The 121,896-nt window shown below is 44.6% G+C and overlaps 6 protein-coding genes across 11 annotated transcripts; 5 read left to right on the top strand and 1 right to left on the bottom strand.

Annotated features, from left to right (window-relative positions):
* Positions 1–433: 433 nt before the first annotated feature.
* On the top strand, positions 434–88,894 carry slc8a2b (solute carrier family 8 member 2b). Of its 2 annotated transcripts, none has more exons than XM_076036533.1 (17): positions 434–635; positions 30,756–30,791; positions 53,265–53,324; positions 65,284–65,790; positions 66,844–66,981; positions 67,114–67,341; positions 67,993–68,382; positions 69,579–69,704; positions 70,829–71,024; positions 71,448–71,578; positions 73,271–73,644; positions 76,598–76,701; positions 77,256–77,273; positions 79,850–79,974; positions 81,502–81,601; positions 83,582–83,857; positions 84,389–88,894. In XM_076036533.1, the coding sequence occupies exons 4-17, from the start codon at positions 65,383–65,385 to the stop codon at positions 84,763–84,765; spliced, it is 2,991 nt and encodes a 996-aa protein (XP_075892648.1). In that variant the 5' UTR covers positions 434–635; positions 30,756–30,791; positions 53,265–53,324; positions 65,284–65,382; the 3' UTR covers positions 84,766–88,894. The 2 variants fall into 2 exon arrangements, with proteins under 2 accessions (XP_075892648.1, XP_075892647.1); XM_076036532.1 differs by having other exon boundaries at positions 30,751–30,791.
* Positions 33,077–112,867, bottom strand: gemin4 (gem (nuclear organelle) associated protein 4). Its single transcript, XM_076036531.1, has 7 exons — positions 112,686–112,867; positions 110,243–112,288; positions 110,005–110,161; positions 109,637–109,907; positions 108,616–109,299; positions 107,685–107,920; positions 33,077–33,089 (listed from the first exon to the last, which is right to left on the bottom strand). Exons 1-6 carry the CDS (start codon positions 112,693–112,695, stop codon positions 107,699–107,701), a joined length of 3,390 nt encoding a protein of 1,129 aa, XP_075892646.1. The 5' UTR covers positions 112,696–112,867; the 3' UTR covers positions 33,077–33,089; positions 107,685–107,698.
* Positions 89,876–95,615, top strand: srsf7a (serine and arginine rich splicing factor 7a). 4 transcript variants are annotated; one of them, XR_012928217.1, is made up of 9 exons: positions 89,876–90,160; positions 91,006–91,233; positions 91,483–91,656; positions 91,771–91,857; positions 91,941–91,979; positions 92,220–92,264; positions 92,642–92,740; positions 93,705–94,220; positions 94,771–95,615. XR_012928217.1 is itself a non-coding variant. In XM_076036554.1 (8 exons), exons 2-8 carry the CDS (start codon positions 91,016–91,018, stop codon positions 94,820–94,822), a joined length of 714 nt encoding a protein of 237 aa, XP_075892669.1. In that variant the 5' UTR covers positions 89,887–90,160; positions 91,006–91,015; the 3' UTR covers positions 94,823–95,615. The 4 variants fall into 4 exon arrangements, 2 of the variants coding, with proteins under 2 accessions (XP_075892669.1, XP_075892668.1); XR_012928216.1 differs by having other exon boundaries at positions 89,885–90,160; positions 91,938–91,979; XM_076036554.1 differs by lacking the exon at positions 93,705–94,220 and having other exon boundaries at positions 89,887–90,160.
* LOC142895471 (heterogeneous nuclear ribonucleoprotein L-like) lies at positions 96,417–104,405 on the top strand. The gene is made up of 14 exons (XM_076036558.1): positions 96,417–96,523; positions 97,505–97,620; positions 97,767–98,004; positions 98,281–98,366; positions 98,891–98,987; positions 99,095–99,167; positions 101,576–101,608; positions 102,144–102,215; positions 102,458–102,705; positions 102,817–102,938; positions 103,020–103,221; positions 103,356–103,413; positions 103,646–103,759; positions 103,844–104,405. Exons 1-14 carry the CDS (start codon positions 96,446–96,448, stop codon positions 103,900–103,902), a joined length of 1,596 nt encoding a protein of 531 aa, XP_075892673.1. The 5' UTR covers positions 96,417–96,445; the 3' UTR covers positions 103,903–104,405.
* Positions 104,874–107,306, top strand: LOC142895452 (TLC domain-containing protein 3A-like). Its single transcript, XM_076036519.1, has 5 exons — positions 104,874–105,211; positions 105,552–105,635; positions 105,723–105,942; positions 106,021–106,116; positions 106,894–107,306. Exons 1-5 carry the CDS (start codon positions 105,087–105,089, stop codon positions 107,161–107,163), a joined length of 795 nt encoding a protein of 264 aa, XP_075892634.1. The 5' UTR covers positions 104,874–105,086; the 3' UTR covers positions 107,164–107,306.
* Positions 112,868–112,971: 104 nt separating the features above from the next.
* On the top strand, positions 112,972–117,232 carry LOC142895466 (tapasin-related protein-like). Of its 2 annotated transcripts, none has more exons than XM_076036551.1 (8): positions 112,972–113,127; positions 113,477–113,653; positions 113,730–114,002; positions 114,096–114,425; positions 115,257–115,604; positions 115,896–115,988; positions 116,313–116,332; positions 116,455–117,232. In XM_076036551.1, the coding sequence occupies exons 1-8, from the start codon at positions 113,082–113,084 to the stop codon at positions 116,464–116,466; spliced, it is 1,299 nt and encodes a 432-aa protein (XP_075892666.1). In that variant the 5' UTR covers positions 112,972–113,081; the 3' UTR covers positions 116,467–117,232. The 2 variants fall into 2 exon arrangements, with proteins under 2 accessions (XP_075892666.1, XP_075892665.1); XM_076036550.1 differs by having other exon boundaries at positions 116,452–117,232.
* Positions 117,233–121,896: the final 4,664 nt, after the last annotated feature.

Below are 121,896 nucleotides of genomic sequence, written 5' to 3'. Positions count from 1 at the left end.
TTCAGTTGTTTCCTTTTCTTTCCCAAGCCCTTTTTGAATGTTCCCTCACTCTCTTTATTTATCAAATCCCCAACAATTACGTTCCTTTTCATCACTTCTGCTTCTCTCACCTTTTCCTTTCTCTTCCCTTTCACCCAAGCCTCCATCTCCCACCTCTCTGTGTGTTTTTCCCAGTCTTCCCTTCCTCTTCTCTTCTCTTTCCCAAGCCAATCCTTCCTTGTTTTTTCTCTCTCTCTCCTCTCTCCACATCCCATCCGCGTCCCCGAGGTGGGACCGCGCTCCGAGCTCGGTACCTCGCCGGAAGCGCGCTGTGTATATGTGCCTGCGCATTCGTTTGTGTACGTGTATGTGTGCGTGTGCGTGTGATGGTTGACCGCAGGGAGGTGGGGCGCGACTGTGTGTGAGTGTGTGTGTGTGTGTGCGCGCGCGCGCAGTTGGTGTTGATGTACCGGGGCTAGTGAGGGAGGGAGAGCAGAGCGGCGGGGACACAGCGCCGCGCAGAGGGCGCACACACACACTCACACACAGGCAGTCCTCTCTCTGACACACACGCACGCACACGCTCCTGTCCACACCACAGAGTATGATGTGTTCCGCCGCGAGTGTGGGCCGAAGCTAGGAAACAGCGGAACAAGGTAGGACGGTAAAGTTGCTCTCTGTTTGTCACCAGCTCTCTCCTCCGTCCTGCTCGCGCTGTTTGTCTCGCGCACACTTTGCGCTCGCCTGCTCTTTACATCAGCCCCATGCGGGTATCCGGCGGCTGATTTTCCAGCCGTGTGTGAGCCTGTGAGTGTCTGACCATGTGGAGTTGGCCGGTGGAGCCGCAGACGGTGTTAATGTGCCCGTGGAATTGCCGAGCTGCTCTTTGGCGCTCAAAGATTCAGATGGACGCGCGCCTGTGAGGGGGGGGGGGGGGCTGGGGGGAAAGGGAATTAAAATAATGTCTTGCATCCCGAGTCTAATTGTTATTGTCGCCCTTTAACCGATTCACTGTAAGCGCGCGCTCCGCGGCTCAGAGGCGCGCGCATGTGTGCTCTCCCCGCGCCCCCATATTTCCTCCCGTAAAGTTTGGGAACGTGAGCGCAATGCTTAAGCGCGCTGCGGAGATTCGCCGGGATGCTCTCCGCCTCTCCGCCTCCTGCCAGACGCTCTCATCCCGCTTAACGAGCGTCACGCTGGCCCGCCGTGGCCCCGCTGGGAGCTGAGAGCAGTGTGGGAGCTCCGGAGCCAAACAACACTCCTCACGTCTGCGCCGCTGGGTGTCTCAATTGTTGACACTTTAGAAGAAAAATGATAGAAAAGTTCATTTCACATTCTTTTTTTTTATATGTCGTATTTATTTATTTATTTATTTATTTTTTATCATTTGATTGTATGACTTGAATGACTGGATATCACAGGGTTCCTAATGTTTGTTCATTGGAGCAACACTGAGGGGCTGCACTGGCTACAGTCATTTCTCCCGCGACACTGCGCCTCTTTATCAAACGTCAAGAGACCAGAGAGATTTGTAGAGCTTCCGGTCTGATCTTCAAAAATAAAAGGTTTGATACCGGCCGAGGAGTAATCGCCTTGTAATTACACCCACCATTATTGAAAAGTCTACAATTGATGTCTTCAGATTAGTTGGATTAGTTGAATTCCATATTTGTAATTCGTTTGCCTTGTTTATAAACCAAATAAAGCTTTTATCTTGAAAACCGCTTCTGCCAATTTCCAGTTGCTCCCTGCATTTTCCCAGGCGTCTTGATGCGGTGGGCCGCTGTGTGTGCTCAGGATTCCATTCACCTCATGGTTTGGTGGAGTGAACTCCACCTCCTCACGTTAGCTTGAGCAGCTTTAACTACACATTAAAAAGACATTTGTTTTGGTCAATTTTCAAAACACTTGAATTCATGGCCACACATGCCCGCACACCTTTGCGCTCCATGCAACGTAATGTACTGCAGGTTGTGCATTTAATAGTCTGATTATGAGCTGTTGTAGTTTTTCTCGAGGCCATATGGGTTGTGTGTTTGCAGTGCGTCATTATTTTGTTCCAATTCAAGGCATCGCCGTGGAGGACGAGCAGCTGTTCCCTTTAAATATGAAAAAAATAGTTTATGCATTCGTTATGAAGTCTTGCACTCTAGTTGTAATGAGGGCAGGGGCTGTGCGGCTGCAGCAGCGTGCAGGGGAGAGGCTGCAGAGGTGGGGGAGAGGCGGGATCCTCATTCCTGTGTGCAGACTCTGCAGCAGGGGCTTCCCTGGGCTATCTTCCCTCTTTCTCTTTCTCTCTCTCTCTCTCTCTCTCTCTCTCCCTCTCTCTCTCTTCCTCTCTCGCTCTGTCTTTTCTCTGCAGTTTTTTCTGGGGCTTCCCTTGTTGTTCCTGCACCATGCAGCCAGCCCCCAGCCCGGCCCCTCCTCCACCCATGGAGTCGTGCTACTCCTCCCCTCCTGCACCTCCATACATCCATCCTGCAAGAGGTGCACGGCACTAGGCAGCAAACAGTTGCTGCAAGAATTGAAATGAGAACGAATGCGGTGCATTGAGAGGGCGCAGGTGATTAAATGAATTCAGGTGTTGCCTCAGTTCTTGCAAAGCGTGTGTTTTTAATCACCTTTTGAAATAAGGTTGAGCTTGAAAAACGTCAAAGGTTTCTGCTTTTTCTCCCCTCGTGCAAAACTCAGAAAGCCCAGTTTCGCTTTCTTTTGACAAAATCCAAAGTGCTGTTGTATCTTTCATACCGGCTAATAGATTATTCATTAACAGTCCCTCCATCGTCTTTCAGGGGTTTCTTCAGCCCTCGCTTCCTCCCTGCCTCCCCACTCACTCTGCATCTCATCCTCTACGTTACGTATCACATTCCGCAAAGCCGAGAGTCGTTTAGTGGATTGTCGGAGTCACTTAAACAGAGAGAGCAACATGTTTTTCTCCCCCCCCCCTGCGCCTTTTAACCTTAATTTACCGACTGTGCGCGCAGCTGCTTTTTCATCCTGACCCCAACATCACACTGGGGTACAAATCACACTTGGGAGGAGCTCCAGTCTGAAAGGTTGAGCAGTAATTAATTCTTTTCTTTGCATTTTGTCCTGAGCGTTTGTTTCTGTCGGAGGGAATATTCCAAGTGTCGATACTGTCCAAAACAGCACGAGGGCGAAGGCGTGTTAATCACTTAGTCGCACCGAGCGTGTCTGATGCTGTGTTGTGTATGTGTGTGTGTGTGTGTGGCTGTCAGAGGGAAGAAAGACATGGAGTCATGCCGCGGACGCAAACAGCCTGATGTTTCCACACTGCAGGCGTCGGGGCGCCGTGCCTGAATGGGAAGTGTAAACCGTCCGCCCATGCCTGGGTTGGCGGCCCCTCATAATCAGAGAGTCGTTCACTCAGCACCTGTGAGGTTAAACGCCGTGCAGAGATCAGATCAGCAGTCCAGCGAACGTACGTCCGTGTTTAAACAATCACGTAAAATGAGACAAAGTCTTCTCCTCAATGAGATCACAGAGGGAGGAGGAGGAGGATTTTTTTTTAAGTGATGCTGTTTGGCAGTTGCAGATGACTGAAGAGTTCATGCTGTCACAGAGCATGTGCAATAGTGTCACTTACCATCATGCCTCTGTGACTCATGTGATGCACCAGGATGCATCAGCCATTCGGGACGAGCCAAGACACAGCACAATTAACCCTTGGAATAAACTCCTCTGGGGATTTTCTGGCCTTTATACATTTTTTTTTTTAGAAAGATTTATTATGAACAGTCTTTCAGGTCAGACGCGCCCTGTCAGTCGTTTTTGCAGGCGTTTATTTTTGTTTTGCGGTTTATGGTAAAAATGCTTTCTGGGCCACATGGTGTTTTTGGGTGCCGTACCTCAAGTGGCCACTGGAAAAATTCTCCACACTGTCATATTACCAGTCTGGTATCCAGTTCTCATATTACATTTTTGGGTTCAGCTAGCTGCTGGACCACAGGTGGTCTCGCCCGAAAATGAATGCCTTTTTAATCAATGATTTCACAGCCAGATTTCACAGTTGGCTTTCTAATAACCATCAGTTATTTACAGCCCAGTGCAGTTGAGGAACCGTTTCTGTTATTGGAAGAAAATGAAATATGAAATAAACAAACAAACCATGGTTCCTTCCCCTTCCATCACTGGCAGTCATGGTAGACTTTGTCCAACTGCCAACAACCACGGCCGCAATAATGCGATAAAAAGGACAACAAGCATTTAAAAACACCAATTTTAAAAAAATACATATTTATTATTCTTTGGATTTCTCCGATTCACAGAGTTGTACAGCCAGTGAGAAGCACAGATGGAGAAAGCAACAAGTTTCTAAGTGCGCTTCTTGTTATTCACTGCAGACTGTGAAAAGATCCAACCGTGTCTTCTGTCGCAAAGAGCAATCACAACTTCTCCACCTGCATCCTGGTTTTTCCCGCCTTGGAAAGACAACACACTATTTAAAGGGCGTTTTTCTTTTAAAAGGTGAAGTGGATTCAGGGAAGCTGTTGTGGAAATCCTCTCGCAGCATCCCCGTGTAAACTGGCGTAATGCGCCTGATGGTACCAACAAACATCTACTCACCGCCGGCTCTTTGCTGAGCATCAGACGGAGTCTCGCTGCGAACAAAGTGGCACATTTGGCAGCCAAAGATTTCCGAGACACGAGAGTTTAATGATCTCCCAGCTGCCAGTCGAGGAAATAAGCCGATATTTGGCCGCCGTTAACTTCAAACACCTTCTCCAGCACTTATTTTTAATGGCTACTGGAACGATCTTAAAATTTCACTTGTTCCATTTTTTTTATGATCAGCGTTACACTGTTAAGACTGTTAAGAAGCTGCGTCAGTCTTCCAGCGTGCAGCCCGTCTGAACTGCGGTCGGTCGTGACTGCGGGAGGCCTCACCAGCAGCCGCCCTGAAACACCAAAAACCCGCCGACACAGAAAAAGTCATCGATTTTGAAACTCAGAAGCAGAAGATTCTTTAGAACGTCGCTGGTTGCTGCCGCTCCCACATGACGTCTCTCACCTCCTTTAAATGGGCCCTGTGGCTCTCTCTCTCTCTCTCTCTCTCTCACTCACTTCACTCTCTCTCCCCTCTGACTCTGAGGAGCCATTTGTCACTCGCACGCCCACCTCGCCCTCCAGTTCCTACACACAGTTTCCCTCCCTCATTCCCTCCCTCCGTCCGTCCGCCCCTGCTTCTCTCCTCCATCTCCAGCATCTCATTAATATGAATGAGGATTACAGAGTTTGTGTGTGTGTGTGAGAGAGAGAGAGAGAGAGAGAGAGAGAGAGAGAGAGAGAGAGTCTGGCCTGCAGTTTGATTGGCCGTGTGTCCGTTTGATGTTAAAAGGCTCGGGCCAGTTTTTTTCTTTCCTTTTTTGCCATCGTTGCAGTTATATCTTCATCACCAGAGCTTTGTTTTGTTTTTTTTAACAGCAGTCAAATGTCTTTGATTTTAGTGTCAATGCGGCAGAAAAAGAACGAGCGGAAATATTCACCGGCTCAGAACTGTCAATCGCAACCAGATGAAGCAGATTTAGTGCAGATTTCATCTGCTTCTTGATGCTTCACCTGCCTTACCTGTTTGCGCGCGTGCATGCGTGTGGATATGCATGCGTGTGTGTGTGTGTGTGTGTGTGTGTGTGTGTGTGTGTGTGTGTGTGTGTGTGTGTGTGTGTGTGTGTGTGTGTGTGTGTGGTAGCAGATCTAATGATGTCAGTGTGAGTTCTGCTCAGTTCTGGAGCCCTGGTGTACTGCGGCTCCTTCACTGGCAGTAGCAGCAGCAGCAGCTTCAGGCGATTCTGCGACGACAGCCTTCTCTTCTTCCTCCTTGCTCCCATTATTTTTTTTTCTGACTCCTTCCCATCCTGTAAAAAAAAAAAAAAAACACCTTATCCATCATCGAATATCCCCGCAGCCTCCCAGCCCTGTTTTCTCCTTCAAGCCGCTCGTGTTTCCCTCCTCATCCTCACACTTCCACTTACACCATCAGCTTGTCAGAAATCCATTTCTCTTCTCTTTTCTACAAGAAATCCTCTTGTGGGGTTTTTTTTCCACTTCTCTACTTCCTCCATCCTGCCGTGCTCTTCCCCTTATCTGATTTTCTCCTCTTTCATCAGCTGCTTTTGCTCCTCCATTCACTCTCAGGTGTTCATCTCTCCCGTCCTCCACCAGTTTTTCTGCCTCACGTACCTTCTCACAACTTCACCCTCTTCTGCACTTTATCTTCCATTCTGGCGGTCCCATACATTATTACATATATAGTTTGCTTCGTGCACCTCCAGCCAATAGATGCACATGTTAAAAGAGAAACAAAGTTTGCACAAACATATTATGTTACATATGAAGTTACAACAGTACAAAGTTCCGTCGTAGTTGCAGCAATTTTGCAGGAAATTCAAATCAGAGAGGCAGGACGTGAGCAGAAGAGACACGTCTCAGCTTGACACAAATCATAGTGCTGTAGCCTCCTGCAGGCACGGCAGCACTGTGACAGACCACTGCTTTGTGTTCAGCCACACTACTGCAGCCCTTCGCGTGGAAAAACAGAATTTATTCTCCGTCTGTCTGACTGACTGACAGGTTCAATATCGGCCTGCTCAGCCTCTACTTCTCCATCTTCATCCCTCTCTCCCGCCTCCCTCATCATCCCGTCTCAAAGCACACACACACCCGCACTGCTTCACCACCGTGTGTGATTGACAGCTAGTGAGCGTGGCCACTCGTGCGTCTCCTCCGAGGTCAAGGCGCAGAGAGAGAGAGAGTTGTTAGCGGTCAGTGATGTCGTGCAGCCTCCGCAGTGACTCCGTCCACCCCAGCAGGATGTTCCCCCTGCAAACGTGCGAGGCGCTGAAGGTCGACGGGCCGGGCCGGGACGACGGAGCTGAAAGTCCGGTGGTGACTGACTCGAGGGGTCGCAATCGCCGCGTGATGTTCAGGGACACGTCGGGGATTTGGGGTTCACCATAAATTTAGTCTTCGTTGTTGCTTTTTTTTTTTTCTTCCTGCCGGCGGTAGTGTGTGTCCCTGGTGTTCTAGTTTCCTCCACCAGCCTCCGATTGGCTCGAAGATGAAGAATCATTCTGAGAGAACTGAAGCTGGGAGCTTGACAAGAAGCCAACAGATTGAAGATACTTCAGGTATTTTCTGACTTCTGATCATTGGCCAAACTACTCCTGCCAAGGCCTCCAGAGCCAGCATGGAGTTCTCATTCTGCACCTGACAGTTCCTTAAAATGACCCTTGCTGTCCAGTGTCATGTGACTGACTGGGCCTTTCTGTCTTTTTGTGCTTATTGTTGATAACAATGCTCACCTGACTTTTATTCATCCCTTCATATATATATATATGTATATATATATATATATATATATATGTATATATACATATATATATATATATATATATACGATTTATTACACACACACACACACACACACACACACACACACACACACACACACACACACACACTTACAAACATGCAGCCCATCAGAACGACAGCCAACAGTGGGACAGGTGGTGACACTGTTCCTGGCCTCCAACCAGTGACAGTGTGTGTGTGTGTGTGGGCGGACGTGTGGTGTGTTGCATCACTTCTATATTTTTTGAAGCCGCCACATTAAGCAGTGCTTCCCTCTTCCTGTTCCGTCACGCATGTTTTTCGGTCAGTGGCTATTGGACGTCTTTTTCAATATGGACGTTTTTGCAGAAGCGAAATAGCAGCAGCTCACAATAACGGCGACAAAAAAATTGCAGAGATTTGCAATTATTTTTTTGTGTGTTTGTTGTTTCCTCCATACAGCGTTGTAGCTCTGAATGAATATTGGCATTTTACCTCATAAATCTGTTTATTCATACCATGAAATTTTAATGCATTTGTGCACCGGCAGGTGGGATGAAATTGTAGATCTGCGCATGCGAGTCCGGGGAAAGTGGATTTTCTGTAATAGCTTAACAACGGTGTTTATTGTCCACCTGACATTGATAAATGAAGCAGGAGATTTCACGGGGGACGCTGAGCTTCGTTGCGCGAAGCTTCTCAGTGTAGGAGGCCACACACAAGACTTGTTAACCAGAAGATCACCGGCCTGAAACACTGGGTGGGCGGGGGGGGGAATAAGCTTGCACTTGTTGCATGAATAATGTCTCTGAGGATTGGATTTTACGTGCAGCACCAGTGTGGTTAACAAGGACCGTGGAAACAGCTGCCTGGCTCAGGTGTGCACAGAGCATGACACAAACAAACAGGAAGAGAAACAACAACAAAAAAACAGCAAAGTCTGCATGAGACAGGGAACTGAAATTGTAAGTTAAATATTTATTCCATAAACTAATGACGCCTACAATTATTTCCTTCGAGCGTCTCTAATGGTAGTTGTACAATACAGTGTTTTTCTTTTATTATATATATTTTCAGGCCAGGAAGCTTTCAAACATTCAACTTGCCCGAAGGCCGAACAATGTTTGTGTATTCTCTCTGTCATCCAGGGAAAAGGCCAAGACCTGGAGTTGGAATCTGATTTTTTTGACAAGTAAATATTCCAAAAAGTGCGGCCGCGCCCATTAGCCGCCGTCTCGGAGAGAAAACTGAGGCAACGATTTCGGTCAGATTGGCAAATCAGTTCCAACATCGGTGACATGTGTTAGATTTAAATTCAATCAGCCAAGTTTAGGGGATAAATCATTATCTAATCAGAAGGACTGTGAATGATTTGTTGTTGAGTTGGACCATCAATCATCTCATTAGCATGGGAAATTCTTTGTCTGTCTTTCTTGCTTCTTCCTGTGGAACTTCAGCCTGTGTAGTGTAGTTTTTGTGGAATCTTGATTCACAAGCTACGATTCAGGGACGATTCATAAAAAATAGTTAATAATTTGGTATGATTCGATCCGATTCGGTGGGCTCAGATCTCATACGTCACAGACCAATAACCGATTCAAATCGGTTTATCTTTACACCACTAGTATGCAGCAATAATACAATGTCTCTTTTTCACTTTGAGACAAAATGAATTTTTGAAACGAAATGAAACTAAGACGTCCCATGGCCTTGTTTTATTGTTTTATTCATTTCACATTATTGAAAAAATGTTTCAATGGATTTGATCTTGCATGCATATATGCAGATAAAATGCATTCAAAGCAATGTCAGCAGACTGCATATATCCCGAGACAAGAAAATCTATAAAGCTGCATCTTATTAATTTTTGAAAAATATTTATTGTTGTTCAAGATTCTGTTTAAACAAACAAACAATGCACAACAAAAACCTCTTTAGCATTCCATTAAAACTCGAGTCATTGTATAATATTTATACCAGCTGTTCAATATTTAACACCAACAATAGACAGCCATAGCATCTCCTGTATGTATTTATCAATATATGTATGTGTGTGTGTGTGTGTGTGTGTGTGTGTGGGTATTTTGCAGCTTGAACTCTGTATTATCCCTCCAGGGGAAGCGGCTGCTGTAATTAATTGGAAAAAATCTCAATATTGGCCTCTGCAGGATGCTGCAAATATCTTTAGCAGGGCGGCGTGACTCGAGTCACGACCTCTGCAGCCGAGCAAAATGGAACTGAGGGAAAATCAATGGTTTCAAGAAAACCAAACAAAATGAAAATACAATCTTCCATTTATAATTGTTTACTGAATCGTCCTGTCGCCAACCCTCCATCCATTCCCTAGAACTATCATTGTTTCACCGTGGGCCAAATAACACCAACGTGTTCCTCACCGCAGTCGGTAACATTTTAATTAACATTTTAGTTATTACCAATAACAGGGTACTTCATTGCCCGTGTAATAAAGGCTACAGACATCATCGTGGAAGGATGAATAAATCTGCAACGCGTTGACTTTTATTATGGCGAGCTCCTTCATTTCCTTCACGGTCAATGTTTCCGTGGCGTCGCCGCAGAATATTGGTTTCTGCAGAGCCGTGACAACAAATGTCTTCACATCTCACCCGACGCCACGAAACCAAATCACAGATTTCCCAAACAATCAGACTAAACCAGTTGTTCAGTTGTCCGGCTGTTGCCCGCCCAGAACTGACTGTTCTGCCGCTGCTGACCTACCGGACCCCTGAACCGACTGCGTGACAAGCTTAGCGACTGTTTTCTGTATTGAAAATGTCTTGCGCGATGCGTTTGTGTTTCTCCTCTCAGCTGATTGCTCCCAGTAAGCTGCTGCACGTCAGCCATATGGCTCCTCTACGCCGCGGCTCTTTGTGATCAAAGCGATGAGTGTGTTATGTAAGACGTAAACATTTTATCCTGTGCACTTGAGGCTCATCCGCCCTTTGACCCGCTTTTCTGTTCCAGAGGAAGAACTCCACCCCCCGGCGGCGTGTTAGTTAATCAGCTGCGATGGCGCTTGGATTGTTTCTGATCGCATCCTGGCTGCCGGCGGGAAAGACGGGCGCAAAGACGCTTCCAGTGTCACCTCAGATATTCACACAGCGACTCAGTCCTCCCCCTTTTTTGCACGGCATTAATACTACATACACACAATCATCATTATCATCATCATCTTCATCAGAAGCTCGGCTGCTTCAGCACAGGCGGGGTTATGAAACTGTGCAATGGCGGATGAGTCCTGCAGTGGCTCCTCGTCTCTCTGTTATGCAACAGCCAGATCGCTGGCGGCCTCACCTCGCTTAACTTCTTCTTCTTTTGAATAGTCCGCTCAGTTTTCGGGTGAAGCCGGACTGGATGGAAAACGAAATCACCGCTTTTTCTGTCCCGTTTTTACGCAGCTTAGTCAGAACCGAGTTGCAGGTTCGTAAACAAAAATCACTTGGGTTGCTCTGGAGAGAAATCAAAGAATCTCTTGTTTGACTGAATTTCGCCAGATGTCGATCGTTTCTGCAGCCTCGCACGACTACTTCCTCCCAAAACTGATCTCCAGAAAACAGCATAATTAGCCCTCTGTTTGCAGCCTCCTCTCAAAAAGCGCTAACGTTTTAGCCTCTTGCTGAAACCGACGCTGCTTTCCGCGTAAACGGATGAAAAGCACCCTGCTGGCTGGGGTAGGTTGTCAGAGAGGTGTCTGTGCCCTTTGTGACATCACATCATTACAAAGTGGCCATTTTATTTTCCAGAGCAGCGTGTGTTTTAGCGCAACTTCCTGCAACGTCACGCCAGCGAGAGAAGGATGGATTTCATATCATTTGTGAAGGAGTTCATTGGTAAGTCAGAGACACAAATTATGGTTTTCAAACAGAAAATGGAATTTTGCAAGAGGCCTTGACAGCGACCTCCCGTAACTGCTGTGGCAGGAGCGATTGTATAAGACGGCGCCCACGTTAGCAAATCGAATGCTGCTTCTCCAGCGTGCCACAGCCCTGCGGGGCGCCGTGTCTCTCTGTCCGCCTGCCTGTCCGTCTGTCTGCGTGTCAGCGTGAGTGAGCGTTTTGTTGTGCTGCCGGTATTGTGTTGGAGCGTTTGGGGCGCTTTTATCTGCCCGCCTGCCACAGCGTGTGGCTGCTCTTCCTGATAACATTCTGCGGCGTCCTCTCGCAGAAAACACATTCCCAGCATCGGGAGCTCTGATGTCACTCTGTTGTCGCACGCACTGGCCGCTGGAGAGCGGAGTGGCGGAGGAATTCACACGCCCGACGGAATGAAGAATCAAACGTCACCTCGTCTCCTCCTCCTCTGCTCAGATGTGAGGACTTTGCTGCCGTCTTGTTCGTCCTGGGTTCACTCAGTTTCCTTCTACTTCCTACTTTGACTTTTGTCTCGTTCTTGGTGAAACTTTGACAATCAATCAATAAAATTCATCCATAATGTAAATGGTTCTTGTCTGGCGTGTAAAGGCCTTAAATCATCACCAAGTGAATAAATAGTTCCTTTTTTTAATTAATGCTGCTTTTATTCATTTGTCTATTTATTTTTCTTCTGCCAAGCAGAAGGTTAAAGGTTAAATAATTAAAACGAGCCTAAACCTATCTATTGTTGTTTATTTTAATCTAAAACAGAGTAAAATAGCGTCTATTTTGGTTTTTCAAGCCTTGCAGTGTCACCGTTGTAATCTTGCACGATTTGTCTTTTTAAATTGAATCACCTGCTGAAATCATTTATGATGAGCCAGTTGGTGCTGAGAGGGGACAAACTGAGGCAGCTCTCCGCTGTTCATGCCCGCTGTCTTGAGTCAGAAACAAAAAGAAACAGATTCAGGATGAATGAACATTAAAACTCAACCCTTTGTCTTCCCACTGAGCTGAAGTTTAAATGTCACGTGTGATTATCTCAGGTGTGCAGTGAAGAGATTAAACCCGGCGATGTGCAGCTCAGTGTCCCGCCGTCCGTCAGAGCTGCTGTGAAGCTTTTTAAACCACGGGCTGTGGTAGCGGTCGGATCCCTTTTGGATGGTTCAGCTCCATCAGTTGAGTCTTGAACGATACCAGCGTGACATTTAATTTGATGCGAGCGAGAGAGTGTGAAAAACTGCTTATTTCGCAGGGTCGCCCTCCTCCGCCACATCGCATCTCCAGCTATCTTCCCATCAGCCTCTGAATGCTTTCATAATTAACTGGCATCAGGTAGAATAGAAACGCCGCTCTGTTTGGATATTACTTTCTTTTTTTGCACGGCCTGCACATAGAAGAAGGGAATGAAATAAAGAAAAAGCTGGAACATTGCACGAAACTGAGCGCAGATCGGCCTGCCTCCCACAAATAATTACGTTAAGTTCACCCTCAAAGAGTTGGTGAAACTGAAGCACTTGTCTCTGAAGTCGAGGCCAGAAGAACTGTTTTAGTTTGTGTTCCTCCCTCACGATGGAATACGTTAGTGTCTGACTTGTAACTGGTGCTGAACAGCTGAGAAACCGGGCTCGTTGGAGCTTCACAGCAGCAGCTTCACAGCGGCAGCAGCAGGCTCGGGGCAGCCCTCGAAGCTTCGCCCTACAACTGAGCGAGCTCCACGGTCAAGAAGGTTGTTGTGTTGCTGCTCTGGCGCTGCATCGTGGGGGTGAGCAGCACAAGCAACATTGCCTGTCGGTAGCCTCGGTCACCTGAGGCCACAGCAACCGCAGGCTCAGCGGACAACCTGAAGCAACAAGCAGGATGTATTACCCAGAATCCCCCCCCCCCCCCACCTCACCTCTGAAGTCGCTTCAGCTGGGCAAAATGAATGAATCACCAGTTAAGCCAGACCGCCACACAATCCTGCACCGCACAAACGTATTCTCCGGCGAGCGAGAGCTCTGAATACATTTTCGGAAGTCATCTCATTGCTTGTGGCCGGTTCAGCTGCACTGTGGGGAAATCGTACCAGTCTGGGTGTCCGGATTAGGCCGCTCCACACGGCTGTGTGATGACTGAGGGACCCGGGGAAACTCGGTCGCGGTCAGAATGCTAATTTCCTCGTGGCTCGTCCCTCTAAAGCCGGCGCCCGTTTCAGCGCAGAGCTGCGGAACGATTTTCTCTTGGCCAATGTGAACGGGCTGGTGAGCCGGTCGTCGTCGTCCCCGGGCCAAGTCACAAAACACATTCACTCTCCAAACACCTGCCGTCGTCCGACGTCCTCCAGCGCTGCCAAAAGCAGCTGATGTTCCACACTGTGACCGCCTCTACAATTTCTCTGAAAGGTCACATTTAATTGTCTTCACCTTGTCAGCTTGAAAACACAGCCACCTCTTCCCCGGGGAGCCGTCTGACGGCGCGCTACTCTATTCCATTGCGTCAACGATGTTGTGCACCTCCATCTGCACCTCCATTCTTCGGTGTTATCCCGACGCCCTTACGCTTGTTCTTCTGCGCCAATGAGCAGTTTGTTAAGAGTGTCTGTCCATCATTCCCCATTCAATTCCCTAACTGGTTTAAGTCTGCAACATTTCACAACAATGACTTAGTGTGAACACACTGTTTGCTCTTATGAGACAAGTGTTTACACTCAAAATTTAATAGGCAAATAATTACTTGGTTGAAACCAACTCTTGTACGCTACGTGTAACTGAACATCTAGAGCGCCATCCCCACAACCCACACACACACACACAACCCTCCCACCCCTTGTACAGCAGCACCTCCCACTGCTATCCCTCCCTCTGTCGCTCGTCCTTCCCATCATGCCTTGCGTAACTCAAAACCTTTGTTTCAGAGAGCTACAGCCCGACACCGAGTGACACTCATGGTCCCTCTCTGTGAGCCACTTATACTCGACAACACACACACGCACGCACACGCACACACACACACACACACACACACACACACACACACACACAGGCAGAGCAGGAACAATAAAATGTCAGTCTACAAGACAAAAGTCATTTTTCTGAAAGTAGTACTGTTGTCCTAGTTACCAAGGATCAGGCTGGGAGTTAAGACTCATCCTCCTTTATAATTACTAATTTATTTTTTTTTACCTTACGAAGAAATAAGCCTCTTACTTGATTGTTGCTGCGGGGTTTAGCAAAATAGTAGCGAGGCACAGCCTCTATTGACTCACTGTAGTGCATATTTAGATTTAGGATTTTTCCGAAATGAAATTGTGTCCAGTTCTGCTTTGAAGGCAGCAAAAGCCTGCAGCTGATAATAAAAATATAAATATATGAAAAAAGGCAGGTAATTACCTGCCCTAGGAACGGGAATCAGGTCTCTCCTTCATTTTGGCTGATGTTATTCATCTGCATTAACTGAATGTCACATGTCCAGTGTGGACAATTGCTGTTTGATTTCTGTGGTTATGCAGAATATTTTGTCTCTGGCTCTCAGTTGTTCAAACGTTTAATCAAAGAGCAGTTTTAGAGACAGTGGGAATTCAGATTTAATCCAAAATAGTTTTTTTTTCTAGGAATTTTTGCACAGCTGGGACTGATATGTGGAACAATATAAGGAGTGACATGAGGTGAGCTCCTCTGAACCCCTGTTCTTCTCCCCAGAGCTTCACCTTTGACCTTCTTACTGACTGGCAGCTCACTAGCCGGGATACAGTCAGAGCAAAGTCCAGCATTTGCTCTCAGATACATTTATTATTTACCCATAAAGTGCTAAAAGACAACAGTTGCCTTCTTCATTCTCGCTCCTTTTGCTAGATTTACGGCCCGGAGCTGCCTGGTGGGAGCGAATTGTGTAAAAAAAAAAAAGAAAAGTCCACGTTTACTGCCACAGCCAGCCGTTAAAGTATACAGCTACAGTTATTTATCCAGTTTCGAATGATAGTGGCATCCTGTGGCTCCGAAACTGTGTCAGGCTGTTGTTCTCTCTCATTGCTCGGCCTCAAAGGATTCCCTGCACACAACAACAAACCAAATACTTCAGGTTGGGAGCAATAAGCTCACTAATGAATTGCAAAAAAAAAACCCACTCTAAATTATGAAATACTTTTTTTTCTTTCCTCAGATGAGTGACTAATAATTCTAGTGTTGACTGATTTCCTTTTTTGTCAGTAACAGTGTGTGAATGATGGCGACATTTAGAGCAGCTACAAATTGTCATAATAAGGTTGAATCTGATGAAACTTAGAGCTCATCTTACATTCAACATGCGCACTCACACACACACACGCACACACACGCGCGCACAGGCACAGACCCACGTAAGACAGCCAGCAGTCAATTTTCCGCTTAATTAACTTATCTGCTTCGCATAAATGCATGAAGCACAGCGTTGCTCTGAAGCCACAATGTTCTCATTAATATGCACAATCACTTTCACTGGGTCAACACAGTGAGACCACTTTGCCTTTCTGACGAGTTCCAGTCCTAGATGTGTTATGACTCAAAACAATTTAAGCCATGCGAAAATCAATTTTTTTATTCAACCGACTGGGTCAGGTCGGGTCAACATTAGCGAGATGAGAACAAGTCGAGGGGGCGATAGCGACGCCTTGTTAAAAGCTTGACTGGATAAGAGGTGTGAGAGAAGTGGTGCCCAGCATACGAGTCAAAGTTCAGCTTCTTTGAACTGTGACTCTGGGCCATCCTAATCTTTCTGAGGCACGACCATTGAGATTTGTAAGAAAACTCCCCCAAAAAACAACCCAGAACAGAAGAGAGGGGACGCACTCACTGAGGCTAATGGAGGCTAACAGTGTTGCTGAGTCACTCTTGCTCTACAGTGTTTAAAAAAAACATGATTCCTGCTGAAAAAGTCATGTTTGTCGGATGCTAGAAAGGCTTCGGGAGTTGCACTGGGCAGCATCACCTCATATCCACGTTGTACAAAGAGCGGTGATCACGTCTTTCTTCTCTCTCTTCTTATTTTTTTAGACGTTTGGTTAGCTGGACCCTCGAGTTAGCTTTCAAAATCGTGACTGGTACATAAGGTTAAAGATAGACATTTACCACATTGATATTATATAATATGGTATGGCCATCCCAAGAAGCTTAATATAGTAATTGATTAAAATGTGCCCTTATATTCGCACACAGGGTGTGTTTTCTTGTATGAAACAATGTGGACCGCAGACCCCCCCCAACCACCCACCACCACCTTCAGCCTGAGTGGGTGTTTCTCCGTCTTTTCTGCCTCTCTGCTCTTTGGCCTCCTTCCCTCAGAGCTGCTGCCCGAGTGTGCGGTGGTGGCCTCCGCCGAGACATCCATAATTTATTGCCCACGTTTCATGCAACCTTGTGTGCGCTCGCGTGCGCCCGGCCGTGTGTGAGGGTGCATAGCATCATTTTTCGTGCATCCTCTGTTTCATGTTGGGCCAAAATAGAATTCCAGCGGTGGGGATTCACCTCTGACGGTGGATTGTGTGTAAATGGGTTTGAGGCTCTGCTGCCAAGTGGTTTCCAGACTGATTTGTTTTTTTCTGTTTTTTTTCCTGTCAAAGTCTCAGTAGTCTTTGACTACTTATAGGCAGTCAGACGCCACTTTTACATAAGTAGTTAATAACCGACTCCAAGATGGTAGAATCCCATTGCTGAACATGGTGTACCCCACTAACCCTCACCCCTTCCATTCTCTAGCCAGCTGACAGCTTGCCGAGACTTCCCTGTGGCCTGCTGAAATCTTTCCCTTAGCTCTTGCCAAAACCGCCGTCCCTCAGGCCTTGTGTCGTCTTTGTAACCCTCGAGAGACCACCTTCTACATTCTGATAGTTCACCTCACCGCTGACGTCCACAAATGTTGACATCTCAAATTGGCCAATGTTATCGGCTGTGTTCTTTTGTTACTATAACACATAATATCAGCAAAAAAACAGAGTCATTTTGATTTGCAATTATACATATGTCGTTGTAAACTGGTTCAAACCTTCCTTGTCTTCCCATTGTCTTGTTCTCTCTTCCAATTTGTTCCCAGCAGCAGCCAAAGGCCTTACCCCGTGCTGTGATAATGAGGAAACATTGCATTTTTTTTCTGGAAAAAAAACAACAACAAAAAAAAACGAAGCCCTAAAGCAGAGACTGATGCAACCGGGGGCTGAGTAATAAACGTGTTGGCGTTAATCGTGTCATTAGCCTGATTTACTGTGCTGACGGCTGTTCCCACAACTCTTCAACTCGTGCTACGGAGTGGCATCAAGTGAATAATTGCCACGTTTGTCTTTGTATTAGTCCAACCAATTAGGTGAAAAAGACTAAATTACACTGTTGTCATGGAGGACGAGTCAGAATCCAGAAGGTTGTCCTGTATGTCCATCCATCTGTCCATCCTGTCTCCATCCATCCATCCATCCATCCATCCATCCATCCATCCATCCATCCATCAGTCCATCCAGCATCCATCCTTCCATCCATCCATCCCTCTATCTGTCCATCCATCCATACACCAGTCCATCCATCCATCCATCCATCCATCCATCCTTTCCCTTCCACTTATCGGTGGTCGTGTCACCGTAGCAACAGGCTGAGCAGGAGGCTCAGACTTTCCAGCTACAGCTTGAGGCTGTCCCCAGGCCTGCTGGGATATTCGGCCCCTTCAGCGAGTTCCGGGTCGACCGCAGGGACTTGACCCAGTTCCAGTCGATGTCTGGGACGCCTCTGAGGGAGGCGCCCCGGAGGCATCACGCACTGATCACATCCTCCAACCACCTCAGCTCTGCAGGTGTGTTCGTTTCTGGCGGGGGTTGAAATTATTTATGTGACATTTTGTCTTTGGCCTGGTGTGATTTCATGTGTTCATGTGCTTGTGTCCAACTGGGTTCTGGGATGCCACATCATTGTTGTCCTGAAATTACGCCGGCATCTTTGGTCATTGAAAGATTGTCTCTTCTCAAATATTGTTCAGCAGCCTAAAAAAAACAAAACACATTGGAATGACAGCAGATAAATGACTATTATGTAATTGAAGTAATACATAAGCTATGCACCAGATATTTCTGATGAGATGTTAATTGGAAACTAGATGTTGGCTTATTTATAAAACAGCTTTGGTACATTTGATGATTTGCATTTGATGATTTATGATTTGTAGCGAAAAAGGATTGCGGATATTTCAAGATGTCAGCATGGACTTTGTCATGCCAATTACTCTCTAATACGTCATTAAAAAAAGCTTTTCTGGAGATTGACGCTCTTGCTGGAGCATGTTCAGTATGTAGCAAATCTTTAATTGTTTGGCTTTTACAATTCATTTTTTCGCCTCCCATCCAAATTAATTCATTTATTCTCGGCCGTTTCTCACATTGTCATCCATCCAGGCGTTGCTTCATTTCCAGCCAGCTGTCACCGGTCAGTCAGAAATGGTCCTCTCCTGCCAAAGTGCAGAGTTGGACCTCGTCCTGTGAGCCTCAGCAGAAAGAAAACGCTGCTCGGTCAATTCCTTCCTTTTTCTCTGTCCGCCCAAGAGCAGCAGCCAAAAGCGGAGGAGAAGGATTCACAGCTTAATTTTAATGTGGGCCAGACGCCAAACGAGCCCAGGGCGTTTTATTTATTGAGGGGGTACTACAATGAGAATGAGATCCCCTGTAAGAGTTTTAACTGCCGCTGCTGCCTCAGCTGTAAGCGAGAAGGAAGGGAGAGCGAGATGTGGGTGGGGGTGGAGGGACGGAGCGGTCGGCTAATTTTAGTGTCTGTCACCGACAAGAGCGAGAAATATGGTCGGGGGAGATAAGGGGGTGATTGGACTGTGATTGGACGGGCCGCAGGAATCACACCCGTGGCCCCCAACGGCAGCAACAGGGAACCTTTTCCTTGACGGTTCTCAATCGTGAAATCCCTCATGCGGCCGTTTGTGCGTCCGTCCGTCCGTCTTGTCGACGAACCCGCTCGTTCTTCACCGTTTTCTGCTGACTTGCAGCAGAGGTTTGGCCGGCTCTCGCAGCGCCGCCACTTTATCAGCACCGGACCATCTGTCAGGCCCTCACTGACGAGAGGTGCAGGAGGTCTCACTGGAGGAGGTGGATGGGGAAGAGTTGTCCGGCGGAGGAGCTCAGTCTGAGAGAAAACCTGAATGCCGAGAGAATAAAAAAACCAAACGATTCGGTTTGGAGGTGCAAATTTTCTTTAGTTGACTTTCAGCATCTACATTTTTGAGCTTGTACGCAATACAGCACTCACAAAACATTGTAATTGAGTCACTGTTTTGCTTCAAAACTTCGCGTAGTACAAGAAAAAGCATCAGCAACAAAATATAATGTGTATGATCGCAACCAAAGACGGGCTAAAAACTGGGAAAAGACAAGAGTGTCGAGCCATGAGGACAAAAAAAGGCTCACAGGAAGACAAAGTGTCAGAGAATGGCATTGTGCGTGTTTGTGTGTGCGTACGTGTGAAAGTGTTTGTGTGTGTGTGTGCATCGGTCCCATCCTGCGAACTGCAGGCGCTACTGGAACCCTTTCAAAGGCGAGGCAGCAGCTTCTTGAATTCACAATTAGACTTTTATTGTGGGAGTGTTGAAGGCAGCACAGCGGGGTGGAATATCTGCACGGTGTCAGAGATGAATTAAAAAATGGAAATAAACGGTCTGCGCGGCAGAGGATCGAGTCGGGATCTTTTTAATTTCGCCGTCGCCTCCCACGCAGACAAATGCCTCCGACTGGCGGCGAAGACGTCAGTGTTTTCTATGAGGAGTCACGCTGTGCTTCGCTGTAATGTCGCAGATTTTTCTTTACGCACTTGAAGTATACTTTTTTTTTTTAATGTTTTAACCAAATTAAGCAGATGGCACAAAAAAATGATTGAAATGCATATGAATAAGATGCAAAACACCCTCGGTAATAACAACGGGACCATTGGAGTGCGGAACGACAGGCTCGCTCGCTCACTGGTGCCACACTATCAGGCATCAGGAAGCGGGATTAAAGACTTAACTGCGCTGCGTTGAAAGGCTCAATAAATGACCCGTCTGTGTTAATTATCCCACCTTTGATTATCAGCCAGTGAAGCCACAATGGTGTCGCCGCTTTGTGCCTGTCAGGGATTTGATGACTGAAGCTGATTCCTGCATCAGAGCAGCAGCCATCTGCCCGGCAGGGATGTGGCTTCTGGCAGTTTTCATTATTTTTTTAATTTAATTGTTTCCAATACTGGAGCTGTTAATGGTTGTGTTGGTGTGTGTGTGTGTGTGTGTGTGTGTGTGTGTGTGTGTGTGTGTCTCTCACTCCCAGCATTTTACGAGATTGTCCTGGACAAATCCTCCACTTGAGGAAAGAACTCTCTCATGTCTGCGTTTGCAGTTAAAGTTTGGCCACCGTTTCTCTTTTTAATCAGCTTATCGCGACAGTTTGACATCACAGGTGTTCATACGTCCCTTTAAATGGGAAATGACTTTCGCATTTAAAAGGACATATATGACATTGCTTCAAATATTCTAGACAGACTGTGTAAACTGTATTTTCTCTTTATTTCAATCTAATGCTGCATTTTATGCCACTTGACCAAACTTTAGTAAGTAACCGAGAGACCTCCCACACTGCATTTTTGCTTCTTCTTTTTTTAATATAACCTCTATTTTGAGTCAGCAGCAGATTGCACACTAACATCTACAAGGAATAAAAGCAGAGGGGGAGAAAAAAATATATATTTTTCCAACTCTTCATTAACTATGTAGCTCCGAGAAGCCTGTGCAACATCAGGCAACATGTGCTGCTGCATCATAGCACATCCTCCCTGGTGTGGTTGCTGTAGCAATATGGATGTGTGTGTGTGTGTGTGTGTGTGTGTGTGTGTGTGTGTGTGTGTGTGTGTGTGTGTGTGTGTGTGTGTGTGTGTCTCTGGTGCCTCACGCAGCTGAAGAGGCAACACCGCTGAGACTGTTGTCTATGGATCTAGAAAGGAGTTTGAGAAAAAACTACCTTCTGCTTCGTGTCCACGAATACAGAAGAACTTTGATTTCGGTGGCATTTCTGAACCGTGTCAGTAAAGGCAGATAATTATCTTTCTGGAATAATCAGTACAATCAAAGCAGAAAAACAACAATGTCAGATCTATTCTTCTAATGGGCAGCGAGACGTTGGTGTTACCAGATAATTAGACTTGCAGCGAGTCTCCAGGGGCACCTGAACGCAGCGTGTGGCGGTCTAGCTCAGGTCATATTTATAGGCCATATAGGTGAGACTTTTCCTTTCTCTTGCGAGAGATTCAACTTCAATACAGTGAATTTTATTAAAGGACAGAGTAGCTCTTAATGCTGGGTAAACAAGGAGGAGCCAGAGAGGAACTGAGGACAACAAAAACAGAAAAAAGCTCTTTGAGGAAAATCCTGAGCTTACTCATGCCACATTGGATAATAATCACAATGATGACACACACCCAAACAGCTGCTTCATACACACACACACACACACACACACACACACACACACAGACGCAAACGCACACACACATGCTCACAAACACTATAGCCCACAGCTCCAGCGGGACCTTCATACCGCAGATGGGTCCTATGGAAACTGTAGCCTACAGGCTTCCACCCAGCACACATGCATACTATGGAAAAATAAACAGAGGGTGAAGAAAAACAAAACAAAGACGTGATCGTCAGTGCTGTGATGTTACAATCGATTGTGCCTTCGATCTGAAGAGGGGCGGCGGCTCGTCAGGTGCATTTGTGATGCGACTGAGGTCTCACTTGTTGGTGTTCGCACACAAAAGCTGTTAAATATTCACATGAGGCTGTTATTATATTCAGGAATTCTCTGTAGAAATGTTCCCTGTGTGTGTGTGTGTGTGTGTGTGTGTGTGTGTGTGTGTGTTATCCAGCTGGTCTCTCAGCTTGCATTCTGTTTGCCAGAATGTTGTACCGCTCACCTGAAATCTAACAGGTCACTGCACACTGAGGTGCTCTTGCACACATACACACACACACACACACACACACACACACACACACACACACACACACACACACAAATGCATTCGTAAGCACATTTGCGCTCAGACAGTCTCCTTAAGTCTCCTTTAAGTGGCCTTGTTAGCGTTAATGCCGTCGTGATACGACTAATAAGCCACTTGGTCCACTGGAAAGATACTTATGAAGCAAGAAAAGTGAATCGACTTGGGATTTCTGATTTCCCGTTTTTACAAAGGTAAACATTCAGATTTGCATTATGTCGTGTGATCATCACGCGTCAGATTCAGGTTCAGCTGCAAGTGCGGCAGTCGCGCTTGTAGCAGCAAACAAAAACAGCTGCGCTCAATGGAAGCAAATGACAGCATGAGAGGGAGCGACGGAGAACACTCGTCTGTGTTCCTTTGAAAAAAAGCAGCGACTGATGCTTCAATTATGTTCAGCCTTACATTTTTTAACAGCGTATTATTTTGAGTGGCCGGCGTCGCCTCCCTGCCTGCTCTGCTCTGCGTCGTGTCTCTTCTGTCCCTCCAAGAGCTCCTTGTTTACCAACTTTCATCCAATTCTTTCATTTCTTCTTGTCCTCCCTCTTCAATTACCCACTTCATCCTCCCCGAGGTTGTGTTTTCGGGCTTCACATACGAGCTGAAAGATTTATTGCAGCCGTTGGTTTCTTTCACTAATGACCTACGTGCTAAACTTTACATTTTACACACCTGCAACTTTGTTTCCTTCCTACATCATCATCCTTCTTATCTGGAATCTCACACATCCATCTTCAAAACGTTGCCCCTGAGTCATTTCCTGATGGTCAGGCAAATGGTGAAGGTGGACATGGTAACTTCAGATGGGGTTTACTTGTGAAAAAAAGCAGAAAGAAAGTCCCGTAATGTTGCCACCTGGTTGACAAAAGCTGATTGGAACATTTTTATCATGACTGTCAGATTTTATTTTTTATTTACTACAATTTTTTTTTTATGGAGGGACCTTTAAACCACTTCAATATTTTTTCAACAGATAGACATGTAAAATTAATGTCAGGAAGTTTAATTTTCCAAAAGAAAAAAAAATAAATATTTTTTTGAAATTCTGCTCTCAGTTATTTCTTTCACGTTTCAGAGTAGGTATGCTGGGTGACAGGTGGGCGGCTGGCCAGAGGGGCTCAGAGATGATGAGGCCGTATAGATCTAATGCCGGAAACTCAATAATGCAGAAGGGACTGAATGTGAGTGCCTAATTAAAATGCAGTTCACATATTCCTTGATTCTGCTCTTGTCAATCATGCAAAAAAAAAAGTGAGTCCCATTAAAACCTTGTGAGACACTGAGACATTTGTCCTCGCTGATGAATGAAGACCTGCAACCGAAAGGAGGGAAGCTCTTTTCTTCCATTCTTCCAAACATGACTCAAAAAAGTTCATCCATCGCTTTCAGTCCTTTTGCATTGATCACCTGAGACTGAAATCAATGTCCTCCAATTTTGTTTTCTCTGTGGCTTGTTGTACTCGTTCAGCCGAGCATGAAATTCATGTGAGGCCATTAATAACATTTCAATAAGGCGAGCCCCCCGGAGGCACCTTGGTGCGTGTTTCAATCACCAGCGTCTCACTTTGACTCCTGACAGCGTGATGCTGCCAGAGAAGGACATATAAATTCAAGTCCTGACTGCAGAAATACTTCCAGGGGGTGTGTAGTTTGTCTATTTGATAACCTGTGACGGACGACGTGATGGAGGTGGACACCGTCATGCGGACCACAAGTCTTTGTCCTGCAGGTGGAAATGATTCATTGGGTCGTTGAGAAGCCTCCGTCCAAGTTTTCCAGTATTTAAGATACATGCAGGCAGTCAGAGCAAAAAGAAATCAATGGCTAGTCACGTTTTTCATGGCCATTCAAAGCCCTCTTTGTGCTGCCTCAGACCTCGGTTTGTAGAATTAATGCTAGATATTCACAGATTTCAGACCTTGAAATTCCACAGATGAAATTTGGCTTGCAGCCAGAATATGACCAGACCAATCAACAGAAGAGAAAAAGAAAGTGGATGAAGGCCAGAAGCTACTAATTATCGTCGTTGTGTCAGCTGGTTCTTAGTCAGACCAAAGATTTGCCTAGTCGCCTGAAAAGTTCCTCTCCTTTTCATTTGCCGCTGACGTTCACTCCTCAGCGACTCATTTCATCAGTGATTGACGCCTCATTGTTATTAGCGGCGCCACGGTGCGGTGCGTTTTTTATTTTTATTTTTTTTGAGAAAGAAAGTCCACGCGAGTCGTGATCACCAAATGAGTCGTCCTCCTCCCAGCAATATGTTCCCTGGTTTGATGCTGCTCTCCAGCTGGGATCCTGGGGTTCCTTCTGGGTGGTCCGACTCTTTCTCCAGCACCAAAGAAGTGCCAATTACTCACAAGCTACAAGCTGTCTTCCATCCAAATGGCTGCCAGTGGTTGCATGGATGGGCGACCCAGTGTAAGCAAAATTATTATTATTTTTTTTTTGTACGTTGCCACTCGTTGGCTCTCTGCTGATTGTGCACTTCTTCAAAGCTCGCCACCAGTGTTCGGGGGAACGCGGAGATATCAGAGGGAATCTACAACAGCAGCGTCAAAGCTGATTGGGTTTAGCCAAGAGAGAGAGAGAGAGAGAGAGAGAGAGAGAGAGAGAGAGAGAGAGAGAGAGAGACAGAGGGAGGAGGGGAATAAAGCAAAGCACGACCATAATTCAATTATTTCCCTGCCTGGGAGTGCGTGCCGCTTGTCAGCTAATGATGCAGGCAGCAGATAGCCAGACGCACTTCAACTCGTCTCCAAAGTAGTTTCTCAACCCCTCCTTCAAACGTAAACTGAGCTGCCGCCGCCGCCGCTGATGTGGTTCACGTCGACTGTGGAAGGTCGCATTGGACCATGTCAGATTCAGTTGAACCCTCGGTGAACATTTCAAAGAAATGTATCAAAAATCAATTCAGGCGAAAGGAAACTCAACTCGGGGTCGCGCTCCCTCGTTGGCCATTGGCTAAGTGAGTTTTGGTGGCGAACCTCAAATGGATGGTGTTCGAATCAACACACACACACACACACACACACACACACCCCTCTACCGGTGGTTAACTGTTTATGAGCTGGGGAAACCATTAGCGCCTAATAACCTGATCATAATGAGGATTTGTTTTCTCGCTGATGGACACAAAAGGAGTTTGAAATCAGCTTTCTTCAAGTGGTTTTTCCACTGCTTGCACTGTCTGAATGTTCATGGGGAAGAATGTTCCAGTGAGTTTCTATGTGTATTCTTTTATGCTATTTTTTATATTTATGGTTTTGAGGGTTTAGGAGTGTTTTTTTTTTCCTTGCTCGGTTGGACGAGACCATATATGACTAAAAGCCAACGATGTCAATGATGGTCAAAGAAAAGAAGAATTGTACATATATATATATTTATTTATTTTTTCAATATCCCTTAGGATTGACGCCCCTTTGATTTCTCAGTATTTACGTCAGCGTCTGATCAAAGGTTAAACGCGACAGTTTGCTTCAACCGCAATAAACACGGTCGCTTAAAAGTGGAACCTCGCCGTTGCTGTTTCCAGTGTGACCCTCGTGTTCGATTGTGCGGCACATCGCTGCACATCACAGTGGCACTTTTATTCAGTGGTGGTGTAAATAATTGGCCCCGCGGTGTCTGCGGCGGTAAACGGTGTGGAATGACAACAATAATACTAATAGGAGAAACAGTCCCTGGAACCTCGTAAGAGTTCTCCTCGCCTCACGCGGCGCGGCCGAGCGTGCACCTTTGCTCGGATCTTGTCGGTTGTTTGTGCAGCTGTGGGAATTGAAATCCTCTGGTGAGTCGCGCTTATCATGGATCTACAACCCTCTCTCTTGTAGCCACTCCAACAAGAGCAGCCAGGCCTCGTTTTTTTCTCTGGTCTTCAAATGAGAAACCCTGTGCGGGGGCCAAGCAGGGTCAACACAGCGGCGCCTCGCAATCATTAGTCGGCTGCATCAGAGAAAAGCCGCTCACCTCCCGTATTTGTGGACCTGAGCGCCGTGGAGCAGTGGCTGTGGGTCCGGTGGGAGACATGACCCTCAGCTACCAAGCTGCCGCCGCCGTGTGTTCCTTTTAATATCCCGCTCCAATCCTCCCTCCCCTCTCTTGTTAAATGAACTCGCCGTCCCCGCTCTCCGTTCCACAGGATGTGCGGGAAGCCAAAGGCGTGGTCTGCTGAGGTTTGAGGCCAAGCACTTGGCCAAATAAAGGTTCTCCATCCAGGGACTGCAGCAGCGCTTGGTAATTGACCAGCCACTCGTGGCTTCTCCATCACGTTCCCCAGTAACAAGGCGAAAGATTTTTTAGTTCTTTTTTAAATATCTCGGTCACTTGGGGGGAAAAAAAGAGTATTGCACACCAAAAAAACACAACTTGCTCATATTTATTCCAAATTCTATTTCATCATCAAAGAAAATTAGCTAATAGATCACATTTTGCTTTTCCTTTTCAGCGACCAAAACAAACAAAAAAGGGTATTTTCTGCTGCTTCATTTTTCTTAGTTTTGTAATACATCAACTGAAAGATACACGGACCATCGAACAAGTGAAGCTAATTCCTGGAAATGTCAGAATTACTTTGTCACAAAGTGCAGCCCACACACTGCATCCTCCTCCTCGGCCGTTGTTGTGTGTTGATGCTTTCAGGAATGAAAAAAAGGAAAAGTGTTGCTGCGGAACTGGAGGACAACAGCAGCTTATCCTCTTTAAGCTTTATGGGACCAGAATCTCGCTGTCAGATTCTCTGACAGCTGTTAAAACATCGACTCCAGAAGACACAGAGGTTACAGGTCCCATGTTATGCTCATGTTTCAGACCTTCATTTTTCTATCCTCATCTTATTTTAAGCAGCCTCTGTGGATTCAATACCCAACCGATGCTAGAAAAAATATTGAACTCTCCGTTTGCAAAAAGAGATGCTTTATTGTCAAAGGAAAACACAAAAAAACAATCCAGCCGTGAGGTGGTAAGAAACAAAGACCTGGCTATCACTAGCTTGGCTGATGCATCAGCGCCCTTTGTGAACAAAGGGTACTGCAGAATGAAAATCTTGTTTTAATATTTTCCTTTGCATTAAAAATGTCCTTTTTTTCTAGCTGGGTCGAAAGAAGTTGCAGCCCCCGACATCCCAATCCTCACAAATCCCCTCTCTTACCAGAATCCTCTTTACCTTTCACTGGAAAATTGGGGAGCAAGAGCAGAAATCTTTATTTTTAAATTATGTAGTGTGGATGAGAATCTCCCTTTAACGACCTCGCTGCTGCTCTCCTCTCTGATGACTTCTGTTCCGCTCGTTTCGCCGGTTTCAGGTTCCCATAATACTGATGGTCTCCAGAAATGGCGACGGAGCAGCAAATTTAAAGTAAAGGCCGAGAGCCGACACCTTTAATTAGACCATTCCTTAAGATTCTAGTCTCTCCGGCCTTTTCTTTAATCAGTCAAACAGACAAAAAATATGCATCTTTTTGCCACAGAAGTCTTTGCGAGTTATTTGGACGCAGAAGACATAATAAACAGTGAATGAACAGTAATATTATGATAATTTATGATAAATTAAGCCGTATCAGTGCTGATTTCTTTTTTTTTTCTTTTTTTTTTAAAAACATTTTATCCTGTGCTATTGGCATCAACATCCATTTAAAAATATTATTTCGGAAAAGCTGTGAGTTGACTTCCGATCATGACAATTTGAGCTAAAGCCTCTAGTGCAACTGCTCTTATACAGTGGAGATCACTCTAGCGAGGTGAAAGCTGCATTAACCTGAATGTGTGTGTGAAGCAGCTAACATCCATCACTGGCACTGCAGTGATGGACACATTTATCTTTGAAACTTGAACACTACCGACTCTAAAGACCAACATTTATGCAGCTCTAATCAATTCCTAGAAGGCTTGCTGCTGTTGTTGTTTCGCGCAGCCGAGGCCAAAAATCAATGAGTTTGTTTAACCTGGAAGCTGCCGAGGCTGGGGGACTCGCATCGTAAATCTGGGAAGTTGCCCACTTGAAACTCTGGTGGTACAAATGAGCACATTGAAGCTGATTTCGACGTGAATGCAAGCATGTTTGATCATTTATAGTCCTGCGTGTCGCAGCATGTGGCCTGTTGTTGGTGCTGGAGGAGGCGACTGGGGAGCCGGTTCGGTGGAGCTATCAAGAGCACAGCTGTCGGGAAAAGTCTCTGCAGCGAAGGAACAAAACAAACTCGGTGCAGGAGCAAACGCAGTGCAAACAGTACTTAAAAAAAGAGTCAGTCAGGAGTGAGAATGTCCCAATCAAAGATGTATTCCCTGCAAAATGTTTTGTTGTTTCTCAAAATGATTTGGTTGAAAGTGGAGATGTCTCCTTATGTACTGCACCTTTGATGTCGAGGGGATGCCTCTGGCAGAACGCTGCTCTGTGCCGACTTAGAGACCCAGATTTGCTCTTTAACAAATTTAGATATTTTTGTGAAAGCCAACCCTGTGATGTTTTGATTTTTCACTATGTTTAAAAACAAAAATATGTCCACAACTTGATGCACTGAATGCTTCTCCACCTTTTAGTTGACATTTCCCTTCAGTAGCCTCGACTCTGCCAGCTAGCAAACCTACAAAGCTGCCGTTAGCATGCGAGGGGGTTCAGCCATTGCTAATAGCTCTAATCATTTGTCCTTACAAAGACATGCTCACATTTGTTTACCACCTGTTTACTTTGATTAGTGGTAGAAGAACAGTATTTGTTTTTTAATTTATTATCGTGTATTGGAATACTTTCTGAATATGTCTTGCATGTGAGACAGCATGAGTGTAAGAAAAATAAATTCTGATGGTATGAAACACATTTTATACTCAATGCCTTGAGAGAGACTGATAAGGTTTTTTTTTTTTTTTATGAAAAAAAAAAAATAAATAAATTAAAAAACAGTGCTCCTGCAGTTCTAACGAGGACCTTAGCTCACATGGAACCTTCTGGTTTCCAGCGATAAGCCGCTGCAGGAGCAGCGGAAGGTCACAGGAAGCGGAGATAACGATGTGCGGGCCCTAATTAGCGCAGACCGAAAGAGCACAGCGTAACATGGAGTTTGCTAGCAGCTCACCTGCGCGCTCAAGAACGCGGCATTAGCCCACTACGCATGTAAACAGGCTCATCCATTTGCACAGAAATACAAAAAAAAAAAACAAAACAACTTCACCGCTGCTGCAGCTCCCGTCTGCCGCTGCCGACGACCACAAAGGCACTCAGCCGAGAGCCGCCTCCTGCGAAAATGTGTTAATTATTTCTCCTCTTTCGCTGCATCAATGCATTAGCTCGTAAGAGGCTTAGCAAGCCATTTTGGAGCACGATGGGTCCGCTTTGCTGGAGTTTGTTAAGTCAATTCTAATCCTGTGGAAACAGCAGCTCAAAGGTGCGCAAACATTGTCCTGCGTGTTTTGCATTGCTTTATTTTGTGAGATCTTTAAGCGACCTCGATCTGGTATTCATTCTCACTTGCTTACGTCCTACTTTCAGGAAGCAACCCATCAGGACTGAGACAGTGGAAACCCCTGTGCGTCATCTTGATGCTGGATGTTCTTATGCATGTTTTCCCTCATCAGTGCGTCATTACTGCAGAGATATTCTCCGGCGGACTTGGCAGCCTCTTCAGAGCAGTGATTTTTCTTGGGGAAATAAAGCAAACCTGAATTTGGTGCAGACGTACTTCTTTCTAAACTGCCGACTTTTGGCTAAACTCTCACTTTCTCATTCTTTTCTTTTTTCTTTGTTATCACGCTCTCTCTCCACCAGTGTCTCCCTAAAAAAAACACTTACACACTCTCTCTCTCACACACACACACACACGCTTGCAGGCCCTCGCCGTTACTCTTTCAGCGAGTCGATCAATAATCAGATGTTTATGGCCTGCTTTTGTGGAGGAAGGAGGCCTCATCACTATGGCAGGCACGTCTCCGGCCCGAGCCGAACCCGATAGGCCAGCAGACAGACGGGCTGTAGCTCGCTTGAAAAGCAGACTGTTAAGGAGGTTTGGCGAATTTGCCTCTGAAGCCTTGGCGAGAGGTCGGCAGTGTAGCCCAGGGAGGCCTCGACAACACTAAGCTCTTCAACCTTGCTGAGACTAGACCTTTGCTAAAGCAGCCGGTGCTGCTTTAGGTTTGGGGGTGTTTTCAAAGGTTGCTGGAATTCAGACTATTTTCACTCCTGGTGGAGAGACTCAAACTTCATTTTCTTGCTTGCCCGGGAAAGAAACACTTTTAGCCGGACGGCAAAAGTAAACGGGCACCTTATCGATCCGACACGCGTTTGCAGCGGCGTCTCAGGACCTTATTACTCTGGAGAAATTGCTTTGGTACTGGAAGGTTGGTGCTGAGTCGGTGGTGCAGAGATGTGTTTTATGCGTTTGTGTGTTGGTTTGTTATGCCGCCAGAGAAAATGTGTCGCGGTGCTCCATTTTAAAAAGTGACATTTCATTTTAAGAGATTGGCGAAGTGCTTATGGAACCTCTCACTGTGCTGCACCATCCGAGGATTTCACTCCACTGATCACACCTCTTCGTTTGTTTCAGGACAGCTGATCTCCCGACGCCGCCTCATGAGTTTGCTTTGGGTGAGTAAAGTTTAAAATGTTAAAAAGTTGTATGGGTGATACATTTTGCATGGATGTTTTTTTTTTTTTTTCCGAAAAGTTGCTTAAATCAAGTTTTCTTTTGTGTTTTAACCTGAGACGCCCCCTGCCTGTGTGACACACACACACACACACACACACACTCTTGCGAGCATCTTAGTGTGTGAGTCACGGAGAGGCTGATCACTCGCTGAAGACAGTTGGCTCCTTCTTTTGTACTCAGTCCTCCGCTGTGAATGCTAAACATCTTGCTGCTGTTATCGGCTGCCAGGAAACTAACCACTGCTCTGTGTCAGCCTGTGTGTGTGTGCGCTGGTGCTTGGGTGAGAGGATGGTTCAACAATCGTTCAAGCACATTAACCAACTGCTCTCCCTGACTTTGTGTCATTCAATATACAAATTTGAGTGTTTCATGCTGCAGTTTCATGTGAACCCTGTTTTTTTTTTTCCTGTTTTTTTTTTCTGGATGTCCTCTCTATCAGATTACTCAGGGAACTGCAGTATGCGTGTGTGTTTGTGTGTTTTCCCCGAGGGCCTCACATAATGTTGGAGCATGTAACATGAGAACAGGGACTTGTTACAATGGCAAACAGGCTGTTGCCTTCACAGTTTGCACCGTTTGTCTCAGGCTTGTTGTTTTTAACCTCTCCATCCCTTCACTGGCAGCAAATTTCTGCTTTTCGATCAGAAGACATTTCTATATTTGTCATGCAACAGTTCTTCCATTTATGATCTTCATGCTGTGGGTTTATGTCAGGCGGTTGCCATGTTGTACAAATTGACACATATCAAGATGGACGAGGCCTCTCTGCGTTCTCCTATTGTCCGAAAATGAAGCTGAGATGAATCCAGCAGCAGGAGTTTTCTCAAGTTTTCCCTCCCCAGTGCTCAAGGATTCACACTGACCACCTGGCAATTGCAACTGAGTCATTACAGCTTAACATGCGGAAACTGAGATGAAACTGATTTGAAAACCAATGAGCCAATGGTAAGTGTCGCCTGAACGGACAAGCAGCAGCTTTCTCCAGCTGTGCCTCACGGTTCGAGTTTGGTTCATGTCCCTCATCAGCGTGCGGTGTTGAAGTTCTGCCACTGAAGCTCCCACTTGCAGAGGGAACAGAGTCCTGTGACTGGCGGCAGCGTGCAGAGAATGGCTAATGCTCTTCTTTTGATGGCTCGCCGACTCCTAGAAGTTTGTGGACATGACGAGGTCACAGTTTGTCGGCAGGCTGGCGACTGCTGACACAAGTATAGAGAGAGAACTAGGTTTGAGGCCAGCGACACGGCCGGCAAAAATGAAATTGGGATCATTTTAGCGTGACAGTCGGCCGCCTCGAATAAAAGTCTTCCCGTCTTTCAGAAGTAGCAGCAGAAGTTTGTCCACTGTCACTAGACGTCATCGGCACTGTATGAAGAGTGTATGAACAGTTATATTGTTTCTGATTGGCCCTGCACATCCTGTTTGATGGTATTTGACCGATAGGAATTGAAGTGAATTCATCAGAAGCCGCTGTTTCTTTTCATCTCTCTACCTGAATACTACTTTCGATTTTTCAGTTTTAAATTCAATTTTATTGTTCCAAAGGGCCAGAATGCAAAAGCTGTCTTTGTGCGTATATATATGCACAGCCCTATAAAGCGTAACAAACGTGTTTTATTTTGCATTTCTCAAACATGTGCAATAAAATAGTGTCAGATTACACAATTTGTTAACCTCCTGGTTTTTCCCCAAATGCTTATTTTTCTCTTTGTTCTTATTTCAAGCTTCCCTGCTTTCCGTCCCCATTAGAGACCTTGTGCTCCAGCAGCTGGCCGTGCGTCCCGGACCATTAGAGCCCTCCGCGATGGCCACGGCTCGAATTCAGTTCCAGAAATGATATATGGGCCACTGAACAACACATTTTTGTCCTGTCTCAGAAGTAGTAGAGCAGATAGACCTTCGGTAAAAGCAAAAATATATGTCTCCAGCAGCAGCTTTTATTGGATTTAGTGTATTTTTCGCCCCCTGTGACACGAGCCCTTCCAGTTCGGCCACGACTCAAAATAATCGTAAATAACAAATAGCTGGATGGACAATACCCTGAGGGCTTTCTTCTCAGACACACTTTTCATACTTTTAAAACCTGGTTTGTGCCAGAGAGTTTCATGTTATCACCGGACTTCCTGTCGCTGTGGTTCAGATAAGATCAGAGCTCCCCGAGGGATTTATTTATCTCCGTAACCTTGTCACGCCCCCCACCCCCCCACCCCCACCCCCCTCCGGACACCGCAGAACAAAAACTGCTCCTTAACCACAAAATCGAGTCGGCTGCTTTCACTGAATAACACGGGCCGATGCACATGACAGTCAGGAGCGCATGATCAATACTTTCTCAATTAGCAAAGGGCCCCGTGCAGAATGTGAGAAAATGACGCGGGATCAATACACGCGGCTCGGATTTCTGACGCGTCAGTCACAACTCATGGTGTCACGTCTTATGTCGCGGCAAAAACGGCAGACCTGGATCATTAGGGGGGCGGGACCATCCATCAATCTGCTGCTGCTCCTCTGGAATTGGGTCGTGGGGCAGCAGGCTTGGCTGGGTTTTCCAGGTCTTTAACAGGTGAGGGATTATTCCAGACTCTTTGGTGGTTCAGGTTTTGAAATATGTATATATATATATATATATATATATATATATACATATATATGTAAATATGTATGTGTATATAAATATATATATATGTAAATATGTATGTGTATATGAATATATGTATACATATTAGTTAAATACAATCCATAATGCGTGATTGTTTTTAATCGCATTTCAAACGTAAGCCTTTTATTCTGTTTTACTAACCTGTAGTCGACCATTAAATCAGAAGTATGTGTCTAAACTTTTGACTGGTAGTGTATATAAATATAAATACACACACATATGTATAATTATGTGAAAAATACCTCAGGCAGATTTGCATTGAAAAATATATATGTGGAAAATAGGATTGTTTTTTTAAGCTGCTATTTATAATTAGATGCAGCTCATTGACCCTCGGGGATTCCGGCGGATGCTTTCAGAAGGCTCCGCCCACCGTCGCTTTTCAGCCTCACGTACCCAACGTGCTTGGATGGTTTGTGACAATCCTGCGCTAATTAATTAATCCGCACACAGGATACACACGAGATCTGACACTAAGGGTCTGTGTAAAAAGAACCACAAACCGAAAGTCTTCGGTTGTCATTCAGTCATTATTTATTTGAGCGTTAACCGCATGTGTTATTTTTGCCTGCCTATCAGTGTGGGGTTTAAACCTGTTAAGTACGACTTGTTTAGAAAGTGAAACTGCAGAGACTCGTGTGGTAGAGCATCCAAGCCAAAGATCTCCTCCTGAGCCTTTGTTGACGCCTTTGTCGTCACGCTGGGGCTCCAGATGTTGACTTGCAGACTGCAATGGTGCGGCAGCTCGGCAGCTTGTGCAGTGTGGGAGGGAAGAGCCAACGCCGAGGCAGCTTATTGGCCGACGTCTGCGTGTGTAAGCGGCTTATATTTGCCTATGGAGCAGATTCTGGCAGTTTGGTCACCAGGGAAATCACAGTAAAGATGTTGGAAAATGAACGTAAAATCCTCGGTGACATCAACATCACAGAGACAAAGTGAAATACGGCAGTCTTGTGGAATGTTGAGTAAAACAGAAACTCATTCCTGGAACATTTTCAGCTCCATTCAACTATATTCTTTGCTGTTTACTGGGCTCCTAGTAACCTTCCACATCCTCTCATGGAGAGGCTGCTTGACTCGACAGCCAGTGTTCTGTCAAATACAGGTTTTTGTTTGGGTCCTCGCAAACCAGCTGGAGGAAAATGTGATGATGTCGGAAACAAACACGTGGAGACAGACACCAGAGTCGAGTCTTCTTCACGTCGTCCTGGATTATGTCCTCTTTATGGGCAGCACACATATTCGCGCGCGCACACACACACACACCGTTCCCTGTTGCTGAAATTTATGTCTGTTTATAATTTCAACTAACCTAACACATCCTAATAAGGCCACTTCTCCTGCAGCCTTTGTAGCCTTTGTAAACATGCCGGCTCACAAGGACGATGAAATAGTGAGTCTGATATTCTAAAAGCTTCCCTCTCGGAAAACACATTTACTCCGGAACTTTTTTTTTTTCGTTTCCTCAATACAAACTTGCAGTTTTTCCATCGTGCTTTTGCACAATATCAACTATAATAACCTTTTCTACGCTACCCTCCAAGGTCCCCCTGTATACCAGCAGCTGATTTAAAGGGCCTGTCTGATGAACAAAAACACATTGGCCACTATAGAGCTTTTAAAAATAACCCTGAACCCAGACACGAGGAGAAGAGAGTTGCCAAGAAGATTCAGACTTTCTTTAAAGGTTTTGTTGTTGTTGTTGTTGTTGTTGTTGTTGCTGCTGTTGTTGCTAAAACCAAGACTAAGATGAACGATTAAAGACACAGAAAGGTCAATTAAAGTGACCTTTCAAACACCAGCTCTGACAGGCAAAATCCTCCCGTCTCTCTTGCTTAGTGTGAAGGAAGGGTTGCACCCTGGGTCAATAACTAGTAGATGCTCTTAATAAGTATAATCAGCGTTTGTGGCCTGATGTCAAGTCTCCAGTCTGAATATGGGCTTGTTCACCTGCGACATTTGACGACTCACCTGCAGCTGATTGTGTGGATGCTGGGAACAAATGTGTTTGAAGTCCAGCCTGCTCTTCCTCCTTCTCTTCTGTGCTCCCCACCCCCTCATTGTAAAGTCCTTCCACTCCTTTTTCAAATCTCCCTGTCTATTATAAACCTCTTTTCCCATCCGCTGTCTCGCGCACCCCTTCTTTCACCTCCCCTACCATTTTTTACACTGCGGCTGATTGATAGTCTTCCGTTTTCTCCCGCTCCTCCTTCTGGCTTCTCCGCCACTACCTGACATCAATTTCACTCTGAATACTCGTTCGCCCCCCCTGTGCTCCCTTTTTTCCCCCCTCATTTGTTCATTCCCACAGTCCAACTCTCCTCCTCCTTTTCACATTTATCCCTCTGCGATTGAAGGCCATTCCAACGTATGCAGGGAGCCCTGCTCTGATGCACAGTTTCCAGCGTTTTTTCCGATGAATGCCAGAATTCCACCGTTCGTACGACCGTTGGTGCTCGGCCAAGATTCAGAAATGTTTTTCTTTTTCTGTGTGAGCCCAAACTCTATTGCACAGAATCGATTTTTCTTCCTCTCTGTGGGCAGGGGATGTCCTTGTCGGCGTTATCTCCGCACAGAAAGCAATTTCTTCATGTGCAACATGTTTTTTTTACTTGTATAGTTTGTCACAACTCCCTTTTTGATGAATGGTTTTTCCTGCTGACAAAAGAATGTGGACAAACTATGTGTTTGCCTCAGAAATATTCAAATAGCTTCCATTGCAGGCCCATTGCAGTGGCAGCTGACTGCTGGCCAGCTCAGTGCCACCGACTGAGCTGCGACCTCACAAATCAACTCCGTCAGCATTAAAGATAGAATGTCGTGACAGATCAGATATGAGAGAACATTGAAGATAAATACATTTACAATCTAAATGAATGCAGATCCAGATTAAGATCCCAATCTTAATCTTTGCACTTGAAAAAAAATCTTCTTTTTTTTAACTATCAGTACTGTTGAAATCTGTCGGATCTGCTTTTCCCCCTCTGAAATGAAAGGGCACGACTAGTGAAAACTGCACGTGAGCAATGGCAGTAACGGCGAGTTGTCCTAATGATGACGCAGATGAGGGGCGGTGGTGCAGCGCTCCCCAATCGATGTGAATCTTGGAGGGTCCTGCGCTTGATGAGCAGCTGAGGCTGTTCTCTGTCTTTCTGGACCAGTTTCCTCCAGGGTGCCTTTGGCTTAATGTCGTCCTCGTGACAAACAAACAACAACAATGATTATTGGATGGATGGATGGATGGAAATGAGTCACAGGTGTGCCGAAGCCTCTTTAATCTAGAGTTTCATGTATAGTTAATTTTTCACACTGCATAGCAACAGCCCCCTCGCTCCGAACATCGTGTATCATGTTATCGTGTTAATCACTAAACGAAGGCAGGCTTCAGTAATCACCGCATGCACACACACACACACACACACACACACACACACACACACACACACACCCACACACACATGCACAATTTATCAGGCCTGGCATCAGCGCACATTAGGCATGTAAACCGACCTTGTTTGGAAATCTATATGCAACACGCTGTGTGTTTCTGCTTGTGTGTTTCTCTGTGTTTGTGTTTATGTCGGCTGCGCCCGTCTCACATTGCGAGTCACAGAAAGTCGCTGATGCAAGGCGAGATTGGTAAGGAGCTGAGGTGGCGACACTTTGGTATGTGGCAAATGCACGCACGCGCTCACGCACAAATACACATATTCAACCCCTGACATGCTGCTCGCGCCGTAATGAGGGAGCATTAGCTGGCATGGAGGGAAGGCAAGTCCATTGTAATTATAGTTGGTGCCTGGGGTCGGAAGATGGATGGAGGGCTCTCTCTCCGAGTCTCTCCCTCTCTCTCACACACAGAGAGAGAAAGAGAGAGAGAGTGAGAGAGAGCGAGACAGAGAGAGAGAGAGACAGAGAAAGAGAGAGACAGAGAGTGAGAAAGAGAGAGAGTGAGAGAAAGAGAGAGAGAGAGAGAGCGAGAGAGAGAGACAGAGAGAGAGAGAGAGAGTGAGAGATAGCACAGAGGTACAGAGTTAAGTGCAGTCTGATGTTTTACATGGATATTGTAGGAATTGTGATTTGCCCTTCAGTAAGTAATCAGATGTCATGCGCTTTTCTCTGTCAGTAAGCACACACACACACACACACACGCACGCACGCACGCACGCACGCACGCACGCACGCACGCACGCACGCACGCACGCACTCTTAGGCAGAAAAAAGTGAGTCATTGTACTCGAAGCCATTGTGGATGAAAGCATCCATCAAGCCACCCCCTGCCTACACACATGCACGCACATGTTCGTGTCACTATCTTTGTGAGAACTCGACTCTCGTTCCTTTTCAGTTCCTGAAAGTGCAGCCTAAACTCAGCTCCACCCTTGACCTCAAAGGTTGACGGTTGATGCTGAAGATGAAGTTGTGATGGGATGGGAAGTGAGAACGAAATATCAACGAGTTGAAGAAACATCCTCACAGTGTTGGTTAGAAAATGCATTCCACACGGTGCCGTATTTCCAAGAACACGCACGTGCGGTTGTATAATGGGATGTTGCGTTATGGGAAAACACCATATTGCTCTCCAGGGGGAAAAACAACACATGCTGCAGGGAAAGAGAGGTTCATATCTTTTCAAATAATCATGCATTAACTCTGCATCCAATTGCACTCAGGTTGCAGTGCCACCACATGTGCGTCAAACGATTTTTTGCGGAAAAGCATTTGCCGAATTGTGAACCCACGATTAAACCAGCGATAATTGGCAGCAGCAGAAGAAAGCTTTTCATGGAACTTGTTAAAATGCACATGTTGACAACTTGAGCGCAAAGAGACTGAGGTGACCTTCAAGGTTGTGCTTTAAAATACATTTTTTTCTGCGATGCTACCTGTCAGAATGGGAACACAGCCCCGTCTCTGACTTCCAATGAACTGTGAAGCCCTTCCAGTCTCTGATCGCTTCCATTCAAAGACGCCTGTTATCAGGGAGTCAAAATAAAAGTCCCTATTGCTGATTCTTGATTTTTTCTTTACTTAAAATACAACTATAGAGAAAAGACTTTTAATTAACAGACTTTCAGTCCACTATATGGTGGTAAATGCTCATTCTGTGGCTAGATTTCGACTCTTCCAAGATTGACTCCAGTAACACTCTATAAGTATTTTTTTTAAATTAGTAAAGGCCACTTTGATGTTTACAATTGCTGAGATGTTTACACCTTTCTGTTGTGAAGTTTGGGGTAAAAATGATTTTGTTTAAACGTGGTCACCAGTAAACGTCCATTCTATTCCATTTTATACAAATATATCCCTGCCATTGTTTATCATTATGCCTTTAAATATTATGATAATGCCTTATCATTTGGAATCCCGCCACTAGATGTACCGGCAATCGGCCTCAGCTGATTTACTGGGGTGACGTAGCAAGAAACAGGAAACAGCGTCAGCGCTCAGGCACGAGAAGACGGCGACAGTGACACAAAGGAGCTCCAAGTGCATCTGCTCAAGTCCTCAGGATGAAAAGTGGGTATTCAGTAAGGTTTCTAAACAAAGGGATGAAGAGGAAGACCAGAAGGGAGAGAGAAGTGGAAGAGAGAGGAAGAAGGAGGAGAAGGAGTGGAGAATCGGCGGCTAGGAAAAAATAGCACAAACTACAGAAGATCCTGGGCCGAGAAGAGAAGCAGAAAAGGATCAAACCAGCAGCTGAGTTTCCCCATCTCCAGAGATCAAACACCGCTCGCTCTCTTTATTTACTAGAGTGTTGGAGGATTTCTTTGCTTTTCCTTTTCATGCTTGCGAGATGAAAAAAAAAAAAAGTAAGAATCTTTAGAAACGTTTAAGTCATAAAGATGGAAAGCGATATTCTTGGCAAATCGTGTTTTGCAACACTAGTCTGACATCCTGAGGTGTTCCTGCGAGGTTTTGAGACTCTGGTGCTGCAGGAAGCTCAAGGTTGACTAAATTCTCGCATCAACAAATCTTTTAGGGAAAAGAAAGAAGAAGAAGAAAAAAAACACAATACTTTGTTTTCCTTGTGCCACGTCGCCGAGGGACAAACATGGATGACGGATAACTGTTCATCCACTCAGCTGTGTCCTCGGAAAAATCTCCGGGGAAATTTGGAAGGGGGGGGAACGGCTAAAGCGAAGCATCTGTTGAGAGTGCACGTCTGAGCTGCGCCCGTGACTGATGTGATGCGACAGCGTCCAAACATCCATCCTTGCTGAGCTCATTTCACATTTAGAAACACTTGTTTGCAACTAAGCAGACAAAACGAGGGGAGATGACGCTGGATCTGAAGATGTGTGGCGTAAAATGCACTAAATTGTTGCGTCATTTCACATTTTGCCAATTGTGGAAATCTGTGTTTTCCATGGCTGCAGAGGACTTCATGAGGCTGTCTGTCACAGGAACCTGTTTTATCTGGACCACAGAGAAGCTCCAGGCCCTGCTTGTGTTTTAATCCCCATTCGAGTTCGTGAGAAGTTTTGCAGACGCTCTTCTTACCGCGTCTGAGATTTGCGTCTTCTCTACGTTTACTTCTTATCCTCCACACACGATCCATCTCTGCCAGGCTGTGTTTAGGCTCCCTTTAGCTCACCCAATCCCCACCCACCCAGCCAACCCCCTACTTTGGCCAGCAGTGCATGAGTGAAAACTCCTCACGCAATGCATGCCATGATGAAACCTGAGTCTCCGGCAGTCCGAGAAAATTGGAGGAGCCGCCGTGAAGCAGATTGTCTCACTCCACTGGCGGAGGGTGAAGACGAAGTGATCGCACTCCATCACAAAATATGGTGTAGAACGCTGCAGACTAATGAAAGTTAATGATGTGTAAAATATGTAATGGAGCTCTGGTATTAACTGTCCCTGGCTGGACACTGGGACCTTTAAAACCAAACCCCATCAGCTCGTGATGTTGACCTTGTGTTATTGCAGATTTACATCATCACTTAGTGCGACCTCATGCCCTGAACTTCTTCCTCTGCTTTGCATTCATGCTGTTACACAGAGAGACAGCTCAGTCAGAATTGAAATATCGCCTTTTTACTTGTCACTCAAATGTCACACAAGGTGCTGGAAACCTTTTCCTTCGCAGCCTCAAGTTTCAATGAGGAAAAGAATTCTGCCCAATGGAAGCCCAGTTTGGACAAGTAATAAAAGAGCCCAAAGAACAATTAATATGCCTCCATGTGGTTTTATCCAAGTGTCCTAAAGACCTCTTGGTCCTTTTTCAGCTCCTGTCCAGGAGGTTAAAGTGGCTCTTTTGGCTAAAAAAAAACATCATGATAACGTTGTCAGTTCGTATCGTCTGGCAGAATGTCTTTCAATCAGTTGTCTATTATGTTGAAGTCTTTGACCAGGTTAGTTTTCCACTGGTTGTTTGGATTAAAACATGTTTTAACAGCCTTTGATTCCCATTGGGCTGAGTAATAAATGGGTTAAAGGTCAATTTTTATGTCAACTGTCAGTTCAGCTCCACCTCTGATCTTGGCGGCGACGCAAATGGCTGCAGCCATCACTTATTGTGAAGCCATTGACACAGTTCCATGTCAGCATGTTAAATGGACATCGATCAGAAGATGTTGACAAAAAGCAGCGTGAGTTATGAAATAACCTTGGGTCTCTCTGACGCTCCATAGTTTTCTGTCAGTGCTGCTCTTTATCCAGGAAGCTGTGAAACCGTGGTGGGCTGTAACCCGCATGGATCCTCCGCCCTGGCGCTCGCACCTCTGACGGGGGACGAAGGCTGTTCGATTTGCACGTGGGCGCTGTTGTGAGACAGTGACGGTTAGATTAAAGCCTCTCTCATCTATTGCTGTGTGTTCGCCGCGGCGGATGAGATGCAGATCGGCATCTTATCGCACCCCAGGATATTCCTCGGAACAAATTGCTCCCCCCCCCCCCAAACCCATCCACCCCCATCCGCCGGTGTCGTCGTTCTCCTTCTCCCTCGCCTGTTGTCTGGATGGACGGCTGTCGCACCTCCGCACCCCTGCAGATTACACCCCATGTAGAGTAAATGGCCTCCGCCGAGCCGTGTCGCCGTAATCCGTGTTTTTTTTGCAGCCTGTGATTCATGATGGAGTGCGTGCATATGAGGCTTTGAGAGGACGGCTTATTGGAATTAATTCTCTGGAGCGTTATGTTCCTCTGTGTTATCAGGGATGTGTGGCCAAGTGTGAACCCCTGCCGCCGCTCTGCAAGCATGTGGAAGGGAAGTGATGGCATGAATATATTTGAGGTGCCGTCACGCAGGCAGGTTACCTGTTGTCAGTCATGGCACATTGACTAAATGTGTTTTATCAGCGTTTTTCTCCATGTGCCTCCCACTCTGACCTGGTTTTACTTTCCTCCAAAGCCGGATGGATTTGACCCAAAAGAGCAAAATCCCAACTTTTTGTTTGGTTTTTGTGAGCTTTGTCACTGCTGGAAAGCTCAAAGTCTCAGTAAATATCGACAATGGCGGCAGCAAAAGCTTGACTGATGAGCAAAGATTTGAAACCATTTAAACAAAACCAACAAAAAATCCTTTTTGAATTGATTTTTTTTATTAAAAAGAAAGAACACTGACACTGAACAGAGTGAGAAGCAACAAACGCTGAATGTTCTCTCGCAGGGTTTTGGTCTTAATGCAAGTGGTTTGGAAAATAAGCGGGACATAATTAGATTTCTGCTGACTTTTATTTGTGGGAATACATTTCTGCCACCGCTGCTGGCCCAGAGCTACTCAAGATTATTTTCTCTGACGTCTGAAGAGGAATCTCTCCGACTCGCATCTCATTGTGAATAATCAGGAGCCTGCAAAGGGGAATGTTGTTCATAATTTTGCACACAATATCAAAATATTCAAAACATATCTCAGCAATTGAAAATGCTCATTAAAAATATTAATCTTATTTATTTGCAGTGTAAATGAGAGGAGGTCTGTTTGGTTTTTCCTGTGCAGCAACTGTAGATGTTGCACAAAATGCTGTTTTCAGAGGCAGATTTACGGTGCAACTTTTATTCAATTCTAATCTTCAAAGTTTTTACAAAACAACTTGTAGGGAGACCTTGGGCAACTGTTGACCTCCCCTTATGAAACATGGCCTCTGTGCACGCACGTGTGTGTGGTGTGTGTTGTTGCCCTGGTGTTTGTCCCCTCCGCTGCTCACTGGGGGGGTTTCGCCCTGTGATTTGATCATAATCTCGCTCACGTTAACCTCTTAGAACTCAGCAGGATGCTGATGAGAATGTTTGAACTTGTTTGCATGGGCTAGAATTAAATAGACCACATTGGAGGAAGTACTGCGTTATTAGCATGCACCACCTGCGAAGCTGCATCGTTACAATCAGCCTCGTAACTTCCGCAACACCCCGAAGACGCTGATCTCAGATCTGCATAAATCAGCAGACTAAACACACTTCTGTGGAGCACGAGGGGAGCGTTTGCCAGAGTTTTTCAACAGGATTAAAGGATCAGGTTTCTGGGAGCTTTTTTGTTGCTCTCTAATCCAAGTACAAAATGAGGCTGATTAACTTCTGATTTAGTAATTTTTTCCGGGTTGATTTCAGTCTTTTTCCCTGCTTGTATGGATCATCTGCAAGATTCTTTTTTAATATGGTCCATATGGAGTTAAAGATATTAAATTTTATGCTAGAACATCATTTTTGTGTCGATTGAGAGAGATTTTAAGAAACCAACATAATGTCTGAGGTGCTGTAACTGAGGCATATGGTCAGGATGCAGACCGTCAAAATTTAAAACTATATTCAGGACCAGCATGAGGTCCTGGTGCTGATTGGCCCCATGTTGTTCAAGTGTCCACCGACTCGGAGGCTGCTGAAATCCCTCTTTGCCTACGATTTCTCAGTTTTATCTCATTCCTCTAAAAATAAATCTTTACATTGAATTCTTTTTCATCCCGAAAAGGAGATGAACCCGCATTCTTTTTGTATTTTTTCAAGCGCAGCTTCATGATTGTCAGTTTTCTTAACAGCTTCTAATTCCTCTTTCATCATTCTCTGCTTTTGTTCACATACGCGGTGATATTTTTACCCGTGAAATTCACGCCGAGTGACACCGAACGCCAGGCTGCCGACGTCGGATGCTAAAAGAAATTTCCAACAAAGCTTTTTTTTTTCTTTGTATCTTTAATCCCATGTTGGCGGCCGACGTCAGTGGTTTCTTTAGAAATCAGGCGGCAACAAATTCACACTCTGTGCGAAGTGTCCACTGTTTTCAGCAGAAGGCTGCGATGGTGCCTCTGCTCCTCTTCCGTCTGCTCAAAGTGAAAGTGTTTTTTCTAACTTGGATGTGAGACAGGGACCCCGGAGTCGTGTCACAGCAGGTCAAACTGTTGTAGCGGCCAGACGGAGTCAGTTAAGGAAGAGAAGTGTCGAAAGGTGCAGCGCCGAGCCTTCAGCCTCCGTGTCGTCAGTGTCAGTCAGAGTCTCTTGGTGAGACGTCTCGGTTCCTCAGTCACGACCACAGGCAGCAACTCAGAGCGGAGAGGAGCCGAACCAGTGCTGGACTGCAGCTGGTGATCTTATGTTAGTTGTGAAATGAATGCACAATCACGGACATACAAGGCTAGTTTTGTAACTGTGTCATCGTAATTAAAGTTAAAGAAGCTCCAGTGTGACAGACACCGATTGGAAACAGTCTGGAGACTCTGTGAACTCTGTTGAAGCTGACACACCCAATTAGAATGGTTTCAGTAAACTGCCTACTTAGCCCTCTGTTTACTGCCACCAGCACTCGGCTCAAGCTCCCTGCTAAAACTGACGCTTTGTGGGACATTCCACATGTTTGGAAGAACACAGAGAAGTGATGGTGGTTCGTACACCCAGCTGGGGAAGGTGTGTGTCAGTGTACCCGTGCCCTATGTGACATCACAAAGAGCTGATTTCCAGAATTGTGAGATGATCTCTAATAGGACAAATATGTTGGTAAAAAATGAACTTTGAAGTTTTAAATTCATCCAAGTGTCATGTGATGTAAATCTGTGTCACTGGAGACATTAGCAATTACTAATCTTAATAAAAATCAAATCATAAAGTTTTTCACTTACCGTGCTGGTACTCTCATCCTATTTTAAAGCTTTACAAAACAAATTAGGCAACGGATTCTTGTTTGTTGTTTCTTCATACTTTGATATGGACGTGTTACTGTGACTACGACGACGTCTCCTTCTATGACTGCAACTGAAACATCTACAGTCGTCAGCGTTCAGCGAGGACTTGGCCTGTTTAGATCCTGGATTCCAGTAAATGATTACGGCACTTAAACAAATGTATAACATGACAAAGAATGAAAAGAACAACAAGGAGGCATTAGTCTATTCCTGGACTCCTTACGGAGATCTGACTGGGAGCCTTTTCAGCTGAGAGCTCTGCTGAATTATTTAGCGCTAGCTTTGAGTCCACTGAAGGAGCCGTGTCTCACAGGCTCAGCCCTGTGCTCTTTTTCATTACACGATCCATTATTAAACCCGCTGCTCATTTATAGCGTGAGCCGAAACGCTGGGCCTCATGGCCAGTCAGTGTGTTCTGTTGAGTCGTGACGGTTTTGGCCTCAGCTGTTGTGTCTTTACACTTTTGTATGTGTTCTGGAAATTAAGACTAACGCTGGTTCTGTTGGAAACTTATTTTCCATTTTCATATGTACGAGCTGGTCCGGCTAAACCACATAGCCACACACACACACACACACACACACACACACACACACACACACACACACACACACTTTTGAATTATTTACACCCGCTACGTCGTCTCCCACACAAATCTGTCACCTCTTCTGCTACTCTGGGTCCTCCATGTGAAATGGAAGTCTTTTGTTTGTAAATTTTATCTTGTGCGTGTGTGTGTGTGTATGTGTGTGTGTGTATTTTCAGTGGAGCAATGAGGGGAAGACAGACAGGAGGCACAAACACTTTATTCTTTCATTTTTTTCCCCCCTCTCCTTCTTTGAATCACTGAATGCAAACAGGGACCTCAAAGCCCCTTTCAGAGCTGTCAGATGATATCACAGCGGGCTGCTGAGTGTAGAGATCTGCTGACTTTTCTTCCGTTCTGTCGTGTAGTTTCTAACTGCACCCTCTAAGATTTTAAGCGCGTCGCGATGTTGCTAAAGCAAACAGATAAAGAACCAATAAAAAAACAAACAACAAACAGAAAGGCACAGAACCAGTCTCTGTTTATATATGTATGATGGAGTGTAAAAGTGCATTATGGGTCTCAAATATTGAGAAAATAATCTGTTGTGGGCGGGAGCTGTTTGATTAATGTGTACATAGATTAAGGCTGAGCAGATCATTTCAAGCTGCCATCCTAATTTCCTCAAACCCCGACTCCGATTTGGCTGTTGCTGTAATTGAGGATTGAAATAGAGGCGACATCTGCTGCTGCAACCGCCTCGGCTGCTGTTACGTCCTTTCACAACGCTGAGTCGTGGACCCACCCAAGAGACTAGAGCCATTTTCGCACTTTCGTTCTAACTCGTACGTGGTCCTGTGCGCGACACTTAAACTGCAGCTGGTTCTGTTCATTCATATCTCCTCTGCATAAGTCATTACACACCATAAGTACCAGTTCAAAGGGTTAATGTCATGCAATAGACTATGAAACAGTGCCAGGGGAATATTACATCGAAAATAGAATAATGGCATTTGAACTCTAAACTCTATGCATGTAATTGGAAAGACGTTGCATGCTGAAGGTTGGAAGTGGCAACAGGGCAGCTCAGTTGGTAGAGTGGGTCATAAATTGATAACTGAAGGGTTGGCGGTTCAAATCCCGGCTCCATCGGTCCGCATGTTGAAGTGTCCTTGGACAAGACCCTGAACCCTAAATTGCTCCCAGTGGGGCTGGCAGCACCTTGCATGGCAGCAGCCACCCACTGGTGTATGAGTGTGTGAGTCGGTGAATGAGAGGCCATTGCAAAGTGCTTTGGGGTACCGTGAAGGTGCTGGAAAGCGCTATATAAGTGCAGACCATTTACCATTTACAGTGAACATCTGTGCATCATCATCATTATTCCGTCTTCCAAGTGGAGCTTTACCATCAGTGACAACTGCGAGGTCTTGGGAAGCTATTTAATCAGTGACTTGCTGAAAGTTGTTGGGAAACCGCCTTTAAAATGTTGCTGATGTCTACTTGTGTCGGGTCACCAAGCTGCCAGTTACATTTTGTTTCGTGTTTTTTTTCTCGCTGCGGTCTTGAATTTATTCCATTGTTGAGGAGGCCTGACTTTGAGAGCTGCTTTCACTTTTTGCATCGCGATTGAGCTTCTGCACATCATCACCACAGGCTAAAAGTAACTAGATATGCCATAACAATGAGTTTTATAGGGGTTTTATAGCGGTGTTGACTGGAAGGAATCTGGTGCAACGCATGTGACGACTTGGGCAGAGTGTGCAGGCGCGCGCACATACACGCACACACACACACACATACACACACACACACACACAGGCGCATCACTGACGTGACCAAATTGGAACAGTGTCAGATAATAATAAACAAATAAGGAGGCCCCTGGAAAGATTGCCAGGAAAACAGATGAGAGAGGACAAGAGGCTGATTCGTCAGCTGGAATGATAAATACACAGAGATGAAGGTCAGCGCAACCCGCCAACAAATAGAAAGTAATAAGAGGAGAATGGGAAGAGCAAGACTAGGCCAAAATCACACGACTGGAGCGAATTGGGAGGCGCAGGGGGACGAGAACACGCTCGAGACTCAATGTCCCACGGACACATGAGCTCATCCCAATTAGGAGGCGCAGGGATAAAAGAGGCTGATTGGAATTCAGCGCGATTTGGAGGAGGCGGGATAGAAAACAAAGGCCGAGTGTTCGGATCGACTAATCTGACAGCGCAGCGCCGGGTGCGTTGCGGATAATTCGCCCCTTTTATTTCTGGAACAGGAGAGGCTCTGATGTTGTTTACACAATCATCGTGCCCTGAGTAAATCCAAGGTGGCGTGGCATTTGCCTCTGGCACTTCAGCCTGAGTGGCCACGGCTAACCGGCGGTGCAGAGCCGTGTCCCGGTAAAGAGACCTGCAATAAAATGCTGTAAAAAAGCTGCTGTTTTTTCATCGGTTTTTCTCTCGCAGTCGCAGGGTAAGATGTCTGTCGGGATGAGAAAAAAGGTTTCTGATCCTTTAAGAAGTCAAACAAATTGTTTGAGAAGTTCTAGATGATCAGGTGGCACATGCACAGCAGACATGCAGTAATGCAGCAGAAATCACAGTTCTGCAGAGGCGCTAATGATCGTCCATCCAGCTGGATTTTCTGTTACAGTGGACATACGACGTTGCCTCGACTAAATTTGGGGAGTTTTGCACTAAAACATCTCGAATGTGTTGATTGCAACAGCAGTTGACATAAATGGCTGAGTGTTGCTGTCGTTATGGACACACTGGTGAGGCTAATTAATTTCTTCAAAGGCCACAGTGTGCAGTTTTTTAAAGGGATCTAGTGGCACAAACTGCAAACTACATGTGTGAGTTTATCATGGTAAAATAACCCAAATTAAGTATTTTTAATGTTTTTGACTATGTTTTTGAACAATGCGCGTCTTTATTTACACAAAGAGTGAGTCCACTTGTTTGTTCAAGGGTTTGTGTTTTTTCTCATATCACGTCACAGCTGATGCCAGATCAGAAAAGAGGGAACTGCACTTGAGTATAAAAATAGCAGAGTTAAGCAAAATGCTGTTTTTCCTCTGTTTTCGAACTGGCCCAGTTCTTCCACTGGGTTTCTGAAGTACAACTAAGCATAAGAGGAAAACAGAGGCAACAAGACGAAGAATTACCAAACTGTATCAAATAGCTCACTTAGCCTGTGCATTAAAGCGCTGTGACAATAGGGATAATCTTGGCTGGAAACATGGACAATTCTGTGGGCCCTGCAGTCGTGTGGGGCCCCCAGAGGGCGCCGTTATTAATAGTCATAGGGCCCAAAATTGCTAGCCGTGCCACTGGGGATGATATTTGGTTTCTGCAGGAATGAAGTTTATAGAGTGCGAGCGGTGCAGAGCGGTGAATGCTGAGTGTCTGGAGTGCCGCGGCAAACGCCCTAAAAAACTAATTTCCCGACGCTCTCAACTCGGCTCTGTGCAAATGAGCTCGCCCACGTCTCTGCACACCTCCACACCGCAGCGGCGGCGCAGTTTTCATCCTGTCTGCTTGTCGCCTCAGTGATGTGCACGTCCATGTACACACGCACACAGACGCGCACGCACACGCATGACAGACAGAGCTGAGGCGAGGCGAGGCTGGCTGAGATGACGGGGACACAGCGGCGTTGCTTTCATGGGCTGCCAGCTTCACATCAGGAGGTCGAGGCCTTCGGAACGTCCTGAGCGCAGCACAATCCTGAGAAGACGAGACAGACTGAGGGAGAGGAACGGCTCCCTGCAGATAAACATGCTTCTAAAAAATAACACCGCGGTTATAATAAATTATGATTTTCACTTCGTCCGAGTGATGAGTTGTATTGCTATTTAGAAGTTTTCCTGAATGGGGAAATGCTTTGTGGGAGTCCCACCAGCTGAGTATGACGGCGGTCGGTTGATTTGACAGCTCCCAGCAGGAGAGCCTGTTCTTTCAGCGATTAGAACAAACAGCGTGACAGTGTTCAGCTCTGTTTTCTGGGTCAGACTGAAGCGCAGTGGTAGCCTGGCTCAACTCTGCCTGAAACACTTTTATCCAGCAGTAATAGTGAAGTTTATTTCTGTTAACTTCTGGCCACACGCACCTGCAGCGGCGGTGGCAGTTCGTGGCGGATGATCGGTAGTTTCCCTGCCATCAATGAATGGATTGCGGTGAAACTCCAGGGTGCCGTCTGTGTCGAAACCTAATAACTTTACTGATCCTCCGTCCACACTATCAATTCCTCTGCGATGCTTTGCCACCCGACGGACCGGCTCGATGTTTTGCGGGGGCAGCCATGCGTCTAGATTACTTCAGTGGTCACCTGAAAGCTCAAGAGGCTGAAGATTAAATCGTCTCAATAACTGCAAAACTCCGGACAAGGATCTGGTTTCATCAGCGCTGTCGCGCTCTGTTAGTTTTGCCTTAATACCTTTTTCTTCTTGCCACGTGTTTTGTTCCCCCTCCTGCCGAGCACAAGTCAAGCTGTGGGCAGTTACGACAGATCCTTCAAATGGGAGTCTGTTGTTTCAAGCTGCAGCAGCTTTCCTTCAGATACTGTGTCCACAGCCTGGGTGACAACAAAGCCAACAACACTCACTCACTCACTCGCCTGCTGGTTGCTCCTCTTTTCGCCGTGACTTTTCAACAGTTTGGCAGCATCGCTGCCTTCATGCCGTCCCGATCAGTTTGTTTCGTTCCTGCTTTTTCCCCAGTTGCGGACGTCCTTTCCTCGAGTGTTTGCGTCACAAGCTCTGCAAGTTTATGGCACATAAATTCAACGTTATCGCTCGCTGAACCCATTCAAGTCAGTTCACATCCACTTTACGTCCAGCGTTCACCACCCAAGGGTCAGTGTAGGGTCACAGCCGCTGATGCGTCGCCAGCGCATCCATAAAAAAAAAAAGCCAGGCGACAGGGCTGTCAGAAAATAACAAATGCAATCTAATCCAAAGACGGCGCTGCCTCTATGCGCATGTGATGAATTCATTCATAGCAGTGTGAAGAGCCCCGCTTCGTCTGCAGAGCTGCGTCCTCGTACCCTGACCTGATATTCTTCAAATCAATCTGAGCCTAAGAGGCTTCCTGGGCTTCCACTGAGGGAACTTTGTGTGCCTGCGACAAATGCTTGAATTGAGCCATCTAGCTTTTATTTTTCATCCAGAAACATCTAAAGCCTCACTCTGAGTAAAAGTAAATTTAAAAAAGGGACATTCATTAAGAATAACTGATGACTATTACATACTCAGAAGTCCAATTTGTGAAACAAGAGACATTTGGTCAAATCAGTAAGAAACCCACAGCCTTATTTTGACTGAGTTAGCCGTTACCACATCTATAAATACACGCGGCTGGGGCACCGGTAGACACAGAAGTGGATTCACTTGCTGAAGCACTTCACCACTTCAGTTGCATTGGCTGACCACTAAATGAAAATAATCTGTATAAACAGCATTTTTATGGGTGATTTCAGACTAACCCAGCATCGCAGCGTGCTGCAGAGGGCGGCGATTTGAGCTCAACGTGCAAGTAACTCCAACATGCACAAAGCGTCTGTGATAGAACCGCTTATCTTCCACTGATTGGACGGTTAGCGAGCTGTAATACGACTCACTGTCTCATCAGGGGGCTAATGCAGGATTTTCTTTTGCCAAAAGAGACAACGCATTCATCAAATTGTAATTTAATTCCTCTAATTCTCTTCGTGATTGGAAGCAGTTGGTTGTCTTTGTCTTCCTCTCCGTCCATGCTAAGCTAAGACAGCTGGCTAGTCACGGGCCAATAACGCGCAGGCATTTTCACCTAAAACAGTGTCATTTCTTATCATTGTTGGTCAGAACGTACAGTGAGCCTGTCAGCCGGTCGAAGGGGCCGTCCTGGCTGCGCGGGATGTAATAAAGTCACGTGACGTCTCTTTAATGTAGGGTCTGTTTCCATTAAGCGCAGCTGACAGGCACGAGATTGTGTTTGTATGTTCAGTCGGCTGCGTGTGTGTGCCGAAGCTGTGACACCACCAGCCCGTCCCAGTCTTGGCAGCGAGTCCGCACACATCAGACAATATGTATCTTTTAAAAAGGCTTTGGGGGAAACGTGGTGAGTAATAAAAGTGACAACGTTGCTGACTGTATTTACAATGGCAGCTACTGGAAGGGAGGTTTAAAATCAACTACTGACTGCTGATTTTGTAGATGTTAGGAACACTTTATGTTAAGGTCTTTGTAATAAGTATTAGTTAATATTTAGTAACTTATTTTTATCATTATGTGTTTATAATACTAGATAAGTGTTAATAACACCATTATAATACACTATTATAACAACTATGCACTTATTAACCGTTAATTATGCTTCCAACAAAACTGCATTTAAATTGGCACGTTGGAATAATGTTGAAAACACATATTTTTTCTGAACTCGTCCTCCAAAAAATCACGATGCTTTTCCCAACCACAACAAATCTGACGGGATTCCTCAAATAGTTTTTTTTTTTTAAGAATCATATTTGCAAAGCTTGAAGCTCAAAGATCTGTGCCGTTGTTGACCTCCAGAGATGTGAGATGTTTGCGAGGCACGATGCAGAGAGGTAAAGTGATGCATCGCAGCGTGACCGAGGGTGAGGAGGGGGTTGGCACGATGATTAGCGAGGCGGCTCAGGGCCAGAGATTATTTTTTGCGGTGAACTTTAATGCTCGCACTTTTGATGAATGCTCCCGTAATAAAGAAGCGATGCCAACCTTTAGCCGAGATGATTACATCAGCAGAAGGAACCACGTCTGAGGCAGGCGGACGGGTGGGCTGGTGAGTCAGGGGAGTTGTAGGGTGGGGATTTAATTACGGTTTGAATCATTTTAATGGAACCAGCTAAAAGGGACAAAAAGTCTCTCATTTCGTTTCCACATTTTGACCTCGCTGAAATACGAACGCCGTCGATAAAGATCAGTGTGCCGACAGTTTTGACAGATTTGTCGAAGAAAATATCACCTCAGAGTCAAACTGAGTCTTCTGGACTACTTGGTTCCTCTAGTGGTTGGAATTCCTCCTTCAAGTCCATGGGATTCTCCGGCCGCTCCTCTCATCCATGATGCAAATGTTTGGAATCTCTCCTCGACTCTTTGTCTTTGAGTCACGGCCCATCGAGCCCCTCACGTCAATATTTGATCAAAACCCAGCTCGCGCCACAACCTCACGTTTGTGTTTGCTCAAATCTCCCCGCTCTTATGTGTGTTTGTCGTGGTCTTTACTCTGCGTCTGCGTGTGCGTGCGCACGCATGTGAGTGTGCGTGTCTGCACTTTGTCGCATCAGACAAATTAACCTTGCCGAGCGGCGGGTCATCTCCATGTTCATCTCCAGACAAGCGTTCCTCTCAGCCGATAAGAGGCTATTGACGGAGTGCGGGGGAGGGTCTCTGCAGATGTTAATGGAGGTCGCCACGCTGGAGCCTGCCAAGGAGGGTTTTTATCTCTGCAAATAGTCGCTGGCATCCCGATTCCTCTCACGGTAATCAGGCACAGACTCGTGCACATTACGACAAATTCCATCCCGCCTGCGACCCTCCTAAGGTTTCTCCCATCCTTGACATGTGCCACTCCGAGCTGCTGAGTCGCGCCCCAGGCCGGGAGCGAAGAGGCGCTAATGGCTTTCTAAAGGAGAGTTTTATCACAGGTTTGGGCGAAGGAGCCCGAGCCGACACAACACATCAGTGCAGCATGGCGTGTCTCACTTTGCTGCCTTTCATCGCTCCATTTCTTCTGCGGCTCTCGCACCATCTGTCATCACGTCGTCTCTCGCCGGTGGAAAAAACACCACGCGCACACACAAACACACACACGCCTTTGGATTGTGCTCATTATCGTCTCTGGGGATTATTTGTCACCTAATTAACTGATGACATAAATGAGATATGATCACTGACCTATATTTTTCGTATCCCTCTTTCTGCCTCACACCTTGGCGGATGTTTGGGGCGCACCTGTGGGAGTTTCGCAGACTCGCAAGATGCTCTGAGGCTCCGTTGTTCTCTCTGTTTCAGCGGTGAAATGTTTAAAGCCACAGCAGGAATTTAGAAATGAATAAAAGCCTCTCATCTGTTAATCTCTCTTTCTGCCCGCAGTCTGCCTATGAGTCGGAGCTCTATGAGGATTAAGAGTTAGAGGAGCATCTGAGACTAGTGGTGAGTCTTGTTCTCCTTCTCTTGCTTTTGTGAGTCCCTTTTTCCTGTTGTCTGTCTTTTGGTCGCGCCGCCTCCTCTTGGGAATCATCTGTAAGTGGGCCAGAAGCCGTCGCCGAGGAGAACAAGAGGAGGGGGCGTGGCTGCAAGCAGCAGAGCTGCTTTTACAGAGAGTGTAAAATGTGTAAAATGTGTAGTACATTACAACACACGCTACAATAGATCAGCTCCAGACACACAAGAGTTTTTTGGGTTGTTGTGTACCTCACAGAAAGTGCAGTTTGCTTCTCAGATCAACTCTCTTCCTGTTTTGCAAATGGACTCATTTTGGCCTTTTTAACCTTTCGACAATTTTTCTCCGTGTTACCATTGCTCTGTGATACCCGGCCACAAATTCACTTTGCAAAAGGTCATCAGCAGCAAAAGAAATTATTCAAATTGACTGCATTTTTATTTGTGAATAAGGAGAAATCTTTCCCTGGATGTGCAAACAGTAATATCTGATTGAATTCACCGTCATTAATGATCACCATCAGAGGTGTTTCATCAGGTTTAGGCTTTCATTTCTGTTCTACCCAGTCTACAGACACCTCTGTCTTGGTGTGGGGTGAGAAGTAGAACATGCAAAAATAGGATTTTTAGACAGCTAAGAAACACTCTAAATAACATCAGCATTGGTACACAGACATCTTTTTTCTCTTTAGGAGCGGTTATATATATAGCGTGCTGGCACTCCTGAGCCTGCACTCAGAGTCACCCTCATTAGACTTCCGGCTCGAGGTGTGTGCTGGGACTGGAGGTGTTAGGAAGGTGGAGGTGAGCCCAGGTCACCTTTAATATACTCACAGAATTGTAAATGTGTGTTGTCATGGAGAGATGTTGCGCCATGCAGGGACGAGTCGCCCTGCCGACATCAAATAGCTTGAAGTGTAGCGAGGGATGCAGGATAAGAGACTAAATGTTGCGTCACCTGGAGGGAAACAGGTGAGTCTCATAACTGTCTCAGCTGCAGATTCATTTAACACCAATGTGTTTGCTCTGATAATTAAATTGTAATTTTTATCTTCAACCACAAAAGTGAGTGAGTGAGAAACGTCCTGGAATCAAACTGCACACGCTGTTATTGACATTTACCAAAACAAACACTCACACGTGTATAGTATGATCAATACAGCAAAACCAGTCCAGTTGAATCAACGTAACCCTTTTACACATTATAGTCAAGAATCTCACACTGTTGCACACACACACAGATGCTGGAATGTCTGTATGTGTGTGTGTGTGTGTGTGTGTGTGTGCCACATGTGACCATTGACCGTTGGGTTTGGGGAAAAAGCAATGCATTCTGGGTTGTGTCCCGTGGCAACCCAGCCAGGCGGTGATTAATGGCACCATTGGGGGGGTCACTCGGTTCATGTGTGTGTACATGTGTGCGCACGTGCACAGCTTCACCTCAGCAAGGCATGTTTTTCAGCGGAATCCCCTCATGGTCCATATACTTGCACACATGTGCGCGCACACACACACACACACACACACACACGGGCGTAACATATGACCAGTGCACAGCGTCACCCTGCAGGAACTTCCTTCACTTAACATCCATCACTGCCACAACGCGCCATGTGTCAGTGTGCGCGCACCTTTACTGGAATACATTGACACAAATCATGCTGACATTTCCTGGTTGGTTATTACTGAGCTGTTTACTCCTGCGCTGCTCAAGACGGCCAGCCAATACGGTGCCACACACACCCATACGTACGCCCATGTACAGCCGCATGTACGGCCTCATTGGCGGTGAGTCTCTGGGCAGATTTCAGAACTGAAGAGTGAAAGAGGAGAGAGGCTCAAATGAGAAAACAAATTTGGAATTAAAAGCAGAGGAAAGTGTGAAATAGATGATCCAGAGATAGATCCAGATCTATCTATCTATCTTGTCCATGTTGTTTGATCAAATTAATGTCTTGCAAATTCAGGCAACTTTAATTTAAAATGTCTAAACTTTCAGCCTCCCATCCACAAACGGCTACGTCGAGTTTCTTAATGCAAATCTTCGGTGCGAAAGCATCAAGGGGTGAAGTTGACGAGCATGCGATGAAATAGAAACATCTCTCCGCCGGCTTCACGCTTGAAAGTATTTTTTGTTTTTCTGTTTCGTTAACACCGTTTTCCCCCCCGTCCCGTCAGCAAGATCTGGTTTTTAAAAAATTGAGAAATTAAACACGGAGCCTCTGTCGCCCTCCCTCCAGTGGAACGCTGCTGTGAATTATTCATCGCCTCGCTGTTTCACGCCGCACTTGTATAGATGCAAGGGACTAAAAACAAAACGTCTCACTGAGAATTTTGTAAAATACTCTAATGGGTGTTCACAGACAGGTTAGTAGGATGTTGTTGCTCCTTTGGAAACAACCAAGACTAAATGAAACATTTGTTTCTGTCTTAGAGTTAAAAATAGGATATAGATCTTGCCGGGCATGTGACACTTAGACTGCGTTCAGACTAAACTAAAACTAAGACTAAGACGAACCAAAACTAAGAACTAAATGGACATGTTGCGATACACACCCTAGAGCTTGGCTTGAATGGAGCTATCTCTCCACAGGCTGATGACGCAATGAGTTTGTTCAGACTAAAAAAGAGCCATCCGGTTTCAATCTGGATGGGCTGAAAATCAGATTTTGACTGGCAGGCTTTTGATTTGATTTGATTTTTTGATTTCAAATCAAATCAAAAGACTGCCAGCCAAAATGGCAAGACTGGCTGGCAGTCTTAACGCGGCTTTAATTCCAAGCGTGCACCTCACCCACTGACCATACTCAGTGTATGATTAGATAGTTTTGTCTCGGATACTTGTCCCATTTTGCTTTTTTCGTAAAATTACCCACTTTACTTACTTTTCTTCATTTTTCTCAGTAATTTTGGAATAAACCGATATTCCAGTGGAGATTTTAAACGTCCTCCGTCTTGCCCTGTTAATAAGCTCATTAGTATGTTGTATGTTCCAGCGCTCTGATCGCTTGTAGCTCCGTCCCTCTCGCATCCATAAGCACTGATAGCCCCCTCATTAAAATCCCAAATGAGCCCGAAGGCTCCAAACACAGCTCTCATTTGTAAATTGGTCCGGCGAAGCTCGGCGACATTTTATTGTTGGTGATAACGCTAACAAGGAAGAAAAAAAAAAATCACCCTTTGTGCAGTTAAATACTTTTATGACCTCCACAGCAACAGCGAATGGCGGGCAAGGGAAGAGCCGAGATTAGAAATTGTTGAAAAGCGAAGTGACGCAGTCACGCCCTTCGGTTTCCAATTACCAAATGGTCCCTGGTGGACGCACCACACGAAATGAACAAAACGCACAAGTGTAAATAGGATGGGGTGCACATGAGGGCCGTCAGCAGCTGGCTGTTTTTCCCCGACTGAGCCGCACTTTGAACAGCCTCAGGACGACAACTCCCTTTCAGCCACAGCGCCACAAAAAAAGTGGCAATCTGACTTTTTTCTTCTTCTCTGTGTCCTCGTCTGCCTCCTTCACACCACGTTTAACCCCAGCTCGTTCTCGCATCTCGCGTATCGCTGCCATTCCGCTCGCGTCTGCTCCATCTCACACAGAAATCATCACTTGCATGCAATCTCGGCTTGTGCTGAGAATTGCAAGCAAGCGAGCGAGCGGCACACAGCGGACGACAGTGCTGCGAGTCCGGACAGGAAGACGGCCAGAGGTGATGTAGAAGGGTCGTAAGTGAAGGAGAAAGGTTTGTGATTGCTGCAGTAATCAGCGCACACTTAAAGCTGCGGCCAATAAATCATTTACCCAGAATCAATGTCTGGGAGGCTGCTGTCCTAATGTGACACGGTGATGGATTATCACACAGACCCTAATATAGTGGGAAAAGAAACTCATGTTTAAAGGAGCTCCAGCCAATTTGGAAATTTTCAGCGCATGGTTTTTTTTTTTAGGACGTTACAACAAAGTGCGGCTCAGACCGTCACTTTCTGGCTATGACACCTGAAATCGAAACGCAGGTGTTGGTGCTTCGTCGCCTGCCAACAACAGACAGAACAGACTGAACCAAGCCAGCTCCTCGTTACCTGCCTTTTGTCCTTCAAAACGCAGACAGATGCCTCGTTTATTTACCTTCCTGGTGATGATGGGATGGTGACAGGATGATAAATCATTGTACGCCAAATCACTTGCCGATGTGCAGCTCCTCTGACTCCCCTTTGCAATATTTTTGTGTTGTTTTTTTGATGAAGGAGTCGCCGTGTGTTTTGCACTGCTACAAATTAGCCACAGTTAGAATTGAAATTAAATGCAATGATTCATGCCTCGCTCCCCTGCGGTGAAACGCGTCGTCTCAAAGCAGGCTTTGAATTACAGGCACATTTAGCTGGAAGCACACACCTGATTCTTGTTCGCTTCTCAGCAAACTGCCTCATTTGTTTCAATCAATACTGGCCGCCGCCATTTGCAATTCAACATGCCTCCTTTCCCCGTCCAGGCAATTTACAATTAATGCAGTGAAACTCGTTAGTTGAATGAGTCTGAACGGTGCAGCAATATACCGCGTGCCATTTGCAGCAGCGGAGTGATGAATGAGATGGAGGAGACGGAGAGCCGGTCAGCAAAGATGAATAGACGCACCAGTCGGAATTATTTATGAGGACAGTAGTAGACGCAGTCAGATGGACCCTTCTGCTTTCTTTGGAAAATCCATCATTTCCTAAAGTGGAATGCGTGATCAGAAAATTCTTCATAGACAAGTAAACAGACTTTTTTAGATATGATTTACATTCCCCAGCCAGTTCATTGGTCATTGGAATTGTTAACTCCAACCAATTCAAAATCAATTCTGTTGTATTATTTATTGTTGGTTGCCAGATATATTTCAAAAAGTCATTTTCATATATGTATTTTTCATCCAATTCTTCCAGCGAAATGCCTCACACCATTGATTTAAAGGAAAAATTTATAGACAAGATAACAGCATATTTAGCCCTGTGTTTGCAGCCTCCTAAATTGTAATGTAAATTAAAAACAACCTTCATACACAGATACGACATATGTCCCAACGTTCCCTGTTACCTCTTCCTGACCTTAATCACTTCTTACATTTACTCCATTTCCTTATTGATTGGCTGTAATGCAGTGATTTCCAGTATGTTCTGATTCATTTATGCCAAACTTTTTGACAGGTGGGCCACAATGCGTTCTAAAATGTGGCAGAGGGGCCGGAGAAGGAGCAGATGGATGGAGTGTTTCGGTGACCCACCTCATATGAGGAAATAAATTCATCATGCGAGATGTAGAAAACATAACAAAATCAGTGTCTTTGAAGCCTCACCGTATTTAGCACTTTATTGAAATGGCTCTTAAAACACTGAACAAATTGATGAAATACAATATGACTTGCTTACTATTGATATAATTTCTTCAAGTTCAGCTTAAAAAGCTTAACGGGCCTCTAATGGCCCCCGGACCATAGTTTGCCCATGCCTGATTTATGCACTTTCTTAACAGTATAATGGAGAAGGTTGACTAGTGAAGCGTAAAAATAGAAATGGAGCCTGATGCACTGCATTTTTTGAGGAGGCCATTTCCTCTCCCATTCTCATGAAGTTTGCTGTGGTCACATCTCTCCATGTGGGAGAGCAGCAGCCCTGTCGCTCCTGTTGCTTCCACAGATGCCTCCCTTTGTGATCATGCCATCTCTAATGACATCACTTCCTGAACTTCCACCTCACCTCACCTCACCCACCCACACACTCATACACTCACACAGTGTGTGTTGGATCAGTCCAGCCTCTGCTGCTGGTTAACGAGGTGTGGCCTTATTGGAGCAACAACCCGCGGCGCTGGTCCTTCAGCGGCACACAGCGGCGCGCGCACACACGGAGTTGCAAACACTGTGGGCACACGCAGACCGACTCGCTCATTAACATTGCTGACGGCCGGCTTTTTGTTGATGCCCTCCAGGGGGCACTTCAAATCGCTCCCTCTGCGAAATTAGCGTCATCAAAATTTACATTGGCACCATCGGCGTCCCAGCGGCTGTCCTGAGCCGACGTCTCAGCGGTGATTTCATTTCCTTTCAGCCGATTGATTAGATGGAAGTTGGCACACGAGGAGGACCTGTGTGTGTGAGAGAGAGAGAGAGTGTGTGTGTGTGTGTGTGTGTGTGTGTGTGTGTGTGTGTGTGTGTGTGTGTGTGTGTGTGTGTGTGTGTCAGTAAACAACAACAGAGGAAAATAAAGGCTACTTCCATTTCCCCCCTCAGGCCAGGAGTTGATCTGTGTGAATTGGCAGGGAAAACCTGCATCAGTAAACACAGCTGTTGCAACAAAATATGATTAACTTCTAAATTCATCATCACACTTAATTGAAAGTAAATGTCCAACTGGACAAACAAACTCACTTAGGATAAGCCCTTTGATAGTGTGTCTAATTTAAAGTTGCATATAAAGTGGGGGGAAGGAATGTGTGAGTAATTAAGCATTTTGAATTTGCTAATCGTCCCTGAGCGAGTTCGTCAAGTCTGTTATTTTGGGTGGAGGCGCTTAATTATGAAGTTGTGTAACGGGGGTAAACTTCCACGTCGCTAATGACATTCCACGCTTGGCTGCTCTCATAATATTGCAGAGTTCGACAGGCGGTTCTGAAGAGACACTCAGCTCCGGCAGTAAACTGGGTGCACCGCCGCTGACTAGTTCAAAGGGGAAAGTTGCTCTGTGGAAAAAAAACTCTGTAGGACAAATAAAGGTCAAAGCCAAAAGGAAAATACGTCTCTCACTCGCGTCCTGATCTCATTTGGCAGAGTGCTCCACCGCCTCTCGATCTGCAGATTAAAGTCCTGACGCTTCAAACACTTACTTAGGCTGCCGGATGTGTTGGCACCAGGAGTCTTTTTAAAAGCAAGATGCTGAGAACCCAGAGCCGGGCGGACAAAGGAAGGGGTTCGGTCAGGACCGAAGCGGAAGCAGTAGGGTTCTTTGAGTTGTTGTTTTCACTCCTTGAAACTGAAATTTCTGCCTTCTAAGATGCATCGCCAGGCGATCAATCATTCACTATTGTGCAGGAAAGGAGGCCGTTGTTAAGTCTGGACGAGACTTCAAAAGATAGAAGATATTGTTTTGGGGCTGGAGAATAAAAGAATGGCAAACGCAGAGCGAGATAATGGGAAAATAGGACAGACAAAACAGCAGGACAGAGAAGGACCTTTACTGAAGTTCAGTCCATGGCTGACTATGACTAACGAGTAGTGGTGAGTGGCAGGTGTCCCCGAGTCGCCGCTCTCTGAGCCTTCACCGAGTCGTGCACAACCTTCAGCTTTTAAGTAAGAAAACAGAGAAGCAAAAGAAACAGAACAACCTGTCTTGCTTTTACTTGTGTCAAATTCATTTTGAGCTCCTTGTTTGCTTGCCGAACTGCCAGCTATATTTTTTTTCATATCTGTACGCTTGTAGCTATATGCACTTCCACTGGGCTGCACTCTCCACTTCGCTCACCTATTTTTTTTGTGCAAAAATCCACATGACAATCAGTAGCAGAGACTGGCGAGGTTTCACTTCATCCTCTCAGCGATTGTTGTTTAATGCTGCGTTTGATGAGTGGGGGACCAGAGGCCGAGGCTAATGGAGGCGCTAACTGCCGGGAGCTCAGGGAATGGCGCCGGACAAGCTGAAGTGGCACGTTTTTGATGAATTTTGTTTTGAAGCGGGTTGCGTTTTTCATTACTGAAGCTATTGAGATCGAGTGTAACAGAGCTGAATGGAAATTACTTATTTATGAATCAGAATGAAATCATGCCAGCCTGCATTTACCCTCTGTTGACGTAGGGAGGGCTTTGTGAATTTGCTTGATGTGCGAATGTGTCTCTCTCTCCTCCATCCTCTCACCCAGCTTCACCTGTATGTTAAAAAACGACAGAGAAACACCTTAAAACCTTTAGCTGCATCAGTCTTGTCCCTCTTCCTCGTCTCTTGGTCTATACCTACCTTTTTCCCATCCCTCTTGTCTGCCATCAATGCTCCTCCTCCTGGTATTCTTGTCTTTGACCCTTTTTTTTATCGTTTTCCCATCATTCCTTGTTTTCTCTGCCTCTTATATCTTCTTCATGAATCAGACACTCCTCTCCTTTATTTACCATTCACCCTGCAGTTACTATTGATTATTCCGATCGTTTTCCCATTTTAATTTTGTCTTAATCCTTAGTTTGACATCGCTCCTTTCTGCCATTTCCACATAATCATTCCCCTTTCCATCCTCCCAACTCCACCTACTTGCTATTCTTCACTATCTCCACCAGCAAACAGATTTCTTTCATCCATCCTTCTCTTATAATTCTCCCTCTGTTCACCAATCATGGTTTACTGCTTTGAAATAAAGTTATTTGAGCAATTTGGCACCTTAGCTATTAGTTATTGATGGGGATATTGCGTCTGTGTTCAGACTCTGCGGCTATTTAAATTTTTGTGAAACGGTGCATTTCAAGTAGTAATTTCTCCAATGACACCTCGCCTGAATTCATTACACTTTTTTTAAACGAGAGCACATTTGAGGTGAATTGATTGGACAAGTGTACCCTGATCCAGTTCTTTTTCTGATGAATGGGGCGGCCTTTTTTATTTATTTATCTCTTCATTTTTTAATTTTCAGGTCCTGTGGCTCTGCCGAGATTCTTTGTTAAAGTGCAGAGAGGCAGTAGATCATTTACAGTTTTTGAAATACCTTATTTCCTCTTTGGGTTGTTGTTTATTAAAAACACAATGACAGAATTATTTAAAAAAAAATATATATTTATACATATTTCGTGGTAGCTAATAGCAATGTTGAAATGTCACTGTCAGAGGCAAATAAATGCATCATCAAAGTATTTTCTTGGATAAGGCAAACAATGACTTTTAATTTCATTCAGTTGTTTTGCTTTAGTTAACATATTTGAGCTGTCCTTGTTGACCTAAAAAAAACTTTTGCTTTTTGAATCAGGCTTCATTCAGTCAGAATTATGCCAGTAACAACTGGCATGAACTGGCAGTTCATATAGAAAATTACACCTCAACACAGGTGTCGACTGAAAGGCATTAAAAAACTTTTTTATTTGCTGCTCTTCTGCTTAAAATAATCACCAGTATTGTACGTTTGCAGAGAGAAATTCCCCCACGCAAGTTGTAATTACATTTGCTTGGCATCATCAGCTATTGAAGTTTCCTATCACAGTGATACCATTCATTGCAGGAAATTTCACGCCAACAATTAGTACGAGGGCAGTGAGTGTTATTGTTTACCTAGCGGAAATGAATGAATCTTTGTGCGATGTGCATTTGTGCGTGGGCCAGTGTGATAATTAGTTGGCCGACGCCACCGCTTCCATTGATCTGCGAAGCGAGAGGAGGCGAAGCGAAGACGACGAGCGGCGCCTGTATGAGTCGCACACTCGGTGACCTCGCTGTGGTTTCTCCCTTTCTCCGCCTTCCTGTTTGTGTGATACTCTGCTGCTAATTCAACTATATATGTGTGACTCCAACCCGGTTAGAGCAATTCCCGTCGCTCTGTCCGTTTGAGTGAAACGTCTGAGCCGATAATTGGAGCTCCAACGCGAGGCCGTCCAATAGGACAACAGGAGCCTGGAGCCACCCGTCTGATGTTTTAGAGAACAAGCAGACCTTTCAGCCGACATTCTCCTCCTGACGTCTGAGTTCTCGTTACGCTCTCTTGTTGTCATTGGCAGCCGCGTTTGGTGAACGAGCGTCCTGTTGTGCTCGGGCCACTGGAGATAGGGAGGTGTAAACAGGGAGAATAAACACGTTGTGTGTTAACAACAAAAAGGCTGAAAATAGAAGATAAAAAATGACACAAAAGATGATTAGCATATCAGTCATACCACAGTTCGTTGGACTCAAACTCAGATTAAACATACTGACAGAACAGTAGCAGCAGAAAATATCTGGAAATTCGAGCCAGTGTTGTTACGCGATGACCCCAAAGTGTTTTATTGACATGTTCCCACCATGAGAGACGCAGAGAAGAGGAAAAAACATTCAGACTGAGCCAGAGAGTGTGTGTGTGTGTGTGTGTGTGTGTGTGTGTGTGTGTGTGTGTGTGTGTAAGACTGCAAAACAGACGGCGTTGGCAGGTGTCTGACAAATGGACGGATGGAGAGGGAGATGAAGCGTGAGAGGAAGAGGAGATTAGGTACCAACTCACATAACACGGTTCCGTCCATCTGCGTTCTTTGGTTTCCCACTGTGGTGCAAATCGTGCCACCAGTTGGTGTCATTACACTCGTACGGAGGCACACACACCCATATTGTGGTCGACGTGCAGGCGGAACGAGAAGCCAAAAAGAGCCGGTTCCACTCCGATTTGTCAGGAAGATCTTCATCCGTCGTTATGCGAGGGCTCTCCTCATCTCCAGCTCCTCTGGAGCTCCCCAGGGATCAGTTCTAGGTCCTCTGCTAGTTGTGTCAGGACAGTATTAACTCCATGCAAGCTCTTGACATTTGGCTCCGAGTGTCCCTGCACTGCCACCAGGTTAAAGACCCATCAGTCCCTTGACAGGCATCGTCTCATTCTGTACAGGAGAACTTGTGATTCTGAAGAGAATGCTGGGAATTAGACAGGCAACAACTCAAGGAAAAGAATCTGAAAAAAAGAAATACTAAATCAACGACAAACACACACTTTTCACAAAATGCTCTTCTAGACCTATATTTATTATATTTTCTTTTTTTGTCTCAGACATCATTTCTGCCTCATTAACGTTCTGTCTTCATGTTGTTGTTTTTTTCCAAATTTCTCTTTAAATGAGTTTTACTTGCAAATTTTACTGCAAACTACACTGCAGCTGGGTTGAGGTGTTTTCCTAAGTCTTCTGTGTTGCCATGGACTTATTATAGAAGACAGCGAGAATATACATTTAACCTTGATCAACCGTTTTTGTCCTGTTTTTTCTCTCTCCTGTCAACTACTTTTCAAGTCCCTTTAGCCTTCTGTAATTCGCATCTTTTCAAGTGTCTCCACTTATTTTCGTCCTCATCCTCCGAGTGTTCCTCTCTCCTTCCTCCCTCCCTGTTCACCTCCTGCCCCGCCCGCTTTTCACTTCCGATCTTCATGTCTTTCCCAACCCCCAGCGAGGTAATTTTTCCTTTGCTGTCATCTCCTCCACACCTGAGCGTGTGTATTATAAATCATCAGCCTTTCATCTTTTTTTTTCCTCCAAGTGTCTTCGCACTAAAGCTGAATATTTAAAAGGCAATCACTTTGGCTGCTGCTTCCTAGTCAGATGGAGATGTGCCATGGAGGCATCACTCGGAACCAAGGTTATGTCAACACAGAGGAGTCGGGATTCTCATTTAGAATATTCTTGTCTTTTTGATCACCTCGAGGTCCCCTTCTGTTTTCCAGCCAGTGATCATGTTTTTTTCTCTGAAAGATTGGCGGGTATTCATGCAATCGCTTTAGCAGCCAACAAAATTGGGTCAAATTCAGACCAAATAAAATCAAGATTTTCCCATAAACTGCAGAAACTGAGCCATCGTTTTCCTTGTGTCTGAATTGAATGGATGAATGAATGAATGAATGAATGAATGAATGGAATTTTGGGGATGAAAATGAGAAACGATGCTGTAGCCCTCGACTAAAGGGCAAACAAAGGAAATGCTTTAAAGTTACGAGGTCTTTCTGCAGTGAGCCGAAAAGCCGTCCTGGCAGACAGAGTCCTGCTGGATGGTGAAACAGCTGTTATCACAGCTGGTTTGTGAGCTGATGTGCATAAACACAAACTGCTGGTTTGTCTGTGCATCCTCCCAATTGGCTGGTTGATGTAAATGGCTTTTGCCTCTTGCATGTCCTAAAACCTTTCAACAAAATGTTTTAGAGTTTTGAAAATCCTACACGCGTCCTACGATTGAGAGGACTGTCACAAGCTAACTGTCTCTCACTCTCTGTCTCTCTGTCCTACAGGTGGTAGCTGGTTACACCACTCTTACTGCCACCCAGCTTCCCCCCTCCCCTCCCCACTTCGGCATCCTCGCCTCTGACGAGCCCTTCTCCTTCCGTTTCATGCGGGGATCTCACGCAGCCATGTCTCTGTCAGCCTCCCCTGCGTCCTGGTTTCTCTTCCTCTTCCTCTTCCTGCTCCCTCTGCCCCCCTGCCAGCCGGAGTCCCAGCGCAGTCAGGCCAGTAGCCCCCCAGACCTGCGGACACTCTCGCCCACCGTCTTCCCTTCCACCTTCCCTCCCTCAGCGTCTTACGGCAAGAGCAACGGGACGCCCACAAGGAACAAATGCAATGAGGTGCCGACGTGTCGACAAGGCATCATTCTTCCTGTGTGGGAGCCCAACCGGCCCGGGCTGGGCGACCAGGTGGCCAGGGCTGTGGTCTACTTTGTCTCGCTCATGTACATGTTCCTGGGGGTGTCCATCATCGCAGATCGCTTCATGGCGTCCATAGAGGTCATCACATCGCAGGTGAGGAAGGGACACTTAAGGTGGCAGGGGGTTTGGTAAATCAGAAATGTTAGTAAATGAAGACGAGCCCCCTTATGGTGGCTCACGGGCATCATTGAAAAGCATTTTATACAATAATTATTGTTTGTAAAATATGAAAAAGAATAAATATTGATGCTTTAATTTGTAGGAGAAACTGTTTTATTGGCTACATTTTAAAGCCTGGATACAGTGGGGATTAGAATAGCACACAAACAGGACTCAAGTCTGCAAGTATGAAATTATTCTGCAGTTTAGAAAACTTAAATCCATCTTAAATTTAAACAAAACCATAATAACAATTCCCTTTTTTCATTGTTTTTTGGATGTTCTTTATGTAAATGTCAATTTCAGACATTTTATTTCTATCATTTTACCTCCACTGCCAACCAGGCCAGATTATCTTTCTGCACAGAATTCTCACCCCCTCAGTTTTTTTCCTTTTTGACAATGACTGATCTAAATGTCCTGCAGCTCTTTCCAGGGACGACACTTTTACTCAGGCAAGAGGATAAAACAGATCATGAAGTGCATCTATTTAAACCAAACACAGAGAGAACACCTGGGGTGTCTGTGAGGTGGAGGGTGCAGTGTACAGTGTCAGACTGTGTGATTTGCATCTGTTGTCTCAGGTGGCCTTCAATGTTTGGGATATTTAGGTTGCACGGTAATGAACACTGGGTGAAAAAAAAGGAAAGAAAAGAAAAGAGGCATCCTGAGAGGCTTGAATGAAGACAGATGTTCAGTGTGAGATGTCAAGGAGACGTGAAGGTCAGACCGAGGGAGAAAAACAGGCATGGAAAGGACAGGGGAGTGTAGTCGCAGTGAAAATAGCAGAAGATGTGCCACTTCTCTTCAAGACACAACAGCGCTACAAATGTGTGAAGGACAAAGAGCGATCATGTTTTCAATCTGTTTTCCATAATGGAGAATAACAGGAGGTTAAAAAGTTCTGACATTGCCCTGAAATGGTTTATGTGGAGCAGAAAGGTCATGTGCACTCAGTCAACACAGTGTTTGTGTTTGTGCTGCCAGGAGAAGGAGGTGACCATCACGATGCCGAACGGGGAAACATCCGTGGCAACAGTTCGAATATGGAACGAAACCGTGTCTAATCTCACTCTGATGGCTCTGGGCTCCAGCGCCCCAGAGATTCTGCTGTCTGTTATAGAGGTACAAACACACACACACACACACACACACACACTTGCTCCCCCTCCTTTATTCGGTCACTGCTTATCTCCCCTTTTTATCTGCTAACACAATCTTCGTCCCCTCCCTCCCTCCCTCGTCTTGCCTCTCCAGGTGTGTGGTCACGATTTCAAGGCCGGCGAGCTCGGCCCAGGAACGATCGTCGGCAGCGCCGCCTTCAACATGTTTGTAATCATCGGGATATGTGTGTGGACCATTCCCAACGGAGAGAGCCGGAAGATCAAACACCTCCGGGTGTTCTTCATCACCGCCTTCTGGAGCATCTTTGCCTACATCTGGCTCTACCTCATCCTGTCTGTCATGACTCCGGGAGTTGTGGATGTAAGGCAGAGTGGGGAGGAAATACTATGCTAATAGAATCAGATTTGTGTTAAGCACTTCTCTGATGTAAAGAGCCATTTAGATCACAAGTGTGCCGGAAATTGTGGAATTCTCAGAGTTGTTGTGAATTCACTTTGCAGTGATTTCACACATTGCTACTACACTTTAAGGCACCTGTTTACTTCTGTAAGATTGTGAAAAGGGTCTTTAGACCCAAGTGAAACACCTGATGTCACTGTGGGAAAGTGCTTTGCCACAAATTCCCTACCAGTCAAACTTTGCAAGGCAACTGAATCGCTAAATTCTCACAAATTCATCTTGAAAGCTTGAATCATTTGTTACAATTCCAAGTATTTGAAGGCCAGTTGCCATCATTTCAGCATGCTATTACTAAACTTCCTTTAGTAAAAAATATATATAAAGGAAGCTACAACTTGCCTGCAAACATTAACATATTTTTCTTGTATAATCAAATTCCAATACGGCCCTGAAAATCTTACATATTGTGCATGTTTTGCATGTTTTGCATGTGATCCAGAGACGGTCCTCCAACATCATTCCAACCTTGTCTCTGGGCTCCTCTGCAAACTGTGAATTCAACTCCTTTTCTCTTAAATACATTCCATCTTTAACACCCCGTGTCTGCTCCAGGTGTGGGAGGCCCTGGTGACCCTCCTCTTCTTCCCCGTGTGTGTCATCCTGGCCTGGATCGCCGACCGCCGCCTGCTTTTCTACAAGTACATGGGCAAGCGCTACCGTGCCGACAAGCGCCACGGCATCGTGGTGGAGACCGAGGGAGACCTTACTCCCAACAAGGGAGGCATGGAGATGATCGTCGACGGCAAGTTTGCGCCGAGGGGAGGTGCCGTCGTCCCCGCTGAGAACTCTGGTGGCGGCGTGGACCAGGACGGCCCCTTGACGAACAACGTCGGAGCGGCAGCCGGGGCCATGACAATGGGAGCCAGGGGCAACCTGCCCAACTCCAACAGCGCCATGGTGAACGTGGAGAGCAGCAGGGAGCTAGACGAGAGCCGGCGAGAGGTGAGAGACAGTCGGAGGAAAAAGAGAGACGACAAAGCTTCAACTAAAATGTTTGTTTTTTTTTAAATCACAATTGCCTTCATTATTTCTCCACTTTCACCAACAAGTTTAACCTCTGCTGGCCACATAATATACAGACGACCAATCAGGAAAGGGGAAAGAACCGAAGATTCCTCGGCCACAATAATCTTCTGCAAGACAGAATTATGTTGGAGAGAAACTTTGGAACAGTTACCTGGATTATAAAATAGCTTTCATGTTCACTCATGTTGAGATCATGTTGAGTTGTACAAGGGTGACTATCCCCTTAAGATTAGAGTACTATGAAAGAGTCACTCAGGAGTGCATAGATTGACGGTGATGAAGGGGTGAATGACAGCCGGCAGGCACCAGGAACCTTAGCACCTGACAGATCTTCTCTTTGAGCGTCATGAGGAGGCAACATTCTTGCTTCTCGGTGTCAACTGCTTCAACGTGTTTTGATGTGAGAGCAGCAACCATCTGTGGCTTCACTTCCCACTCGCAGATGTTTGACTGAATTGGAGCTTCTTCTTCAGCTACTTCCTCATTATCCTGCAAGACACAGAGAGAAAAATCTCTCAAATGTGTCTGTAAAAGGAAGCAATGGGTGTTGTGCTTTTGTCATGCTTTCAGCTTGTTTGAAAAAAAGAAAAAAGGTACATTTTATACATTACATTGTATATTAAAACAATGCTGAATTTTAGTGACTGCTTCCGCTAGTGCGTGACTTTGGGGCTTTAGGGAGCTCAGCCATCAGAATAATATTGACAGTCAGCACAGAAATATAAAGATTTGACACAGCTCACCCCGGCTACACCTCAGACCTCAACGTGATTCAACAGAAAAACCTATAACCCTTCAGTTGCACAAATTTAATCTGACCCCCAAGGGCTCAAGAAACCTTTGAAGCTTTGGCAGGGCTGGGAAAGCTTTTCTCTCTTACTTTTACATAAGAGTAACATCAGATTTGCTACCCATGCAAAACAAGGTAACTTGTGAGGCTTTGTCACAAATGGATTGATGTTCTGCATGATGATTCAGTGGATGATTTCTGTCTTTGCATATTGATGAAAAGGACAATCAACGTGCACAACTTACAACTTGTCTTCATACAGCGAAAGGGAAAGTGTCTGGTGTGATTTATTCATGAGTGTGTCCTGCTGTCTGTCCCACAGGTGATTCGTATCTTGAAGGAGCTGAAGCAGAAATATCCCGACAAGGAGCTGGACCAGCTGGTGGAGCTGGCCAACTACTACGCACTGCTGCACCAGCAGAAGAGCAGAGCCTTCTACCGCATACAGGTTACACACACTCACATGTGCATGCACAGATTATTAATAGTGAACCCCGGGGGCAAGCATTCAAGGTTGCCGAGACCCACAAAAAGGACATAAATTAGTTCAAGGACTGTGTTTTTTTTCAATTATTGTTCGTATTTATGTTTCTGCAAGCAAAACGAAAAAAGGAGGTGACCTATAAGCAAAGATCCACCACTTTAGGATGTTGGCTTGTCTTCAAAGTCAAGACGACCTGCTGCAGTTCAAATTTAACATCACGATTGGACAATTTTAAGTGTTTTGACCAGAGAAGTTCAGAAAGTGTTGCTGTTCTAACTTGGGTTTGAATGTTCCAAAAAAAAGCCAAAAATATCAAATGGGAATTGGCCAAAATGACGAATAAAGTGATGAGAAGTGATGGGAGCGGACAAGCCAGGCTGGCTCAATGTAATAGGAAGGCAAAGGCAAAACAAATGCACCAGAGCGCAACCTTCAATCAGAGCAGTGGGAGACACACACAGGGTGTTGCTCCTGTCAGCGCAGAGCAGAAATCGAGGCTCACAAAAACTGGGAAATAGAAGATTGGAAAAGCATTGCCTCGACTGTTGAATCAGAATTTCTGCTGTGACTGTGCAATGGTCCCATTAAAATAAAAACATTGTCAAAGCACGTCTCCATCCAGCCGTTTCCTGCTAATGGTGTAATGACGTGGGAACATTTTCTGGGCACATTTTGGCCCCTCAGCATAAATTGAGGGACTCAGTTTGTTAGATCTGGCTAGTGTTGTTGCTTAGAGTGTTCATCCTAATCCGATGGCTGCTATCAGTAGGATGAGGTACCAAGTCACAAGCTCAAAACAACTCAAAATAGTTTATTGAACGTGACAGTGAGCTCACTGCACTCCAATGACTTCCACAGTCACCAGATTTCAATCCAACAGTGAACCAAAAAGCAGCAACTCTGTGATGCTCTTGTGTCATTACAGTCCAATTGCTGAGGAGCATTTCCAGCAACTTTTTGAATTAATACCAAAAAGCTTGTCCTCATTGGTTATACCCGATAAAGTGGCCAGAGGCTGTACACCAAAGTTCTGTTATTGGATGGCAGTCAGAATTCCAGTGGGGTAACTCCTGCACGTCTCCCCCAAGGCCACTCGGATGATGATCGGAGCCGGTAACGTCCTGAAGAAGCACGCGGCCGACAACGCTCGGCGTTCAGCCGTGACGGACGAGGAGGCCCCCGAGGACGACGACCTGGAGATATGCAGCCGCATCTCCTTCGAAAGTGCTCACACCCAGTGCATGGAGAACTGCGGCATCCTGACACTGGCTGTCGTCTGTCAAGGTGCCGAGACGAATCCGTCATTCATTTGGTCCTATTCCTAATCCGCTTTCCAATATTTTAACAATGATGTTGACACTGCGCCCACAACGTGAGCAGATGCAGAGTTAAGCGGCGCATTTTCCAGCTCCAGCTGTTGATTTCAGTCCCTCCTGCTGATGCTTCCAAAAGCAAGACTGTTATTGTTAACCAGAAGTCTTCCAAGTTCATTTCAGCCGGTGCATTTTGTTTGGAACAGGAGGTGACTGTAGATTGTAGATTGATTGTGCCGACTTCACATCCTCTGTTTCCTCTCCTCCATGTCTCTCCAGTTGTCCTCAGCGATTTTTGTCTAAATGTGTTTGCTTCTGTCCCCTGAATTGAAACACCTACACAAAGGCACCTTACGAATTCTCTGTGTTTATCTGTGTCCACTCTGCTCTCCAGGGGGTCTGGGCGAGAACACCTTCTATGTAGACTACAGGACAGAGGATGGCTCAGCGAACGCCGGCTCAGATTACCAGTACAGCGAAGGAACGCTGGTTTTCAAACCTGGAGACACTCGCAAGGAGATCAAGGTGAATCGATAGAGCGAGTGCCCGTCTGAGAGACGGGGACTTCAGAGGGATTTAAGGCAGAAACTTGTGGTGACACAGCAGGCTTTAAGAGGTTCCATTGGAGGTCAGTGCGACAGGTAGAGGGGAGGCGGGATGATTTAGCATCAGCGGGAGAGGCAGGAGGTGGTGAGATCGATGTCAAAATAAATAGAAAACTGCCACGCCCACATGAAGTTCTGCAGGAGAAACCATCATGAGTTTCTAATCAGATTTTCAAACCAGGAGCGACATCAAAGTGTGGCATCAGAATGTATTTGAGATATTTACTGCTGATCTTTGGCTTGAAACAAATTCTAGATATTGTTCAGTCAGTGCTCAGTTTGCTGCCTTTCTATATGGATGACAACAAAGTTTTCACTTGGGATCAGACTTTTTGAGGCATGGTTCTGAAACGTATGTAGGAAGTTGCGCAAAGGTAAAAGCAAGACTCCCTTCAGATTTGAGGTTTAATGAAGGATCAAAAGAAGATTGAGGGCAGAATGAGAGCAGAGTTCAATAGGCTGAAGAGTCTCCTGAAAAAAAAGGTATCGGATATAAGGAAGGGGGAAAAAAAGCACTCTGCATAAATTGCCCCATCTACTGTCAGTGCATTGATGGAGAGTGAGTACGGAGTGAGTGCGCCGCAAAGGTCACTTTCATCCATTTCTGGAGAGTGTAGATGATCGATCGCTGTGCCAGAAATGAGAAGCAGGGAACCCAATTAAACTTCCAGGTCCCGTCTGCAAAAACTCCAATTCCAGTCCAGTATCTGCCTCGTGTTCATGGAACCCAACAGTTGATCTGAAATTCTGCACGGCACTGGGAGAACTTCACCCATGGACTGAGTTGCATTACTGGCATCGTTTGAAACTGGGCACTTGAGAGCCTCAGTCTAGAAAAAAAGTCATAGAATGATGAATTAAGACAAGTGTAATAACAAATCGACAGAAGTGGTGTATGGCCATGTATTTTTTTCAATCCACTGTTATCTTGTGATTACATTTTTTTCTCAATACAGCAAATATAGTTCTCTTGTGATAATGAGTCAATTTATTTCATTAACTTTTCTTTGCCTGGGATAATTGTCAAGTGTGATGACTGCACACTGGTTAATTAGATTTTCTTGATTTCTAACAAAGAAAATGAAGCTGTTACCTCAAGATAAAGTGCATAATAAAATACATGGGTCATTCTTCCATAGGTATCAAAGGAATAATATAGTAATCAATTCACAGTGAATCTTGTTTTGAGCATATTTCCCTCTCCGTCCAGTGTGAAGCAGGGTTCCTAAAACCCATGGCTGTGATTGACACTGGATAAACTGCAGGTTTCACTTTGATTTGGCAGCAGTCGACATGGCTCAAACCAGTCCTGAAAGTGTAGAAAGGACCCCATCTGGCTTACTGAATCACTGTATCCTCCCAATCTGATTTGGTGGAGCCCACCTGTCACTTAATATGCAGATGCTCTGTCATATGATCACATCATAAAAAATGGATTACGGCTGTTGCAACCAGAGCCTAGCCTCTGTGAGGGCTGATGATCTGTTCTTGGCCCAAGAATTTGCAAAATATTGAGATCAGGTATCACAACACACAATAAAACCGCAATCTGGTTTTCAGAGCCGGGCTCATAGAATAACTTAAATAACAATAACTCTGTGTGTTCGTCCAGGTCGGCATCATCGACGACGACATCTTCGAGGAGGACGAGCACTTCTTCGTGCGCCTCCTCAACCTCCGCGTGGGCGATGCCGAGGGCATGTTCGAGAGCGACGAGGTGGGCGCCATGCCCAAAGCCCGCCTGATGGAGCCCCTGGTCGCCACGGTGACCATCCTGGACGACGACCACGCCGGCATCTTCACCTTCAGCGAGCGCATGGTGCGGGTGAGCGAGAGCGTCGGCACCATGGAGGTGACGGTGGTACGCAACTCGGGCGCCCGCGGAACCGTCATCTTGCCGTACCACACCGAGTCCGGCAGCGCCAAGGCCGGCCAGGACTTCGAGGAGGCCCAGGGAGAGCTGGAGTTCACCAACGACCAGACCACGTGAGTCGGAAGACTGACTTCTGTCAGCTTGACAGCCTTAGGCATCATATCCTCCCCATTTAAAGCTGTTTAAATGCAGAGCTGGGCCTGCAGCAAAGGGGGAAAAAAAGTTTTATTTTGGCTGTTTTAAAAGTAAAGTCGCTTTATGACTTTGAAAGAGACAGAAACAAAAGGGAAGGTTAATATTGTAATTAAGCTTCATTAGGTCTACGCAATCATGACTCAGCTTACTGTGCTGCTAGTGCGGCTCTGTTCCTGCTGAGTGTGTAAACATTTGCAAGCTTTTGCAAACACTGGAGAATTGACTACCTTGTAAAGTCATTCCATAAGCTAAATGAAACTTTGAAGAAAAACAAGGGTTTGGGGCCATGAACCTCGAGCTTCTTACAAAGAGCCAGTAAGTCTGAAGTGTCTGCTTTTCTTTTACATGAAGCGCATGTTTGCCAGGCCCTCCTGCTGTAAATAACATCTCCACTCAGTTTTCACCCAACAATCTTAGAATGACATAATTTCACCCATTTTCCCAGTTCATGTGCATGGACTATAAGATAATTAATCAATCAGTTCTGCAGGAGGATGCGAGTGTTTATGGATTGATCACTGAAGTCCGAGCAGCTGAATCATTAGATACTTTCGAAGGAATTGATCATTGCCTTTTCGTCCTGCTGAGTTGATATTCTGGGGAATTTATTATGAAGCCATAGAAGCACAAAGAACAGTTCATCATTCTCAGTTCTCATTCTTCTCTCACACTCTTCACCCTCTTCACCCTCGTTGTCCTCACTCCACTCTTCTCTTCGATTAATTTGGCTCTCTGTGTGGGTTTCACTCTTCCTGATCACCCTGTGCAGGCCACTTCAATCCATTATTCATCAAGACTGACCAGAGGGGACACTGAGCAAATTGTGTTGAGTGTGTGTGTGTGTGAGAGAGCGTGTGTGTGTGTAGGTGTGTGTGCGTGTGTGGCATTTTGCGATTTGGTGCCTATTTATCTCCAAATAGCCTTTGTTTGAATTCTCACTGTCTTTGCTTGGTTTGAGAGTCTTCCACTGACCTCTGTGGCCAAATAGCAGGAAAGGTAAAACCAAGAGTCGCATATAAACTAGCACATTAGTGACCCTTATTTTTTTCCACTAGGTTTTACGTTTTATTTTTCAGTTGGCCGAAAACCTGTCCGTTAAAAGTGTATCGTAAAACCTACACCCCTGCTTTCAACATACAAACATGCATATGTTTCAGCGCAGTCTCACCTCTTTAATTATCTCTTTCTTTGAGGAGATGTCATCTGGCAGGTGCAACCACCAATCGAAACCTGAATTTGATGAGATGTAATGTGGAGGATGTTCCGTGATGATGGAAAAAAATAAGAAATTACAGATAAAGTCCTTGTAGTCTCAATGAATATTTGCCTCCGATTTTCACTCGGGGGTGATTCATTGCAGTTTGATCTCCCTGTGGATAATGATGGCGCACTCAGCGTGTGTGACCATGTGTGTCCTTCTCCAGCACCTGTCTGACTACATTCATTTGCTTGATTACCAACGACACCCCGGCCGCACCGGCTGCCCCTGAGGTCCAACTACGGGTGTGAAAATTGCTGTGGCTGCAGTTTCACAGTCTCAGAGTAGCTCTAATGCGCCTGTTGGGGTTAATTCCCTCCGAATGTTGGGCTCCGCTCTGCGCTCCATCCCTTCCTCACCAGGCAGCACTTAGCCAGGCCCTGCAGCACGGCTCAATTTATTTGCTCAAGTTTAGAATGTTCATTGCTCAGACATGTGAAGATAATTTCATCACTTAGGTCTTTGTCAGTCCTTTTGCCCAGTTAGCTGCGCAATATACTGTTTACTGGAAGGTTCTTTTGGCTACATCCACGCCTTGAAGTGTTGTTCAAACCAGTCAGATCTGCAAGCAAACCACTGAGTCATCCAAGGCTAAAATGCCCCACTAGTTTTAAATAACGAGACAGGTACAGAAGCACAACACGACAAATTTGTAAACACATTTTCTTTGGCGGCAGGAAACCACCCAGCTATTTGAGTTGCCGAGGGACTAATCTGGAAACACGTTTGGGGGACTGAAACTGCAGTTTTGTGCTTCTCGAGTCATGACTCGTAGTTTAAACGAACACAGGCCTTTTGAAGGTAGCAATGCTGCTTACAAGGGACCACATCGTAGGTCGTGTAGCATATCAGTAGCACAGCGATGCATGAAGGGATGAGGAATCTCTTTAATGAACCACATCTTTCGAGGTTTGTCTTTTCAGACATTTTCAATGGGTTCCTCAATCTATCATTCCACCTTGCTTGCAGGTTAATGCATACACTCAAAGAAACCTCTAGCGTCTGGATTATTCCATAGATCACAGGAGGAGCAAGGAACAAATGTGCACAGGCAACTTGTTCACAGTCTGTCTCTCTGGCTCCCAACTTTGACCCATTTATTGATCCGGGAGCCTCTCTGCATCCTGCTTCCTTCTGCTCTGATTTACCCTGCAGTCGGTCCTGATCCAAATCAACAGGTGGCCGACCACCATATGGGCTGTGTGTGTGTGTGTGTGTGTGTGTGTGTGTGTGTGTGTGTGTGTGTGTGTGCATGCGTGCGCGCGCGTGCGTGTGTGTGTGTGTGTGTGTGTGTGCGTGCGTGCGTGCGTGCGTGCGTGTTGTGGTGTTAATGGATGGAACTTGAGATGCGCGAGACAAAAACGTCAATAGCAAAGGGCGGCTTGTGGTGAAGGACCCTGCAAGCTCGACATTACTTATTGATGAAATGCTTTTGTTCATTTGTGTGTCTGTCACTAGCAGCGTGAGTGTATGTGTGTGTGCGTGTCACGCTGTTAATGGATGTGTGTGTCTGTGTTTGCGCGTGCAGTGAAGCCGTGCATACACTTATTTGTAAGGATGTGTAGAATACATAGAACTCTGAATGCTAATCTCTTTTACTTTTGTGTGCACAGTCAGGCGTTCCAGGTGAGAATAATTGATGATGAGGAATACGAAAAGCACGAAAACTTCTTCATTGTGTTGGAGGAGCCCCGCTGGCTCAAGAGAGGAATCTCAGGTACGTTGTTCTACGTTGACTGAAAGACGATATTGATTCTGTGTTGAAATTATTACAGGCATTTGTGCAATTTAAATGAAATGCATCATCGTCCACGCTTCCACATGGGGTTAAAAACAAATTTAAAAAAAAAGCATCGATCAATTCAGCCGTAACTTCTCTTGATAAAAACAAATAAAAAACAAGAAAAGAAACATGGAAAATCGGACAACTGCATCTATTTGAATCATTGCTTATTGTATTCAAATCAAGGATCCTAAAACTTGATCAGCTGCATGGAACAATGAAAATGTTTAAGCTATAAACAAGAGGACAAAGGGAAGAAAGAAAAAGAAAGTAATGGGATTTTTTGGGAGGATAAATAGAAAAAACACTTTTCAAATGAAGCCTCAGAGCATAAAATATGTTTTTCTTATTTGGATGTGAATTTTCACATATTTTGGGAAGAAAAGTGTTTTTTATTGCATTGTTATGAGAAGAGTATTACTATTGTGTCTATATTACATTATACCACTAATACTTATTGTTATCTTTGTCTATTTCTTCCATCACAGCTCTGCTACTAAACCAAGGTAAGACCCTTGCTGTGTTTCTCCAACTTTGTGTTTCAACAGTCCAACTGCGTGCACATTACTGTCGACCCGTCCTGGACAAGTGGTCTTTGGAAGGCACAGGTGCAGAATGCAGGACTAGAATTCCGTTTGGTGGCTAATGGCCCACAGCAGCCATTAAAAAGGGCAGAAAGGTGTGGTGTCGGCAGCCTGGCCTCGGGTTTGCTGTGTTGTCTGGTGGTAATTGTCCTTTAGCTGTGCAAAAACCATGTCTGACTCTCTTTGTTGAAAAATACCTCAGTGTGTGCGTGTGTGTGCAGGTGACCTTGCACACTTAGCTCATCCGTCTTGTGAACCTCTAGTATACGAGACTATCAATCTTAAAAATGCAGTGGATTCCAAGATCAGTCTACTTTTCTTTTTTTTTTAACAGAACCAGAAGGAATTGTCTGTGAGCTGAGCTGCTGCTAAAGAAGTGTGCTTAGGTGTCAGTATAGCACAGTTCCAGCAGAAATGGGTGACTTTTCCCCACTAAAAGAATATATTTTTAGACTGCAAGGATATATTGTAGTTAAACACAGCAGCACGTAGTGGTTAGCCGGGGGGCGACGCTGCGCTAGTAGGAGGACTCGAGCCTCAAAGGAACAACGTTCCGTCTGATGTGTCGCGTACAGGAGAACAATAGGGTGAAAGAAAGGCTAATTTTGTTTTGGTGCTTGTAAGAAAAATAACCAGTAATAAGACAAGGGTGGGCAGGGAAGAGAAGATCAAGTTCGTGACTTTGCTGATGATGTGAATTACGTGGATGCGGCGGTTTTCTCTTTTTCTCTTCAGCCGAGCATTAACTCAGGGGATGATGAAATTAGCCTGACTCAGCTCACAGTCACTGTTTGCTCTGCTAACTTCCTGTTGATTTTGCTGTGGGTGTGTGTTTTTGTGCTGAACTTGAGGTCCGTCACAGCTGCCGCCCTTCAGTGGGTTCATCATTATTATTGTTCTAATTATGCGGTGAGATTCCTCTGCAGCTACTGATTCATCAATGATTAAAGTTGTGTTTGTTTTTATCGCCTTGCATCCACTGGTGTGATTAAAATTAGTGTCCTGCTGTTACTTGCCATTATTGAGCGCTAGTTTTGAATCCTGTAAAGAATCAGCTGTCGTACATCTGAGCGCAATTTCTTTTCTTCAGCCTCATATTCTGATTGTTTTTTTACGTCTCCTGAAAAAATCGACACGGTTGAAGAGAACATCCGTCATGACAATGCTTGTTTTTTTGGACATTCAAGCCTTCAGCTTTTTCGCCAGAATAGCCAAACACATTTGTGGGCTCTGTCTCTCTGCCTTGCTGCAGGGGAGGGTGGAAATCTGTCTGTATTTATTTGCTTCTGAACTGTTCCTTGTTTATCTCTGCACAGCACAATAGAGGAGGCTGAAAATAAATGCTTTTCAGTGAGCCGGAGCATTCACATTCCAGGCAGGTTTTTTACTGCCGTTTCTGGGTCCCAATGCAGATTTTACTGTGTCTGCGAACAGCCAAATCAGTCTGCAATGCCTCTGTTCCATCACATATGTACATTTCATTATTTCACGATAGTTTCAGAGCAGGATGTGTGGAAGGGAAACAAGAATTCCATGATCGGGATGATTTTTAAGATAACTGAGTCGGCCTGGGAAACATTCTTAGCATAAAGAGATGTTGAAGTGTGCTCCGGGTCTGGCTTGGCTTTACTGACAGCAGCTTTGTTAAAGATGAACAGGGAAAAATTAAATAGTGAATTTTAATCAAGCGCAGTAGTGCCGCAAAGACCAAAAGCATCTGTCGTCTGAAAAAAGGCCATTGATCTTTGTCATCTGAAGTAGGAGGCCCTCTGAACATGTGGCTGACTTCAACATGAAAAAATACAAAAGAAGTAATAAACCATTTTTTTTTTCATTTTTTCTTCTTCTTTTTTTTTTACAGTCACGACTCCTGCTGCCTTAGAGCCCAGTCAAAAGAGCATTTTTGGCTGCGCAGCTTTCATGAATTTTTGCAAAAGAAATATTAAAATATGTTGTTGTGACTCAGCAGCTTGTGCAGAGGTACCAGGCGGCTCCAACCTCAAATGACTCAGCCAAAACACAGTTGGAGCCCTGCAGCAGCCGTGACCCGTAATGATTCATTGCTCTGATTTTTCTGCTCACCTCACTTCGATCTTTGGATGTCAGGGGGACGCTGAAAGCCTCTTCTCGGGGGAAAAAAATAAAAGATGCTGGTGCTGAGTCTGAGGGCACGCAGAGAGATATATTTATATTACTCCCTCTCTCTATTCTTTTGTTCTTCAAAAGTAAAAAAAATAAATAAAAGTGTATAGTGAGTTGCAGATACAGCATATACGTTTCAAACAGTAAAGCAAGTTTGCCTCTTGCATATTTGCTGTTTTTTCTAAATTCATTTTTGCTGTCACTGAGATACATAAACAAATGGTCTTAACTGGCTGCTGCGAGACAGACAACCTGCATAAGCAAACTAACAGGCACCCTTGAGACAAAACAAAGATGGATTTTAGCTTTTGCACTTTGTTTCCCTCACCACTCTGCTTCTTGCTTCCCCTTGCAAGACGTTACAGAAGGGCAGCCGAGCGCCGAGGAGGAGGAGGCCCGCAAGATAGCCGAGATGGGGAAGCCTATCTTGGGAGAGCACAGCCGCCTGGAGGTGGTCATCGAGGAGTCGTACGAGTTTAAGGTGCTCTGTCTATTTCATTTATCCTTTTCCTTTTTCTCCAAATCAGCAGCTTTGTGTTTGTGGCCCCCTGGCGTGCAGCAGGTTGCAACTTCTCTCAAGACCAGAAGTTAAAAAATGATTGAATGACTGACGACTACGATATTAGAAAAAAAAAAACGGTTCTTTTGTGGAAACATTGCTGCATGAATAGCAAATCCTTCATGATGCATGTCATTTGTTCCTTCTCCAGCCAAAGGTTGGACGAAGCTTTTGTGTTTGCCTTGAAAGTTTCCTTGGTTTGATAACAATAGGAAGAAATAGTGTAGCACACATTTCTAATTGCGTAACCCACGATCACACCCTGTCTCACACCAGCGAACACAAGTTTCACTGTTTCGGTGAGCAGGTTTAATATGGGTTTTACAGCATTACAGCTGCTTGCTCAAAGCATGCATAATTCAACACATGCACAGGACACTGCAAAATCTGCTCTTTGGCTCCAGTAGCGTTTTCTCCGGTGCATGAGGCTGCAAAACTGAAGTTGCCCACAAGCAATTCAAATGGTTTAAATTTGCTCCAGCATTAGCAACAGTTGCATTTGTAAGTGTAGGTCTGGCAGAGTCCAGCATAAAATAGAATGATGCCTTTCTAATGCTGCTACTTTGACTGATGAGACCCTGGAGGACATGACTCGACTCCTGAAGTCCTTTCAATGAATTCAAAAGATAAGTTTCAATAGCTATAAAACTGAAGGAAAAGTGAGAATGCTCACCAATCAAGCAGCAGCCTGACTTTCAGACAGTGAGAGAATGGCTTTTAAAGGTCGAAGTCATTACAAAAGGGTAGAGTGAAACAAGGTCAGCAGTAAACAAAATAATTTCAACAGCACTGATATATTAGAACCTGTTGTTTATTCACAAGACAGTGCGTCAAAATTCAATATTCTCAGCCTTCACTTGACTACAGAAGTCGATTGAAGCCCTGAGTTGATATTATTGTCTGGTCTGTATCAGATGATTTGTGGCTGGAGTCAGAGGTTCAGGAATTCAGCATTCATTTATATCCACAGGAGATCAATGTCAGTGAACTGATCAATGTGCCGTACAATAATAAACAAATATGGTTCTGTTTCTGTTCACAGGGAAGTTTTGTTTTGTTATCATTGGTCGTTAAACACAATGTTTCAGCTGCCTTTGGTCTTCAACAATGAGATTACTAGATATGAATATGTGCCAAAAAGAAACTACATTAGTGTTCATTGTCAACAACAGTGGCAAACAGCCACCAGGCTGGGACTGCTAATTATGATTGTGCTGTTGTTATATCTCAGAGTGACGAGCGGGTGCACCACAGGGTTGAGTGTCTGCTCCCACAGACATTTAATTAGTGAGCTTCAGGGTCGTTCTCAGTCTATTGCGCCTTTCCACTCCGCCAGTCTGTTTCTCTTTTCTATTTTCTTCTCAACCGCCGCAGCGTCACCTGACTCTGTCACCTGTCCCCCAGTGTGACTGGTCACTAACAAAGTGTGTCTTGTCTTCTCGTGTGCAGAGCACCGTTGACAAGCTCATTAAGAAGACCAACCTGGCTCTGGTGATCGGCACGCACTCCTGGAGGGAACAGTTTGTGGAGGCAGTCACTGTCAGCGCAGGTGAGCACTGCGTGGATGGACTGCAGTGTTATTTCTTTAACATTTATTATCTACCTTTGAAATGCTGCAGTGCTCTTTTTGCTCTTTTTATTGATCTATTTTTTACTCTTGTTTAATCAACGACACTGGCTTTAAAAAAAAATAAAAGTATTTTATACTCCTTTTTTTATTAACCACAAAGTGTTTCACTAAAAGAAACCTGTAATTATTAAAGGCAAAATTCTTCATTATGAAAGTATGCTTTTAAAACATTTGTACAACGTAATCCACTTAGCTCATCTAACACTGAGGCAATTACACCTTGGTAATACACCCTTGCTCACCCTTCATCTTCTTTTATCTTTGGTAAATGGTTGGCTGGTAATAATTGTATTGAACATTAAGGGTGCAGCAGGCCATACAGGTTTATTGTGTGTCGCAGTTGCAGTCAAAGAGCATCACCTAGTGGAAGTATGCTGTCACTTCAAGCAGAAGATTATTTTCTCCTAGCGCAACCATGTTTGAACAAGCTGTGCACTTTGAGCAAGCTTGTAGAATAAAACTGAAATGTGATGTGCCATGAGGTCAATGTTTTTACAGACCTTTGCATTTGAATGTAAAGAGCTGTAGCTGAAGTGGGCCAAGTAAAATGGGCAATCTGGCTCCTAAAGAGATTAGCGGCAACATGTCTGTGAAGGTTTACAATCACTCAGGCCTCAAAGAGGAGCATAAAACTGTACGGTCTTCCAGAGAGGAACGAGCATTGTTGTCCTACATGTAGAAGGTCCTTCAAGAAAAAGAGAGGAGGCTCTTCACACAGCGTAAAATTCCAGTTTATTTCAAGCGGCACATCCTCAGGCAGATACGGGCTCATCCCAATGATAAAAACTTTAAGACCCACACTCGGCAGTGTGATCTATGCAGTTCATCTTCACAATTGCTCCTCCATTGACTACTTCAATGGTCACATCTTGATCTTGGCAGAAAGGTGGTTTGAGAGATGTGTAAAAGATGTTGTCTGTGTCCACCTGGAGGAATTGCTCATGTCATCATCTATAAATTACTGCTTTGAAATCACTCCCCGCCCCCCAGCGTTTAATCCCCATTTCACACCTCGGCCCAGGTTAGCCGAACGACTCATATGGTGACAGGCGTGCAAGGGTGTGGAACAGCCCACCCACGGCCAGTGGGTCATTAGAGTGATGACTCACAATGGGTTTCACTCTATCAGCATCACAAAACACCTTTTGTTGAGAGGGTGGAACTCTAGGACTGATTTCAGAGCTGAATACTGACTTTGGATGATATGTAAAACGTTTTCAACCTCCAAGAATCAAATAGTTCCATACGTTAACGGCCATGCGGGAACGGGAAAGTGCTTGTAATTTCAAACATCCCTGTTGCAGCCTGGAGCCTCGGCTCCACCGACACCCACAACACAATGCTCCTCTACACTCTGCTCTTGCGTCTTGGGCTGCATGAACTGATTTTAAAGTGGCAGTGGGCCTTCAATGCTCAGAATGACTCATACCGTACACATTAGTGGCCCACGCTGCACTGCAAATATTGAACCAGAACAGAACTATTTAATCTCGCATATAATGCTCAGCTCACTCCCATACTGCAACCTTTTCCTTGTTTCTTATGCTATTGTTGCATAATGGACACCAGTAAACTGCATACCTGATTCTGTTTGTTCTTGTTCTTGTTCTCATGAGAGTGTACCTGCGTGTGTACATTTTGGAAGTCAGTTCTCATTACGGCATAATGTGAAACAGCCCCAATAAAAATCTGCCGAAATCAAATGCTTTTGTGTTGATGTCCATGTTTTAAACAAAAGGTGCAAATGCCTGAGGCCTTTTTTTCTTATGTAATTATTTAAGAAGTTACATCTGACATTCCACCCTGGTAAATGCTAGAAAATCTGATATATCCCCTGGTGATGAATATAGTATTTAATCTAATCTAATCTAAACTAATCTCTGGCTTTCTCCACTTTAGGCGACGGCGACGACGACGACGAGGGTCGCGAGGGGCGACTCCCGTCCTGCTACGACTACGTCATGCACTTCCTCACCGTCTTCTGGAAGGTTCTGTTCGCCTGCGTGCCGCCCACAGAGTACTGGAACGGCTGGGCCTGCTTCCTGGTCTCCATCAGCGTCATCGGCCTCCTCACCGCCTTCATCGGGGACTTAGCGTCACATTTCGGCTGCACCGTGGGCCTTCGCGATACAGTGACTGCCGTGGTGTTTGTCGCCCTGGGAACTTCAATTCCGGGTGAGTGACAAATCCAGCACCTGCTTTAAGCTTCAGGATGTGTCAGTCCATCAGTCCATCAGTCAATCAATCAATCAATCAATCAATCAATCAACTTTTATTTGTAAAATGCTAAATCACAATCAAAGGCGAATAATTACAAAGCTCTATAGACATAATATAGATAGATATAAATGTCTAGAAATGAATAATGAATACAGAAAGACGCAAATGAGTGTATGTCCATATATATGCGCATATATGCATATACATATATGTATGTGTGTATATACATATGTTATATAATAAGAAATACTATTGTTGTATTGTTGTTTTGTTGTAGCTAAAAATGTATTTAAAGTTTAAATAGATGTAAAAGTAGTGGACTGTTTTTGCTGTTGTCCATATTGAAATTATTAATCCGTGATAGAAAGGGGGCAAGAATTCAGTCGGTGGATGTTGGGCTTCTTAAAGAAGAGCGAACCAGAGGGAGGCAGAAACTGTGTGTGTGAATGTTCTGAGCATCTCCATCTACGTTTTCTCCGAACGCAGACACCTTTGCGAGCAAAGTGGCCGCCATCCAGGACCAGCACGCCGACGCGTCCGTGGGCAACGTCACCGGCAGCAATGCCGTCAACGTGTTCCTGGGGATCGGCGTGGCCTGGTCGGTGGCCGCCGTCTACTGGGAAATCAAAGGGAAGAAGTTCCGGGTGGACCCCGGCTCGCTGGCCTTCTCCGTCACCCTCTTCACCATCTTCGCTTTCATCAGCATGGCGGTGCTGCTGTTCAGACGCCGGCCCTCCATCGGCGGCGAGCTGGGTGGTCCCAGGAAGTCCCGGCTCCTCACCACCCTGCTGTTCCTGGGTCTGTGGTTCCTCTACATCCTCTTCTCCAGCCTGGAGGCCTACTGCCACATCAAGGGCTTTTAAAACAGAATGCCGAAAGAGCCGTCGGAGCATTCTTGCATAATCCATACATTCCACCAGTCAAACAAGACAGGATTTTCATTTTATTTTTCTTAGTGGCACTCATCGCAAGTCGGAGGCGTCCTGGTATTTCATGCGAGGATCGTGTGTCGTCCTCCAGACATGTTTTTCACACAAAGACATGCACACACTGTATGTACGCCTCGACATGTGTAAACAGACCATGGGAAACAGGCTCAGCTACTGGAAAGATTAGGGGCAAGAGGAAGTGGTTTCGGTTGGGACGGAGCAGTGAATAGAGGCAATAGATGGACAAGAAAATAGAAGTATATTGAGAGGTTGGATTCTGAGAGGTGAAAAATTGAGGCGAGGTGCAGGAGTAGGTTGTAACTGAGCAAGTTCATTCAGGCGAAGGTTGTATTAGAGGGAGGTGTTATCCACTAACAGAGAAGAGAATGTAGATAGAAATCTATTCATCAGCGTCGCTTTGAGTGAACAGCATCCGCATCCCCCTCGGCGTCGCCATCTTCTCTTCTCTGCTGCAGCCTCATGTTTCTTTTACAAGGAGATTTAGCGCTGGGTGAAAAAAGAAATATATATATATGAGTGGAATGTTTACAATAACAATAACATGAGTATGTTTACTTCAGGACATTCTCATAAAGTCGTGACGCTAGACTAATACACTGAACGGAAGACGGTTCTCCACACGCGCTGTAAATAGTGAAAGGCCAGTGTAAATAGTGTGTAGTGTTCTCAGTGGGCAGGCAGGCAGCCAGCCGTGCCGATGGCTTCGAGTCTGAGAGGCTGAGAAAAACAAATACGTTGCTACTTTTCCGTAGAGGTCAGGGTTCTGCTTCTCGTTCCATGTATCATATTGTAAAACTACAGACTGCAGCACCACAGATGCCAAACATGACACGGTGGAAATGGCATGATTTTAAAAAGATGTTCCTAATGGAAAGTAAATTCCAGGCTGACTGGACAAAGAAAAGATATCGAGGTGCAATGAGGGTGGATAAACATTTTCATGAGCCATAATCCTCCCAGCATCCCTTGAAAATTCATGTCAAACGCGTCTCTTGGGATGGTTACTTTTTTGCATGTTCAGTCCAATTCAAAGCAATTTGAAATACATGATTTTGAACAGAAATCTGTTTGTTACATCCCTGTGCTTGTGTGTCTGCCCAGTAAATGCAGCTGTTTGATTGGACGTAGCAACAAAAACAACATGTGGCTAAAAGCTTTTGCTGCAACTCTGACATTTCCTAAAGTGGAATACAAATACACCAAAATTTGTAAGAAATTTAGTAAAGTCAGCCATCACGGTCTCATGTTGGCGTAGTGGCTGTCAGGATAAGACTTTAACCCTTTAACATTAGCCAAAGTAGCACCGCCAGACGTTCATGCACACATCCTCTTTACTTAAGTGTTAGTTTAGCTGGAGAATATTGAAATTATACAATAGAAAACCTTGGTTGTGTGGTTCTGTCTCAATTTTAGAGGGCAACACTGCTTCAAGGTTGCGCCAGTACAAATGCCTTAACAAAAACCCCTAGAGTGAAAATCTAGTATTTATCCTCCCAGCTGCAGAGACTGCCAAGGCTGCACTTTATTTGAATTAACTAAATGATGCTGCGTTGTATTTTGTTGAATCAGATCAAGTGCACTATGGTGAGTGTTTCCCCATGCGGCTTGAAGGTTCTGCAGAAAGGAAGATTGGACCCTGTTTAGTGGAGGAGCACTGTAGTTTCAAAGGTTCTTCGTCAAATCTAGCATATTTACTGTCCAGATCTGTAAAATTCTGCCCTCAGCAGCATGTATATGTTGCTTAGTATTGCATGGCAAAGCTAATAATCTGCTGCTAAACAGGACGTGGGAATCAAGCAGAGCTGCAACACTCAACATAAATGCAGACACTCCCCCCCCCGTGACATGAACAACACTGATATTTGAGCTCTATTTTGTTCAGCATTGGGATTCAACAACACTGAATCCAATTAGGAAATGCCTCTGATTGGAAGTGTGCCACAGCATAGCATGATAACAAAGTACTACTTGGCTTTTGGTTCAAGAGTTCAGCATTCTTTTCATTTATCATGTCGACACATCGCCATTATTGTCATATTAACTGCCTAATAATAACGTCGACATATTCCTGTGCTGGCACATTTCAAACGTCACCCTTGGATGATGGGTGCTGTAAGAGTGGATCTAGTTTACCCAGAATTAACTATTCTTTGTAACCTTTATAAAATAACAATTTTGTATAATTTTCCTTTAGAAAAAGAGCCAAGGTCGATTTTTTTGTACTTCTAAACAGTGTTTAGAGTAGCATAAATAGAGCTGCTAGTGTAGATGACATCATCACTAAATTAGATTAGATTCTGAAGAATTACACTGTGAGGAGGCTCCAATTCATGCTGTTCTGAAAGTAGTTACCAAACATAATCCCATCAAATCTACTAAAGTGCGCTGGCTGTCTGCTGAATTGTTTATGTCTGCATTACTAACGTATACTTATGAGATTATTTATTGAGATATTTATTTATTTAGATCTTTATTTATCCACAAATAAGCCGTGCTGCTGGACTCTGAGGCGTGCGGCTTTCGGAGTTTAGTTCAAGCAAAGTGATTTTAATGTGCAATACAGGAGAGAGAAAAAAAATGTAAAATAAACCTTGATTTTGTCTGTAGCGTTATTGAAGGGGTCAATTTACATCTGTTTCTGCGCCAGTGTTTGTTGTGACACAAATGCACATATTTGCATTCAGTTTCTCTCGAAGGATGAGTTTTGAGTGTAAGTAGCATGTTTACATGACGAAACAATGTGGAACACTGCCAGTATAATTGTCAGTCTGGGGGTTGTTGGTAGCTGTGGAGGGGCTGGATTCTGGCTAGTAATTGTAACTGCGAGGCATGTCCGTGGCGTGTGCGTGTGTGCGTGTGTGTGTGTGTGTGTGTGTGTGTGTGTGTGTGTGTGTGCGTGCATGTGTGGTAAAATGTCATATACACACTAAACCACCAAGAGGGACCAAGACTCCGCTTCGCTCTCGTACACGCAGACGCCTAATGAACGTAAAATCGAATGGGGGAAAAAAGAGATCAACAGCTGCATGTAAAGAAGGGATCAGCTTTGAGTGTTCACCAGGGCTCACAGCATCGCTCCAGCAGGATGGACACAGAGTTTACTTCAGCACGCAAAACAACCAGAACTGTCTACAATTTCCAGACAATGTTCCACGTTTCCATGGACTTCTGACTGTCTGGCTCCGGCCATTTGCTGTTTCTGTAGCTAGATGTGATGCTTCCCCATGGAGTCGCCCCTCCCACTCCCACGCCCCCGATCCCCAGTGTGTGTCTGTGTTCGCTGCCCCCTCCCCCTCTGTATTCCTCTGCAGATGCATGATGAATCTCTGTATACACGTGTTAGCAGCATGGTCTACTGTGACGGCCTGGCGGGATGTTTTAACCCGGGGTTTATTTCACATACACACACACACACACACACACACACACACACACACACACGTACACACACACACACAATACACACACACACACACACACACACACACACACACACACACACACACACACACACACACACACCATTTGTCCCCGTTAGAAGCTGTGAAAAGAGAGCGTCCTCTGTCTGCAGTAGGCAGGATCCCAGGTCATCTTTCTGTTTGTTCATGTACAATATTCACACGTCTGTGTAAGTGGCCACCCGCCCATTACCGTCTCTCCCTCTTCCTCCTCCCCTCTTGCTTCACTCCTCCCCTTCCCTTCACCCTCCTGCCCCAGTCTTGCTCAATGTGTCTCTGTGAAAGTTCTTTCCTGTGATGATGAATTTTTTCTCTATCTGCCTGATCCTTTGTAAGGAAGTAATGACTTGAGTTACTACAATATCTTGTGATAGAAATATACATTTATTCAGTGCTGTAATAAATTATTAAATGAAAATGATATTTAAGTTTTTTTTATGAAATGCAGCAAAAAATCATGGAGAAAAAAAATTACAACTTGTTTTTGAGAAAATGGCATGAGGTGTAATGTGTTAATGAAAGAAAATGAGGGTCTTTATTGAACTGAAGTTGACCTTATTGAAATATAATTTATTTTCAAGGTGGGATGTGTCTGAGTCATTATTTGTTGCTTTTTAAAATATTCGAATGGGACAGAATATGTCCAAGTGATATCTGCTTTGTTTTGCATTACAAATTACTTGAAATACTTGATTACTTTTGAAATGGTTAAATATAATTGGTCGAATAAAGATTTACTATCCAACAGCTTTTATTTGAGCTATAGAGAAAATAAATGTAATTGGAAATGATTGTCAATCTTAGTTTTAAAATATGTTAATCACTCGTGTTTCTTGTTTTGGGGAAGTGCGTGAAAACACTTAAGTTCATTATTCCATTCATTTTCTATGACATAATATGCTGTACTTGGGGTTTTATGTAATGTAATGATCAAAGTAAGGAATCTTTCTTTCAATATCAGAGAATGTGGAGCTGTGACTGCGATTTATAAAACTGAAGTCAGTCAGTATACTTTCTAACGTGTTGAAAGCAACTTCGATCGGACTACTCAAAATGTCCACAATGTAAGTAGGCTTTTATCTGCAGTTTTTATGTTTTAAGGTGTTTTCAGTCACCAACAAACAGTAATCTTATGCCCTATTCTGATCTAAACTTATCTGGTTACGTTTGACTCGTTTCCTTTGCTAAATGATACCAGCAACTTTGGTTTTAGTATTTCACGATAGAAAAACAGTATCGGTCGGCTGTGAATCTGAAGACGCGTCGAATGGAAATACAAAATAGGACAACATAGGACTGTAAACGGCAGGAAGCACAAAAACAAGTATTTACTACTCGTACCTATAGGAATGAGATTTGGCGCAATCGATTTGAAATGATCAACACTACATGGACAAAACCCGGTGTCGTACAACAGATTACATGTTGAAAAGGGAGAGTAGTTAAACAATCAGAGGGTGGGGCGTCGTGAATGGTATCGCCACATCACTTGATTTCTTTAGAAGGACCCCACCAAAACCATCTCGTCTCCCTCGTTCCCTCCCTCCCACCCGCGGCTCTATTCATCGCCAGCGGGAGTCGCTGCGCTATTAAAATCCGACGGCGCATGAGCGGAAGTCACATGGCCTGGTAGCTCGGCTGGAGTTCGCTAAGGTTCGTTGCCCCTGCCGGTCAACCTGCGCGAACGAAGGACGTCGAAGTTTCATTTATCTTATGTGGTGTGGTGGCTTAGGTAGTTGCCGCTAGTTGTTTTAAAGGGTTGCTCGGTGAAAACCTCCACTGGCTTCAGTTGGGGACGGCTTAGTTTCATCTGGGCACGGAACTGAGCGCGAACGGAACGGCGGAAGAAGGTAACGTCCATCGTTGCTAACGCGTGCAATCGCCATTGTTTATGACCAGGCGGATACGAGGCCTTCGGCTAAAATTTGATATTAAGGCGAAAAACCCCGAAAATATCTTCTTGTCTGATAAATTTCGGGAACGGTTGTTGTGTTGCAAACGGTAATATGGTATATGCCTGATAACGATTAGCATATCTTAGAAATATCGCACAATTGCGTTGTCTACAGTCTGTAACTGAGATAACTTCAGCACATGACTTGGATAATTAAATGCATTTTGTAGTATTTGACTGTGAGGAATTTATTTTGTGACCGTATAGTAGAGAAAAGTGTGGTTGCGCTCACAGAGGCGACCGGATACTATATCGCACATGGAAATTGAGCCTTTTATTGATCAGGATATGGGAATCCTAACAAGTGGCTCGACCGGTTAATGGTTATTTGCGTTTAAAAAGGCATCCACGCCGCTTTCATTCCGCAGGCTAATTTGTTTTGCTGATGTGTATTAGACAAATATTACGAGATTTCCGGAGAACGTGTTTGGCGCGCTCTCCGGCACTCGAGAAGCCACCATGGGGGCCGCAATGGCGCTGCTTTTAAATCTTCTCCGACGGTGTGCTGTTACACGTTTAGATTAGGTTACGTTGCTGACTCGGGATTACGACTCATAAATAACAATCCAGTTGCGCCAAAGTGTATCTAAATCAGGTTGTGTGGTGCCATCATTCTTTGTGGATATCCCCACCACCTTTTATTTCATTGTAATTTTGATTAGATAAGAAGTTTGAAATTCTCAGTATATGATACAGTTTTCTTGCTACATAATCAGTTTGCATTTTCATGTCTCCCTGCAGGACGGGAGATATGTCACACTATTCCCGGAGCTCGTCTCGGGCCCCCGACTGCAAGGTTTATGTGGGTGACCTGGGTAATGGTGCTGCCAAGGGGGAGCTGGAGCGAGCCTTCAGCTATTATGGCCCACTAAGAAGTGTCTGGGTGGCCAGGAACCCACCTGGGTTTGCCTTTGTGGAGTTTGAGGACTCCAGAGATGCAGAGGATGCTGTGAAAGGCATGGATGGAAAGTGAGTGACAACATGTCCGAGTGACTTCTCAAAAGATTTACTATGATACTTTATTTGCCCACATCCTTACTATCTAGTGTAAAAATTAGCTCATGTGTTTAGGCTACTTAATATCGTGAGGTCTGTCAAAAAGTATATTCTAAATCTATTAACATGTATTGGAATGTTAGGTTTTTGTATAATGAGATCATTGTGAAAAATTTCTTCCTCATCTCATTCTTTTTTCCCATTTGTCCCTTTCCTCCTTAGACTCCTGTGTGGTTCCCGTGTTCGTGTTGAAATGTCAACTGGTATGTCCAGAAAGGGCAGAGGGCGTCCCAGCCGACGACAGTTTGATCCCAATGATCGGTGTTATCAGTGTGGCGATAGAGGCCATTATGCCTATGACTGCTATCGCTTCAGCAAGAGGGGTCGTAGAAGCAGGTGAGAATTATTAAGTTAAATGCATGTTTGCCTTGTTTTTATTTATTCATTTTTTCAACTTTACTGCAGCACTATTTCTAAAACGATAGATTCTCTTTTTTTACACCTTCTCAGGTCACGATCTCGGTCCCGCTCGCGCTCAAGATCCGGATCCCGTGGACGCCGCTACCGATCCCGCTCACGCAGCCGTAGCTACAGCGGGTACATATACAGTGTTGTTTAACATTACATTAGGCCTGAACGGAGAACATACCCAACATTAATTAATGTTATTTTTGCAGAAGCCGTCGCAGATCTCCGTCCTATTCCAGACGCAGAAGCAGGTAGGAACAAAGATTTAATGGTTTTGTTTATTTGTCTGTGTTTTGGATCTTAAGATTGTACTTCTGAATAAATAAGAAGTATTTTAGAGTTGTTAGTCTAGTTTTACAGAGACATGACTGTAAATTCATGTCATGCATGCTCAGTTTTTACATTTTAATGTATGTATGTTAGTGCATGAGCTATTTTGATTGCTTACCATGCTGTCTGAAAGTAATCCAGTTAATTTCTTGTCTCTTCAGGTCAGGTTCCCATGCTCGTTCCAGGTCTAGGACTCCAGCGAGAAGGTAGGTTATGTAACATGCACATTTTTAAAAGCATGCAGGTAATTACAAGAATGTTCTTTCAAACACCCATCTTTATTTTCAATATTTTGGTGTGGGTTTGTGAGGGAATAATCCAAAGTCAAGGGTGATTTAAATGCAACTACAATTGATAATGTAAATGTTAAGTGATGGAGTTTAAAATGCCACAGCTTCATCAGAACCAAACGTAATGCATTTGATGATTCGGTTGATTTATGTTAAGTACTGTTTTTTGGTGATTGTTCTGATTTGTTCTCCTGGAATGAAATTGTGTGTGGTGTCATTTTTGTATCTTGATTTAAACTGACAAATACGTGTAAAATACCATTCTCTTGTATTTGTTACTTTTCGCTCCACAGTCGCTCCAGATCTTGGTCTCGGTCTGGTTCGGCACCAAGGAGACGCTCTGCCTCCCGATCTCGCTCACGCTCTAAGTCAGCCAACCACAAGAGAAACAGGTAAACTTGAACTCTTTGTGTTTCTTATTCACTACAACAGCCTGTAGGTTGTATGATGCATCTCTGTGTATTAGTCCTACAAAATGTCAGTGTTTTTGCCAAGACACTCTAGGCCTAGGCACTATATCAGGACAGGGTTTTCATTAGCATCTAGATCAACCGCCATAAAGCTTAGCTTTTCTTTTATTACGTGAGAGGGTGAGTTAGGTTATGTCAGTAGCCAGTGTTAGGAGCTCCATCCTGGTCAGGGAGTTAGGGTTCGATAGACCCCCCCCCCCCTCCCCTAAACATGGAAGCGACGTGCCATCTGACGACTGCCACGGGACGGTGAGGGGGACAACCAGCCAGGCCAGTTCGCTTCGTCGACACAGAGAGACCCTCATCTGGTGCCGTGTCTTCTGCTGCTGCTGCTGCCGCCGCCGCCACCACCTCTGCTGACCTCCAGTGAAATGGCAGAGGACTGACTCAGATCCTTCCATCCTTTGGTTAGGGCTTTATGATCAGATGAAAGTGTAGGGCCCTCTCTTGTGCTCTGTTTTTCAAGTATTTGCTTATGGACACATCAGTTGTCCAACTTGAAATGCAAGCACAGGAGAGATAGTGTCTATTAAGACAGCTTTAGCTCAGTGATTCTTGGCAATTAAATCCAGCAAGATGCCCCAATGTCTCTGTTTAGTCCCTCTTTATTGATAACACCACCTTAGATGTAGTGTCATATCTGATTAATTGAAGGTGATGTAGCAAAAGAGAAAATAACTTTCTTTGAATTGACTTCTTTATGTTGAGCTAATTAAGACAGTATTGTAAACATTGTAAATGTATTTTCTGAAATTAAATTTCCCTATTCTTGATTTGGCTTGTAGACCTCTTAAAACCTTTAACATCAGCCAAACCACACCTTTCGTGTAACCTTTATAAAGCATATTTGCAGCAGTTTTGTTTATTTTTCATATTTTCTTTAAAGCGTGTGGTGGGAGCTGAGCACTGCACAGTCACCGCAGCTGATCCCAGGCCCAGGGTCTGCCAGCTGGCGGTGTGTACGTCCTGCGGGAGGGTGACTTAAGCGCTGACCTGAGATCAGCCTTCGCCTGCATCTGGTGTTAGACAGCGAGAAAGAGGTCGACCTTCCGACCAACCGCTCCCTCCCCACTGTGACTGGGTGACCGTCTGTTCAACCGACGCACACGCGCAGACAAGATCAGCCCGCGCACACATAAAGTTGTTCTACTAGAGTCACCCAGCCAACCGTCAGATCTGCCAGAGGCCTGACCCCACACAGAGCAGAGCTCGACCACAAGCTTTTAACCCAATACCGACCTACCAGAGTTCATCGCCCTCTGACTTAGCTTCTGAGAGTGAGAGAGCTGACGAGAGATCAGTCTTCAAGAGCCGCCCAGTCTCTCCAAGTTGTAGTCATCCGTCCTTCGGTCCTATCGTCCTTCGATCTCTGTACTTGTTGTATCTGCCACTGTCTGCAAAGGTAACCAAAATTCAACCCCCTGACAAGCTCATGTTCATGGTGAAAGAAATTGCATATGGTTGATGTAGTCTGGGAAACTGGTGATTACATTTTGCTAGAGTTGAATATTTCTTCTGCTACAAGCATGCTCAGATTACAAATGTGTTGATTGCATGTGTAAGAGTGAGGATGAGGGTGGGGATGTCTTGAGTGCCATGTCAGTTTCCTATTTTTGTTATGCAGCAGTATTATAACTGTAGGCTGCAATACCGTCATAGACAACTATGACCTTTTTAAATAGTTTTTCTACTAGTCATGGTACTGGGCAGTTATCAACCATTTATTCTCTTCCTCTTTTTGTATATAAAATGTCTCCTAAGGGACAATTAAACCCATATGAATAACACCATTCATAGAATTACAAGATTATCTTCTATGTTTTAGTAATTGCAGCATTTATAGAAATGTTAACACACAAATTTTACATTTATACATTGTATTGTGGGAAATTATTTTTGATGTTTAACATTCTCCCCTTTGGCAAGCTAACTTTTGTCCACTTCTGTTTCAGTCGTTCCCGTTCACCCACTCAAAACCGGAGTCCTACACCAGCAGATGACTGAAGAAGACAATTAGTCCCCTTACCCTTCTGCTTAGCAGGCAGGTTGTCAACACCTGCATCCTGTCTACTTTCACAGCCCTTCAGCAACTGTGTTCCTTTGGTTTTTGTTCATTTAATTCAGGTCTTTTTGACTTTTCTTCCTATGATTGTAGTCTTTTGTACAGCCTCAAACAGTACTAGCTGGTGGCATGAATCTGTTTTCATATCATAGAGATTATTTTAAATGTACCAGCTGCTGCAACAGTAATCTTCTCAGAAGTTGTGTAGCAGGATTGCCCACGTGTGTGGTGTTTTGGAATATTGCTGATTCACATTTAGAGAATGATTTATGCAGGTTAAATTGCAGTTAAAAAAAAAAAAAATCCCTCATTTTGCATGTTCTAAGAACAACTATGAAAACTGCTTCTTTAAAAAAAAAAAAAAGGCCTTTGTCTAGGTTTCAGAAATATTTTCTCTATTTAAGATCTGCAGTTTTTGCCTGTATAGCTCCAGAAGTTTGATTGTATTCATATATTATTAAACATTCTGCTAGTAAGGAAATAAAAGGTAAATTGCTGGTCTGCATGCCTTTCAATGAGGTAACATTCCTACCGTTCTCTGAATGCTGCACTGCCCCTTTTGACAGACCTGATCACCTTCACTGTGTGTGGAAAAGTTGCTTTCATGTGATTTTTGTTATTTTTAAAATGTTTACAGTGCTTCTTTTTCATTTCTGTAAGGGCTGCTTTAAGAGTTTTGTTCTGTTCCTGAATGAACAGTGGCAGTTTTAGTTTAAATAAATCCCAACAACGGTCTGTGGTGCCTCACTTTATTAATTAAATAATGCATGAATTCATATTTGCAAAGCATAAATGAAGACACATAAATTGCACTCAATCGTAATACACTTTAGACTTAGACGCTATCACTTCCTCATTAAAAACACAGGTCAGATAAACGTGTAAATACTGGCATTGTTGGACGGCCATGCAAAAGTCTTATGTAAATTCTCCCCCTGGAGAGCCGCAGTATTAAAACTGGAGCTACGCAGCATCAATGGCAGTGATCGCGATATTGTAATATCAAGCTTATTCAGGCAAATTAGTGTATGATCTCTAATCGGTCACTGCATTTCCACAGGGGCAGGTTGAAGCGAACAATCGGCCTTTGTGCAGTATAATGAGGGATCTTTGATTTATGCTTTTCCAAGCTTTTGGCCCGTCGTCCCTACCACAGTTCTCGGCACGCATAGTTCTTACACAGTCGTCTGGTTCGCCTTGAATCTGAGGCCACCCTTAATTATATTCGCCATTTCTTTCCAGACTGATTCGAAAGAAACTGAAAGTATCCCAACTGCTCCAGCATTGCCGAGTATTACCGCAAGAGCAATTATAAAATATTAAAGCGTATATAGGTAGATTTAAATATATAGGTTGAGTCGATTGTATAGCTTTAAGGAGGTCGATCGCGCTCCTCCTTTTCTAATTGGCTGTCCCTCCAGTCCAATGTGATTGACAGCTACCTCAGTTAATCTGCACGTTCGGTAGTCGCGCACGGGGCGTGGCGAATCCTGCCTCGTTTTTCTTGACTTTTCCGTCCATTTCGGTTCGTCCTCACTACCACAATTCTTTTTAATCGGGACAACATGGCTACCGCATCGGGACGTTACTACGGCGAGGACGGGAGGGCAACGAAAAGGCAGAAAACCGAGGGAATGTCGACGGTGGGTTATCCGTGTAATTTCCACCGTTAGCACTCTTCCATGCGGAGTGGAAAACGACTGCGGCGCTTATTTTAATGCGTGTTTGGATGCGCAACGGGAAACCGCCGCGATGCGTCACCGGCAGTGAGCTAACGCGGACAGTTCATTCATTGATGCCACAAGAGTTGCACATTAATTTGATCGGCTCTTTAGATAAGTTGTTTCAAAAAAGGTTTTAGATGAGTGAGTTCGCCTCTCATATAGCGTGTTCAATTCGCTGTGCTGTAATGTCACAACTGGGTCATTTGAGGGCGGTTGCCCAGCCTGGGCCTCCGAGCGCGGCTTTGTTCAGACCGGTAAAGTTAGCATGATGCTAGCTTCTTGCTAACGCCAGAGAGTCCTTGCAGGACGTACACACGCGACCGACTCTCACATGAGTTGTTTTAAGCGACCGCGTCCCCAATCAATTTATTTTACTAATACGTTTTTATGCGTTCTTATCGAAAGAGTAAGAGGTATAGAAAATCCCCTCCTCCCCCCCACACACACACGCACAGAAAACACGCTGTTGGAAGATTTCCGGCGACGCCAGCACTTTGCGTTAGCGCTAGCATGTCTCAATGTTGGCTGTTGTTCCTTTCGTAAATAACAGTACGGCGGTAAGGCAGTACATTTATTGAGAGCTTGTAAATTGGCGCGTAGCGTGAACGAATTGGAATGGATTCGTTTGGACATATTGGTACTGTAAAGTAATTGAACAAATGAATAAATCAATCAATCGACACTCCAAGTGAACCTAGAGTCTTTGATGCAACTAGCATCGATACGTAATCTCACAGTTTATAGTTCCGTTTGTTGCCCTTAAACTTGCCCGCCATCTCTGAACCAACGATAAACTTGAATATCACGTCGGTCAAGTACCAAAAAATAAACAGTTTAAACTAAAAGTGTTTGGAAATTTTATGTATTTATTCATTTTATTTTATTTTTTTCATTTAATAGAGTTATGATGATCCGCATAAGACCCTTCCGTCTGTGGTGGTGCATGTCCGGGGTCTGGTGGATGGGGTAACAGAAGCCGACCTCGTGGAGGGCTTGCAAGAGTTTGGGACCATCAGGTATGAAATGGAATTGATTGGAATGGAAAAAGGACTTAACTCCCAGTGTGTAATTTTTTTTTCAGAGGAACACAAAATACAGTGCGTTGCCAATGTACACTCAGGATACATTCTGACTCTCGACCCTGCGTTGCTCTTGATTGTAGCTATGTGGTTGTGATGCCCAAGAAGCGTCAGGCGCTGGTGGAGTATGAGGACATGAATGGATCATCCACAGCTGTGACCTATGCTGCAGACAACCCGGTTTACATTGCCGGCCACCCGGCTTTTATCAACTACTCCACCAGCCAGAAGATCTCCAGGCCAGGAGACTCCGACGACTCGAGGAGCGTGAACAATGTTCTTTTACTCACAATAATGAACCCCATCTACCCTATCACTACGGTAAATGCCAGTGTTTGTTCTTTTTTGTGTTTAAAATTTGTTCTGTAATTTGACATTCATTTGTTTATTACGTTCATTGTATTTGGACTTTTCTATTGTTGCGTAATTTAAAAAGAAGGTCATGCCAGTTTGCAAAACCATCTGTTTTTGTCTTTGACTGATTGATTGATGACTTGTTAATTGGCATGCCAGGTTAAACTGCTGAATTATTCCATGACATGAGTAGAGTTTGTGTACACAGTTCTGCAAAAAAAACATTTGTTTCTGTTTGTATAGGATGTTCTCTATACGATCTGCAACAACTGCGGGCCTGTCCAGAGAATAGTCATCTTCCGGAAGAATGGTGTCCAGGCGATGGTTGAATATCCTTTTTCATGGGTGCAGGATCTGGGTCTACATGTCTTACCACTACCTTTAAAACCCCTAATTTGTATTATTAGAATTTCATTTTTTTGGTCGTTAACCTGGTAGGGCTGTGCGATTAATCGATTTTAAATCGAAATCAGATTTTTTTTTTAGTCGCAATGCTGTTTCATGCCTCCGTGTTGGCACCTCTTGGGTACCGTAATCCTCCTCCCCCCTTGAGAAGCTGTTGCTACCTATGTGTACTCGCATCTGCACTGACCACAGCAGGTGTTTAAACCAAGAAGTGATTCTGTTTGCTGCCCTCACCACTATCTGGTAAATTATTTTTCCGAAGTCGCATACAACATGCACTTGTCCCGTTTTTGTAGCATATTTAACGAGATTTCCGCCCCCCTGCCCCCAAAACATTGAAATCAAAAATCGAGTTTTCAGAGAAAAATATGGGGATTTTATTTTTGACCAAAATCGCCCAGCCCTATAACCTGATATTGTCAAGTCTTTTCCTTAACCGTGTCTTCACATTTGATTCCGTGCAAAGTGCTCAGCGCGCCAAGGCCTCACTTAATGGTGCAGACATCTACTCTGGCTGCTGCACACTGAAGATCGAGTATGCCAAGGTAACGCTTCCAGTGCCGCTGAGTCTAAAATGCGCTTTCAAAATTCTACAAATACACAGTGTGGCGTTTTTACGCTAACAACCATAATATGCCTTGTACTTCTGCAGCCGACTCGTCTGAATGTTTTCAAGAATGACCAAGACACCTGCGACTACACAAACCCCAACCTAGGAGGCCCAGGTAAAACTTTCAAACACGTAAACGTATTCCTGAGCAGAAAATGAGGGGTTTTTGTTTGTTATAGATTTATTTTTTGACCTTCGTTGCTCAGCACCCTTACTGTTAGTGTGAGGAGCCTCAGCAGGCAGATTTATTTGGTGTTGTATCATAGATACTGGTCCAGACTGTCAGGTGTTAAACCTTTGCTGTTTAAATGTGAGAATGTGTGCAAGGACCAGCATAAGTTAACCGGTTCAAACTGCAACTTAAATTAACCCATACCTTCTCCCAGTAAAAACAAAATGGTCTTGGCAAGTCTGAGACGCATTCACAAGAATTTGCCCTGCACGGGGGAGAGGCAGATACATGCTGACAACATCTCCACTCAGCAACCACCATCTCGAGCATCCACTTCTTCAGTGAGGACACAACCACTTTCATACAGAGGGCCAAACATCTCCTGAGAAACAAGGGGATGCGCTACAAGTCACCCACTCAACATGACGATCTGTAGGACTGATACCACCCATTCCTCATTCCTGCATCCCAGCACAAGAGCCACGAAGACAACGCACACTTCCGAGGGTGGCGAGTTCTGGGCACTGAGCTACACTTGGCCCCCGGCCTCCCACCTTCACCGCCTGCCCGCCCATTTTGAGGCAAAAAAAAAAAAGCAACTGACACATGGCAGCAGGCCAAAGCTCGCACCAACACCAGATGAAGACTGACACCCAGAGAAGACACAGCATCCACCCAGACAGACATCTCCCGATACAACAGATGACGCACACCGGTACTTTGCAGCCCAACAACATGAGAGTTGTCAAAGCCTTTGTCCATCCCGTACTGTGTTTTTTTCTTTTTTTTTCTTTTTCTGGGCTGTCCATTGCCTCCAGAACAACATATTTCAGGAAAAAAACACTGCCAACACTTGCTGACGGTGACCCCACTGATCCTGTAGACGAGTCACACCTCGAACCCAGCTGTAGCCAGTCACATTGGCTCCAACATAAGACAACTGATGAAGACAAGACACTGCTGACAACACCATGAAGCACACTCAAAGCCCATTCACGACTTCCACACGGATATCTGCTTTTTTCTCTCGCTCTTCCCATGTCATCTCCCCTTCCTTATAGTGTTCTGACTACATTCCTGTTAAACTATCCCTTTTTTTTAAAAGTGCATTTTTAAAATTTGAAGTCTGTGGAACCTGTGTAACGCCTTCCATGTGATGCAGGTGTGGCTTTTTGCGGCTAAGAGGAGCCAGCTTCCCCCACTGAAATATTCTCTATGGCAGCCTCAAGGCCAAGTGGCAACTAAGTGGACTTTTCCCTCCCCAAAAAAGGAACAAAATGGACGGAAACCCCCACCAAATGGCTCTCATCCAATGGACATTGCAACTTCAAAACCAGGAGTGGCTTCTGAGCTGGCGAGTTGTTTCTCCCAAAAGAGGAAGTGGATAAGAGTGTGGGATGAGTTGAATTGAATGGCGAGTGGTGGAACTGCTGCAGCAAATGTCTTCCTCCCTGTTTGTAAGCATGCAGTAAGTAAATCGAGACCCTCCTCGGGAATCATAACTGCACAGCACCACATGACTGCAACGCGCCCAGCACCAAACATCAGCACACAAGACTGACATGACCTGATTTTTCTTTTTGCCTCTTGAAATGTCTAACGTCTCCCTGTTCCCTTCCCGTGGATAAAGGTGAAAGTTGTGGTTTTCCTGGGAGTTATTAATCCAAACTGTATTTTTTTTTTTTTTTTTTTTTTTTTTTTTTTGGCTGTCATGTTGCTATTTAGGTATCTGATACTCGTGGTTCCCTTTTTGTGATGGTTTCTTTTGTAAATGGCCTTTGTCTCTGCTTCATCTGCTGCAAAGGATGTGCCGTTTCTCAATATATTTTCCCCCTTTATATATTTAATCTGCTAGCCAACATAAATACTGGTGCTAAATAATCAGACTGTGATGGTTGGTAACTTGACTACAACCACCAGCCAAATGTTGTTTTTTTTCCCCCACTTTGTGCGCTTTGTCTAGTAACACTGAGCACCATCTAGTGGTCTATATATTTGGTTAATATTTTCTTTTTTCCCCCTGATAATGGTACATTGAAAGTTGAACATTTATTTAGAGAGAGTTCACCCAAAATATATCTATTGGAAAATGCCACTTGAACCCAGCATCTAAAAAACATGAGTATTTAAAGGATGAATACCTAATTTTGGGTGAACTGTCCATCACTTGATACCTTTGATTCACTGCAGTATTTCCGCAAGCTGTTGCCTTTTTTATGGAGGATTTCTTTCTTTTAAAGGAGGGTATTAAGGGTTGTTACCATTGGTCTTTGCTGCACTTCCCCTCACAGATGTCTTTGATTAACCTGGCTTCCATTCTGATTGTGTACAATTATTGTGTACCTGTACAGATGGTGATGCAGATGGCAATGGGAGCGGTACAGGTGTGTGAGCGTACAAACTTTTACTTTTAAATCGAGCCATTTGCATCACTGGACAGTGACTTTGTTTTCTATACTTTAATAATGACTTCCCCTCATGTCTGCCATTACTCCCCTTTCCACATAACATACTGACGCATCTAAGATGCTTTCTGTAAAAGAAAGAACGGTGCTTTTTAGGGTCATATAAAAAGAAAAATTAAAGTCTTGTGTGTAATCAGCCTAAATATTTTCAGTCATTCAGCTACTTGGTTTTACTGCTTTAGCCTGTCCAGAGATTAGTGGGGTTGTGTGTATTCTACTGCCCTGAGAAGCAAGTTGAATCTGTCTTGCAATCTAAACCTCTCTCACATACCAGTTGATTAGTGACTAGTTAATCTAATATTGTGCAAACTCCAAAAATGTTTGAGCTTAAAATATCAGTTAGCCATGGTTCTTTGGTCCAAATGTCCAGACATTCCATTGTTGTGAGATTTAAAGCAATTTTATTTTTTGTTTCCTTTCTCCTCTCTTCCTTTCCCCCTCTGTCCAAAAATAGATGATGTCAACGCCAACCCCAACAAGCGTCAGAGGCAGCCTGCCCTGCTGGGCGACCATCCTTCTGAGTATGGTTAGTCTGTCACACCCCAAGAAAACACAGACACAACACTTGTGGATGTTGAAGATCAAGTCATCACAATGATTATTATGAAATGGCATTCAGACTTAAGCAGATCAGAGCATTCGACAGCAAATTAACTAGATCCATATTCTGTATTCATGGTCCTTCCCTTAAATATTTTTTAAAAATTAAATATTTTATTTTGGCTTTTTAACAGATACATATTTTTCTCCACCCAACCAATTCTACAGGAGGTGGTTACCATGGCTACGATGAGAGTTATGGTTCTCCGCCCTACGAAGGCCGCCGCATGGGTCCACCAATGAGAGGACGTGGTGCAAGGAGTTATGGGCCAGGTTATGGACCCCCTCCCCCTCCTCCCGGGGAGTACGGCGCCCACGCCGAGTCTCCCGTGGTCATGGTGTACGGACTGGATCCCATGAAGATGAACGCCGACCGGGTCTTCAACATCTTCTGTCTGTACGGCAACGTGGAGCGGGTGGGTACTGCCAGCCTCCACTTTGTTGAGGCTAATGAAGTTCTTTGAGAAAACGAGCATGAGGAGACGCTCTGTTCAGTTTTCAATTTTCAGTTCCGTCATGTCCCACAGGTCAAGTTCATGAAGAGTAAGCCAGGAGCTGCGATGGTGGAAATGGGAGACTGCTACGCTGTGGACCGCGCCATCACTCACCTGAACAACACCTTCCTCTTTGCGCAAAGAATGAACGTCTGGTGAGGGTTTTTTTTCTCTCCTCCAGACTCAAAAACACGATCAATGTCATTTTAAATTTGGGACGCCGTCTCCTCTTGCAGTGTGTCCAAGCAGCAAGCAATCGTACCCGGCCAATGCTATGAACTCGAAGACGGCACAAGCAGTTTCAAAGACTTCCACGGTTCGAGGAACAACCGGTTCACCTCCCCCGAGCAGGCGGCAAAAAACCGCATTCAGCATCCGAGCAACGTGCTGCACTTCTTTAATGCCCAGCCAGATGTCACTCCAGAGATTTTCTCTCAGGTCTGTGCACAGAGAAGTCTGGCTGTCTGCATTCATGTTTTTACATGAGAGGACGTTTGTGTTGAACAAAACAGAATTGATCATTGAAATCCTCTTTTGAATGCAATTCTTAATAAATGTTGTGTCCTTCACAGATATGTGATGAGATTGGTGTCAAGTCCCCCATCAATGTTAAAATGTTCACTGGAAAGAGTAAGCTTCTTCTGTTTTTCTTATTTTTTTAAACTTGTATAATGAAAAGGTAGAGCGACTATTACCAATGAATGTAGCTACTGATTTATCTGAAATTCTACGAAAGCGAAGAAAGCATTCAGACTTTGTTGGTGATGTTTTTTGTGTTTAATTCAATCTCATTTTACAAGAGTTTGTTGCACTGTTTTGATTCCCCCCCCCCCCCCCTCCTATTTGTGGGTACAACCACTAGGTGGTGCAGCAGCTCCCAGTGACCGTAGTGCATCAGGGCTGCTGGAGTGGGAGTCCATCAATGATGCCATGGAGGCTCTGGCCATGATGAACCACTACCAGATGAAAAACGCAAGTAGGTGTCAGACCAGCAGGTTGTGACCCAGCAGGCTTGTGACAAATGGTTTTCATGCCATTAATTGTTGTTCTGTTCTTTCAGCTGGACCTTACCCGTACACCCTCAAACTGTGTTTCTCCACCGTTCAACACGCCAACTAATAATGCACATGCATCCAGGAGGGGGAATATGAGTCCATCATTCCCCATGTTCATCGTCTCTTATACAACGACTGTTTGCGACTGACCTGGGGGACGTCTGTATTTTTTTTTTCTTCCCCCAAGTCAAAATGTTGTAAAATGAAATTTCTCTCTCCAGTACAAACTCTTCATATCTGATTATTATTCTAACTTTATATGTGCTTAAAATTGTTCATTTATGCCCCAGATGTGGTTTAGTATCTACTTTAATATTGTCCTTTTACTTTTCATATTATGCTTATATAGTAGCCCGACAGGTGAGAAGGCATATTTGAAAGTGATTTTATGCTCAAGAAATGCAGTGGCATTCTACCACTTCGTTTTGTAACAGATTTCTTTTGGGGTTTTTTTTTATTATACATTTTTTAATTTGATTGCTATTTCTGTTCATCATTTCTGCCTCTGTGTGCCTGTCACGCAGATGGACAGTTTTCTTAAAGGAAAATAAAAAATAATTTAAAGTGTCTGGCCTTTGACTTTTTCTCATTTTGATAAGGAAGTGTTGCCACTTTTTTGTTGTAAAGAAGGTGTGTTGTCTCTTCAGTTTGTTGGTGCTAGAATCTGAAGGAATAAGAAATAAAGATTTAAAAAATGAAAATGTACAAAAATCTAAAGTTTTTTGTTCAATGAAGCGTAACAGAATAATGTGGCTGGTTGTAATGCATGGATACGATTACAACCATTACTTATTTCCACGACCGTAGCCATCGGGTGATATAGGTTTAAACAATATTAAAACGAACGAACATCTAACTACTTTTATTGTTACTAATTAAATTGTTAATGATAATAATAGTTTTAAGAGGTTTTCCTTATTCGTCAAATGAAACGTGCTAGGCTTAACAGTTGTTTCAAACATGACCTTACGTGCGTGTGCGTCAGAAGTTAGCCCAGTAAAATCTTACTGGTTGAAAGCATAATCTCACCGACCAATCGCAGAACGCTAAATCGCCACTCGCGTTAACACCTTACATTGTCATGGCGGCAGTTTAGCTCGGGAGTGGGAGCTCTTTAACTTATTAACAGTGGTTGTTTGCTACATTAGCCATCAACACACAAATGTTAGCGCCAGCTAGTCGCTAAATTAGCCACCAAGGAGCCACCGAGGCGCTGTAGCGGAACCAGGAAGCGTTGGCAGACTCGTGATGGGGACCCGTGCCCTGGTCGGCGGAGCTGTGGCGTTCCCCTGCCTCTTCTTCAGCTGCCGTAAACTCCTCAGATACAACTTCTCACACTGGAACGATGCCGACGTGGTTTGCGTCAGTGAGAGGTCTGCACCGCCGACACTCCCACGTCTCTCTGTACTGAATTCATGAAGTACACATTTAAACGTCTGCTTTAACCGATGTGGCTTACTTGACTGATTTTTATGTTCTCTTCTTAAGTTGAACCATTTGGTAGCGTAAGAACCAAATTGTGTCTTCATATATCATTTTAATGAGGAAGGGGGAAATGTGTAAACTGCAGTGATATTTGTTGACAAAATTAAAAACAAATTTAAATGTCCCGTATCATTAATCGTTTTCCCCGCTTATTAACAGCATCGGTCTGAAAAGTGACAATCATACGGTACGTTAAAATGTGTGTTGTTCATATTTCCAACTCTTTAGGCTGGTCTCCGCCACTCATGCTGTTTTGGCCATGGCAGCTGGAGTCACAGTGGTGACGTCCTGCAGAGACACCATGACTGACACGTAAGGCTTTTGAGATTACTAAAGGAGAATATCATATATATATATATTTCATATACTTAATCTGAATGCTGATTGGTCTGTGTCCAGCCACTGGCTGGTCAATTGGTTTGCTTTGTTTGGAGCTCCATACATGGCCCACGACATCTACGCCATGTACCTGACACACTACTATACCCAGAAGGTCAAAGGTCAATCCAGGTCACCCCAGGGCCATTCTTTCCGGACTGTGAAGGCTTTCCTTGTGAAGGAGTGGATATTGGTGCTTCATCACCTGGTGCTGATTTTCATCTGCCTGCCCATTACCCTGGTAAGTCCTCTGGAGGGGGTGAGTTCGCAATCAGAGATTTGAGTGTCATGAAGTAAATGAACTAATTCTGGTTCTCAGTTCTTCAGAAGAGGTCTCGGGGACTTCTTTGTCGGCTGCCTGTTCACAACAGAGTTCAGTACCCCCTTTGTCACCATCGGAAAGATTCTCATCCAGGTAAAATAACTCAAAATCATAAAGCTTGACCCATCGCAAGTGGAGTGTTTATGGATGGATGTATAATGGTATGGAGGGAGAGTTTTTGAGGTTCTGACCATTGTTACCTTCATGAGTATAGACATTGCTTCAAAGAGTTGAAATCACTTTCAAATTTAGTGACGTGTCTTCCACAGAAAGCACACCATCTTATCAACCCAATCACAAAAGCCTCACATTTAAATGTATTGTTATGTCTATAAAAGGTCAGGTGCAATTTTTTAAATCCAGGAAACAATTATCAAGTTTAACAGAGGGAAAGAACTGCACCCAGTGAACGGCCCCATCAGCATCAGACTCAAATGTCCAGAAAAAGTCTCTGTACTGCTCAGCGTGTGCAATTATTGAGATTAATGGCGTGTTTTTCTGCCACATGTGCCACTGTAACCAAAAAGTCAAATTCATTTCAATTCAATAGAAACACATGCTAGATACTCTGGCAAAACCAGACTTGTCCATGTCAGAATAAAGTGCTGCATCACTACGTGTTATGGAGAATTTGGTTCACTAAATTCTTTCTAGTTTTGGGTATTAAGTTTTTAATCTGGTAGATTTTAATGTTGAGTCTCCTGCTGCCCCAGTCAATTTTCAAAACGGAGAATGATTACATAGATTTAAAAAAAAAAAAATCGAATCAATTCGTTTTTGGGGTCAGCACCTCTTTAACATTTTGTCTGATACTGATCCAGTTTCCACCTTTATTTTTTTTCATCCTGAACTTACCCACCTGACGTCCAGCTGGGTCTTGACAACTCCAGGCTGCACAAACTCAACGGCATCATGGTCCTTGTGAGCTTCTTCACGTGTCGGATCCTCATCTTCCCCTTCATGTACTGGATGTACGGCCGACAGTTTGGGATTCCCCTGCACAGGGTGGCCTTCCATCTACCCCTGCATTGTAACCTGGGTAATCTGCTGATCCTGGCACCACAGCTGTACTGGTTTGTTCTGCTGTTAAGGAAAGCAAAGAGACTGTATCTGAGACAGAAGAGGGGCAACCAAGATTGAAACGGAGGCAACACAAGGACAGACTGAGGAATCCACCTGATCAGTGTGAAGTCAAAAATGTTTTAAGGCCTTCTGAGGAATTTAGTCAAGGAAGTAGTTTCAGAATCCAGATTTTCCAGATCCAGATTTGTTTTTAACATTTAAATTTTTTTTTTCAAAATATTATACACCAAATCGTGCGTTTTTTTTCTTTGTTGCGATTATTTTGTATAATAAAACTTTATAAAAAAAAAAAAGATTGTCTTCTTGTTCAATTTTGACCAGTAGTTTTAAAAATAGATACATTTGCAATTATAAGTTAATTATAAAAATGAAATGTGACTGAAATTATGTGATGAAAACAATATTGCATTAGTAGAAGCGGCAGACACAATTACTGTGAAAAAAATGTTTTTTTTATTTTTTGTTCCATAAACTGTGACAATAGCTAATCATCGTATAAGACACAAAAAACAATTCATAATTGTATCAACAAAACAGCTCAGACTGCCACAGAGCATAATGGCCGCATCGGCCTGGACGAAAACGCAAAGATTCAAGCTGTTGACGGCACGAGCTGAGCGATCTTCTGCTGCAGCACAGCTTTCATCTCCTGGTTCTGGAGGTTGTCGGTGATGGTGGAGAAGAAGTGGCGGGTGTTGTCGCTCTCCAGCAGAGTGCCTGCATCGGGGAAAGCAGCCACGATGGCCTCGTAGTGGCTGAGTATCTCAAGGCTGCAGAGGAACAACGGCTCACACTGACCTCCGGGCATCATCACCTGGGGGAAAACAAGTCAGTCACTGATCAATAACTGTACTTTGATCGTAGTTAAATTAAACAGGCCTTATCTGGCTGCGGGAACGAGCCATGTCGCACACTGAGCACTGCAGATGATTGGTTGACTCGCCTCTGACTATTATGTTGGTTTATAGACAATTACAAATTCCTCTAGCAGTTCATTTTATTTTTTTATTTGAAGAGGACAGTGCACATTAATTTACATCCCTGTCAATGTGCTGGTGTTAGCCAGAGGCTAATTTTCACCCGCAGTCCTCTGGCCTGACGTTAAGAACCATAAAAACACAAAAAGGATACAAGGGTCATATTATATAAAAACAGGGCCAAAGGAGACATAAAATTAGAGTAAACACGGCAGACAGCGTCACTAAACGGGGCAAGGGTCAATACAGTACTACCGAAACAAAACCCAAAGGTATTGCAGTGCTCATAAAAGATGTTGAGGTTGAGGATTTCCTGTCAGAGGTGAGTAAATGGGATGGAGGTGCAACAATGCAAAGACCAGATCTTGATTTCTTGTTGGGACGCCTGCTAAGATGGCGTTGGGAAAAGGTAGTGCTTTTGTAAAGTGCTGCAGTGCTCCATATAGTTTACATTCAGTTTAATTGATTACAGGTCTGGTTGGACTTGAGCCAGTCTTTTAAATGCCTTTACTGCACTGCTGGAAATTCTTACCTGTATGTGCTGAACATGGCAGAAGAGTTGGCTGAGGACAAATAGGACTTCCTGGCTGGGAACTATGTCCACTTCTTCCATCTGTGAATCTGTTGTTATCTCAAGAGCTCCATCTGCTGGATTTAGGTCACTCTGAGAGCCGTCACCTTTTTTCGGATGTTTGGTCGCGATTTCTTTAGACACAAGTGCTTTGGTCGAAGACGAAGGGAGCTTGACCCTGACTGAGCCTACGATCTCCTTCACAGCGTGGGCGTACAACCTGCCGACGTGAGCCCAGCCGTCTGCCTCCAGCCAGCCGGAGCAGCTGGACCCGCAGAGCAGCTGAAGGACCCGCAGCAGGAGCACCGACAGCCGCAGATCGCAGGAGAACTTCCTCAGGTCGAGGAGAGGCAGGAAGTCCACGTACTCCAGGGAGAAGGGTGCGTGGAGGCGGCTGGTGGCGATCAGCTCCCTGAGGAGTCGCAGCAGCCTGGTCCACTGAGGGACGGAGCACCAGGGCAGGGTCTGGGTCAGAGCCACCAGCAGGCCTTTGCTGAACATGCTCATGTGGTCGGCCCGGCTCTGGTCCAGAGACAGGCAGGACAACATGGTGGCCTGCAGTGGGTCTGACACAGCGCAGCACTCCATCCAGGCCAGGAGACCCGTGCCCAGTCCGTACTGAGGCAGGTCCAACCCTAACCACTCCTACAGGGGAGGGGGCGGGCCAAGAGAGGAATATTTAATACTGGCTGCTGAAATCATTTTGACTGATTTTACTATAATATTAATAAGAAAAATAGGAATTTCTTTGAGTTATAAGACAGACTCTTTAAAAAAAAGAGCCATATTTTAACATATTTTGGAGATTTTTTTCTTCCCAACTGGCTACAAGCTTAATTATCCAAAAACTCAATTGATCCCCAGAAACAATTTAAGTCGACTGTTTACAACATCCTGTGAGAACATCTGGTTTTAGCTTCCTTCTAAAAACAATGATTTATTGTACAATAATATGGCCACTTTAATCGGGACAGGCTCTCACCTGTTCAGGCAGGTCACACACAGTCAGCAGTGACGAGGGAACCTCGTTTTTAAAGTGATCCCCCCACACGGGCTTGAGGTAAAGGCGAACCGTCCAGTCCAGTTCCTCCACCTGGCTGTGGAGCCAGAACAGAGCTCTGGACCAGCTGCTGGGAGAGGCTGCCACATGAGCACCCACAACCCCCCCCAGGGTACTTAGCACAGACACCAGCAGTTCCCTGGAGTCCATGGACCACCTGTAAACAGCGCCCTCTGGTGGCTGCTCCCAACACCTGGCAAATTATAAAAAATATGTTTTTTTGTTTTATTAAAAACTGAAGGTAAGAGGTTTTTTATCTTAATAAAAATGAATGAATAGAAATCACCAACCTGAGACTCTGGTTTAGAAGCTGGGCAAGAACACACAGGAGGGGAAATGGAGAGCAGTCCATCATCCAGTCTGGAGATGACTCTGCTTCTTGGGTGGCAGCAGACAAAACTGCTTGCAGAAGTTGAAGGCTCAGTTCGATATCAGAGGAGCCGCAGCCTGGAAGAAACACACAGCATTAGAAAAAGAAAATAAGCAATAAAAAAAAAAAAAGTGCCATCATATTATACCAATACCTACCCAATGCAGAAACGTTAGGCAGGACAAAGTTGTTCATGACCTCCGGCTGCGACAGGAAGCTTTGCTTCTTATCATCCCCATCCACCGTCATGACAGGCTTCATCAGCAAACCCACAAACTTGACGAGCTGCTCCTTCTCATTGGCCGACAACAATTTGGTCTTTGTTATTTCCCGAAGGCAAGTGCACAGCAGAACAGAACCGCTGACGGCATCGCTGACCTCCATTCTTTCTGGACCACCCTGTGTTTCATCTTTTCCTGTCTGCTGTCCTCTGAGTCCATGCAGCTGCTGCAGGATGTTTGCCATGAGAGAGAAGGCGTCCTTGTTGAAAATAGCCGAATGGCAGCAAGACTTGATAGCGGCCTCCGGGTTCTGAAACGCAACCCTCGCCACTAATGAAACCGCCGTGTTCAAGTTTCCCTGTGATGCCGTCGCTGATGCTCGGCCCCCTCCTTGAATGATGCAGTTAAAGGCCATGTTGAGCTCCTTTTCAAACCTCTCAGTCACAGCCGAGGGGACGGAGCAGCCCAAAAAGCCCCTGCTGGACAGTCCCAGCATGTCAGCCAGCGCTCTGTTCTTCTCTTCTAAAGAAAGTGCAGAGAAAATATCTGCAATGATCGTCATTAGCTTCTTGCACTGGCTCACCTCCAGGCCACCGCTGTTGAGTTTAGCCATAAGGGTCGCGGTCAGTCTGATGACTGTGTCACACTGCTGGAAGGCCACTTGGTTCTTTTCCAGGCACTTCATCCACTGCTCCTCACCAGCAGACCAATTCTCCTCACTGGCAAACAGAACTGTGAAGTTCTGATAATCACCCAGGCGGTGGGTGATGATGGTGGCGGTGATCCTGGCATCAACTTCGGCCGTGACTTTTACAGCAGGGGAACCCAGTGATTGCAGCAGTTGGTTCAGTTTTTTCTTCTCAGTTTCTAGATCATCAACTCCATCCACAGTGTCAGGTAGAGCACCCAAGACTCTTTGCACACTTTGGTCGAGTTTGAAAGCCCAGATGCTGGAATCACTACTGTCGCACTGCTTCAGGAGGCCGCTGCTCTGCCAAGACTGAGCCAGTTCTGTTATAATCTTGAAGGCTTCACCAAGTGTGATCGTGCTCGACCCGAACTGAGATGGGCGGTGAGAAGCACGCAGGTCTCTCTGAGTCTCCCGAACAAGTTCTGGGCTCAATTTCTCATCATTTCTTTCTTTGATGATGGCAACTTGAGACAAATGGTGCAGCCTGTCCCTGGGTGAGAGTCCAATCTCTTGCTCTATCAGGAATGTTGTGTACAGTGCATCAAAAGAAACCGAAAGGGCCTGGAAGCAAAGTTCTGCTGAAGATATGTTATTTCTGATGTCTCTGAGCGCATAAAGCAGAATGTGCAGAACATCAGTCGTTGGTACAGATGTTGATGTATCCGTCGGGTCGAGTTTCAACCTCTTTGCCGCCTGAGGGGAAACGCTGGCGGATGCACAGCAGAGAGAAGCAACTTGTCGGGCAAATAGGGTTTCTATTTTATCCTCTTCACTCTTTTCCTCCTCATCTTTGCCTTTCCACATTTCCCACCACACGTCCAGGAAAAGCCGAACATCGTCCTCTCTAGTGGGGCAGGTCTTCACGTGCTGCACCAGCCTTTCGAGCTCGGCACAGATCTGAGGATGAGCGAGGTGCAGGAGGAAACTGGCAAATACTCTGGCAGCAGCCATGGACCTCACTGTCTCCAGCAGCACGACGTGGTTGACTTCAGGAAGGCCACTCTGCAGGGAGAAGAACGGGCTCTCCCTCCAGGCCTTCTCCGCGTCCTCGCCATTCTCCCTGCTCAACAGCTTCAGCCACACCACACACACCACTTTCTTCATCCAGCTCACGGCTGTTGCAGTTGCGGTGGAGGGATGTGCGCAAAGCGTATCCTGTCCGCAGACTTCTCTGATGGCATCCAGGATTGGATGTACCGCCTTGCTCCAGTCCTCCTTCTGAAGGGAAGACAGGTTTGATGGGAGGCATAGTTTTTCAGCCAGGAGAAAAGCACCCTGGAGGATGGCAAAGTCTGGAAGAAAAATATTACAGGAAAAAAGTTAACACGGAGACAGGACATTGAGGACAGCCAACCAAATGATAAAAAAAAATAAAACAAAAAAATAATAATTACATAACACCATGGACACTAATTTTGAAAGTTAATCTGTTGTGTATCCATGTCCCTCCAGAACTTAGTCGAAATTAATACATTACTAAGACTCTTCCTCAGTACACTGGCTTTTTCTTGAGAATAACTTATTTTAATATCAAATAGAGCCTATGTTTTGTTTTTCAGAGAAGCAATCGTGTTCGCAAAAACTGACACTGCAGCCCGAAGAAACATAACTACTTCAGTAATTGAGCGGATCGCAACATCAACAAAATATATCAAGAACCGCATACTATTTAACAACACTTGACATTACCTTGCTTCATCGTCGACGGTTTATCCCTCCACAGTTATATGATGCCAAATGCAAAATCTTATTTTGTCCTTTTGTCGGTAAGGGATCTAAATTGCCATTTCATATACTTATACTACCGCTGCAAAAACAGTACGTCCGTCAACGCCAGGGATGTCAACTGTCGGCGGCATGTTCCCCTACAAGCTCGCCTCATACGTTTGTATGGAGCGCTTCCGGTTACGCAGACGCCAAAGAGGGACTATTTCCTCTCCGACGAACCGCCACAGCGCCGCCCACAGGGCGGAGTAAATAACACATATCTGCAGGCAAATTTAACGTTTCTTTCTCAACGAAAACGAAAGTACCAGTCCTTCGACCACGAACTGTACACAATTCGAGTGAAAAACTCAAGACCTAATGGCGCTCATTTTGAAGATACTTTTTTATTTGTACCTGTGTGCAGGTAGGTTTTTAGCTGTGAGCTTTTTCATTTACGTCTTCGTCGCGACGAAACCATTTGACTTAAATTACCCGAGTGAAAAATGACCAACGTGTCAGTGTACTTCTCAGAAGTGCTACGATTTTACACAATATAATATCACAATAAACGGCATTATCTTATAGTATACTAACTTTATTTTAGTATACCATAGTTTAAGGAACTGTTTTATTGTTAACTACAAGTCCATTACTCAATATTTCATCTTGGGTCTTTTACTTTAACCAACTATGCTTACCTACCATCACTATACTTACTGTACTACTACTACTACTATTTTAGCTGACTGATCCGTTTCTTCTCTTTTTGTCAGGTGTGCAGGGCGTTCTACAGCTGACATGGCTGCCATGTCAGTTCATTGATGAGCGTGTTTCTGTGAATGAAAAGAATGAGACGAATACTGAGCTCATCTACAGAGACGCTATGTTGCAGTTTGGTCAAAAAGGAGACGCTCCTTTGAACCCACGTTCCATCACTTTTTTAGTCATTGGTAAGAAATCATAATTTTCAAAGCTGGATGAAAATAGCTGTGCCCCACTGACTTGTCCCCCCTCCCCTTTTTCTAGGGTCAAAGCTGGACTTGCGGCGCTACATAGAGGGAAAAGACCAAGAGAACCTTGAATGCGAGCTCCGAAAATACAGTCCAACTGACACCCACGTCCGTTGGCCTGTGCAGGAGCCCAATGACTACAACTTCTGGTTCAGCGTTACCATCAAACACACTAATGGACTGTTTGCATTGACGAGCCTTCTGAGACAACCTTCTGTTCGACCCAGCTCAAGTCAGAACGACCGCAACAGGCCGGCCATTTCAGACAGAGATGTACTCACCACAATGGGTGAGTCTCACACACCCACTATATTTTAGGGCCACTTTTTGATTCCAACCTCAGTCTCATGTGCCTTTGTCTTGTCAAACGCCTTTTTCACAGTCGTCACAGTTGTGAAAACTCAGACCCCCTCACTGAAAGCAGGAATTGGTGTCGCCAAGAAGCTCCACTGTCAGTTTGCAGTCGACCACAAAGGACCAAACATGACCGTCGAGTGGAACGCGCAATTCCACGGAGAGAGACGCCAACTGTTTAGCCATACAGGCCGGACGGGGCACATTGAGGGGCAGGGTGTTGACTTCAAGAGCCTCGCAGGCGGAGATGCCTCCTATACCATCCCCTATACCAAGGCAACCAGTAAAGGGTCGTACATTTGTTCAGTCTTGGTTTCACCGGTGTTTGCCAGCGTGGACATAAGTCTTCAAATCGAGGGTAAGGAAATGACAACTGTCTTGTATTTCATTGCACTGTTATTTTGCCATAACTGCTCGGCTCTGTGTGAGAGTGAAACGGTCTGTGGAGATTCATCCTGGTAGTAAGTTCTTCTAAAAAGGATTTTTATTTAGAAAACTTTGGACGTAAAAAAAAAATAAAAAAATTAAAACCACAAGAGGTTCCGGTGTTCATCCAAACACCTTCTTCGGTTGTTTTGTCCACATTAAGTAGCTCTGGCAGTTATAGACACATAAGGGTCTCATGACTGAGGTCACATGACAGCCCAATGTGTGAGCCAGAGAGAAGGGCTGTATCTCAATTCGGCGACAGAAGACAAACCCAAACCCGCCTCCCCGGTAACCAAATGGGACGGCCTGGCCTTCTGCGTATTTCCTGATTGCTTCACCGCCGTTCCCCACTGCTGGCCAACCGCAGAAATTACGTTTTTATAGCATCAAGCTAATCATTACTCAGCATTAACAGTCACATATTTTAATACTACTTTCAGTGGACCAAACAACTGATGAGGGTGTTTGGATGAACACCGAAACGTCTTGTGTTTTTACATATATATATATATATATATATACACACACACACACACACACACACACACACACACACACATATATATATATGTATATATATATATATAAAAAAAAAAAAAAATATATATATATATATATATATATATATATATGTATGTATGTATATATATATATATATATTTTTTTTTATATTTTTATACGTCCAGTGTTTTAAAAATAAAAATCCTTTTAAGAAGGTCTTGGAAAATGTTTCTCACACGTTTTCCCGCTCTATCTTCAGAGCCTCCACGTGTCACCCTCAACGTGGGACCCGTTCTCACACTGACTCTGGGCCAGGACCAGAAGATCACTTGTGAGGCAGGAGGTTACCACCCTCTCGATGTAGACATGGTTTGGCATAAGAACGACCCAGTAGTGTCAGGCCAAAGGGTGGGCGCCCCGCTCCCCACAGTGCTCACAAACACTTTGCTGTCGAGCCACAAGCACAACTCGGACATGACCTTCGCGGTGACGTCTTTCTTCTACCTCACGCCTTCACTCAGTGACTCGGGGAAAGAGTACACATGCATCGTCACCCACCAGTCCCTCAGAATGCCCATCAGGAAGAGCTTCGTCCTAAATGTTGTAGGTAAGAAATGGACGCGGAGTACAGTGATTACGCTGCAGTACCTTGATCTGCCACACGGAGGCAGCAGATGATTACAGGTGACGTCGAATGTATATGGCTCGTGATTAGTTCTTTTTTTGTTTTTGATTTAATTCTGTTAACGTGTTTTTAAGGTCCAATAAGTCTTAATTTTATGAGTTGTTGTGTTTTCTGTTATTATTTAACCACACATGTTTAACAAAGTGGGGAATGAAATTTATTGTAATTGGTTGATAAATATCGTCCTTACATGATTGTTCACTCTCTCTACAGAGCCCACCAGCTGGGGTTTTACTTTCATTGTTGCCGTCCTCATCATAGTGCTGCTGGCTGTCCTGTTAGTTATGCTGCGCATCCTCCACCAAGGTAAAAAAGAATAATACATATATATATATATATATATATATATATATATATATATATATATATATATATATATATATATATATATGTATATATATATATATATATACATGTATATATATATATATATATATATATATATATATATATATATATATATATATATATATGTATATATATATATATATATATATATATACATATACATATACATATATATCATGTATAAGGATACCTTATGTTCAAGTTACTTAAAAGTTGCATTAACATCATGTGACATGCAAAGAGTCGGTGACTGACGAAGTGGTTTATTTATTTATTCCACAGGAAGAAGGAATTCTCACCAGGTATGATGATATTTAGATTTTGAAGATTAAAAGCTTTTTGTTTGTTTTATGTATGTTATGTTTGTATAAGGTTGGACAAATTTCCATAGTTTCTGATTTTGTCTCTGTGTTTCCTGCAGAAGAAACCCTATTGAGCAGTCCTGGGAAATATTTGGAAGGGAAGCAAACAACAGTGGTCTGCATCATTTTTGGGTTTTTGCAAGTCTTAATAAGAGGACATTGTTTTGATTTTGGGATTGGTCCAGTTGATCTCTGGGTTTTGCTCTAAAATTGTGGTATGCTAGCTGCTTCTGATTACTTCTGTGTGATTGTGTGACCTAAAGAGAAACTACTGTGGTGCTCGTATTGAACAATGATTGAACAACAGTTTCTATGAAATTGAATATGTTCGATAAATGTTGGCATTTTAAGTTTAAAGTGAAGTAATTAATTACATGAATGTGGAAAATTCAAAGTTTAGAAAATTTGACATTCCTAGTTTTGCAGACAGACTTTTGACAGAGGGATTTACTTCACGGCTTTATTAATTTTGTGAAAATGTTCAGGTAACTGTCAGTTTTCCTGCTGTTATACTAATGTCCTTATGACTTAGAACAGCAAATTCTAGCAAAGTGAAAATAAGTCAAGTTATGGTTAATTATATTGTAAACAACAAAGGGTCCCATTTCATGCACAATTCACCTAACCAATGTTTAGGAACAATAATTTGCATCTCTGTACTGTTCAATGAGGACAAATGTCCATTCTTTGCGCCTTTTGGTCACCCTGCAGAAAGTGTGTGAATTGAAAATGTTCTGGCTACATGTGCTGTTTGTGGGGCTGCGCAGCATGACAAGTAAAGATCTGTAGATTTACGCGGAACTTCTGAAATAAAGAAAACCCAGTGTAAATTTCACAATATTTTTTGTAAATATTTAATGAAGGAATAATACGGATGCCAACTAGAATTCCTTTTCTAATAAGAAATTGCAAGTAAAATCCGACCGTCTTGTAAAACAACCTGCAGAAATCCTCCCCGTGCTCTCTCGTTAAGGGCACGCTCTGCTAAAACAACATCCTTGTAAAACACACTCAGCCTCACTGCTTGTACATGTCGGCTGCCACCTTTCAAGTGGACCACTGAAGAGGAACTTTGAGACGGAGCGCACACAGAGGGCACCCAAACCGGTCAGTCAAGACTGAGTCCATTTACAGAGATAAACAGAGCTCTGCCTCGACTGATACCAGATGTGTATTTGTGTAAGTGCTGCACCACCCTGTGCCTGCGGGGCTATGAGTGTGTGTGTGTGTGTGTGTGTGGCTCAGGTATGATCACACACATGTTTTGAGGCAGCATAAATCAGCACTTGGTCTCTTGGGGAGGGACAGAGGGCACAGGTTTGTGAGAAAGTTTTGATTTTTGATATTTTCTAAGAAATAGCCGACGTCGGTTCCTGTTAGTGATAACCGCTAAAGGTTTCACCTGCATTCAAAGTGTGGATTACACTTTCACTTTCATCAACCGTTGCGCCGTAGGTGGCAACGTCTCATCTGGCACTTCATTATCGTAAGTTAAATGAGCTGGAGGGATGTGTGGGTGCGTTCAGGCTAACCGTCACCCTCAGATGACACTGGAATACTGGAATTGCACAGCGTATTGACTCGTCTCTTGGTACAATTCATGGAAAATGGATTTTGTGTGGGAGCGATTGCCTTCATCCCTGAGTTCTCATCTCTCCCTCTCCTATTTCCCCCTCTCACCACAAATGCCTGAGATTCACCTCTCCCTCCCGGCTCTTTCCTTTTCTGTCAATATCTTGACTGGCCGTCTGAGCTTCTATGATCCCTGAACAATAAACAGCTCTAACGACGCTCCGCTCGCCAGGCCGTCCTCTCTTCAGCAGCTGTGACAGACCTGCAATAATAATCAGCGCTCTCAGCGACAGGCCTTGACTCATGCCCTTTATATTTAGACTCAGTTCTTGGTTTTCATCCGTGAGTTCAAGTTGAATTCATTCTCTTCAAGTAATAATAATAATAATAATAAAAAAAAGAAACTCTTTGTGGGGTGATGATGATGTCATGTTTCTGGCCTGGCTGACAGTCGGCTGCTGTCAGCCAGTAGTCGTGGACATTCTGTGTTTTCATGTTGAAACAACCACAGTTGCATAAGGCCAAGAGAGAGCGAGTGAGATATGAATAATATGGCTCGCCGCAAAAGCCAGCGTTTAAGTCAGATCGTAAAATCGTGGATGCGTCATTCCCCAGCTATGCAGCAAAGACTTTGACAATATTTAAAAACAAGACAAAAAAAAAAAGTTGTGGATTTGTACAAAGGGGGATTTCTTGGTTGTGTTTACCAGAAATGATGACGTGCGTGACTGTGTAGATGTGTAGCAAGATAGAAGGCAGCTGGATCGTTGAGATTTCAAGTCCCATCAGTCAGGAAATGTTCCAGTTTGAATTGTTTCCGCCAGCTGGAACAAGAGTGGGCCAATCAGAGTCCTACAAGGTCAAAGAGGTGAGATATAGATAGATGGAAATTCTTAACTTTGTTGTTGTTGTTGTCGTTTTCAAGGCGCCACCACTTTCCAGATTCTTAATTATTTCACAGTCGTGCGTGTGAAATATTGATGTCGGATGGTGACACATTCCATCTGTGTCACCACAGACACTGGAATGATGCAACACAATATGCACCATGAGATGGCACGGACGGATCATTGCGGATCGTGATGCTGTGGGATTTGTTTTGCTTCTCACAGAGATTAACGACCCCGCGAGTATTTTTACCTTTTATTCCACCCTCTCTCTCTCTCTGTCTGTTTACGTTCCCATGGAGACTTAAAGGGAATCACTGTAAACAGCGGTACAGCGTCAAAACGCCCCCTGGGTGCACTTCTCAGTTTTAAATGACTTAAAGGTGTGCCAAACATGTAAAAACTGCTGGCGCCGGATGTAGTCCAAGCGCACACACACACACACGCACACACACAGGCACATCAGGTAAACAGGCTCTGGGTTTTAGAGTGTGTGAGAGATACTTTGACAAGCTGGCAGCCACCAAAGGAAAAGCGATAGGTCAGATGATGAGGAGGCTGGCTGGTTAATACATCCTGCATTGTAAAAATGGTTTCTTTCTCTTTTCTTTTTTTCCCCTCTACCCAGATTGCTTCTCATATTGCAATTGAACGATTGGAATGTGACCCCTGAGCTGCTATTTTATTGCATCTGGCTCTGAGAGTGGCTCTTACCCTCTGACGGGACACAAGATTTCAGCGATATCCAACAGAGACAAAAATCTTTGTGTTCCACTGGACAGTTTTCAGTTTAAGGGTTCAAATTGAAATAGGGGTGAATAAAAAGTTGGGGGATCAACATCCAATGTTGTTGTAGACCTGCTTAATGTTATAGCAGGCTTTCCTTATTCATTCAGATGGGAGTTGTGGTGTCTGTATAATTAATAATTATTGAGGGACATATAATTCTTATATGTCTCAAAGTATTTGCATTGGTCTGGCATCTGCACTTTTGAGTGGGAACTGAATCCTTTGTGGTAACTAGGACTGGGAAGTATTTTCTGTGACTTTTTTGATGTCACTTCATCAGTGTGGTGGATATGTGAGAAACAGATAGTGTTTTTTCCTTTTTCCTCTTATTGCATGAGCTTCTCCTGACTGACCAGCTGGTTTGCTTATATGTTCCAGCGTTTAGCTGAAGTCTTGCCAAAGCCAGTGAGGAGAAGAAAAGTTCGCCGTGCTGTTCTTTGCTCTCCTTCCTTTGGGGGTTGATGTCCTGTCACTTCTAACACAGGTTTCCGGCAGCTTCCTCTATGTGTCGCAGTCTAAAGACACTGGCTAACAGTCGAAAGCCACTGTCTGGTCCTGGAATACCTGCTTAACGAGATTCAGTTCGGAGTTTCTCAAGATGGATCTCAGACTTGAAAACGTCAGCGAACCCGCTGCCTGCGCCACAGAAATGGAAACCTCCCTCAACTCAACCCCGGGCCGCACCACCACCATCTCTGATGATTTATCCAGCACGGATGATGTCTGAAACAGGAGATGGTTGAAGGCTGAGCTCCTCTCTCGCTGTGCTCAACACTATAATTTCAATGCGGACGCTCTCTCTCCGTCGTGGAACCCGCGGCTGATTTAATGAGTGATTGTTATTCACCATGGATTCAGTATTGTTTCAACAGCTGAGGAGTAGGAGGTTCAAAGAAAAAAATAAATAATTTGGGAGTAGCGTAGCATGTAGCAACCGCACTCTAATCCCCTGGTGACTGTAATTTATAACAAGACGCCCAGACGTGGGTGCGTGTGTGTGTTTAGATGCCACAATGAGAAGTGGCCAGAGAGCGAAAATTTGGGAAAGGTCAGCAGGACACATTCCCAGACCGTCAAACAGCGAGAAAGGACCAAATGCAGCTTCTTACTGCACACTTGTGCCTTTTTCGCAAGCACACGTCCTTCAACCGCTGGCGTAAAACAACTCACTCCTGATTATTAGCTCCCTGGGGTCCTGATAAAACTCATCCTGCATGACCTCATTTGTACTGTAAGAGGATGGAAGCGTGTGTGTGTGTGTGTTCCCTGTTTGTTCTTGTGCCATATCTTTACATTTTTACGCTTGTCGACTTGATTCATTGAGTTCGATTAAAGTTCAGTCAGGAAGACAATACAAGTTTCTGTACAAGTATCATTCATTTACTGCAAGGTTATCGCTGACTAACGGCTTCTGCTGGTTCAGCCAAAATACAAGAGGACAGTTGCAAACTGTCAGCCTGGCTCAGAACATCCTGCTCCCTCTGCTCTCAAAGTTGCGTGTTTTCACAATCTCCCCTCTGCACGGGCCTCAGTCAAAGCAGCGCTGGCTGTGTCAGACACATACGGTGTATCACATTTGTTTTCTCACTTACATAACCTTTTACTTCACCATTAATCTGTGTCATAAATCTGAGAGTCAGCAGCAGCAGCAGCAGCAGCACGCAGCCGAGACAGAGGGTCAGCAGAGGGTTGATCCAGGAGGACTCCGACTTCCAGTATTCCCACCGTGAGTCACTGGATTAAATTACTCCGCAACGTGAAGTGACGCAACCAAACTCACGGTCTTGTCCTGGCTAGTGTTGGGATTCAGATGGATTTACTGGCTTATGGAAACACCTGCAAAGTTTTATGTGCAAGGCAAGCGGCGGGATTCAGATAAACTTGAAGGATGTTATGCTGGAAGCCCACTGCAGGTTCTTCTCAATGTTGTAAACCCATAGTTTTATATTAAAATAATCCTTGTGTCTTGGGATATTTACTGTGTGCAGTCAAAAGCTGTCAAAATATGCAACATTTTCTTCTGTTTAAGGTTCGGAAAAAAGTCTTGAAATCAGTTAAACTCATTAGCAGCAAAGTCAAAGTGTTTTAGAGTAGATATAGATCTTTAGACATAATCAATCAAATACAATCGATTTCTAATTTGTATATATATATATATATATATATATACATATATATGTATGTAAAAAAGGTTTTAAAAAGGTTTAATGTTTTGTTTTTGTTGTTAGTTGTTAGTTGTTGTTAGTGGCGTCAGAG

This window comes from Nelusetta ayraudi, unplaced genomic scaffold (genome assembly GCF_046127955.1).
Source record: "Nelusetta ayraudi isolate G7.1 ecotype Tasmania unplaced genomic scaffold, CSIRO-AGI_Nayr_v1 ptg000048l, whole genome shotgun sequence".
Classification (NCBI taxonomy): domain Eukaryota; kingdom Metazoa; phylum Chordata; class Actinopteri; order Tetraodontiformes; family Monacanthidae; genus Nelusetta; species Nelusetta ayraudi.
Note: the sequence above shows the minus strand (reverse complement) of the source record. Positions and strands in the feature narration are given on the sequence as shown.

Coding starts and splice junctions, on each gene's coding strand:
- slc8a2b (XM_076036533.1), top strand. CDS start 65,383: ATGCGGGGATCTCACGCAGCCATGTCTCTGTCAGCCTCCCCTGCGTCC. Junction 73,645..76,597: donor TTCACCAACGACCAGACCAC/GTGAGTCGGAAG, acceptor TTGTGTGCACAG/TCAGGCGTTCCAGGTGAGAA. Junction 79,975..81,501: donor AGGAGTCGTACGAGTTTAAG/GTGCTCTGTCTA, acceptor TCTCGTGTGCAG/AGCACCGTTGACAAGCTCAT.
- srsf7a (XM_076036553.1), top strand. CDS start 91,016: ATGTCACACTATTCCCGGAGCTCGTCTCGGGCCCCCGACTGCAAGGTT. Junction 91,234..91,482: donor GTGAAAGGCATGGATGGAAA/GTGAGTGACAAC, acceptor TTTCCTCCTTAG/ACTCCTGTGTGGTTCCCGTG. Junction 92,265..92,641: donor TCTAGGACTCCAGCGAGAAG/GTAGGTTATGTA, acceptor TTCGCTCCACAG/TCGCTCCAGATCTTGGTCTC.
- LOC142895471 (XM_076036558.1), top strand. CDS start 96,446: ATGGCTACCGCATCGGGACGTTACTACGGCGAGGACGGGAGGGCAACG. Junction 96,524..97,504: donor AAACCGAGGGAATGTCGACG/GTGGGTTATCCG, acceptor TTCATTTAATAG/AGTTATGATGATCCGCATAA. Junction 103,760..103,843: donor CTACCAGATGAAAAACGCAA/GTAGGTGTCAGA, acceptor CTGTTCTTTCAG/CTGGACCTTACCCGTACACC.
- LOC142895452 (XM_076036519.1), top strand. CDS start 105,087: ATGGGGACCCGTGCCCTGGTCGGCGGAGCTGTGGCGTTCCCCTGCCTC. Junction 105,212..105,551: donor GTGGTTTGCGTCAGTGAGAG/GTCTGCACCGCC, acceptor CCAACTCTTTAG/GCTGGTCTCCGCCACTCATG. Junction 106,117..106,893: donor TCGGAAAGATTCTCATCCAG/GTAAAATAACTC, acceptor CCTGACGTCCAG/CTGGGTCTTGACAACTCCAG.
- gemin4 (XM_076036531.1), bottom strand. Junction 110,162..110,242: donor GCCTAACGTTTCTGCATTGG/GTAGGTATTGGT, acceptor TGTTTCTTCCAG/GCTGCGGCTCCTCTGATATC. Junction 107,921..108,615: donor GCCATGTTCAGCACATACAG/GTAAGAATTTCC, acceptor GTTTTCCCCCAG/GTGATGATGCCCGGAGGTCA.
- LOC142895466 (XM_076036550.1), top strand. CDS start 113,082: ATGGCGCTCATTTTGAAGATACTTTTTTATTTGTACCTGTGTGCAG. Junction 114,003..114,095: donor AGATGTACTCACCACAATGG/GTGAGTCTCACA, acceptor CCTTTTTCACAG/TCGTCACAGTTGTGAAAACT. Junction 114,426..115,256: donor CATAAGTCTTCAAATCGAGG/GTAAGGAAATGA, acceptor CTCTATCTTCAG/AGCCTCCACGTGTCACCCTC.